The sequence below is a fragment of the Ranitomeya variabilis genome, chromosome 2, assembly GCF_051348905.1.
Source record: "Ranitomeya variabilis isolate aRanVar5 chromosome 2, aRanVar5.hap1, whole genome shotgun sequence".
Taxonomy (NCBI): domain Eukaryota; kingdom Metazoa; phylum Chordata; class Amphibia; order Anura; family Dendrobatidae; genus Ranitomeya; species Ranitomeya variabilis.
In genome coordinates this window covers 70945105-71089283 of record NC_135233.1, presented here as the reverse complement: position 1 = coordinate 71089283, position 144179 = coordinate 70945105, and the positions used below count along the sequence as shown (strand labels likewise).

Below are 144179 nucleotides of genomic sequence, written 5' to 3'. Positions count from 1 at the left end.
TGCACTGCTCCGGGATCCTAGTCATTCCTAGGACGATCCCATGCCAGCAGGTGCTTTCCAGGAAGCCTCCTCTCAGGCTTCCAACACAGGAACACACCGAGCCCTCAGGAACTCCCTCAGGGATTTTGCACTTGGACCCTTCAGGTCCAAACACTGGAACCACACAGGAACATGTGACCCACACTCTGGTCACGTTATGTACCTGTAACCACACCCACAGTAATGGATCACATGGGCTGGTCACGTGATCCTGACATCACTGCAGGTCAATTCTCACGGCCTCAATACAACTCCGTGCACATCCCGGGGAGACCATGCAGCGCCCCCTACCTGTTACAGGGGTTACTGCATCACATATATCACATATCCCCCCCCTCTGTTCACACCTGTAGGGTTGAACACCTGTCATACACGTGGGATCACGGGATATGTCATGCACGTTGCCTTGCCCTACCTGTCGAGAGAACCGTCTCAGTCGGTTTTGAGCATCAGACAGACCCATCCAGTTGTTGAGTTTACCCCGCCCCCAGCGGTCAACATGTAGGCCTTGAGCTTTGGCCCTTAAGTTACAGTCTGTCCGTGTCACCAAACCTTTAGTCAAGTTTGTCTCTTTACTCGACCTTTCTCTCCAGGGTCGCCACCCACGGTTGGCACGGACATTAGTCCCACTTACAGTCGAGACTAGCAACTGATCAGAGTCTGACCCTCCATCACTACGTCTACTACTGTACATGTCCTTTTTGTTTCCTTTTCGTTGGGAAGAAGGTGGCCGCCACCTTGTGTTCTGCAGCTGTTTATTGACCTGCCGTCTGTACAGTCTCAGCTGCTCTATTTCTCTCAGGTAGGCCACGCGATACCTCAGGAGCATCCGGATATTCGCTAGACTCTCCCTGGACCCGACAACCAGGAATGACACCATTCCATCTTCACCCACCTGGGCCTTGTCTTCAGCCGGAATCCTCAGTCTCTTCACACCGGACACATCCACCATCTCCTGCATCGCTTCTCCAAATCGGCCAGCGAGCCTCGCCACCAGAGCTCTGGGCACTTGGACTGTGTCCTCTACCAAGCCCAGACGACTTTGAGCTTTCCTGGCTTGCTCCAAACAACGAGTGGCCTCACCATTCTCCAACAGGACCCTCTGTTTCGTGCGGAGGCACCGAAGGTGCATGTCCCTCAGGACAGCCACCCTCTTCACTGTGACTTCCTTAGTAGACAGTACCACCAACTGTTTCGTCTCCAGTGCCCAGTGCACACTACACGCTTCCACTGCCTTTTTAAAGGCCTCATGCACACCCTCGCGGGTACATGCATCTTGCGCCTCTACGGGTACATCTATCACGCACTTGAAGAGCGGAGTCTCACTTCCTTCAAGAACAGATGGCTCCTGCCTTGCCATGGACCTTTCCATCAAGACACCTGTCACAACCGGGTGACCATCTTGTTCTGCTCTTAGCGCCAACTCCTCTTCAGCTTTACTCTCATTACCACTCTGGTACTGGCACGAGAAGTCTGCGACCACCACCTCTTTTCCTGGTAGAGGGCCTTTTAGTGCTTCTCTAAGCACTACAATGTCTTCTTTTAGGGTCTGATACACACTTTGCCATCTGAACAGGTGGCCTCTGAGTTCAGAGACTTCCTTCTCCAGCTCATCCACTCTGTGCTCAGCCGCTTGTCTCAGGACCCTTTCTCGTTCGACATGGTCGTTCACCGTCTCTATAACCAATTCCATCTCGCTTCTCCCATCCTCCGGACTGGTGAAACATCCATCACTTGAGGAGGTATTCACTTCCGGCACCATCTCCTTGGTGGCCTCCTCCACTTCCGCACCCTCCGACTCTGCACTGTCAGGGTCGGCCCTCTCTTGGGTCTCAGCGGTGACGTCATTAGGTTCGTCCCTTTTCCCTGGGACTTCAGAGTACTTCATACACCCCAGGTCCTCAGCATCTTCCGTCAATTCCTCACACGGAGCAACGGGTTCAGCCCCTTTGGCTCTTTTACGTCTCCGACGACGGGAGGAAGAATTGCCTGAGTCAACCTTGTTACACTCTTTTCCACTGGCGTCACCGTCTGAATGGGAGTCACCACCAATCGTCACCACAGGTCCTGGACCCCGTCCTCCACCCGTCAGCACAGGTCCTGGACCCCGTCCTCCACCTATCACCACAGGTCCTGGACCCCGTCCTCCACCCGTCAGCACAGGTCCTGGACCCCGTCCTCCACCTGTCACCACAGGTCCTGGACCCCGTCCTCCACCCGTCACCACAGGTCCTGGACCCCGTCCTCCACCCGTCACCATAGGTCCTGGACCCCGTCCTCCACCCGTTACCACAGGTCCTGGACCCCGTCCTCCACCCGTTACCACAGGTCCTGGACCCCGTCCTCCACCTGTCACCAGGGCATACGCGTTTGTTACTGGCCATGACTTGTCACAGTCACCCCCAGAATCTGTGTCACACCCCACAGTCTGATGACCCTGCAAGTCACTCTCTGTCTGGGTGTCAGCTCCACATGTTTTATCCAGCAGACCACTATCAGTCGTATTGTGGCACACTTCAGGTGACGTCAGATCAGTTAGTTGGACAGTCGCACCTTTCCCTCTGGTCAGGCCTGCCTTCTCCACATTACTAACTGACATCCACATGATATCCACAAACACTTCAGCCTTTTCCCACAGTGCTACCAAATCTTGTCCTATTACCATAGGATACGGCAAGATCGGGTCTACAACCACCTCATGGTATGTGGAAACCTCCGCTGCGACAATGTAGATAGTGGCTACCTGGAGATATTCAGTGTCGCCAGGTGACACAGAATCTCCTGGACGGGTTCTCAGCACAGACGCTTCTCTCCCCGGGTCTATCAACCCTTGCACACACTTTCCATCCAGCCAAAAAGGACACAGTCGTGACACCTCACTGATTGCCGCCCCTTTTTTGGCTCCGCCCCCTTTCTGGGCAAGTGCTCCGCTTTTTGATACCACCCCGGTTCGAGATTCAGCCCCCCTTCGGGATTCCACCCCTTTTTGGGCCATTACCCCTATTCGGGTTACCGCCCCTTTTTGGGTCTCCGCCCCCTTTTGGGCAACCATCCCCATTTGGGCCACCGCTCACTATTAGGGATACTCCCCTCCCTGGGATACACCCCGTGGACTCCCCCACGGTATTCAGACCCCAGATCACACAGTACACCCCAATGTCTCTGGGCTTGTACTGGCCCTTTAAGAGTCTGCACAAAAAAAGAAAAAATTTTTTTTTTTTTTTTTCCTCTATGTCACTTCACCAGCTCCTGCTGGTACCGCCACAGCTCCTGCTGCAGTCACACACAACCGGCACCTCCAGGTGCTGCCAACCACAAGCCACTACAGCTCCGCCTGCTGTGGAACCTCTCGCTGCAACCACGGCTACTCTCCACACGGCTCTGCACGGCTCCACCGCTGCCGCTTGTCACCTTCGTGACCCCGCCGAGTCACAGCAGACGCTTGTCACCTTCGTAACCCCGCCGAGTTACAGCTGGACGCTTGTCACCTTCGTGGCTCTGCCACAGCAATTAACTCCACGTGCTAGCGGGATTGTTGCCAAAATTCTCCACCAATTGTAAGATTTCTCTTACTGAGAGTGTTGGGGGACACTCACTTGGCCGCGATATTCAAGCACACGGGCACGGGTTTGTAAAACAAAGCAGTCCATGCGGTTTATTAAGCCTCATAAACCGGGTTACGCACAGTTCATAACATGAAACATAACAGGCACCAACCGGTGATATTTACTTGCAGCTTCAAACACTTCACCAATGTCCCAAGTCGCAAACAGCACATACGACTCTGGGTCCCAGTCTCTTAATCACGCTGGTCCTCCCTTAACCAGTTCCCAAGGGAGACCACACAGTTCATAGAACTTCACAAGCACTACCGGCCTGTACGATACCTGACGGGAGCTCCGGCTCCACCTGCTGACTCCTTGCCAGTCCACACCTCCGGGTAAGCTGCCTTACAGGGATCACCAACTTGCCTGGCCGGCACACACTAGTTAGTCCAGAGCCACTGAAGGATTGTAGCTTCCCCAGTTCCACTGTGCACTGCTCCGGGATCCTAGTCATTCCTAGGACGATCCCATGCCAGCAGGTGCTTTCCAGGAAGCCTCCTCTCAGGCTTCCAACACAGGAACACACCGAGCCCTCAGGAACTCCCTCAGGGATTTTGCACTTGGACCCTTCAGGTCCAAACACTGGAACCACACAGGAACATGTGACCCACACTCTGTTCACGTTATGTACCTGTAACCACACCCACAGTAATGGATCACATGGGCTGGTCACGTGATCCTGACATCACTGCAGGTCAATTCTCACGGCCTCAATACAACTCCGTGCACATCCCGGGGAGACCATGCAGCGCCCCCTACCTGTTACAGGGGTTACTGCATCACATATATCACAACTGCCGTAGGAGATTGCAAGATGACTCAGGCTAAATACAGCATATGTGCAATAAGAAATGCTTATGCTATGATATGGGAGTCCATGGATGAAAAGCTGCCTTAGTCACCAGGACCTAGCTAAATAATGAAGTATCCTAAATCAGACCCCTCAAAAATGCATGGCATATATTAAAGATAGTGGAAAAATTTACCTTGCTGTTAGCCTGCTGCAATGACCCCGGCGTCCCTCTGCCCCTTCAGGTTCAGGCCTCAATCTCTAGCTTTGCTCCACCACAGACTACCCATCTAGGTATACAGGCTGAGAGCATTGGTGAAACAGATTTGTGGGGCAGCAGCCTGGGCCAGAATGAATACTTTCTGTAAACATTACAAATTGGACGTGTTATCAGGTCAACAAACTGCTTTTGGAAGGAAAGTTCTCCAAGCAGTGGTCCCACCCTAAAGGTACTTTGTTATTCCCCATGGTGCTGTTAGGAGGGATGTCCTGGAAAATGGGGATTAGACCTACTGGTAATTATTTCCAAGAGTGCATCCTGAGAGCACCATTAGTTCCCTACCTTATGATTTCCTATTATAATTGCAATTTAACATTGTATGGGAATTTAATATGTTGCCTCAATCCTGGTGTGGTACTTGCAAAAACACTGGAAGTGGGTGGGAGGGGCCTTTTAACCTCGTGTGTTCCCTGTCCTTGAAAGGATGAGAAGGGTGACCACCATGGTGCTGTCAGGATGAACTCCTGGAAACATAATTTCCCACTTTTTCATAGTTCAGTGTGTTTAGATGTTTTGGTCAGATGATTTTGTTACCAAAATACAATTTTATAAAAAATTTCATAGCTTTTTTTTTTTTTTTTTAATTGACAAATACATCAAGTTTATACAAAGACTCAATATTTACAGCATTGATCCTCATTTTGCAAGACTTCTACACTTGGCTCTGGCAGATGGATATCTGTTTCTGAGACAAATCCTGACTGATGGCGACCCAAAATAACCTAATCCCCGCTTTTAAAGTTTATCACAATTTTTGTGTTTTTGACCACATGCTTTTAGCGGTCTGACCAGTTTCTCAATGGGATTGTTTTCTGGTAGTTTGCTTACCATGGGCCCAAAATTTCACCAGTCTTGTACACCAAGCCAATTGGTAATCACATTTGCTTTGTGAAGTGGTCTCAATTATGTTGGAAAAAAAAAACACGTTGTTTTTTCCAAATTGCTCCTGGATTATTGGGATGCAGGGAAAAGTTTGTTGGAGAATGTTTAGATCCCATTTATTCACGGCAGTAGTCTTAAAACAAAATTGTGAGTGAACCCACTACCTTGGATGAAAAGCAACCCCACACATGACACTGGATTCATGGTGTAGAGCTCACCGTTTTACTACTTCGGACAACCATTATCCCAGCTGTATAATCTGAAGTGGTGCTTCATCAGAGAAAATAACTTTACCCAAGGCCTCTGCAGTCAATCCCTATTCTTTAACCAGGCCACTATCCAAAAGTCTTTGCCTCCATGTGCATACAAATGCACAGACATCTGCCTGCTGGGTTCTGGCTTTTCCTAGAGCTTAGGCTACGTTCACATTAGCGTTAAGCTAATTTGCGTCGGGTTTGCGTCGGCGACGCAGCGGCGACGCATGCATCATGCGCCCCTATACTTAACATGGGGGACGCATGCGTTTTTTTGTGTTGCGTTGTGCGACACATGCGTCTTTTTTGCCGCAAGCGTCGGACCAAGAAAACGCAACAAGTTGCATTTTTCTTGCGTCCGATTTTCGGCAAAAACCGACGCATGCGTCGCAAAACGCAGCGTTTTTGCGTGCGTTTTGACGCGTTTTTTGCGTGCGTTGTGCGTTGCGTCGCCGACGCAGCGGCGCACAACGCTAGTGTGAACGTAGCCTTAGTGCTGCCCTGTTCTGACATCTAGTCAGGTCCTCAATGATGGCTCAACCAGGTCAATCTTCACTTCTGCGACTGGTATAATTGATCTAACACTTTGGGAGCATCGTGTATTTACAAGGCCGTCCGATGTCGTAACATTGCAGGTCCTAGTAAAAACAACTCACCTGGGATGCAAGACACAAGTGGAGACTCATCTGACTATTGCAGAGAACATGACTGGGTGCCATACCAGGACAGCAAGAATACTTTAATTCAACTCTACTACTTATAACAGTGATTGGCTGTTATTCTGTAGAATCTACAGGGTAACAACAGCCAATCACCATTATCAGTAGTAGAATTGAATTAAAGTATTCTTGCTGTCCTGGTATGGCACAGTGTAGATGGGGGGGGGGGGGGACATGATTGCTGCAGGACAGATGGGTGGAGAAGTGTAAGGGACTGCAATGGAATTGCAGCAGATTTATCTAGGAAAACATGGGGTTTTGAAATTTTGATTAAAACCTCCCTTTTTATCCATGTTTATTTTCGGGGGGAATAAATAGGTTTATTATAAAAATACTGAAGTCAAATCCAATAAAAACATGGATGCTACAACTTGATATAAATCAATTTTTATTCTGAAATACCCGACACTAACCAGCAACATGCTCCTTGGTCACCTGAGATTTAGGCGGAGCAGGCACAGGAGACAATGTTTGTTACACACATAATGGGTTCCAGTGGGGATAGAGGCCTGGAGTGCACATACATCACCCATAAGAACGCTCTGGTTCCTGCGGTTTGTTTACATAACAGAATTGCGATGTTGGTAACAGACGAATCTGCGATCCTCAGATTGTAAATGGGGAAACTTGGCATTAGCAGTAAAGGAGTAACTAACATGCACAGGTCGTAGAAATGAGTGTGACCATAGCAGTCAGTGTAGTAAACTTAAGAAAAGGCGAAGGATCTTTTTTTCCCTCCTGAGGACTTTGCAGCCCATGTTAGAAATTTCAGAATATGCCATGTACATAAAATTTAGAAATCATATAAGAAAAAATATTCACTTTTATGATAGAACAAGTCCAAGGCTGTTGAAAATGTTCATTATCTTCGCCTTGTAAATTTTTATAAACTTAAACAAAGCCAAATGAATCCTGGCAGATCATAATCACATATTTTGATATTTTTTCACAGTAAGACTAAACCTGCAGATGACACTAGTGCTATCAAAAAAAAGTAGCAGAACTAGAAGGGCAGGAAAAATGCATGTGTGAATAGAGCCTAAGAGTTTGTGGACACTAGTCTTTCAATCCAAAGTTTACATAGTATAGTAGTCATTTTATTTATGTTGATTTATTTTATCGAATGGATGGATGCCCCTCACACCTAATGGCCTCATACATTACTATCATGAAGGCATAATAATGGAGTGCAGTAGTTTTCCCTCTCCTAAAGTTTAGCCATTAATACAGTCTGTCGCCAGTGATTGAGTAAGCGCCGATATAGAATCTGTGTGGCAGGATCGATGAGGCGGAGTAATGCTACTTTTTAAAATGTAGAAGTCATTTTAGTGAAAAAAATAAAATATTCTGGAACCTACCCTTTATTCCCCTTCCTGCAGCCTGTTGTACATGTATGGCTGCGGTATAAAGTAGACATTAAAAAAAAAATCCCAATAATAAACCTCTAAATGAATACTTTGGTCTTGTGACGTTCATGAAATTTGGCAGTGTCAATTTGCATTGGATAAAGTTGCTCACTAGTGATGAGCGAATATACTCGTTACTCGAGATTTCTCGAGCATGCTCGGGAGTCCTCCGAGTATTTTTAGCGCTCGGAGATTTCGTTTTTCTTGCTGCAGCTGAATGATTTACATCTGTTAGTCAGCATAAGTACATGTGGGGGTTGCCTGGTTGCTAGGGAATCCCCACATGTACTTATGCAGGCTAACAGATGTAAATCATTCAGCTGCGGCAAGAAAAACGAAATCTCCGAGCGCTAAAAATACTCGGAGGACCCCCGAGCGTGCTCGAGAAATCTCGAGTAACGAGTATATTCGCTCATCACTATTGCTCATCTCTATTCAGTAATATATGGCACATAATGGGTAGTCTGTGTTACATATTATGCAGTGGCAGGACAGTCAGGCCTGGCATTTAAAAGGACATAAACCATGCTGTCCATGCCCCCCTCCTCAGATGAGGACTCTTAGGCTTTGCTTACACTTGGGTATAAATCGGAAGAGTGCAATCCGATAAAAAAAAATCAGATTGCGCTTCGACCAATATTATTCAGTGAGGCAGTACGCTACGATTTCACACCGAAATTGCAGCGCGAGAAAAACGATCATATCTAAATAATACCAGCATATACAGTACAAATACCATCATACTTATTAATCAAAACTACTGTACTAGGACTGATATTACCACCATAGTGACCATATAAGGCCGGGGTCACACTACCGTAGAATACGGACGAGAGCTATGCGAGAAAACATCGCATAGCACTCGGACCAGTGTTAATCTATGGGGCAGCTCACATCACCGTATTTTTTTTTTCTCACGCATATTCTATGTGCGTGTAAAATGGCAGCATGCATATGTGTGAGAAAATTGCATCATCTCATTGCAAATGCATTACACACGGATGACCATATGGAGAACTCTTGTGCGATTCTTGGCAGGGAGACCCGGACCGATTTTTTTTTTTCATACGTTAAGTGTGACCCTGGCCTAATGGTAATAACCATTCTACACCAGTGCTCTGCAGAACACGTGCATTCTGTACAGATACCACTGACTTTCTCGCTGACAGTGTCAGGCATCTCATGCCGAGGTTTGCTCTGCGGTTCCAAAGAACCTGCTTACCGTACCCCTGAGTGTGTATGCGATGCCGGAAGTTTGCTGACCACCCTTATACAGGCCACAAGTGGTTTGATGGTACAGGGACCCTGAAAATAAGCAAAAGATCAGTTAGACCATAATCTGCTGAAAAAAGATAAAGTCTTTACTGGAATTCCTTTAACCGAACAGTAACAATCAATAGCGGTACCCTTCTTCTGTGTCATACAGAGGCTCTTCCTAAGCAGAACACACACAGCATTTCAATATTGTTGTATCAGAGTGCAGCGCCCCAGAGTCCTGGTCGTTGCAGTAATGTCGCTCTGCCACTAAGGGGAGTGATGTTACGTCTGATTGCACTAAAGGAGTTTCTCTGACCACTCCTCACACTCTGGTAAAACTGGGGGTTGGACAGGAAGACAGGGAGAGAAGTAACTGGGAAGAGCTAGTGAGAGGACCTGTCAGGGATGGGATCCTGGCAGACTCCTAAGAGCAGAACTAACCAGTGAACTACGGGAATACAGTAAAGAGGAATTAGGACCAGAAGGAGTCGTGCTGTTAGACCGAGGCAACATCCTTCTGAGGCGCAAACAGTCGGTGGCCGGAACGCCGAGCAAGTAAGAGACTCTAAGTACTACTGCAAACCACGGCCGGACAGCCAATTCTAGGTTGGCTGTCCCACACAAATCACCTAAGCAGACACCGGAGGCAGCTGTGGGAGAGGGGCGACTCTAGGGTCCCGGAAGAACTCCAGGCCTACCCCGTCATACGGGTGCGTCCTACCATATCATCTGGGGGACGGAGAGAACGAACATTAGAGACAAACAGAATCAGTTGTGAGGACTATCCCGGGAGCTCAGCAGGGAAGGACTACAATACACAGCGCTAGAAGGTAGACACTGATTCCCACCTGTAAAGAGAACTCCTGATGTGCCTTTGGACCGGCCGGTCTCAGACAGCCCTGTTGACAGCGCTCTGGACTGAGGATTCTAAAACCTTCAGTAAAGAGGTAAAGAAACTGCAACCTGGTGTCCTTGTTATTACTACGACCTACGCGGCACCGCAACATTACCACCACCTTTCACTGGACGCCCCTCAGCAGGGTCACGGACCGGGTCTAGCCACCGTGACAACCCCAGAGCAGAAACTCAGAGGCCCGGTACCGGGTACCCCTCGGCCCTGCGGCAGTGGGGGCGCTACAACTTGGCGTCACGAACAGGATCTACTTAAGCCTGAAGAATCAGGTCATGTGTGCCTTGGAACTGTGATTTATTGTGTTTGGACTGTAACTTATTGCAAAGACTGTGCATTGACAATTGCCGCCAGGAGTTCCCGCCACGATTCGCCATCGCAGTGTGCGGAGGGAGGAGCCTCAGCTTCGTGGGCGGGACCGGCCAAAAAGAAGCGCGGAACGAGAAAGCGCGGTAACGTGCCGATCCCGGAAGAGGAACTCCGATCTCCAGCAGGTTAGTGGAGGAAGGGCCAGCCATGTCCGAGTCGGGAGGAGCGGAGGAAGAGGCCGCAGCCGGGGACGCAGGGGCACCTCCGGACCCCGCAGCGGGCGAAGCCGCGGCCCTAATACAACCACCGGTTGCCGCAGAACCCGCTGTTCCCCTCAGCCAGTCGGACGCTGCCGCTAACACAAAAGCCATAATGCCCTTCTCTATGCCGTACCTGCCCGGAGCGGCCTGGCTCCCACGATACTCTGGGGAGTCGCATACATTCACTGACTTTAAGGAAGGGCTCTGCAGCCTGCTCGAGTTCTATCCCCTGACAGAGCCTCAGAAGGTTCATATGATAACCGGCCAACTCTTTGGGGCGGCTCTGAGAGAATTAAAGTCCTGGCCCGCCGAGGATAAGGGAACTGCACAGCAGATTTTTGCAAAGCTTAAAGCCACCTTTGATACTCGCACTCCTACAGAAATTTAACTGACTTTCTATGGATGCAAACAGAGACCGCAGGATAGCTTAGGGGACTATGCCCTTAATCTCCAGGAGGCAATGCGGGCCATTAAGCAGAGTGACCCCGGCAGCATGCAGGATGAGGATAAACTCCTGAAGGAGCGGTTCATTGAGGGGCTCCTGTGCAGTCACCAGCGGGGCCAATTGCACTTCCTGGCCATGCAAAATCCAGACTTGACTTTTGCGCAATTCAAAGATAAAGCTATCCAGGCATTGCAGGAGCGACAGCCCAGCCGCGCAATACCACCCAGGCGCCCCGCTCTCACATACCACCAGGAGGTGGCATCGGATACCCCAGTTGCCGCGGAGGCCGACGCCCAGAGCTTCGAGGACGACTCCCCTGCAGGACTCCGTCTTCAGATGCAGGAGCTGACCAAGAGCGTTGCTGCCCTAGCCCGGACGGTGCAGTCCCTACAGGAGGCCCCCAAGGAAAAGATCCAGCTAGCCTCCAGACCAGAAGATGTCCCCTGGACGCGACAGAAGAGGACCCCACTGACCAGAGGCCGGGACAGCGATCGCTTCCATCAGGACGGACGACCCATCTGCCGCCGCTGTCACCAGGTGGGCCACCTTGCAAAGTACTGTCCTTTAAACGAGCAACCCCTGGGGCAAAGGGCCAACCCCCAGGAGTAGGACGGTCAAGCCTGCAGCATTGGAGAACCAAGTATATTGGAGGACGACCAGTTCTCCCTGTAGTGGTTGATGGAATCCCCTTGAACGCTTTGCTGGACACCGGTTCTCAGGTGACGACTATACCTTACGTGCTTTATAAACGGTATTGGGAGGACACCGATATTACTCGTGGCCCTGACGATGATTTCACCATAATAGCCAGTAATGGTCAGCCGTTGCCACAAGTGGGGTATAAGGAGGTCACCATCAAGGTGGGGCAGGTGGAATTGAAAGCCCAAGGGATTGTGATTGTTGATATTGATCGTCGAGAATGTAATCCCATGATGACTCTTGGTACTAATGTTATAGAAAATTGTCTTGCAGAAGTTATTGTTTTGTTGCAACAGGTGGCAGAAACCGCTGGCCACAGTGAGCAACGTGCCCTGCAGAAGGAAATCAGAGCTCTGATGCAGAGACAGCAGGTAGAGCTGACTGGTGGTGAGATTGGTCGTGTCACTGTGAGTGACTCAAACCCCATTGCGATACCCCCCAGGAGTGAAATGTTAATATGGTGTCGGGCAGCCATAGGCCTCAGGGGAAAGGACTACCAGGCCTTGGTAGAACCCGTATATTCAGACAATAGGCCTACTATTCTGACAGCCCGGGGGGTGGTCGACGTTCGCCAGGGGAGAGTGCCCGTACGTGTCCTCAATTGTGGGGAGGAAGAGGTTCACCTCACCAAGTATGCCACGCTCGCCAAATTGTTCACTGTTATTAATAGTGTGATACAGACACCTGAACCCTTGGTCCCATCAAACGTGGCGGAGGACAACGGTTCTGCAGAGCACTCGAAAGACTGGTGTCGGGAATTGCATGTGGGCACTGACTCTACCCCATCCCATCAAAAACAGGGGGCCTACAGGGTGGTACACGAGTACGAGCAGGTATTCAGCAAACACCCCTTAGATTTTGGGCAGGTGAAAGGGATCCAACATCATATCCCCACGGGAGATCACCGACCCATAAAAGAGAGATATCGCCCTGTACCCCCAGCTCATTACCAGTGTGCTAAAGACATGTTGCGGGAAATGAAGGAGGCTGGGGTGGTGAGAGACAGCTGTAGCCCGTGGGCAGCTCCGTTAGTCCTTGTTAAAAAGAAAGATGGTACAATGAGGATGTGTGTTGATTACAGGCAGTTGAATCGCATTACACATAAGGACACATACCCACTGCCCAGGATAGAGGAGTCTCTGGCTGCCTTAAAATCTGCTAACTACTTCTCTACCTTAGATCTCACCAGTGGGTACTGGCAGGTTCCTGTAGAGGAGGCGGACAAAGAGAAGACGGCCTTCACGACGCCAATGGGTCTCTGCGAATTCAATTACATGCCCTTCGGATTGTGCAATGCTCCCGGGACCTTCCAGAGGATGATGGAGTGCTGCCTGGGGCACTTGAACTTCGAAACCGTGCTGCTGTATTTGGATGATGTCATTGTCTTCTCTAAGACCTACGAAGACCATCTGAAGCACCTGGCCGAGGTGTTTGAAGCCCTGTCCAACTTTGGCTTAAAGGTGAAACCGTCCAAGTGTCATCTGCTGAAACCTAAAGTGCAGTACCTGGGCCATGTGGTGAGCGCTGAAGGAGTGGCCCCAGACCCCGACAAGGACACGGTGATCAAGGACTGGCCAAAGCCCAGTGACCTCCACGAAGTCCGGCAGTTCCTCGGGCTGGTAGGCTATTACCGGAGGTTCATTAAGGACTTCACCAAGAAGGCCGCACCCTTGCAAAACCTGTTGGTAGGCCAACCAAAGAAGACCAAGGGGAAGAACACCCCCTTTGATTGGAACGAGGAGCTGGAGGGATCCTTCACTTGTTTGAAGTCGACACTGACGGGAGAAGAGGTACTGGCTTACCCCGAATATGACCAACCGTTTGTGCTGTACACAGATGCCAGCAATGTGGGATTAGGAGCCGTGCTGTCCCAGGTCCAGAAAGGCAAAGAAAGGGTGATCGCTTACGCCAGCAGGAAAGTCCGTCCCACGGAAAGGAACCCTGACAACTACAGTTCCTTTAAGCTGGAATTCCTTGCCATCGTCTGGGCAGTGACAGAGAGGTTCAAACACTACCTGGCCTCCGCGAAATTCACCGTCTTCATGGATAACAATCCGCTAACGCATCTGGATACTGCCAAACTCGGGGCCTTGGAACATTGGTGGATGGCCCGGCTGTCCAACTACGATTTCACCATCAAGTACTGGGCAGGACACAAGAATGCCAATGCCGATGCCTTGTCCCGAATGCCCAATTTGCCAGAAACGGGAGAAGACCCGGAGGCACTTGAAGAGGTGGAGCTGCCTGCGTTCCATCGCCCCAAAGCCACTCAGAACTCTCATCATGTGAAGAACAGGCACAGGAACCAACCGGATGCCACGCTGAATCCCCTGCCCCATCACGGGTGGGCGGAGACCCAGGATGGTGACCCCGCGGTCCGTCGGGTGAAAGAGCTCTTGACGCAGGCAGGGTTGCATCCCGGCTCAGATGATCCACAGGAAACCCAACAGCTGTGGAAGGGGAGAAGCAAACTGTTTATCCATGATGGCAAGCTGTGCAGGAGGAGCATCGACCCACGTACTCATGAATTGGTGTGGCAGATAGTGGTGCCAAGGCGAGATGCGCCCATGGTTCTGGGAGCCTACCACGATGGAGCCGGACACTTCGGATGGAGGAAGCTAGAGAGGCTACTCCGAGGGAGGTTCTATTGGATTGGCATGAAGAGAGCCATTGAGAAGTGGTGTCGGGAGTGCGGTCCATGTAGCCTACGCAGGAAGGACCGTGGCAGCCAACGGGCTCCCCTGCAGCCTATCATCACCAAACGGCCGCTCGAACTGGATCATGTGAAGTTGACACCTAGCCGGTCAGGCTATATCTACGCTCTTACCATCGTAGATCACTACTCCAGATTTTTGGTGGTTGTACCTGTCAAGGATCTAACAGCCAGGACTGCCGCCAAGGCCTTCCAGCAGTACTTTTGTAGGCCCCATGGCTACCCGGAGAAGGTACTGACCGATCAGGGACCAGCATTCGAAGCAGAAGTGTTCCAAGAGTTCTGCCAACTGTACGGGTGTAAGAAGATCCGAACCACGCCGTACCATCCTCAAACCAATGGGATGTGCGAAAAGATGAACCAGGTGGTGATCGACTTATTGAAGACCTTGCCCGTAGAGGAACGGAACCTGTGGCCGACAAAGTTGCCTGACTTGGTGGATATCTACAATCACATCTGTCATGATTCTCAATGGCGAGAGAACATAGCCCAGCATATATAAGAACTAGCTCTTGGAAGATGGAAACTATACTGACCATGAACTAAACCTGCCGCACAACTAGAAGTGGCCGGGTAGCATGCCTACGTTTTTTATCCCTAGATGCCCAGCGCCAGCCGGAGAACTACCTAATCCTAGCAGAGGAAAAGACAGTCCTGGCTCACCTCTAGAGAAATTTTCCCAAAAAGGCAGACAGAGGCCCCCACATATATTGGCGGTGATTTTAGATGAAATGACAAACTAAGTATGAAAATAGGTTTAGCAAAATCGAGGTCCGCTTACTAGATAGCATGAAGACAGAAAGGGCACTTTCATGGTCAGCAGAAAACCCTATCAAAACACCATCCAGAAATTACTTTAAGACTCTAGCATTAACTCATAACACCAGAGTGGCAATTTCCGCTCACAAGAGCTTTCCAGACACAGTAACGAAACAGCAGCTGTGAACAGGAACAAAATGCAAAAACACACAAGGACAAAAGTCCAACTTAGCTAGGAGTTGTCTAGTAGCAGGAACATGCACAGAAGGCTTCTGATTACATTGTTGACCGGCATGAAACTGACAGAGGAGCAAGGTTATATAGCGACTCCCACATCCTGATAGGAGCAGGTGAACAGAGGGGATGATGCACACAAGTACAATTCCACAAGTGGCCACCGGGGGATCCCAGAATCCAATTTCACAACAGTACCCCCCCCTCAAGGAGGGGGCACCGAACCCTCACCAGAACCACCAGGGCGATCAGGATGAGCCCTATGAAAGGCACGGACAAGATCGGAGGCATGAACATCAGAGGCAGTGACCCAAGAATTATCCTCCTGACCGTATCCCTTCCATTTGACCAGATACTGGAGTTTCCGTCTGGAAACACGAGAGTCCAAGATCTTTTCCACAACGTACTCCAACTCACCCTCAACCAACACCGGAGCAGGAGGCTCAACGGAAGGCACAGCCGGTACCTCATACCTGCGCAACAATGACCGATGAAAAACATTATGAATCGAAAAGGATGCAGGGAGGTCCAAACGGAAGGACACAGGGTTAAGAATCTCCAATATCTTGTACGGGCCGATGAACCGAGGCTTAAACTTAGGAGAAGAAACCCTCATAGGGACAAAACGAGAAGACAACCACACCAAGTCCCCAACACAAAGCCGAGGACCAACACGACGACGGCGGTTGGCAAAAAGCTGAGTCTTCTCCTGGGACAACTTCAAATTGTCCACCACCTGCCCCCAAATCTGATGCAACCTCTCCACCACAGCATCCACTCCAGGACAATCCGAAGATTCCACTTGACCGGAGGAAAATCGAGGATGAAACCCCGAATTACAGAAAAACGGGGACACCAAGGTGGCAGAGCTGGCCCGATTATTGAGGGCGAACTCCGCCAAAGGCAAAAAAGCAACCCAATCATCCTGATCCGCAGACACAAAACACCTCAAATATGTCTCCAAGGTCTGATTAGTCCGCTCGGTCTGGCCATTAGTCTGAGGATGGAAAGCAGACGAAAAAGACAAATCTATGCCCATCCTAGCACAGAATGCCCGCCAAAATCTAGACACGAATTGGGTCCCTCTGTCAGAAACGATATTCTCCGGAATACCATGCAAACGAACAACATTTTGAAAAAACAGAGGAACCAACTCGGAAGAAGAAGGCAACTTAGGCAAGGGAACCAGATGGACCATCTTAGAGAAACGGTCACACACCACCCAGATGACAGACATCTTCTGAGAAACAGGCAGATCCGAAATAAAATCCATCGAGATGTGCGTCCAAGGCCTCTTCGGGATAGGCAAGGGTAACAACAATCCACTAGCCCGAGAACAACAAGGCTTGGCCCGAGCACAAACGTCACAAGACTGCACAAAGCCTCGCACATCTCGTGACAGGGAAGGCCACCAGAAGGACCTTGCCACCAAATCCCTGGTACCAAAGATTCCAGGATGACCTGCCAACGCAGAAGAATGAACCTCAGAGATGACTCTACTGGTCCAATCATCAGGAACAAACAGTCTACCAGGTGGGCAACGATCAGGTCTATCCGCCTGAAACTCCTGCAAGGCCCGCCGCAGGTCTGGAGAAACGGCAGACAATATCACTCCATCTTTAAGGATACCTGTGGGCTCAGAATTACCAGGGGAGTCAGGCTCAAAACTCCTAGAAAGGGCATCCGCCTTAACATTCTTAGAACCCGGTAGGTAAGACACCACAAAATTAAACCGAGAGAAAAACAACGACCAGCGCGCCTGTCTAGGATTCAGGCGCCTGGCAGACTCAAGGTAAATTACATTTTTGTGGTCAGTCAATACCACCACCTGATGTCTGGCCCCCTCAAGCCAGTGACGCCACTCCTCAAAAGCCCACTTCATGGCCAAAAGCTCCCGATTCCCAATATCATAATTCCGCTCGGCGGGCGAAAATTTACGGGAAAAAAAGGCACAAGGTCTCATCACGGAGCAGTCGGAACTTCTCTGCGACAACACCGCCCCAGCTCCGATTTCAGAAGCGTCGACCTCAACCTGAAAAGGAAGAGCAACATCAGGCTGACGCAACACTGGGGCGGAAGAAAAGCGGCGCTTGAGCTCCCGAAAGGCCTCCACAGCATCAGGGGACCAATCAGCAACATCAGCACCCTTCTTAGTCAAATCAGTCAATGGTTTTACAACATCAGAAAAACCAGCAATAAATCGACGATAAAAGTTAGCAAAGCCCAAAAATTTCTGAAGACTCTTAAGAGAAGAGGGTTGCGTCCAATCACCAATAGCCTGAACCTTGACAGGATCCATCTCGATGGAAGAGGGGGAAAAAATGTATCCCAAGAAGGAAATCTTTTGAACCCCAAAAACACACTTAGAACCCTTCACACACAAGGAATTAGACCGCAAAACCTGAAAAACCCTCCTGACCTGCTGGACATGAGAGTCCCAGTCATCCGAAAAAATCAGAATATCATCCAGATACACAATCATAAATTTATCCAAATAATCGCGGAAAATGTCATGCATAAAGGACTGGAAGACTGAAGGGGCATTTGAAAGACCAAAAGGCATCACCAAATACTCAAAATGGCCCTCGGGCGTATTAAATGCGGTTTTCCACTCATCCCCCTGCTTGATTCGCACCAAATTATACGCCCCACGGAGATCAATCTTAGAGAACCACTTGGCCCCCTTTATACGAGCAAACAAATCAGTAAGCAGTGGTAACGGATATTGATATTTAACCGTGATTTTATTCAAAAGTCGATAATCAATACACGGCCTCAAAGAGCCGTCTTTCTTAGACACAAAGAAAAAACCGGCTCCTAAGGGAGATGACGAAGGACGAATATGTCCCTTTTCCAAGGACTCCTTTATATATTCTCGCATAGCCGCGTGTTGAGGCACAGACAGATTAAATAAACGACCCTTAGGGTATTTACTACCCGGGATCAAGTCTATGGCACAATCGCACTCCCGGTGCGGAGGTAGTGAACCAACCTTGGGTTCTTCAAAAACGTCACGAAAGTCAGACAAGAATTCAGGAATCTCAGAGGGAATAGATGATGAAATGGAAACCAAAGGTACGTCCCCATGAGTTCCTTTACATCCCCAGCTTAACACAGACATAGCTCTCCAGTCGAGGACTGGGTTATGAGATTGCAGCCATGGCAATCCCAGCACCAAAACATCATGTAGATTATACAGCACCAGAAAGCGAATAACCTCCTGGTGATCCGGATTAACACGCATAGTCACTTGTGTCCAGTATTGTGGTTTATTACTAGCCAATGGGGTGGAGTCAATCCCTTTCAGAGGTATCGGAGCCTCCAATGGCTCCAAATCATACCCACAGCGTTTGGCAAAGGACCAATCCATAAGACTCAAAGCAGCGCCAGAGTCGACATAGGCGTCCGCGGTAATAGATGACAAAGAACAAATCAGGGTCACAGATAGAATAAACTTAGACTGTAAAGTGCTAATTGAAACAGACTTGTCAGGCTTCTTAGTACGCTTAAAGCATGCTGATATAACATGAGTTGAATCACCACAATAGAAGCACAACCCATTTTTTCGTCTAAAATTCTGCCGCTCGCTTCTGGACAGAATTCTATCACATTGCATATTTTCTGGCGTTTTCTCAGTAGACACCGCCAAATGGTGCACAGGTTTGCGCTCCCGCAGACGCCTATCGATCTGAATAGCCATCGTCATGGACTCATTCAGACTCGCAGGCACAGGGAACCCCACCATAACATCCTTAATGGCATCAGAGAGACCTTCTCTGAAAATCGCCGCCAGGGCGCACTCATTCCACTGAGTAAGCACAGACCATTTGCGGAATTTTTGGCAGTATATTTCAGCTTCATCTTGCCCCTGAGACAAGGACATCAAGGCCTTTTCCGCCTGAAGCTCTAAATGAGGTTCCTCATAAAGCAACCCCAAGGCCAGAAAAAACGCATCCACATTGAGCAACGCAGGATCCCCTGGTGCCAATGCAAAAGCCCAGTCCTGAGGGTCGCCCCGGAGCAAGGAAATTACAATCCTGACCTGCTGTGCAGGGTCTCCGGCAGAGCGAGACTTCAGGGACAAAAACAATTTGCAATTATTTTTAAAATTTTGAAAGTGAGATCTATTCCCCGAGAAGAATTCAGGCAAAGGAATTCTAGGCTCAGACATAGGTGCATGAACAACAAAATCTTGCAAATTTTGTACCTTTGTGGCGAGATTATTCAAACCTGTAGCTACACTCTGAAGATCCATTTGAAACAGGTGAACACAGAGCCATTCAAGGATTAGAAGGAGAGAAAGAGAGGAAGGCTGCAGTATAGGCAGACTAGCAAATGATTCAATTAAGAGCACACTCAGAACTAGAGGGAAAAAAAAAAAAAAAAAATTGTAGCAGACTTCTTTTTTCTCTCCTTTCTCAGCCAGTAATTTAACCCTTTTTTGGGCCGGTCAAACTGTCATGATTCTCAATGGCGAGAGAACATAGCCCAGCATATATGAGAACTAGCTCTTGGAAGATGGAAACTATACTGACCATGAACTAAACCTGCCGCACAACTAGAAGTGGCCGGGTAGCATGCCTACGTTTTTTATCCCTAGATGCCCAGCGCCAGCCGGAGAACTACCTAATCCTAGCAGAGGAAAAGACAGTCCTGGCTCACCTCTAGAGAAATTTTCCCAAAAAGGCAGACAGATGCCCCCACATATATTGGCGGTGATTTTAGATGAAATGACAAACGAAGTATGAAAATAGGTTTAGCAAAATCGAGGTCCGCTTACTAGATAGCATGAAGACAGAAAGGGCACTTTCATGGTCAGCAGAAAACCCTATCAAAACACCATCCAGAAATTACTTTAAGACTCTAGCATTAACTCATAACACCAGAGTGGCAATTTCCGCTCACAAGAGCTTTCCAGACACAGTAACGAAACAGCAGCTGTGAACAGGAACAAAATGCAAAAACACACAAGGACAAAAGTCCAACTTAGCTAGGAGTTGTCTAGTAGCAGGAACATGCACAGAAGGCTTCTGATTACATTGTTGACCGGCATGAAACTGACAGAGGAGCAAGGTTATATAGCGACTCCCACATCCTGATAGGAGCAGGTGAACAGAGGGGATGATGCACACAAGTACAATTCCACAAGTGGCCACCGGGGGAGCCCAGAATCCAATTTCACAACACACATCCCAGTAAATTCCACCAACTGTACTCCAGCGTACCTAATGAGGGGAAGGCCTAGCCATTTACCCGTTGATCTGGACATGGGGGTCCTAGTCCCCGAAGATACCTCGCCGGATGCAGATTGGGATACAGAAAGGCAGCGAAGGTACCGCAAAGTACAGGAGTGCGTGGAAAGAAGTCTCGCCCAGGCTAGGCAAAAACAAGAAAGGGACTACAACCAGCAAGCTCCTGCGATTCCCCTGTCACCTGGTGAGCAAGTACTTAAACGAAAGAGGAGACTACACAAGCTCAATGACCAATGGGAAGCGGAACCGTATACCATCCTGCCATCCGATTTCGACAACACGAAGGTCTGTCTCATCAGCAAGGACAGAGGGGAGACCTCGACAGCGGTATCCAGGGATCACCTTAAGGTCTGCCCCGATAAGTTGAGAGAGAGGGACACGGCCCCAGGAATCTCCCCACCGGTGGAAAAGGAGAAGATGATCCATACCGTCCTTGGTGACTTTCCCCAGTCCTGGACTCAGATAAATCAGGCCATCGTGGTACCTGTTCTAACGTTTCAACAGCCGGACCCACCAGAAGCAATGGTGGTACCAGATCATCCGGCCCCGCAACCTCAACAAGCCCTACCTGAAGATGCCATGCCAACCGTTGAACCGGCAATCCTCCCTCTGCTATCGGTGAATCTGCTGTACCCACTGTTGATAGCAGCAGCTCTGAGAGCCCCAATCTGCCAGTGCTACCCAGACTCACTAGAAGTGTAGCTAGAAGACAGTGCACTACACCAGCGGTAGCAAGCATAGCGGGCCCTGTTAGGCCAATAGCAACCCCTGTGCTGCGAAGGTCCACACGCAGCACTCAGAACCAAACTCCCCTCCGCTACAAAACTTGGAGGTATTAATAAGGGCTGCTATTTAATTAAAAATGTTTGTGTGCATATCTTTTGTTACAGGTTTTAAAATGGACAATAGAGTAATGGACGGTGAATTGCTCAAAAACTTTCAAAAGGGGGACCCCTTTGTTTACCCGGGGTCCCCGCCGTTTCAACCACTGAACTGAGAGTCATAAACTGTGCATGACCTAACTTTCGCAACGTTCAAGAGTCCTCACCTCCCATAAAGGGAAGCACTGTTATGTTTAATTGTTTATGCTATTTCAAAATTTTGTGTGTTTTCTGTTAACATGTATTGTTGTTCTTGTTTTCCCAGTCCGGGAGTACTGGATTTAACCGGGGGGGAGTGCAGTGCCCCAGAGTCCTGGTCGTTGCAGTAATGTCGCTCTGCCACTAAGGGGAGTGATGTTACGTCTGATTGCACTAAAGGAGTTTCTCTGACCAGGTAACACTCACACTACACTTCACACTCCGGCCACCAGGGGGGGTGGTTCTATCTAGTAGGCCACTCCTCACACTCTGGTAAAACTGGGGGTTGGACAGGAAGACAGGGAGAGAAGTAACTGGGAAGAGCTAGTGAGAGGACCTGTCAGGGATGGGATCCTGGCAGACTCCTAAGAGCAGAACTAACCAGTGAACTACGGGAATACAGTAAAGAGGAATTAGGACCAGAAGGAGTCGTGCTGTTAGACTGAGGCAACATCCTTCTGAGGCGCAAACAGTCGGTGGCCGGAACGCCGAGCAAGTAAGAGACTCTAAGTACTACTGCAAACCACGGCCGGACAGCCAATTCTAGGTTGGCTGTCCCACACAAATCACCTAAGCAGACACCGGAGGCAGCTGTGGGAGAGGGGCGACTCTAGGGTCCCGGAAGAACTCCAGGCCTACCCCGTCATACGGGTGCGTCCTACCATATCATCTGGGGGACGGAGAGAACGAACATTAGAGACAAACAGAATCAGTTGTGAGGACTATCCCGGGAGCTCAGCAGGGAAGGACTACAATACACAGCGCTAGAAGGTAGACACTGATTCCCACCTGTAAAGAGAACTCCTGATGTGCCTTTGGACCGGCCGGTCTCAGACAGCCCTGTTGACAGCGCTCTGGACTGAGGATTCTAAAACCTTCAGTAAAGAGGTAAAGAAACTGCAACCTGGTGTCCTTGTTATTACTACGACCTACGCGGCACCGCAACATTACCACCACCTTTCACTGGACGCCCCTCAGCAGGGTCACGGACCGGGTCTAGCCACCGTGACAACCCCAGAGCAGAGACTCAGAGGCCCGGTACCGGGTACCCCTCGGCCCTGCGGCAGTGGGGGCGCTACAAGAGTCCTCTCCAACCTATCCTACTATGGTATTTGCATCCACTATCCACCACTGTCTAGTCAATTCACTTGTTCTCAGGCCGTCCCTCTGGTAATTGTCACACAACAATCATGGCCGAAAGTGTTGGCACCCTTATTATTATTCCAGAAAATGAATTTTCTCCCAGAAAATAATCATAACTACATAAGTTATGCACATGTATATTTCATTTTGTATGTATTGGAACCACACAAAGAGGTAAAAAAAGAAAAAGTGGACATTTCACACAACCTCAGAATGGGCTGGTTAAAATTGTTGGCACCCTCAACTTTTATGTTTGGTTGCACGCCCTTTGGAATATATAACTGCAATCAATTGCTTTCTATAACAATCAACAAGCTTCTTACACCTCTCAACTGGAATTTTAACCACTCTTCTTTTGCAAACTGCTCCAGATCTCTCATATGTAATGGGTGTCTTCTCCCAAAGCAATTTTAAGATCTCTCCACAGGTATTCAGATCAAGACTCAATGCTGGCAACTCTCCAGCACTTTGTTTCCATCAATTTCTGGATGCTTCTTGATGTATGTTTGGGGGTCATTGTCCTCCTGGAAGACTGATGACCTAGAACGCAACCCAGCTTTCTGACACTGGGCACTACATTGAAGATTACCAACAGATCTTGAATCTCAGATTCCATGTCTTGCACACAGTCAAGGCACCCAGTGTCAGAGGCAGCAAAACAGCCCCAAAGCATCTTTGAACCTCCACCATATTGGACTGCAGGTACTGTGTTCTTTTCATTGTGCTTTACCAAATGATGTGCTTCACCAAAAAGCTCTTTTGGTCTCATCTGTCCACAAGACTCTCTTTACCAGAAAGATTTTGTCTGATTCATGCACTTTTTGGCAAACTGCAGTCTAGCTTTGCCGGTGTGTCAACAGTTGGGTCCTAGTGGGTGTGAGGATTCTGAATAGAACCCGAGAGTGGACCCTCTGGGTCGTGGCTCTAGAGCCTCCGAGGACGAGCGGACCAGATGGAGCCACCCCTATACAGGGAGCGTTAGCAGCAGGCCCAAGGGGGATGGAGACACAACTGCTAGAGCCAAATGGGCGACTAAGTCAGAGAAAAGGAGACTGAAGACAGAATGGAAAAGACTGGAACTGGGAAAGCTGGGTACATGATGGAACTTCAGGAACCGGACATGGACAAAAAGGATGCTGCAAAAAAGGAGACAAAAAGTAATAATGCCAGAAAGACCAGACTAAATGCAGGACAAGTATATGTTATGACATAGGGCAAGAATGACAGACTCAGGGACAAATATGACGGAGACACGAGGCAGGTATGATTGGGACACAGGGCAGGTACGGCGGAGACACGGGGTACTGGCACAGGACAGGTATGACGGAGATACGGAGCAGGTATGGCAGAGACACAGGACCGATACGGCGGAGACACGGGGCAAAGACACAGGGCCGATATGGCAGAGACACTGGGTACAGGCACAGGGAAGGTATGGCAGAGACACAGAGGAGCCTGAAAGGAAAAAGGAACGCTGATAACAAGGTACAGCGAAAACCTCAGAAGCTCAGGCATCTTACCTGGGAAGATGGCGGGAAGAAATACCCAATGGGCGCCGCCATGTTGGGGCGGAGCCATCAGGTCGCGACCTCCCAGGGAGCCCTGCGACGCAGGAGGCGCGACTGCGCATGCGCAAAGAAACGATGTGCCGGGAACCAGCAAAGACAGAGGAGGAGCGGCGAGGGACAGAGTTGGAGGCGCGCTGAGGGATGGGAGAAGCAGGTAAGAATGCGTGGTCGTGACACTGGGTCTCCTACCAAAACATTTCATTTAATTCAAATGTTGATGGATAGTTTGCGCTGACACTGATGCACCCTGAGCTTGCAGGACATCTTGAATTTCTTTGAAACTTGTTTGGGGTTAATTATCAACCATCCGCACTATCCTGCATTGCAACCTTTTCATCAATTTTTCTCTGCCGTCCACATCCAGGGAGATTAGCTACAGTGCATTGGATTGCAAGCTTATTTACTCTGCAGTGCACAGTGGACAAATTAACATAAAGATCTCTGAAGATGGACTTGTAACCTTGAGATTGTTGTTCAACAATTTTAGCTCTGGTTCCTGTGCCAACAATTGTTTAGCCCATTTTTGCAGTCTGTCTTGTGTGAAATTCTGTTCAATTTCCCTTTTTCGTGTTCCAATACACACACACATGTAATTGCAATAATTTTCTGGAAGAATATGTTTTTTTTTCTATAATACTTTCAAGGGTTTCAACACTTTCGGCCATGACTGTATTCTTTACTTAGGGTTGACCTGTACTTCCCCTCTGAGGTGGCTTTTTCTTCCTGGAGGTGCAACAGGAATCCTGCCAATATGAAAAATGTTGTCTCTCCTCCTTTTTCATCGGTCCCTTTCAGACCCAGCAGTCATAGGGAGAAACCTCTCCTCACTGCAGTCTGTCTTCCTCTACAGACTTTTCTCTGCTGTGACCCTTTTCATATGCAGCCATTGGCTGACTACCAGTGGAGTTTGTTCTTGCTCTTTACTGAAACTTCTGCATACCAAGCACCTGAGGGAAGATTAACCTTTGAGTGCTGCCTGCCAGCTAGTCTAACAATGTTACAACATACAGTTTACACAGAAATCACAGTATTTGCATGTGCCCTTTAATAGTCATCATCTTAGAACACCATACCTCCTTTATAACACCTCCTGTGCTTCCACTATTACAATGCTACCCCACTGTGCCGGCTCATAATGACCCCCTGCCTCTTTATTGTAATCGTTAATAAGTCTTGAAATGGTGTCCCATGATTTCTGTTATGGCATATAGGTGCAGTCACAGAAGGGCATACCTCACAAATTTTAATGACACTGAGAGGGATATTTTTTGTGGCACTTAGTTATTTTATACCTACTGAAGCCCCTTACTGTTCTCACCCACTATAATCCATTGCCCTCAGAGTATGATGCCTCCACAGAATGTCCCCAAATTTCTCCACCTACAGTGTGATAGTCACAATAGCCCCCACATTCAGTGTTGGTCACTATCCAACGCCTCCATCTTGTTTTTCAATGGACCAGCTGAGACAGCACAATGTAGTGAAGTCACAACATTCCCTGCAAGCTGCCAACCTCCCGCCAGCCACAAGTGGCCTGCATCCTGCTGGAGTGACTGAGCGGGCAGCTGGTAGCTTTATACTCTGGAATAGCTGTTAACAGTATCTCAATAAATGCGGCCCACCACCAAACTTATCTGGCATTTGCCCAATGGGGAGTCTGTCCGGTAATGTGCTGAGGAGCAAGTCACGAATTGCACTTTGTGTATCAATGGCAAATCTAAGGGGTGCTGCTGACTATACTTTCCTGCAACTTGACCAGATGATAAGGGCCATCTAGTGAAGTGATACACTACAGATGGCTTTTATGGTGCATTATTTGTAATAAAATAAACTGCAACTGTCGTACAAGCTGTGCTCTACTGAGAACCGCTGATCTGTGATGGCGCAGGTACTGACCACCACTGTACAAGGTATGATAATCCTCTAGATGTCACAGCACCAGGGCATTATGTGGAAGACCACATCGCTGGACAAAATTACATTAGTCTGCTTGAGCAACAGAGCAGAGCAGTGTGAGAAATGGTTTCAGGCAAGTTTTGTTTTGTTTTTTCTTGCAAACCACATCTGTTAAAAATTTGTATGAAAATCACAAATTTCAGGAAATTCAAGTTTATTTAATCCTCTGGATCGACCAGCTCATCTCTACTAGTAAGTGATCATTTCGCCAACATGGCCATATACTTTCATCCATACTTTCCTATAAACTGTTCAAAATGCCACCAAGCAAAAGATGAAAGACTTTCTTGTACAGTCCTGGAAACCTTTCTGAAAAGCTAACAAGTATTGTATAAAGTCTAGCGGCGGTTAACAGTCTCAAAAGCAACAAGCTTTAATTAAGTTTCTCAAGAACAGCCAAAATATTAATAAGCAGAAAATTGCAAAAGTGCTTGTAAATACAGCCAATATAGAAAAAACCCTACAAATGATGAATGGGACCTAAGTACTTTTATAGGCCGCTATATCCACAACACCCTGGCCCCGATTCATCAAAGTGATAATTACACATGAATTCTAGTGGAATTAACAATTTTTGCACATGGTGGAGTTTCGCCACAATTTTGCGACGTCTGGCGTAAGATTTATGGCTTAAGTGCATGCCACTTGTCAAACGCTCCTGATTTAGACATACGCCTCTTGTTGCCTGGGAATCAAACTTGTCCTTTGAAGACTGGTATGAACAAGGGTCTCTAGGAATCTCGGCCAATTAGTTCTACTGCTCTTGGACATGCTTTTCATAAATTATAAGTTTCTTTTCAGTAAGAAACAAAAATCCCTTTAGACACTGGTTGACGAGGAATACGGAGCTTAGTTGTGTTAACACCTTCAAACATAAAATATCCCAGGAAGCTGGACATCATCTATCACTTGACGTGCTGCCGCAAATGTGTCTTCTCTGGGCACAAAGCAGAGCAAATTGCTGGCCGGCTTGTTGGTAAGGTAAGACCTAATCTGGTAAATTGCCAGAGAAGTTTTGTGGGAAAATGCACTACGCTAGCAATGCGTCGACACCACATCTGATCTTTAATGAGTGTATATTTCATTGTAAACTTGTAAAGAGTCATCGCAGGTCCTGTAACTGAAGTAGCAATGTGTATATATTACATTAACCAGACCGACTGTTCACGCTGCTTAACTGTGCATCTGTCATCTCTGCTTTATCCAATAACTTGGGAAGGATTTTCAACATTTTATAGCTCATAAATTGCTGTGAGTAGCTGCCCATGACACACGCGCCAGTGAGGACTATGGGAAATTTCGAGCACGTGGAGGGAATGCTCCAGTTATCAGTAGACATGTACAGTTTACGCTCTTGGATTGCCTTTATTGCTGAGACCGTTTATGGTTAACTAGATGTCAGATCTCGTAATATTTGCTCTAATCTTGCTTGTCATTATCTGTTACAGGAAGAAGTGCTGGTATTTGGGTATTGTTTAAGACATGTGACGGAATAGTACGTCACATGTCGGGACCCCCGCTTTGATGTGCGCTCCGGCGGTGAGCGCACATCAAAGTCGCGACATGTCAGCTGTTTTTTACAGCTGACATGTGCGCGCAATAGCGGCGGGTGAAACCGCGATCACCCGCCGCTATTAACTAGTTAAATGCCGCTGTCAAACGCAGACAGCGGCATTTAACTACCGCATCCGGCCGTGCGGCCGGATATGAGCGCATCGCCGACCCCCGTCACATGATCGGGGGTCGGCGATGCTCCTCCATTGTAACCATAGAGGTCCTTGAGACCTTTATGGTTACTGATTGCCGGTGGCTGTGAGCGCCCCCCTGTGGTCGGCGCTCACAGCACACCTGCATTTTAGCTACATAACAGCGATCTGATGATCGCTGTTATGTAGCAGAGCCGATCGGGCTGTGCCTGCTTCTAGCTTCCCATGGAGGCTATAGAAGCATGGCAAAAGTAAAAAAAAAAAGTTTTTAAAAATGTGAAAAAAATAAAAAAAATATAAAAGTTTAAATCACCCCCCTTTCGCCCCAATCAAAATAAATCAATAAAAATACCCCCAACCTACACATATTTGGTATCGCCGCGTTCAGAATCGCCCGATCTATCAATAAAAAAAAGCATTAACCTGATCACTAAACGGCGTAATGAGAAAAAAAATCGGAACGCCAGATTTACGTTTTTTTGGTCGCCACGACATTGCATTAAAATGCAATAACGGGCGATCAAAAGAACGTATCTGCACCAAAATGCTATCATTAAAAATGCCAGCTCAGCTCGCAAAAAATAAGCCCTCACGTGACCCCAGATCACGAAAAATGGAGACGCTACGAGTATCGGAAAATGTCGCAATTTTGTTTTGTTTTGTTTTTTGCAAAGTTTGGAATTTTTTTTCACCACTTAGGTGAAAAATAACCTAGTCATGTTAGGTGTCTATGAACTCGTACTGACCTGGAGAATCATAATGGCAGGTCAGTTTTAGCATTTAGTGAACCTAGCAAAATAGGCAAGCAAAAAACAAGTGTGGGATTGCACTTTTTTTGCAATTTCACTGCACTTGGAATTTTTTTCCCGTTTTCTTGTACACGACATGGTAAAACCAATGATGTCGTTCAAAAGCACAACTCGTCCCGCAAAAAATAAGCCCTCACATGGCCAAATTGACGGAAAAATAAAAAAGTTATGGCTCTGGGAAGGAGGGGAGCGAAAAACGAAAACGGAAAAACGGAAAAAGCTCCGGGGGTGAAGGGGTTAATGTCCTTTTCTTTGACTTATAAATTTCTCATTTTTAAAAAAAATTTGAGATAAAATAAAAAGTATCCCAGGAATTCAACCATGTCTCCCTTCGTAAAGCAAGAAATAGAGACGGCAGCACATACAGGGGTGAGTGAAAACAATGTTCTTTACTGCAGATCCATTAAAAGACAAAAGATGTGGTAAAACCGATGCATTTCTGGCGAGTCATTCACCCTTAGTCATGGCATATAGACTGCATTTCAGTGCTCACATATCACATGGGATCAATTACTTCAAAGCATGACGTATATGCAAATTACACAAACTATCGAGGAGATGTCCAGTCTGGATAACTTCTGGAGGGAGGTAAGCTAAGCCTGGACCCCTGATGCCTCCCAACATAGGAAATATTATTTTCCCTCTGAAAACATGGAAAAATTCCTTAAGGCGGTAAGGAGAGCCATGGAGGTAGAAGAGAAGACTTTCCAGATGGTACAAGAAGAGATGTTCTGAGGTCTCCGTTCAAAAAAGAAACTAGTATTTCCCATACATAAGAATATTCGAGGCCTAGTATTGGAGGAGTGGAATTCCTCGGAAAAGAGGTTGAGCATTCCTGTCGAGCTGAGACAGGATCCCGATGGACGATAAGACTGCAGAATGCTGGTCAGAAGTACCAAAGAGAGATATCCAGATTGCACGGGTGACCAAGAAAATTAGCTTGCCATTTGAGGATGCTTCTCAGCTGAAGGACCCCTTAGAGTGCAAAATGTTTGACCTTTTAAAGAAATCCTGGGAAACTTCAGCAGCACCGCTAAACACCAATGCCATCTCCATTTGCGTAGTGCAGTCAGTGTACCGTTGGCTTTTTCAGCTGGAATATCATGTGTCTATGGGTACTCCCAGAGAAGATATTCTGGCATCCTTGGCTCTCCTCCAAAGAGCAACAGGATTTCTAGCAGACTCACCTGCAGAATTGGTAAGAGTAGCAGCAAGGTCATCTGGTTTATCACACTCTGTGAGTCCTGCACTCTGGTTAAGATCTTGAAATAGGGATGTCACTTAAAAATGAATATGTGCTCTATTCCCTTTAAAGGGAAATTCATGTTTGGACCATCCATTGACGACTTGCTAGAGAAGGCCTCAGGTGAAAAGAAAGCTCTAACTGAAGCTAGAAGTGCTAAGAAAAGACCATTTCATCCTTCTCAAGAGCAAACTCCTCAATACAGAGGGAAAGGAAAGCCGTACCAGTGGAGCTATCCAAAAAGGTAGGCGGGGCAGAAATATTCTTCTCTCCCAAGGCCAGTGTCAAGACAAACAATAATGCCAAGACAGTAGGGGGTCGCATCTCAGGATTCCTTCCCCCAATAGCGCAAGATGTGCACGGACACATGGACTCTAAAATCAGTCAGAGGCAATAAAAATTGTTTTCTTTCTGTCCGCCACAGTGGGTGAGGACAACTCGACTCTCATTTCAAGAGCTGCAATCCACCTTAATAGCCAGTCTAAAAAAGCATGCTATCCTTGGGGGTAATCTCCTTAGTAGAGATGAGCAAACTTGTTCGGAAAACGTTTGCCAATATCAAATTTGGCACGAACGTAGCACATTTGGATTCGTGTTTGGTGCTGTATGATGAGCTGGGGGGACTGGGAGACGTGTTTCATGAGGGGAGGGTCTGTGGAGAGGTTAGAGGAGCGGCGCTCTTTAGCTTTAGGTGTTGATTCTGGCAGCCAATCAGGGTGCAGAAACCATCCAACGCCATGACACAAGGTCTTCTGTGATTGGCCGCCAAAGTCACATGTCCCTGGCCATATAAAAAGTGGACATCTTGTTTTGCTGGCCCCATTGTCTCAGTGTCAGTGCAGAGAGGTCGCTCCTGCACTAGTGCTGCTGCTGGAAGTGAACTTGTCAGTTAGGATGGGGTCACACTCGCAAGTCTCTCGTATTAATACCTGGCACTGACTGATGCTGGCACTCGAGACTGGAGCATTCAGCTGCATAGAAATACATGCAGCCGCACACTCCGGTCCCGAGTGCCTGCGGAAGTGCCGGGTATTGATGCGCGAGTTTCTCTCATTGCAGTTGCAAGTGTGATCCCAGCCTTAAATAGATAGGATCATGTCCTGTGTGAAATCGATCTTCCAGCATCAAAGATTGTGCAAAAACTGTGTGGCAGTCTCTGGAGGCACAGTTTGCTACTACAAATCGTTTGTGAAAAAACTGTTTCAGTGGCAAATCAGAAGGTCAGATTTCCACGTAAAAATCATTGGGTTGTTCAGGCATACTATCTAAGAAAATAAATAGTAATTGTTCATTTAGTGACAGGTGACTGACAGCTGTGGGCCTAAGGTTGTGAAACAACAGGTTGCAAGAGGGGAAGGCTACTTACAACATGAGTGGGGAGAAAGCGAGGTTGTGATCTGATCCAGTATACCAATGTAAAAATCTACTCCGACAACATGACTACGGTAGCCCACCTGTGTCACAAAGAAAGCATGAGACACGAGAACCTAAAATCAATCTCTGCAAGAATATGCTCCTGGGCCAAGGAACACCTTCTCTCCTTATCAGCCCTAACCATAAAAGGTTTGGTTAGCGTACAGACCGATTTCCTCAGTAGGAGAGATTAACCCTGGAGAATGGATGCTAAATCCCGAAGTCTTCCAGATACTAACCAAGCTCGGTTATTTTCCCTAAATCCAGACAATGCCTGCATAGGTGTGGACGTGTTTGACCACCAATGAAAATTCAATCTGGCGTACACCTTTACTCCAGTTTCAATTTTACCAGAGGCGTAGCTAGGGTTTTGGTCCAGGGGGGGCGAAGCTTCTGAGTGGGCCCCTAACCAGGTAACCTTGATTACAACTCGGTGACGCCCCCTAATAGTGGAGGAGGACCTCAGCAGATGACCGCGCTGTTACTGAAGATAATCTCTATATAATGACCAACATGGATATTACCGCCATATGGTCAGTGGCAGATACCAGTCCCACAGAGCATATAAGAGATCACAGCACAGTTACAGATAATGACTTACCGCTGACGTTCTTTATGATGGAATCGTCACTTTTCCCATCTTTTCCATCTGGCCCAGACCAACATTACAACTTCTTCCAGCTACAACTGGTCTGCAGAGAAAAACAACAAAGACACGTTTCATTTCTCACATTCCAGCCATCACCATCTATTCCCAACCTGCACAAACCCCTCATCCTGCTGATACCCCAATACTGAGCCGCTGCTGCCCTATGTGTCCCTATTACTGCACCTGATATCCCAATGCTGAGCCGCTGCTGCCGTATGTGTCCCTTTTACTGCACCTGATATCCCAATACTGAGCTGCTGCTGCCGTATGTGTCCCTATTACTGCCCGATACCCCAATACTGAGCCGCTGCTGCTGTATGTGACCCCATTACTGCACCTGATACCCCGATACTGAGCCGCTGCTGCCGTATGTGACCCTATTACTGCACCTACTCTGTGGTTCTCTGTACCCTCTAAATTCTAAAGCACCCCTCTATAATATAGTAATGCCGGGTGCAAGTACCCTAGAAAACAGAGCCCACATTTTGCCCCCTAGAAAGTAATAATGCCCTCTGTGTGCCCCTTTGATAGTCACAGTAACCTGAGTTCCCCTATTACAATAAGTGCCCAGTTTACATTTATTAATGTTCTGAGTCTCCCCCCCCATACAGCTCCCCTATACACAGTATAATGCCCCCTAACTGTATAGTACCACCCACACAGTATACTGACCCCTTAGTAGCCTTCAAACTGTTTGATGGCTCCAACACTGTAATCCCCACACTGTATGATGGCTCCATAGGTAACCTCCATATACACTGTGTTCCAAATTGTTATGCAAATTGGATTTAAGTGTCATAAAGATTTAATTGTTTTGCTTTTCAAATAAACTCGTGGATGGTATTGTCTCAGGGCTCAATGGATCACTGAAATCAATCTTAAACACATGTGATAATTAGTTTTCCTGGTGATTCTAATTAAAGAAAAACTACTTAAAAGTGATGTTCCACATTATTAAGCAGGCCACAGGTTTCAAGCAATATTGGAAATAAAAGATCTCTCTGCTGGTGAAAAGTGTTAAATAGTGCAATGCCTTGGACAGGGTATGAAAACATTAGATATTTCATGAAAACTTAAGAGTGATCATCATACTGTGAAGAGATTTGTGACTGAAACAGAGCACAGACAGAGTCCATGCAGATAAAAGCATAATGAGGAAGGTTTCTGCCAAATTCATTGGATTAAGAGCAGCTGACAAAATACCATTACAAAGCAGCAAACGGTTATTTGAAGCTGCTGGTGCCTCTGGAGTCCCTCGAACCTCAAGGTGTAGGATCCTTCAAAGGCTTGCTGTGGTGCATAAACCTACTATTCGGCCACCCCTAAACAGTGTTCACAAGCAGAAACGGTTGCAGTGGGCCCAGACATACATGAAGACTAATTTTCAAACAGTCTTGTTTACTGATAAGTGTCGAGCAACCCTGGATGGTCCAGATGGATGGAGTAATGGATGGTTGGTGGATGGCCACCATGTCCCAACAAGGCTGCGACGTCAGCAAGGAGGTGGAGGAGTCATGTTTTGGGCCGGAATCATGGAGAAACAGCTGGTAGGGCCCTTCAAGGTTCCTGAAGGTGTGAAAATGACCTCTGCAAAGTATACTGTATAGAGTTTCTGACTGACAACTTTCCTCCATGGTATAAAAAGCAGAAATGTGCCTTCAGGAGCAAAATCATCTTCATGCATGACAATGCACTATCATACTGCAAAGAATACCTCATTGGCTGCTATGGGCATAAAAGGAGATAAACTCATGGTGTGGCCACCATCTTCCCCTGGCCTCAACCCTATAGAGAACCTTTGGAGTATCATCAAGCAAAAGATCTATGAGGGTGGGAGGCAGTTTGCATCAAAACAGCAGCTCTCGGAGGCTATTCTGACTTCATGCAAAGAAATACAAGCAGAAACTCTCCAAAAACTCACAAGTTCAATGGATGCAAGAATTGTGAAGGTGATATCAAAGAAGGGGTCCTATGTTAACATGTAACTTGGCCTGTTAGGATGTTTGGGTGTTAAATAGCTTTTTTTGGTTCAGTGAATGTGACCTCCTAATGCTGTAAATTCCACAAATGAGCATTTTCAGTTCTTTAAAACATATCAAATGTTTAGAAATTCTACTGTGCCTAATAATTTGGAACAGTGCATTTTGAGTTTTTATTCATTTTGGAGATTATACTGTTATCATTGGGAGGTTTCTTCAATAAAATTCGATGTATACTGTAAGGGGTGATGACTTTTATTAGACTGACTGTCATTTGCACCGACCATTTAGGAAAATCCGAGAAAAATGTCATTTGCATAATAATTTGTAACATAGTGTAGTATAATGTGCCAGATAGTCCTCAATATAGCACAAGGCAGCACCCCTATAGGCAGACCCTGTAGTTTAAAGCAGCACCCCCCATAGGCAGACCCTGTAGTATAAGGCAGCACCCCCCCATAGGCAGATCCTGTAGAATAAGGCAGCACCCCCCATAGGCAGATCCTGTATATAAGGCAGCACTCCCCCCCTCTATAGGCAGATCCTGTATATAGGGCAGCACTCCACCCCCCCCATAGGCAGATTCTGTATATAAGGCAGCACTCCCCCCCCCTACAAACAGATCCTGTATATAAGGCAGCACTCCCCCCCCTTATAGGCAGATCCTGTATATAAGGCAGCACTCCCCCCCCCCATAGGCATATCCTGTATATAAGGCAGCACTCCCTCCCCTATAGGCAGATCCTGTATATAAGGCAGCACTCCCTCCCCTATAGGCTGATCCTGTATATAAGGCAGCACTCCCCCCCCCATAAGCACATCCTGTATATAAGGCAGCCCCCATAAAAACACAGTAAATAAATACTCACCTCTCTAACTCCTTGTTCCAGCGGTGCTTCCTGCTCCTGCTCATCTGACAGCGGGCGCTGGGCGGTGACGTCATCGCGCCCGCTGTCTGACGGTGTGGGGGATGATTGTCATGTCGGACGCTGTTCAGACCAGGTCGTCCGACAGACAGCGGTAATTCCGCTTTTGTCCACTATGCGCTCATTGGCGTCGGCTAGATTTTATCTAGCTGGTCCGGGGTTAATTTACCTGGTGCTCGGATTGGAAGCTGGGCCATGCCCACTGCCTTTAAATAGTTCTCCTGAACATTGGGCGTTGCCGATTATAGCTTCTGTCTTGTGCATGGTTATCTCGGTCTGGAATGGTGAGCTAAGTAGTTGGAGTATCGTTGCTGGTGGTGTATTTCCCTTTGTCTTATTTTCTCCTTCCCATATTTGTATTTGTTTTGCCCTTTGCATTTATAGTGTATTCCTGAGTGACTGCGGCGTGGTGCTTATTTTTCCGTTATCCTTGTCTGTGCTAACTGTGGGTATTGTAGTGTGGTCTCTTCACTGGTGGGGGGGTGGTGGTTTCAGCCTAGGGTTGAAACAGGAGATAGGGCGAGGGTGGAGGCCCAGACATGCACACCATCAGTGTAAACTCTGGGAGAGGGTCAGTCAGGGTTTCCCTAGTCTGAGAGAAATCGCAGGGGCCCGGGTTATTAGCTCTTTCCTACCTAGGTCTCCCGTGACATTATAATCGGCCAACATTATTTCCATGGATCCCATGATTTCCATAACCCGCCAGTTGAAGGCGCTGTCCCTACAGGTCACTGAGTTGAGGGGGGCAGTGCAGCAACAGGGACTAGCAGTATCTAATGTGCAAGCCGGAGTTACAGGTAAAATTGCTGAGCCTAAGTTTCCTTTGCCTGAAAAGTTTGCTGGGGAGCGCAGTAAATTTGTTTCTTTTCGTGAAGCTTGCAAACTGTATTTCCGTATGCGCCCGATCTCCTCCGGTAATGAGGCTCAGCGTGTGGGCCTGGTGTTGTCATTATTAAGCGGGGATCCCCAAGCATGGGCGTTTTCTTTGCCATCTGATTCTGCTACATTTAACTCAGTGGAGAGTTTTTTTTCTGCTCTAGGACACATTTACGACGATCCAGACAGAATGGCTCTAGCAGAATCTAAGATACGCACTATTCGCCAGGGGGACCGTGTTGCAGAGGATTACTGTTCTGAATTTCGCCGCTGGGCGGTAGACACACAGTGGAATGATCCCGCGCTGCGGAGTCACTTTATTCATGGAGTTTCTGATAGGGTTAAAAAAGCCCTCCTGATGTACGAGACTCCTGCTTCACTAGATTCCGCTATGAGTCTTGTTGTCCGCATTGATCTCCGTTTGCGTCAGGGGGATCATGAGACGCCGCCTGTGGGAGAAGGTTTAGGTTCACGTGAGGTTGCTGCAGGTGAGCCCACGGAACCTATGCAAATCGCAGGGGTATCACATGTTAAGCATCGAGCCCCTGTACTCAGGAAGCAGGGAGCCTGTTTTTACTGCGGTAAAACTGGTCATTTTATTAATATCTGTCCTCTGCTGTCAAAGAAAAACGCAACGGCGGAAAACTTCTAAGCTCAGAGGGTGTGGAGGAGTCCAATCTGAGCTTATGTATATCCTCCATGATGGTTTCTCAGTGCATGCTCCCTGCCAAAGTTGTTGTCGCTGGCAGAGAGCTGCCAATCACTGTTTTTGTGGATAGTGGTTCTGCCACAAATCTCATTGATGAGGAGTTTGCGCGCACTGCTGGTTTTAGGATCGAAAAACTGCCTCATCCTATCCGCGTGGTCACCATCAATTCTGCTCCTCTCCCACAGGGGGAGATTACTGAGTTTGTGGCTGAGGTTAAACTCCACATTGGGGTTCTTCATTTCAAGCAGGTTACATAATAATAATAACAATCTTTATTTTTATATAGCGCTAACATATTCCGCAGCGCTTTACAGGTTGTACACATTATAATCACTGTCCCCGTTGGGGCTCACAATCTAGGTTCCCTATCAGTATGTCTTTGGAATGTGGGAGGAAACCGGAGTACCCGGAGGAAACCCACGCAAACACGGAGAGAACATACAAACTCTTTGCAGATGTTGTCCTTGGTGGGGTTATGAACCCAGGACTCCAGCGCTGCAAGGCTGCTGTGCTAACCACTGCACCACCGTGCTGCCCCGTTACATGTAAGGTGCTCAAGAGTCTTCCGGCACAATTGGTTCTGGGTTGTCCATGGTTGTCTACACACAACCCGGTTATTGATTGGAAAACTCAGGACATAATTCAGTGGAGTGATTCCTGTCAGGAGAATTGCTTGGCCACATGTGTTTCTGCTGTGACTTCAAGCGTTCCTGAGTCACTTCTGGATTTTGTGGATGTGTTCTCTGAGAAGGGTTGTTCAGAGTTGCCACCACATCGCTCCTATGACTGTACTATCAGGTTTAAACCAGGGGCCAAATTGCCTAAAGCAAGGATGTTTAACATCTCCGGTCCGGAGAGACAAGCACTAAAGGATTACATTGCTGAAAGTTTGAGCAAAGGGCACATCAGGCCGTCATCCTCACCAGTGGCAGCAGGGTTCTTCTTCGTTAAGAAGAAAGATGGTGGACTACGGCCGTGTCTGGATTTCAGGGAGTTAAACCAGATTACGGTTCGTGATCCATACCCTATGCCATTGATACCGGATTTGTTCAACCAGGTGGCAGGTGCTAAGTGGTTTACCAAGCTTGATCTCAGGGGGGCGTACAACCTCATAAGAGTCCGTCAAGGTGATGAGTGGAAGACGGCTTTTAATACCCCTGAGGGTCATTTTGAAAATTTGGTGATGCCATTTGGGTTGACAAACGCACCTGCAGTGTTTCAACATTTCATAAATGATGTGTTCTCGCATGTTTTGGGGAAATTCGTTATTGTGTACCTAGATGTCATCCTCATATATTCTTGCGACCGTGATACTCATTTATATCATGTCAGGCAGGTGTTACAGCTTCTCAGAGAGAATAAGCTATATGCAAAACTGGAGAAATGTGTATTTTCGGTACAGGAGTTGCCTTTCTTTGGCTATATTGTGTTTGCTTCTGGTTTTAATATGGACGCCGCTAAGGTGCAAGCGGTGTTGCATTGGGAACGGCCTGATAACCTAAAAGCACTTCAGCGGTTCCTTGGGTTTTCTAACTACTGTACTATAGGAAGTTTATCAAGGATTTTTCTATCATTGCTAAACCGCTAACTGACATGACTAAAAAGGGTACCAATTTCTCCGTTTGGCCTGAGGCTGCTGTGTGCGCATTTGAATCTCTTAAGAACAGGTTTGTTTCGGCTCCCATTCTTGTGCAGCCAGATGTATCGAAACCTTTTTGTTGTGGAAGTCGATGCGTCTGAGGTTGGTGTGGGGGCGGTGCTGTCACAAGGCTCATCCTTGAGCGGTTTGCGTCCATGCACCTATTTTTCCAAGAAACTGTCGCCCGCCGAATGTAACTACAATATCGGCAACAGAGAGTTGTTGGCAATCAAATTGGCCTTTGAGGAATGGCGACACTTCTTGGAGGGGTCGGTTCATCAGGTTACTGTTATTACCGACCATAAGAATTTGCTTTATTTGGAGTCTGCCAAGCGTCTGTCTCCCAGGCAGGCTCGCTGGGCATTGTTTTTCACGCGGTTCAACTTTGTTGTCACTTACAGACCTGGTTCTAAAAACACTAAGGCGGATGCTTTGTCCAGGTGTTTTCCGGGGGGAGAGCCTCGGGAAGATCCAGTACCCATCCTCCAAAAGGGTGTTTTGGTTTCGGCTCTCACTACCGAGGTTGAGGCTGAGATTGCCGAGGCCCAGGAGGAGGTACCATCTGAGCTTCCCATCAACAAAATGTTTGTACCACTTCATCTCCGCTTAAAGGTTTTGCGGAGCATCATGATGCTGTCCTGGCTGGCCATCCAGGGGTTAGGGGTACCTTGGAGTTGGTGTCACGTCGGTTTTGGTGGCCCAAGATCTGACTGGACGTGGTCTCATACGTGTCAGCTTGCACCACGTGCGCTAGGACTAAGACGCCCAGCTCCCGTCCTGTTGGCACTCTACTTCCTCTCGAGGTACCTAGTAAGCCATGGACGGAAATCTCCATGGATTTTATCACTGACTTGCCCTCCTCAGCTGGGAACACGGTCATCTTGGTGATTGTTGATCGGTTCTCAAAAATGTTGCACTTTGTGTCTTTGCCTTCGTTGCCTAACGCTAAGACTCTGGCTCAGGTATTTGTGCAGGAGGTGGTCAGACTTCATGGGGTTCCGTCTGACATCGTTTCTGATAGGGGGTCTCAGTTTGTGGCAAAATTTTGGAAAGCATTTTGTTCACGGCTGGGGATCAAGTTGTCTCATTCTTCGGCGTTTCATCCTCAGTCAAATGGTCAGACCGAGCGTATGAACCAAAATTTGGAACAGTACTTACACTGTTTTGTTTCGGATAACCAGGAGGAGTGGTCCAAGTTCCTTCCTTTGGCTGAGTTTGCCATCAATAATCACCGCCAGGAGTCGTCTGGGGAGTCTCCGTTTTTTTGTGTTTACGGGCTACATCCTCAATTTTGTACTTTGAGTCAGGGGGGCTCTTCCGGCGTCCTGGAGGAAGACCAGTTAGGAGCACAATTATCAGTCTGGAGGAGAGTTAAACAGCGCCTGTTGAGTGTTGGTGCTAGGTACAAACGTGTGGCTGACAGTAGGCGTGTGCCAGGTCCGGACCTGAGTGTGGATGACTGGGTGTGGTTATCCACAAAAAACATAAGACTCAAAATACCATCCCTTAAATTGGGTCCACGGTTTATTGGTCCATTTAGGGTCGCCGCTATCATTAACCCAGTAGCGTACCGGTTGGAGCTTCCTACGGTGTATAAAATACACAACGTGTTCCACAGATCGTTGTTAAAGAAGGTTGGGTCTTGTGGATGCGACACCAATGCCTTCTCCAGTCTTGGTGGATGGTAATTTGGAATTTGAAGTCTCCAAGGTGGTTGACTCTCATGTAGTGCACCGCACTTTACAGTACTTGGTACACTGGCGTGGTTATGGGCCTGAGGAGAGGTCCTGGGTACCAGCCTTGGACGTTCATGTGGATCGGCTGGTCAGGTTGTTTCACCGCCGCCATCCGGACAAGCCGGGTCCTATAAGCCGTGAGGGCCCTGGGGTCCCTCGTAGAAGACGGGGTACTGTCACGTCGGACGCTGTTCAGACCAGGTCATCCGACAGACAGCGGTAATTCCGCTTTTGTCCACTATGCGCTCATTGGCGTCGGCTAGATTTTATCTAGCTGGTCCGGGGTTAATTTACCTGGTGCTCGGATTGGAAGCTGGGCCATGCCCACTGCCTTTAAATAGTTCTCCTGAACATTGGGCGTCGCCGATTATAGCTTCTGTCTTGTGCATGGTTATCTCGGTCTGGAATGGTGAGCTAAGTAGATGGAGTATCGTTGCTGGTGGTGTATTTCCCTTTGTCTTATTTTCTCCTTCCCATATTTGTATTTGTTTTGCCCTTTGCATTTATAGTGTATTCCTGAGTGACTGCGGCGTGGTGCTTATTTTTCCGTTATCCTTGTCTGTGCTAACTGTGGGTATTGGAGTGTGGTCTCTTCACTGGTGGGGGGGTGGTGGTTTCAGCCTAGGGTTGAAACAGGAGATAGGGCAAGGGTGGAGGCCCAGACATGCACACCATCAGTGTAAACTCTGGGAGAGGGTCAGTCAGGGTTTCCCTAGTCTGAGGGAAATCGCAGGGGCCCGGGTTATTAGCTCTTTCCTACCTAGGTCTCCCATGACAATGATGGGGGAAGGAGCGCAGCGCAGCGCTCCTTTCCTCATCACTGTGGGGAGCTGTATCGGCCAGATGCCGATACAGCTCACCATGCGATGACTGGCTGGGGGCCCACTGCTGGCACCTGGCCCCCCCTGTTCAGGGGCCCCATAGCGGCAGAGCTGGGAGATCGATTCTCCCTGCTCTGCCACAGAATGTAACTGATGGAGTTACAGTAGCGTAGCTCCCGGTGGCCCCCCTCAGAGCACGGTGCCCAGGACCATGGCCCCCTCTGCCCCCCCCCGGTAGCTACGCTTCTTAATTTTACCAAGAATCCTGCAGAAAATAAGATCCGAAAGGTCCTTTGGTGATACTAGTAGCACCGTTGTGGCCAAAAAGGAGCTGGTTCAGCACTTTAATCAGCCTGAGTATAGAAGGCTCCCTGATACTTTCTCCAATCAGAGAACTCCTTCACCAAGGGCCAATTCATCATCTAGACCCCAAGAAGCTACACCTGGCTGGCTGGCTTCTGAATTCTTCATTTTCAAAACCAATTGTCTTTCAGTTAGTCATTAGAACTCTTCCAAAAAGTAGGAAACGGGTAATGAATGTCATACCATAAGACATGGAAGACTTTTAGATCATGGAGTGCGCCTGAACATCCAGACCCTCCTCAACCGAACATCGCCATGATCCTGGATCTTCTGCAGGAAGGCCTAGAAAAGGGTCTCAAACCCAGTACCCTCAAGGTCCAAGTGGAAGCACTGAGTTCCTATTTTGACCAGAGCCTGGCCGAGCATCGCTGGGTAGAGATTTATAACTGCAGTTTCTTGCCTTCGTCCTAGAATAGTGAACCTAGTCCCATCCTGGGACCTTATATTGTGCTTAAAAGGCTAGCACGTCCACCATTTGAGCATTATCATCTATTAAGCTGGACAGACTCTCTTGGAAGACAGCCTTCCTTGTAGCTATAACCACAACCAGAAAGGTGGGCGAACTACAGGCTCTCTGTTAACGAACCATACTTGAGAATCCTAGAGGATTCACTCATTCTTCATCTGGACCCATCGTCCCTATCCAAGGTGGTCTCTGAGTTCCATAGATCTCAAGAAATAATTATTCCCACCTGTCAGAATCTAACGAATCAGGAAGAATTCCACACTCTGGACGTACGGAGAGTGGTCCTTCATTATCTCCAAGAAACTCAGAAGTGTAGGAAAGACCAGAATCTTTGTCCAGCTTCAGGGCCAGAATAAATGGAAGGTTTCCAGAAACACGATTGCCAATTGGATCAAGAAGGCGACTACTAAAGCATACCAGATCCAGGGCCTTCCACCTCTGGAGAAGCTCACTACTCACTCAACTAGAGCGGTATCGGTCTCCTGGATTAAGAAAGCCAGCGCTTCCATCGAGCAGATTTGTAGAGCTGCTACCTGGTCCTCAGCCCATACGTTGTCCAGACATTACAGGCTAGATCTAATGTCTGTTAAAGATTTAGCCTTTTGGGAGGAAAGTTCTCCAGAATATTCCTTTGGTGTGCTGTAATTTGGTTTCTAATAACCCATCATGACCGCAAGGGTAATTCCCTCCCCTTGCTTATTATTTATTGCATTATTCAATCAGCGATAATAAAATATAATTTGAAGCATTCATACGCTTGTGGTCATTTTATAATAACATTGGAGGGAGGATGTGGGAGGGACTATTTAACCTGTTTGTGTTTCCTGTCCCTACTAGAGAGGGGAAACAAAATTACTGGTAAGTCTAATTCTATTTTTTTTCTATACATTAAAGAACAGCGGCAGAACGGGGGGACAATACCAGGATGGGGCCCAGGACAAGGGACATGTAGCAGAATGTGTGATATATATACCAGGATGAAGTTGCATATATACCAGGATGGTATTATATACCTGGGTGGGTACTTTATATCTTAGCAACAAGTGCGTTTTTGCTGTAGACCAGACAAAATGTTTTTCCTCACAACAGGGAGAAAATTATTATATTAATAAATTTATTAACTGTGACACCCATCATGTGGTGTATTGTAACGAATACAGCCTGTGCAAGCTCAAGTATATCGGTTGCACTACCAAGAAACTAATACAACATATATCTAAACATATTGCTAACATTTTACAAGAAAAATGGATCTTCAGGTGCAACTAAGCATTTTGTCCATGCACATAATGGAGATACTCAAAGATTTTAAGGAATAGAAAGTCTCTTATTCTATGAGGAGGTAGCTGTCAAGAGGGTCATGTTGCGGGAGGCATTATGGATTCTGAAATTGGACACTAAATACCAACTACTGAAATACTGATTTCAGAAATTATTTGATTAATATATTTAATTTTGATTAAATCTAATTTGCTCTCAGGTGGGCTGTGTAGGCATGCGATTTGTGTATACAGTACGGTCATGATTTGAAGTGATTGATGCCATGTGATATGTGAGCACTGAAACTCATACTATACATTCCATGACTAAACGCGCTGGTTTTAGTACATTATTTTTGCCTTTTAAGAACATTTACTTACCCCTTGATGTGCCACCTTCGCCGTTTCTTGTTTTAGAGATATATATATATATATATATATATATATATATATATATATATATATATATATATATATATATATAAGAGAGAGATGGCACCCACAGGTTGAGCATCCTGTGACTCTATGCTTCAGCATGGTAAACTTCTTCACTGTCCTTTTTCATGCCCCCTTCCTCCCCACTGCCCTGTGCGTAGCTTTGAGGCAACGGACTGCAGCAGGGGCCTCTTCCCCCAAGCACTTTCCCCTTGACTAAGGGGATGTGGCTCCAGTCAGGATAAAACTGATTTATAGGACGTTAACCACTGTGTTTCTACAAGATTGACAGTTTTGGGATCAATACAAAAATGTTGCAGATTAAATTAAACAAGAAATAAACTTGCCCTTACTATTTAAAATGCTGGTAAATCCAGATCTGAAGGTTTGAGTGGTCCCATAGAATACATAGATATACCATTACTGAATTATTGTAAAATAAATTCATTAAGAATCTATAACACCAGTCAAAACACCTGCACCTTAGTTGGCTAGCAAGTGGGGGTGAGCAAGCACTCAAGCACTTGCTATCCATCACCACAGAACTTGGTGAGAATAACAACTCGCCTAAATAAAAGCTGCAGTCATTGAGTTTTGTCATTGGTGGGGGAAAAAACGCCTCATCGGAGAATACAGTTAATTGATGTGGCATATTTTTATATTTTGCTCTTCAAAGGAGAGCATATATGGTTAATTCTGCATGTGATGACAGCATCTACTTGTGAGAGGTAAGGAATATTCACACTAGTCTGAAAGCTGATACCTGAGTGCCACTACAAAGATGAGTGTGTGAGTGTGATTATCGCGGCTATAAGGGGGTGGTGACAGTGATGGGGTGGGACTGAGTGCGGACAAGTAGAGAAGAAATTCATTCATATTGTCATTAGTTTTATCAAATTGTCACAAGTGTGTATCTATATGCAGCTTCAAAAAAAATTAAGATCATTACTGTGTATCTTAATGCAGACAACTGTGGTTAAAAAGCAGCAGAAAAAACTGTATTTTCTACATGTGAACAGTCTAAAAATCCTGTAATTTCTCAACTAAGGGACCTCCAATTTTTGTTTACAGGTGGTGGCAGGCTTAGGCTATGTGCACACGTTGCATATTAGTTGCGGTTTTTTAGCGTTTTTGCGCTATAAAAACGCTATAAAACCGCAAATAATCTGCATACATTAAGCATCCCATCATTTATAATGGAATCCGCAAGTTTTGTGCACATGATGTGCGTTTTTCCGCACTAAAAACGCATTGCGGAAAAATAATGAACATGTTTATTAATTTTGCGTTTTTTTCGCGGATTTCCCACTGTCTAATGCATTGGGAAATGTCTGGAAAAAAAGGCGCAAAAAACGCGCAAAAAACACATGCGGATTTCTTGCGGAAATCTGGCAGAAATGTCCGGATTTTCACAAGAATTTTCTGCATGAATTCCTGAACGTGTGCACATAGCCTTAATGTGTAAAAAAAAAACAAAAAAAAAAAAAAAACCCTCTATCTTAAAAGCACTTTGCTATATATTGCGGGATTCGGACCAGCCTCTGTGTCTCCTGCTTGCAGCATGGGGCAACACCATTTTAGTTGGTGACTCAGCCATGTTCTGAAGACAAAAGCTGTGCCAAAAAGTTTAATCTTCTATTATACTAGGGGTAACCCCATATCATCCTAACTTTAGAAGTTTGCTTGGGCCCTTTAACCAGAACTAACAAATAATCCTCATCCAAGCTCCATGTTAGGTTGACGCGTTACCTATAAGGGGTTACACCATGCCAAGGATCAGTAGTTGTGCTGTTTTCTTTCATTTAACATGTATCATGTTGGCAAATAAGATGCAGACTAGGCTGTAATTGGATACTACTGGTTTGGGGAATGTCTGCCTACTGTCCAACACCTGGCCACAGTGGCCAGTCATTACAGATGAGACAAATGTTATAATCTGGTAGTGAGATCCAGTTTTGTAGAAGCGTAGACCGTGTACCGGGGTGGTTTCACCCAGAATACAGCGGGCCGAGGTCAACGAACACGACCAGGCAATTTGTTTAGTAACTAGTTTTACTAACAAGGGAAAACTGTTACCCCTAAAACGCAAGAAAGAAACCCAGTTAACTATCACACACACACCTAGCCCAGATCAGCTAGAACCCCTGCGCTGCAAAACTGATAGGCCCAGAATGTTCTATAGGGTACACAACAATTTGCCTGACCCATGGTTCTGCCTAATGCGGTAACCAGGAGTTAGTCAGAGCAAGGGTGTAATTAGATGAGTGCAAGATGCGGCCCCTGCAGTGGTGCAGAGCAGAGATTCACAAACTTAACAATTCTTTAAAATTACAACTCTGTCATGCTATCTATACACACTCGCCCCACTGAGGGGAGTATCTAGCTAAGGTTCACACAGCCCTCTTAACAATGTCTCTACAAGGTTTGTGCGTGCACGCTCCCTCCAGGAACCCTGTGGTGGGGCCTGAGCTCAGGACTTACCGGCCATTAACTGAACACAGAAGTGGCTGACTAATCGTCCGAGCGACCATTTAGCTGGGAGACCGTGGAGTGGATCCCGGGCTTGTCACCTGGATGGCAGTTTTTGCCTGACAGGCTAGCAGAAGGTCATTCACGTCACAGCCGATGCTTTTGGGTTGAATCTAACTTTGTATCGAACCGTAGTCAGCTCCACAACGTGTTCTTCTTCTCTGACAGAAATCATTGGAACAGCTGCACCTTTAGTCAGTAATCTGACCAGCTCCTAGCATACTGCACACACCAGTTCATCCTAACTCTTCTGTGCTCCTGTCACATCTCTCTTACACAGTGCACTCCAAGATGGCCGCCTGCAACTCTGTCATCCTTCACTGTTCCAACTGACGCTGGGGGCGGCTCAAACTGGTTATTTACCTGGGTACGCACTGACATACAGGCTAAAACACCAATAACATCTTTTTATGTTTACACCAGTACACAACACCAATAATGTATCCTATCGTGGTTAGCCAAGCATAAATAAATACCTACAAAGAAAGGCACCACATACAAAATATCATTTAAAAAGTCCTTTATTAATAACAAAAAAAACACGAGGTGGTCATAAAATTGCCTAATCCGGCAAAGGTGAGACACAACAAACACAAAACAATGGTGGACACATAAACCTGGAGATAACAACAAAACATATATAAGCACTAAATGTGACAATATACTGAACAAATGGGAGCTAGGTATGTTAAATAAATAACGCGGCAAGGCACATAATTTGATGTACAGATGTAAGGAGACAAAGATAAATGGAATAACTTTAATATTGCACACAGGGCCGGTATATAAAAAGTGAAAGTCACAAGGTTTAAGTAAACCACATATACCGGTCCGTGAGCAGTATAGAAAACGCCATTGCCAAACAATTAACTGCCAAAACTGCCTAAAAAACAAGTGTTTACCCAAATGAAGGAAAGGAGCCAGGAGTCCACCACACCCGACGCACGTTTCGCACGGAAATGCTTCGTCCAGGGGACAAGCAGGCAGTGTCTGACTGGGGTGACAAGGGCCCACCAGTAATCAAATCCAGGGACCCACTTTCAAGTACAAGCAAATGTGACAATATCCTCAATAACAAATTTATGTAACCATGAAATAGATTGTTAAATGAATAAGATGAATCACTATGTACAGACAAAAGGCAGCAAGTACGTAGAGTCAAGTACTGCTCATATAAAAGGGTGGTGGCCCACTTTTGCACAGGGGCCTACAGGAGGATTCTCTTGTTCCCCTATGGGCGGCCAGTCCAAGCCTGCAAGCGGGTACAAAGATAAGCAGAGATCTGAGCTTCAGTAAAATTAATTTTTAGGGGTGGTTACATTTTAATAGCTGCAATTAAATGTGAAGTTTGGCTAGGAGCTAACCTGCAGATTGGTGGCTGTCTGACCGCTTGGATCTGCACTGATTGGCAGAGCAGTGAATTTTTATCTATTACAGACTAGGTCTGTAGGTCCCACGCCCCATTCATTCTCTATGGGGCTGTTGGAAAAAGATCAGTGAGGTTTGTAAAATCTGTAGGGAATGAACAGCACACAGATCGAGCATCCATGTTGCCAATCCATTTTAACTGGGATAATTGTTCCTCCATTCTGGTACTCTGGTACAGTCCCGTCAGTTAGATCCGCACAAATCAACAAGTTTCATCAATCTAATTGCTAATTGCGATTAGTCCAGTGAAAAACGAGTTATCACCTAGCAATTGGAGCGATGAAACTTGTTGTGAAAATTTGGTGGAACTGAAGGATGCTGCCAGGTTTTTTTTTTGACGCTACGAAAAACTGTCAAAAGCTAATTGTGGACACAAGCCATAGAAGGTATTTTCCATATGTAAATTGATGAACAGAATTTTTGCATGTTCCCTTGTATGTCCTATTAGAGGAATTCTCCCCTAGAAGCTTGTGACACACCACCCACCACCATACTGGCTCTACCGGTCTGTGTGAAACTGATTGTTATCTCTGGAAACTTGTTATCTAGGAAACATTGATATTTATATAGTAATATCACTCATAAACTTAAGCTCATGGGCAGCCGGCAAAAACTGAAAACAAAAAAGTGAAGACACAGGGAACCATTGTACTTGGGTGAAGGAGTCCAAGGTTGTGTGACTCTATGTAACATCATTTTTTTTTTTCTTAGTTGGACTTGTTTAACCCTTTATTTGCATTAAAGGTGTAATTAAGATCTAAAGATCAGTCCCTTTCACATCTATGAACAATTATTGTGCAGTAGTAGAGAAGGCAGAATGTTAGAACATACTGACCTATTATGGAGCGCTGTGTGGATTGTCACTAGTGTTAAGTTAATGTACTTGGATAAGGTGTTATCCAAGCATGCTCGGGTGCTAACCAAGTGACTTTGGCGGGCGTGACAAATATATGTTTGAGTCCCCGCGCCTTCATGCCGGCTGTATGAGAGTCTTAACACATATAGGTCTTGCCATATATACAACCCTTGCATGTGTTGTTGGTGTCGAACAGCCGCGAGACATGCAGCCACGGGGACTCTAATGTATTTTTCAAGCACACTGAAGTCACTCGGCTAGCACACGAGCATGCTCGGATAACACCTTATCCCAGCACGTTCGCTCATCCCTAATTGTCACCACTCAGTTGGTCTCCGCTGGGGCCACAGGCTACCACACACCTTAATCTATTACTGGCAGGACCTGCTGATATCAACAGGTTTGGCCAATGTGTAATTGGGCACTGGTCGACAGATTGACGAGAGATTTCGGTTGGACATGTTTGACTTTTGCACTGACAATCCTATTTTTCTGCAGATGAGCTACTGGCTGTGTATGGGTGAGCTGGCTGAGATTGGTGACCCATCATTCATCCAATGGCAATCGTTCAGCTGCCATCTTTACAAATTCACTATCTCACCCATACATGGAAGCCAATTAACTGCCAAGTATGGTTTTTGAAGTGTGGGAGGAAATGTAGAACCCTTAGCACAAGTTTCCATTAGTCATCCAAGGTGGATAGATGAGCAATCATACTGCCTGAAGTACCAAAATAAACACATGCAGTTAATACCATGGGGATTCTACAATATTACCACATGCTTTCATGTGAAATTGTAGAACTGCATGTTCTTGTGGATCCTCACAGCTGATGTATGCTGCCCATTCCACAGCCAGCATGTGTCAGGCACTGGCTGTATAATCTCAGCCAGGTTAGAGAGTAACTCTCTTAAAAAGACGCCAGGGACTAAGCCACACTGGAGCCGGCAGCATCTCCTTCACCCACTGCCCTGGATTGACAGGTCTCTGTCTATATGAGCACGGTGGACTTCATGCTTGACCTCATCCTCTTTATCCATAGTAGGGATTTTGCTCATCATACAGCTCGAATGGATAGTCTCACTTCAATCCTATGATGTCAATGTACTGTAATTTGTCTATCTGAAGGTATATTGTATCCGAAACATATCTATTCTATGTGGATTGCACAAATTAAATGGTGATTTACATCTACTTTACGTACTCTGTTCTTTGCTATTACTCAAGGACCATTGATGAGATGAATCTTTCTCTACATGCCTAGTTAATAAAAAGTAGTCTGAAGTTTTAACCTGTTAATCACCAGAGATATTTTTGTTTTTGCATTTTTGTTTTCTTGCTCCCCTTCTTCCCAAAGCCATAACATTTTTTTTTATTTCTAGTCAAACTGGACATGTGAGGGCTTGTTTTATGCAGGATGAGTTTTACTTTTGAACAACATTGGTTTTAGCATATCATGTACTGGAAACCAGGAAAAAATTTCCAAGTGCAGTGAAAATGCAAAAAAAAAAGTGCAATCGCACAGCTTTGTGGTTTCTTTTTTTTTGTTTTTGTTTTTTTACCATGTTCACTAAATGATAAAACTGACCTGCCATTATAATTCTCCGGGTCATTTTGAGTTCATAAACATCAAACATGTCTAGGTTCTTTTTTAAGTGGTGAAAAAAAATTCCAAAGTTTGTTTAAAAAAAAAAACAGTGCCATTTTCCAAAACCCATAGCGTCTCCATTTTTCGAGATCTGGGGTTGGATGAGGGCTAATTTTTTGCGCGTCGAGCTGACATTTTTAATTATATAATTTTGGTGCAGATACGATCTGTTGATCGCCCGTTATTGCATTTTAATGCAATGTTGTGGCAACCAAAAAAACCTAATTCTGGCATTTTGACTTTTTTTTTTCTCGTTATGCCATTTAACGATCGGGGTAATTCCTTTTTTTGGGGGGGGGGAAATTCTGAACGCGGCAATACCAAATGTGTATATTTGATTTTCTTTTTATTTTGAATGGGGCGAAAGGGGGGTGGTTTGAACTTTTATTTTATTTTTAAATTTTTTTTTTTTTTTTTTTACTTTTTGCATGCTTTGATAGTCTCTATGGGAGACCGGAAGCTGCACTCTTTTGATCAGCTCTTCTACATACAGGTGATGATTGCCTGTAGGTAGCAGAAATGCTCACTTGCTATGAGCGCTGCCCACTGGGCTGCGCTCATAGCAATCTGGCTATGACAACAATAAAGGTCTTCTGGATATCTCTGGTTGTCATGCCAACTCATTGGTGACCCATGATGACGTGACTGGGTCACCGATTGGCGGGTTTAGTGATGTGCCTCCAGTAAGCGCGAGTTAAATGCCGCTGTCAGAGATTGACAGCGGCATTTAACTGGTTAACAGCCACGGATAAATCGCGATCCCACCTGCGGCTGTTGTGGGCACATGTCAGCTGTATATATCAGCTGACATGTGCCAGGAAGGGTGCGGGCTCAGCGCCGGAGTCCGACATCAGCGGACTATTACTCCCGATGATAGAAAGGGGTTAAAGTGCAATGATTGATACTTTCAGAAACTATTTGTGAATAATTATATATCCAAAGTATTATCAGCTTGGCTAAGTGCTTCTCTGTTCTGATAACTGCTGATAGACCACCGATAGCGAAGTCTGTCTCCGAAGGAACAAAATAATTGGTTGTTAAAAATCGGTCATCCTCGATCCTTCTCATCAAAACAATCTGTCAGGAGCTCACCACATGATCCTGCTGACGTTGAAGGGTTTGGCTGCCTTTTTAGCCTTTGGATTTTTAGGCTTTATTGACATGTTGGTGGTTTTTGTTGAAGCCTCTACAGATTCTCCAATTTGTTTGAAAAATGTATTTTATGCAGCTTCGGATTTATTTATTTCAACTGGCTTTGTACCTCCAAGTTTTCCAAGGGCATTACACTAAAATGTGCAAATCTTATATTGCCTCAATTGGGAAACTGATCGAGCGCATGTGCAGTTTGTCCAGTCGACCCACTTGCCAGCTTGTAGACCATGTGCTGCAGTTAGTGGTTTCATCTTAGTAGCTGAGAACAGTAACCCAGCCCAATGTACGGCACATGATCAAGGACATATCGTACGCTGGTGTTAGTTTGGCCGACAACCTACATCTGATGCATGTACGGCACGTCATCGAACGGTTGACTGCAACTATTAAACTGCTTTGGAAGGCTTTTATCAAAGGATCATTTAAAAGTTGATTTTAAGAAAAAATGTTAAAGATGAGGAGTCGCCCACCCTCATTAATATAGTGGACTCATGGGGTTACAAGTCTAGATGTCAGTAAATAAAGTCTTTCTACATGTAAAACCATGCTGTTCACCAACGCAGGAAATGATGCAAATGATTGACAGCTAAAGATAGTGATCATCAGAATAAAATTGCCAGTTGCACAAAATCATGTTACGATCTACTTTACTGGACTAAAATTACCCCAAATCTACATTTATAGTATAAGCTCCCATTAAATTAGATTTATTCCTAACAATAGGCTTAAGGGTAGGACCCCAACAATATACCGTAATGCTATTAACATGTAGCCCGGCCGTACTAACCCCGCACTACAATCACAACCGTGGTGTCTCCTGGGTCAACACAGGAAACGGTGATTCTATTTTACAGCACTTGAGTCAAGTTTACAAGTTTACAAATAAAATATGTGCAGAGTGTAAGGGAGGAAGAAGTCACAAAGTTTTGTTCCAAAGTGCAAAAGGAGGAGGAGAGACATAAGGAAAGGTAGAGGGCTGGAAACACAAGGGTAACACAAGTTGTAGAGTGAGTCTTTCACAACAAACGGTGCAATCAAAGGAGAAATACTACAAACAAAACGCTGGAGTCGTAAGTAACTTTGGGGAACTTTTTTTTGTAAATGGTTTAATATGGTATTTTAGCAAGAAATTGATGAGAAGTGCTCTAGTCAAAACAGTAATGCCGTAAACTTAGTCAGGGGAATGTTATGATTGTGAAAAGTAAAGGAGAGTGTTAGGAGTACTAACGGGCAAATATATATAAGTGGCATCCATGAGATGTCAGTGTTGCTTACCTTCAGGTCAGAACAATCAACCCCAAATGTATAATAGACCCCGCACCATTTTGTGGCATTTAGATGCGTTTTGCTATTTTTCTGGGAGCCTAATGAGCTGAATGTTGGGCATGAAGCAATCTATCTAGAAGAATAGAATATGGGCACCACTGGCTCTTTTAAAAAGGCATATGTACAACAAATAAGGACCAAATGTAAAATCCGGTAGCATATTAAAGTATCAGATAAGATGAATATTGTTTCATATTCATATAATGTGTAAACCACACAGCATTATAACAATCTATGGATAGTGACTGCAACAGAGCCCCTATATAGAGCGAGCCACAAAGCCTTCATACATTGCCAATCTAAAGTGCTCCCTAGCACTGAAGAAACACCTATCCTCTGTAATCTGTTTTTTTTTTTGTGTGTGTGAATTTGTTAAAGATAAAAAAAGGAATTGCTCACATGTTGTTTTGTTTCAGATTAGTTACAACTGATAGATATGTATTAATTTCCTGTGTTACAAGCCCAGCTGTGCCCACCCCTCATCCTTTCGGTCCTATTTCTGGCTATAAGGAAAACTGTTGCAGCAGGAGCCTCCCCTCTTATTATTATTATTATTATTTATTGTTATAGCGCCATTTATTCCATGGCGCTTTACATGTGAGGAGGGGTATACATAATAAAACAAGTACAATAATCTTGAACAATACAAGTCACAACTGGTACAGGAGGAGAGAGGACCCTGCCCGCGAAGGCTCACAATCTACAAGGGATGGGTGAGGATACAGTAGGTGAGGATAGAGCTGGTCATGCAGCGGTTTGGTCGATCGGTGATTACTGCAGGTTGTAGGCTTGTCGGAAGAGGTGGGTCTTCAGGTTCTTTTTGAAGGTTTCGATGGTAGGCGAGAGTCTGTGTTGTAGTAGAGGGTTCCAGAGTAGGGGTGATGCGCGAGAGAAATCTTGTATACGATTGTGGGAAGAGGAGATAAGAGGGGAGTAGAGAAGGAGATCTTGTGAGGATCGGAGGTTGCGTGTAGGAAAGTCCCTCTTAGGCCGGCGTCACACTGGCGAGTTTTACGGATGTAAGAGCGCAGAAACTACGTCCGTAAAACTCGCATTACATACGGCACAATTATTCTCAATGGGGCTGCTCCTATTAGCCGTATATTACGGTTCAGTATTATACGGCTTTCTACGGCCGTACAAAATCGCAGCATGCTGCGTTTGTCACCGTATTGCGCAAAAAAATCACCAATGAAAGTCTATGGGGGCGAGAAAAATACGGATTCCACACTGACCAGCAGTGTGACTTGCGAGAAATACGCAGCGGTGTTAGTGAAAAGTTGGTAATTCAATTGCCGGCTTTTCATTTCTCCTGCACAAACCCGACAGGATATGAGACATGGTTTACATACAGTAAACCATCTCATATCCCCTTTTTTTTTGCATATTCCACACTACTAATGTTAGTAGTGTGTATATGCAAAATTTCAGCGCTGTAGCTGCTGAAATAAAGGGTTAAATGGCGGAAAAAATTGGCGTGGGCTCCCGCGCAATTTTCTCCGCCAGAATGGTAAAGCCAGTGACTGAGGGCAGATATTAATAGCCAGGAGAGGGTCCATGGTTATTGGCCCCCCCGTGGCTAAAAACATCTGCCCCCAGCCACCCCAGAAAAGGCACATCTGGAAGATGCGCCAATTCTGGCACTTGGCCACTCTCTTCCCACTCCCTGTAGCGGTGGGATATGGGGTAATGAAGGGTTAATGCCACCTTGCTATTGGAAGGTGACATTAAGCCAGATTAATAATGGAGAGGCGTCAATTATGACACCTATCCATTATTAATACATTAGTACGAAATGGTTAATAAAACACACACACATGATTACAAAGTATTTTAATGAAATAAACACAGCGGTTGTTGTAATAATTTATTGTTCTCACATTCCATTTCCAGGACCTCGCTTGGCAACATAATAAACACACAAGATACATACCTTCTGGTGTCAGATCAGGTCCAACGAGGTAATCCATCTGAAGGGGTTAACTAATATTACAGGCAGGCACCCTGCTAATGCAGCTGTGCTCCGTGCCTGTAATTCCCCGGAGAATGAATGAAATGTAGGTCATTGACCTACATTTCCTTCAGTCGCGGTGAAGCGCCCCCTGCTGGATGTCCTCATATGACCTGGAGCGTGGGAAAAAGTTCCCAGGCTGCAGTTCATGAGAACATCCACCAGAGGGCGCCTCACCGCGACTGAAGGAAATGTAGGTCAATGACCTACATTTCATTCATTCTCCGGGGAATTACAGGCACGGAGCACAGCTGCATTAGCAGGGCGCCTGCCTGTAATATTAGTTAACCCCTTCAGATGGATTACCTCGTTGGACCTGATCTGACACCAGAAGGTATGTATCTTGTGTGTTTATTATGTTGCCAAGCGAGGTCCTGGAAATGGAATGGGAGAACAATAAATTATTACAACAACCGCTGTGTTTATTTCATTAAAATACTTTGTAATCATGTGTGTGTGTGTTTTTTAACCCTTTCCTACAATTGGATTAATAATGGATAGGTGTCATAATTGACGCCTCTCCATTATTAATCTGGCTTAATGTCACCTTCCAATAGCAAGGTGGCATTAACCCTTCATTACCCCATATCCCACCGCTACAGGGAGTGGGAAGAGAGTGGCCAAGTGCCAGAATAGGCGCATCTTCCAGATGTGCCTTTTCTGGGGTGGCTGGGGGCAGATGTTTGTAGCCACGGGGGGGCCAATAACCATGGACCCTCTCCTGGCTATTAATATCTGCCCTCAGTCACTGGCTTTACCATTCTGGCGGAGAAAATTGCGCGGGAGCCCACGCCAATTTTTTCCGCCATTTAACCCTTTATTTTAGCAGCTACAGCGCTGAAATTTTGCATATACACACTACTAACATTAGTAGTGTGGAATATGCAAAAAAAAAGGGGATATGAGATGGTTTACTGTATGTAAACCATGTCTCATATCCTGTCGGGTTTGTGCAGGAGAAATGAAAAGCCGGCAATTGAATTACCGGCTGTTCACAGATATCGCGCTGAATGAAATCTAAATACAGAATATATATATATGTGTCTCAATGACATATATATATATATATATATATATATATATACACTGTATATATGTTTTCCCGAACATTTGAGCACATAAATCCATTAGATGTCGGTTTTGCAAGCCTGCGCGAAAATCTCGCAGTACGGATGCCATACGGATTACATACGGAGGATGCCATGCGCAAAATACGCTGAAACACCCTGACTACGGATCACTATTTTGGGAACATTTCTCTGTATTACGGCCGTAGTACGGACGTATAATACGTGGCGTATTGTCCTACGCTGAGTGTGACGCCGGCCTTAGCCATTACGTCTGCTGATGGAGCAAAGTCATGTTCTGAGGGGCTTCAGCCATCCACCGGCTGAAGATGTAACTGGTCAGCAGGAGGAGGCTTAATGGCTTCAAGTTCACTGGAGAACACCATTATTGAAATCATGCAGACTAAAGCGCCCCAGACCCTTTACATGGTGGCCGCTGCCAACCCATCCAGCTTCCAGTTATTGATAATGGGTTTTAGTCTGTGTATGGGGGCCTCAGCAAATTGCAAAGACAAATAGATTATGTTTGTCAAACATCAATTGCTATATTTAGTGTCCCTTTAATTAGTCCAATAAAGTTCACACTTTACTCCAGGATATAAAGCTTTATGATGGCATTGTAGCACAGTGGTTAATTAGTACTGCTGCTTTTTACCTCTTAGACCATGAACTTTATTTCAACCCAACACTTTACATATTGAGGATGCTTAGATGGACATTATGACCATTGTAAGGTGATGAACATGTGCATTATTGTAAAATTATTTTGACATGTGATGTGAACTGTGAAATATTATGGTGTTGGTAACGTATTCTGCCCAGCAACAGGTAGTTCACTGGAACAGTTAGTTAATGGTTGGGACTAGCCCAGAGTGGGATGGGCTACGCTAAAGGAACAAGAGACAGTTCCTCTCAGAAAGGGCCCAGAGTGAGCAGAGAAAAGACCTAAGGTATATTGTGAGCAGTGCCGCTTGATGTGTGTGTCACTAATGACAGAAAAGACAGAATCCTGAGCAGAGAAGTGGCTGAAGGAATAGTGATCAATCTGAGGCTAGGTTCACTGTGCGCAGCGTATCATCTGCATGCCAAAACGCATACAAACGCATGCTTACACCTCCGCATCATCTTGCGCATTTTGCAAAAAATGGATATGCATGTGTTTAAATGCGTTTTGGCATGCGTTAGCATTTTTTTATGCGCATGGTGGGGGCAGTGATATCATTTTCTGGACATGTGCAGTCTAAAGTACGCATGCATATCAAATGCATGTGTATGCATGTCCTTGCGTACCAATGCCTTCCTATAGACAGTAATGCGCTTTTTGACGCACTCATCCGCTTGCGCATGATTGTGCAATATCTGATGCCTCAAAAAATGCAACATGTTGCGTTCGCCGGTCACCGCCACACACCGCGAAACTACATATGCGTACGCATGTGAATGCATGCAAAACGCATGTCCCTGCGTACACCATGTTAAAGATATGTTAGCATGACTCATGCAGATCATACGCTGCGCACAGAAACGCTAATGTGAACCCAGCCTGAGACAGGTCCTGGGTCAGGACATCTAGCAGTACAGCCTAGAGTTTATAACGCGAGGTAACCGGCCTAAGTGGGACATAGTGCGTAAGATGAAAAGTGCCCCGGGTGGGAGCTCAAGTGTCAGACAGAAGAGATAAGTAACGGCCATACTGGCAAAGTAGCTCCCCAAAGGGAAAAAGGACGTGGAACAGCAGGTACAGCATAGGACTCTTACAAACTGCTGTGGTAGTGTAAAGAATCTCTCGAAATGCTGTAAATAGGCAAAATGGCTGCCTCCACTGTCATGAAAACAAATTAGAAAAAAGTTTTACTTGAAGGTTTAACCCCCTATGTTGAGGTGTGTGTATGTATGTTTGCAATAACATAAGGGATTAAACCCTCAAATTTTACAAAAATAATTTAAAATTAATCTCTAGAGGCAGATTCTCAAGTAGATTGGTGTCCTCCCAATAGCCTAGAACAGCTCATTTACATGGAAGAAAAACATGGATTTCTCTGGAATAAGAAATTGGATCGTAGATATCAAAGTATCAAATTATCTGTTTTGGGTTATAAAATGAGTATAAATCACACCCTGACACATTTGGCACACCCCGATTTAACGCTGCTGCCACCACTCATTAAACACATGGGGTGAGCAGTCCAGAAAACATATTGCTGTCTGACAATCAAAAGGTCACACATTCTCAAAAGCTATGGATTCTTTAGAGCATACAAGGATCAAACTTATTAAAGATTTTGAGATTTAATATAAAACTATACAGTGCTTACAATGAAAGATATAAAAAGATAAAAATTGGAATAAAATAAAAAGGGAGAATTAACAAATACCTAAATGTATCCATCTAGTGATCTTCTGTTTTCTTGAGAGATGGATAAATATGGATCACACCAGCATATGCAGCCCCCACAGGTGAGCAACTTATTTTTTCGCCCAGCTTTTTAAAGTCCTGACCATAGGCTTATATTTATGGGATCACCTTATTTGGACTATTTTGAAAAAATACTGTTTGGTGACTGGATGATTGGTTCATTTATGGTCTTGCATTTCAAATATCCTGTGTCTCCCCTATTCCTCTCTGATCAGTTAATAGGAAATATTCTGCCTAGTACAGACGATTTGTCAACCCCTTTGAAGATACCGTGTTTGACACCTCCGTATTCTCCCAGGAGACCCCCATGTGGTTCTTAGTTTCTGTAACAAGCATAGGCAGATGTGAGGTCCTTGTCTGTAGAGACAATCATTTGGATGCAGATGGATCGCCCCGTCTAGGGCAGCAGGATACTCGGTACCGGCCGGGTCCTTCGGTTCACAGGGGGATGTCACGGTGGCTGACCCGGTCTGTGGCCCTGGGACGTCTGTATTAAAGGGAAAGGTCTTTAAAGGGATATGTTCGTGACGCCACCTGTGGTATTCGGTCAGGGTGACCGACACTGCTTTAAGGGGTCCGCTGGGGTGATGTTATGGCAGCTAGATTGTATACCTTCCCACAGGTGAAGTGTATCCCCAGGGCTTCTGTTATGATTCCAATGGCAAAGAATCTCAGAGATTACAGCAAAGTCGGCAAACATAAATACCAGCTCATAGGGACGTGGTAACTAGGCTGACCATATACCTGATCCTAGCACAAAACACTAACAGTAGCCGGGGAACGTGCCTACGTTAATCCTAGACGTCTCGCGCCAGCCGGAGAACTAACTAACCCTATAAGGGAAAATAAGACCTCTCTTGCCTCCAGAGAAAAGACCCCAAAGTAATACAAGCCCCCAACAAATAATAACGGTGAGGTAAGAAGAAAAGACAAACGTAAGAATGAACTAGTTTTTAGCAAAGAGAGGCCCACTGACTAATAGCAGAATATAGTAAGATGACTTATATGGTCAGCAAAAACCCTGCAAAATATCCACGCTGAATATCCAAGAACCCCCAAACCGATTAACGGTGTGGGGGGAGAATATCAGCCCCCTAGAGCTTCCAGCGATATCAGGAATCACATTTAGTACAAGCTGGACAAAAATATAAACAATGCAAATGATCAAAAATAAGAAAGCAGGACTTAGCTTATCTTGCAAAGAACCAGGACCTGAAGACAGGAGCAAACAGAAATGAACTGATTACAACGATGCCAGGCACTGGACTGAGAATCCAGGAAGTTTAAATAGCAACACCCCAGGCCTAACGAAGCAGGTGAGTACCAACCTGGTAAAAGACAATCCAAGTGCCAAATCACTAGTGACCACAAGAGGGAGCCAAGAAGTATAGTTCACAACAGGCTTCCCAGTATGTAGATGGTGGATGGTGAGAGGCACAGTGAAGGAGGACACAAGGTTGCAGTCTCTTTACCTTTACTGAGGGCTTCAGCATCCACAGTCCAGAGCACCAGATCACAGGGCAGACAGAGTCCGGCCGGTTTGGAGGCAAATCCAGAGTCCCCTTGTCCAGGTAGAAATCAGTAGCCTTCCTCTAGCGCCGTGGTGTTGTAGTACCTTACTGCTAAGCTTCTCATAAGGTCCTCACAGATGTTGTAGATGATATGTCTCTCTCTCTGTCCCCCAGATGGATAGGACAAACCCGTATGACCGGTGGCTTGAGGCGTTTTACAGGGACTCTATCATGCCCCAGCCTCTACGGGGTGCCACCTTGTCTCCTGGGTGTAGGGGCGGACAGGTAACATGAAATTAGCTGTCCTGCCGGTCTCTGGAGCAAGGCCTCAGAAGGAGGCAGCCTGTGTAGGGCTGATCCTCTCTGATATCCTCTCCTTTGCTCTGACTTCTTTCACGCTTGCTGCAATATGTTCGGCTTTCTATCCGTCTGTTTCCTAGGAGCTGCAGCCTTTAGGCTACACGGCTCCTCTGCTTCCTTTCCCTCTGTCTTCCTGACAGGAACTGAACCCTTTCCCTCCAGATCAGGATGTTCTTATAGGGGAGTTCACCTAAAACAGGCTTAGCGCTCCCCCTTCTGGTCTGGAGTGTGAACATGTTGCATGCATTGTGTTACCTGACAAAGAGTTCTCCTTCATTGCCTCCAAACGTAGCATCACTCTACCCGAGAGGAAAGCAATACCACTGCGACGACCAGGACCCTGGGGCGCTGCACAGACTTAACTAGTTATTTTACTGATATTATAGTTTATCTTACAATTACAGTGGGGAAATAAGTATTTCATGCCTTGCTGATTTTGTAAGTTTGCCCACTGACAAAGACATGTACAGTCTATAATTTTAAGGGTAGAGTAATTTTAACATTAAGAGAATATCAAAAATAAAATCCAGAAGATCACATTGTATAAATTATATAAATTTATTGACATTTTTCAGTGAGGAATAAGTTTGATCCCTCTGGCAAACAAGACTTAATACTTGGTGGCAAAACCCTTGTTGGCAAGCACAGCAGTCAGACTTTTTTTTGTAGTTGATGAGAGGTTTGCACACATGACGGGGGGGGGGAATTTGGTCAACTCCTCTTTGCAGATCATTTCTAAATCATTAATATTTTGAGGCTGTCGCTTGGCAACTTGAGACTCACCACAGGAGCCCACATCAAAGCAGGGGACCCGACCTCCACAGTAATAGTACGGCGGAGGTCGGGAAGGGGTTAAACAACTTCCAAAATGGGAAGACCTGATGGTCTGTCCTACCTATACTACAAGACCATCCAGGGTGAACTTCTCCCTATATTAATTCCCCTTTACAATTCTTTTTTAAAGGAGCCCCGATCCCTGACTCCATGCTACACTCCTTTATAACATTGATTCCAAAAAAAAGGCGAGGATAGACTAGACTGTAAAAGCTATAGAACGATTGCCCTTCTCAATTCAGATATTAAGATATTCACAAAAATCTTAGCAATGGGTCTGAACCAGTGGTTGCCTTATATGATCCATAAAGATCAAGTGGGATTTGCCATTTGGGATTTAAACTAGGTGGTGACAACACCAGAAGTGCAGTTGATCTTATAGAAATGGTTAAAAAATCTGGGGAACCTACTCTACTGAGTTTGGACACTGAGAAGGCATTCGATCGCCTCAGATGGCCTTTTATGAATAAGGCCCTTAGGACATGTGACATAGAAGGCCCCTTTTTAAAAGCTGTAGGGGGATTATACTCTAGTCCCTCACCTACGATATATTCCTCATAGTTCCTCTAAACCAAGTAAGATAAATGGCATCAGACAGGGTTAACCGCTTTCTCCCCTACTTTTCGTCCTTTGCATTAAGCCTTTGGCTGCTGCCAGTAGAGCGTCACCAGACATTAAAGGAGTTCAGTTTAAAGGCAAAGAATTTAAATTATCCCTTTTTACTGCTGATATCCTCCTAACACTCTCAAAGACTCATACATCGCTCCCTAGCCTCCATTCATTGCTTTTAAAATTTGGCCAATTATCAGGGTATAAAACAAATACAAGTAAAACTAAAGCCCTTCCACTTAACCTAAATTATTCTCATTTAGATCATCTCCAGAGTGACTTTAAATACCTACCACTGGCGCACCACCTTTCTCAGATACCTAGAAATTAATCTCACAACTTCGTATTCCACTTTATACGAGAACAATTTCCCTCCATTATATACAGAAATGCAATCCTTATTGACAAAATGGAAATCGCTCCCCCTCTCGCTATTTGGATGCATTTCAGCAATAAAAATGACTATCTTTTTGAGACTTTACCCATATCGGTCCCACTCAGAGATTTACGTGCTTCTCAATCAGTCACTTTAAATTTCATATGGGCAGCAAGACGTCATAGAATTTCAAAGTCGGTAATGTTGGCTGATAAAAATATGGGAGGTCTAGCGGCTCCTAACTTTGTTCATTATTATCGGGCATCGCACCTCTACATGATCCCATTGTGGTCTTTTAAACCTGCCTTTACGAAATGGATGGAGATTGAAAAATTATGGTTAGCCCCAGCTCATCCCAACTCCCTGATCTGGATTGGGGCTTACAATCCCCTTCAATAGACCTGTTAGGTCCAATAATGCACATCAGAAATATTTTAAGGGTCTGCTCTAAAAAAATCAATCTGACATGAACGAATTCCGTCCTTACTTCCTTCCTTTTCCATCCAAATTTCCCAGAAAGTTTAATCCACTCATTTACAGGAGTATGGACTCAATCTGGCTTGTTTAACTTCACTGACATAATCAACTAAAAACCGCGAATTCTACATTCCTATGATGAGCTGAAAACAAAATTCTCCCTCCATTCTCTTACATTATTTCAATATATTAAAATTAGGCACTTGGACTCATCATTATTCCACGGTCTACAGACCTCCATTCCTACCTCCTCCGAGAGACTCTGCAAGAATAGTTCAACAACAAGAGGTTTAATATCTAGTATTTACAATATTCTACAGGCTCCAGACACAGATTACCTAACCAGACACTCTTATGTGCTCAAATGGGAGGAATGTCTGGTAGCATATGCATGAATTTTGACATAAAATGGACCCATCTATTCCTTCCCCTTGCTGGCGTTGCGTCCTGTCTAGAGGTTCTATATTTCAAATTTTTTGGGACTGTCCACTGATTAAACCGTTCTAGGTGATAGTCCAACTCCTCACTAAGCAAGTTTTTGAAGTGGATCTCCCATTAAGTCCTCAGATCTTTCTATTATTTTCCCTGAATCCATATCCAAGAGATCCATTAGATTGCTTTTACATTTGTTAACAGCAGCACGCTGTTTGATTGCCTACCACTGGAAGAAAACTTCTCCACCTTCCCAACTAGATCTATATTCTCGCATCAAAGATATCAGGAACTTTGAATACCGTGCAGCCCTTAATGATAATACCGTAGAGAGATTTAACCTTGTTTGGTCTCCTTGGGATTCCTTTTGGTCCATGTTTAAATATATGACCTCTATGAGATGGCTATATCTACAGTAGGTCATAACATTCCACATCATTTCCACCCCTTTCCTTTTGTCTGTCTGTGTTTTTGTGTCTGTAAAATCCTACTCTTTATCTACTTGAAAATGTTTAACTATTACTATAGTATAAGATTGTTTGTCAACCTATAAATGATAGTGAAAAATCTAAAATGCCTATATTTTCTTCCTGTAAAATTTGAAAAATGTTCAATAAAAATTGCAATTTAAAACAGATGAGACAATCCCTTTTAACATCTCCAATATATAACATGCATTAAAGGGACCCGGTCACCTGCTGAAAAATGCTAAATGGTGCTACAATGCTTAATCACTGCCTCACTGAAGGCACGGGAATCAGGAGAACTTAAACTTATCAGTTGCCGCCAGCATTTATTTAAAGGGGCAAGTTAGCTTTTTCCCAGTAGCGGCACTTTCAGTAAAGTGGCCTGAAAGCATTGGAACACTATTTACCTATAGGTTAACCCTAAGGGCCCAATTCATCAAAGCTCTCACCAGAATTCTGATGTAAAAGCTTTGAGAAGTCGCAGAATTTGAATGCAACTCTAGATTGTGCCAATATTTTGCAAATTTTGCAGTCTTCATGTCAGTTTCTCGCAGGTCTACCAAAATGGGTGGAACTGGGGGGGGACACTACGGCTAATCTAATTCATGATGAGCTGTGGTGCTATCTATGCCAGAAATGGCGCTACAGTTCTTGGCTGGTGTAAAACTTCAGGGATGGTGCACGGAGGCACACTCCATTTGTCCAATGCTCCTTTTCATGAATCGGTAGCATCTGACTCCAGCAAGCCTTTTCAACACCAACGTGAACAATGCTGGTCTTGCTGTATCGGGCCCTACATCTGCAAGTAAACTGGGTTGTCTAAGATGACAGGTTCCCTGTAAGACGCAATAGACCACATCCATGATTCATCGTGGCACCACCCATTAAAGCCTAGGCTGTAACCATTTGAGGATATAAAATTGTGACTTTATCACCATAAATACAGATCAGATGACAGGTTTGTGGCCCACTATACCTGTTTATCAGGCATGAGCTAAAATATGGTTGTGTGAAGTTTGCAGTGCCATTGGTAGATGTAGAATTGGATTTTTTTGTGTGCAATGCTGTCCAGTCTAATCTATTGTTTCTCCCACCAGATCGATGTTATGAAGTATTATAAGGTGGATTTATATTATATTATCTGAATCTGTATTTTACTCATTGTCAGTCTGTGAAATGGATCAACAGAAGAAAAAAAACAAGGTAGGTCACCCAAAAGTCTGAACTAACAGGCAAAGGTCATATCTATTAAATGTGTCAATTGTTTAAAGTGGTCCTGCATAGAATGGGTTATTTGAGACTAAAACCTCACTGTATTGTCATATCTGGCATCAATATGTGATCAATGGGGGGTCTAGATCTTTGTCCTTCTTGGGATGCATTCACAAAATGCAATATTGGCCTGACCGGGGGTTTCCTGACATAAAGTGTAACCGTCATTTTAATTTTTATTTAATAAATCACATGAAAATAAGAAAACGTTATCATACTCTATGTATTGGCTTCTTTCTTTCTCCTCCTGGACTGATCTTCCATTCTCAAATGTCTCAATTTAGGCTAAAATTTGTGAAGATTAATTTTTCCCCCTACTGAAATAACAGATGATGGTTGCAATTGATAAGATTCTATGTAGATGGAAAGGATGGAGAAGCTCTGCCTCTAGCTTCCCTGTCCTCCTCCTCCGCTCTACACTGAATCTGATCAGTAGCAGCTGCCATCTCCTATCTTAGTAATGTAAAAACGTCCTCACTAATTAGATATTATTATACATTTTTATAGTGCCATTTATTCCATGGTGCTTTACATGTGAACAGGGTAAGTACAGACGTACAATAAACATGGGTAAAACAAGGCACACACAAGTACAGGAGGAGAGAGGACCCTGCCCGCGAGGGCTCAGTCTACAGGGAGTTGAGAATTTTAAAAAATATTAGTCTAAAAAGAGAAAGATGAATCCATGTTACAGCTCCACGTCTTAACCCAACACCTGCTGTACATGTTCTTCCAGAAGTCAGGTGTGAGTGTAGGAGTAGAGCCTAATTCATAGACAGCAGGTGCTGTTTTATACCCACACTTATGCCAATGGGTTGTCGCATCAGCTCGACGTTCCCTTTGTATGGTCTGCTTACAGATCTTATGGATAATTCAGATGGTCATTGGCAAACTTCAAACAGGCCTGGACATGTGCTGATGTGAGCTGGTGACCTTGCGTGTCCTGCAGCATTTTATCCATGACGGCGTAGTGTGTTACTAACAGTACTATTTGAGAATGTGGTCCCAGCTCTCTTCAGGTCATTGATCCTGACAGTTCTCAGAATCATCCTTACCCCACGAGAAGAGATCTTGCATGGAGTCTCAGGCCAAGGAAGATTGACAGTCATCTTGTGTTTCTTCCATTTTGTAATAATTGTGCCAACAGTTGTCGCCTTCTCACCAAGCTGCTTGCCTCTTGTCCTGTAGCCTATCTCCGTCTTGTGCAGATCTACAATTTTTCCCCTGGTGTCCTTAGACAGCTCTTTGGTCTTGGCCATGGTGGAGATTGGAGTGTGATTGTGTGTCTCTTATACCGGTGTGCAAATTGCCTCTTCAGAGAAAAAGAGGACTTAACTCTATAGCGCCACCTGTTGGAAGTAGCGATCCTACAAGTCACAATCAACCCTTTAACGAGTCTTGCAATATGACTTAGGATAAAAGCCAAATCAATATCTCAATTCGCAGACAAGGTGTATCGGGCTGTTGGCCCTCGTCAGTGCGAAGCATGAGAACTAATTTGGCTAGGTGAGAGGATGTGGACTGAGGCCTAAGGGGCAACGTTTCTCCTTATGGAGAGTGACATACCAGCTCTGGCTTGTCAAGGTAAGGAGGCTTATTCACCGTGCAGTGCTTCTCTGGGAAATAGAATATGCAAATTGCCTCTTACGAGTTCAAACAGGTGCAATTAATGCAGGTAATGAGTGCAGAGTAGGAGGCGTTGTTAAAGATAAACTGACAGGTCTGTGAGAGCCAGAATTCTTGCTGGTTAGTAGGTGATCAAATACTTATTTTATGCAATAAAATGCAATTTAATTATTTAAAAATCCAATGTGATTTTCTGTTTTTTATTTTTAGATTCTGTCACTCAGTGTACCTGCGATAGAAATTACAGGCCTCTAGTAATGACGCTGCTTGGTGTCGTGGAGAGGCAGCCTAAGGGGGTGCTAGTGGGAGCGCAGGGAGAGGGAGGAATGAGGCACACAGTGCACAGAGGGACCTGAACTAGGCTGGTCGCGTGATCACTGCAGGGACGATGGGGAGGAGCTACTGCGCAAGAACGGAGGGTCTGAAAAAATGCAGGACACAGAGTACTAAGACAGGGACGTAGTCAAAGGACAAACCGAGGGTCGGGAGCTAGACAGGAGCAAGGCACCAAGGTGCAAAATAGCAGATTAGTCAGAGACAAGCCAAGGGGTCAGAAAGCCAGGACAGGCAGAAGTACCAAGCAGAAAACAGGGGCAGTAGTCGGGGAACAAACCGGGTCATACACAGCAAGGCACAGAGGCACAACGATCACAGATGAATAACCTGGGTCAGCTATCTCAAACTGAGTAGATGGAAGTCTAACCGACTCAGAACCCAGGACCCACCCGCATTAAATAGCCGCCCCAGAACCAAAGATAGGCGGACTAATTAACCCAGACCTGACCAGGACGGAGCCACAACCAGCCCATCTAGAGTCATGACACTTCTCCATTCTTTGTAGATGGGAAAACTTGCAAAATAGGCAGTGAATCAAACTATCATGAACCAGACCGGATTTGGGGTCTTGTCTCTCCTTTCCCAGTTTGGCCATGTCAGGGGTTAGCTTTCTCTGCCTCGTTCCGGTGTCGGGTCTGCTATTTAGCTGCGCTGCATCCTGCAGGCAGTGTCAGGTATGTTTCCTGCCTACGGCATGTGTAGCTGGCCCTGGTGAAACCCTGATTTGTCCTGCCGCGTTTAGCTAACTTTGCCTGTGTCTTTTCCCCTCTGTAGGTGTAACACATGATCTTATATGGCGAGACCAATCTCATCTTGATTTGCTATGCAGCTATACCTACTATCACGACTTACTACAGACTTGAAGGGAATCTGTTAGCACCATTTACCCTAGGCTAGCAGAGGTAGTGTAGGATAAAACAGTTTAAAACCCTTCCATGAATAATGAATAAACTCACCGCTATCTGCCTGGCAGTGGAGATGTGTTCTGCTGCAAAGTATAACCTGTCTTCACTTCTCCCTGCCCTCTGCTGCTTGACAGTGAACAAATGTCCACCAGTGCCTGCAAGCCTACATTACATATGAATAAACTATGAAATTCTGCACATCGGGGCACCAGATAGTGGTGAAATAGGTTTCCATGGAAATGTTTTACTATCTGTAATAGATTAACTTAATAAGTCTATGAAGACCTCTCCGGAGAGGGGACATAACACCCTCACATTGAACATATGGGATCAATTATAACTGGGGAAGTAAAAAAGAGTTGACACTTAAACATCCATTGAACTAGGACCTCCTGCTGTTAACAGGTAATTACAGTAGGGGATTTGCGGAGAGCTGGCCACCAAGTTTACAATTCATGTACTCTGATGTGGAGAAGTACACTTTTTCAGAGGCAGGAGATTCCCCTATTCAAAGGAATTCTCAAATATTCTGGAGCCAGTGTTCAGTTACAAATATTGGGTTTTGCATCAATTCAATATTTCTGTGAGATATAGTTTTTGGCATAGTGACTAATGTAGCGCATTCACTCGCATCACTGTAATGCCGGCCTAACACCTCCAACTTAATATCTATCAAATGGATGATGCTATCCATGCCGTGTTTCCTCTGTAGGAAGGTTAAAACATGATAAACATATTGCCCGCCTGGGACCTCCAAGGGCAAAGATATCCTGAAAATTGGGGATCTCCTAACCTTCTAAACATCTAGCACATCCCACAACCAGCCCCTCATATGAGCGCAGCAAAGGGAGGTATGTGGGCATAACCTAGATCTAATAAAAATCAGAGCTTGGGTTTGTCATTTGGCAGTCCTGGAAGATAGTGCTCTGTGCTTCTGTCTGATGCTATAAGGAGTTGTCCTAAGGCGTGCGTCCCTCTACCAAAACTCTGAGCCATTTCCATGACAGGTTTAGTACTTTTCTTTTTTTAACCCTTTTATTTTGTGATTGTCCATACGGTATTGGTGTGTTCCGATATTTTTTATAAACACTGCCTCCTTTGTGAATAAAATAAATAAAACTTAGCAGCTTTGTTCTACTTGCTTCATAAACCGCACCCCTGAAGCCATACGCCACTTGTCGGGTTTCCAATTGGCCTGTACAAATGATAAAGGCAGATAGTTTTTGGAGGGTTATTGGGTCGCTTGGTGGTAATCGTACCAGTGTGTGTATATTGCAATATATATTTGTTCACTGTGAGCTAGGCCTCATCAGTCGCTCGTCAGCCAATTGTGTAATAATGTGGCAACAGCGGGGGAATAAATGTGGGATCCCAACACTGCCCTGATGCTGCCCTATCCTGCATTAGCTCTGCTAGCCCAGGGCAAATGTTACTGACCCATTCTCTTTAAAGGGAACCTGTCATGTCCACAAACACTATTTCCTGCAGATATGGGGTTAATTTGCAGGTTCTAAAGGTGCCCGGCCACACTGAAGGCCAAGTTACCAGGAGGAAATTAACTTTTTTCCCCCCAGCTTTGTCATAGTCAGGGCTCTCTCCCACACTGGTCAAGTTCTGGGACTCTCTTCCACTCTCCCTCACTAACATAGTAACATAGTTATTAAGGTTGAAGGAAGACTTTAAGTCCATCTAGTTCAACCCATAGCCTAACCTAACATGCCCTAACATATTGATCCGGAGGAAGGCAAAAAACCATGTGGCAAAGAGTAAGCTCCACATTGGGGAAAAAATTCCTTCCTGACTCCACATACGGCAATCAGACTAGTTCCCTGGATCAACGCAATATCAAGGAATCTAATATGTATAACCTGTAACATTATATTTTTCAAGAAAGGTATCCAGTCCCTTCCTAAATTTTAGTAATGAATCACTCATTACAACATCATACGGCAGAGAGTTCCATAGTCTCACTGCTCTTACAGTAAAGAATCCGCGTCTGTTATTATGCTTAAGGGTATGTGCACACATTGCGGATTCTCTGCGGATCCACAGCGTTTTTTGAGGTGCAGAAACGCTGCAGATCCGCAATTGATTTACAGTACAATGTAAATCAATGAGAAAAAAAAATGCTGTGCACACTTTGCGGAAAATCCACTGCGGAAACGCTGCGGTTTAAAAGAAGTAGCATGTCACTACTTTTTTGTGAATCTGCAGCGTTTTTGTACCCACTCCATTATAGAAAACCGCAGGGATAAAAAACGCAGCAAATCTGCAAGAAAACCGCAGCAAAAAGGCACAAAAAACGCTGCGGAACCGCACAAAAACCGCGATAAATCCGCAGGTGCATTTTCTGCCAGGAGAGGCAGAATCCGCACCAGAATTCCTAAGCCTAATCCGCAACGTGTGCACATAGCCTTAACCTTCTTTCCTCCAGACGTAGAGGATACCCCCTTGTCCCTGTTCTCAGGTCTATGATTAAAAAGATCATCAGAAAGGTCTTTGTACTGTCCCTTCATATATTTATATATTGTAATAAGATCACCCCTAAGCCTTCGTTTTTCCAAACTAAATAACACCAAGTGTAATAACTCACTGGTCCCGTTCTGGAGCTCTCTCCCTCACTGGTCCCGTTGTGGGGCTCTCTCTCTCTCCCACTCTCCCTCACTGGTCCAGTTGTGGGGCTCTCTCCCTCACTGGTCCCTTTTGTGGGTCTCTCTCTCCCTCACTGGTCCCGTTGTGGGGCTCTCTCCCTCACTGGTCCCGTTGTGGGTCTCTCTCTCTCTCCCACTCTCCCTCACTGGTCCAGTTGTGGGGCTCTCTCCCTCACTGGTCCCGTTGTGGGTCTCTCTCTCCCTCACTGGTCCCGTTGTGGGGCTCTCTCTCACTCACTGGTCCCGTTGTGGGGCTCTCTCCCTCACTGGTCCCGTTGTGGGGCTCTCTCTCCCTCACTGGTCCCGTTGTGGGTCTCTCTCTCCCACTCTCCCTCACTGGTCCCGTTGTGGGGCTCTCTCTCCCACTCTCCCTCACTGGTCCCGTTGTGGGGCTCTCTCTCCCACTCTCCCTCACTGGTCCCGTTGTGGGGATCTCTCTCTGCCACTCTCCCTCACTGGTCCCGTTGTGGGGCTCTCTCCCTCACTGGTCCCGTTGTGGGGCTCTCTCCCTCACTGGTCCCGTTCTGGGGCTCTCTCTCCCTCACTGGTCCCGTTGTGGGGCTCTCTCCCTCACTGGTCCCGTTGTGGGGCTCTCTCCCTCACTGGTCCCGTTGTGGGGCTCTCTCCCTCACTGGTCCCGTTGTGGGGCTCTCTCTCCCTCACTGGTCCCGTTCTGGGGCTCTCTCCCTCATTGGTCCCGTTCTGGGGCTCTCTCTCTCCCACTCTTTCTCACTGGTCCCGTTCTGGGGCTCTCTCCCTCACTGGTCCCGTTCTGGGGCTCTCTCCCTCATTGGTCCCGTTGTGGGGCTCTCTCTCTCTCCCACTCTCCCTCACTGGTCCCGTTGTGGGGCTCTCTCCCTCACTGGTCCCGTTCTGGGGCTCTCTCTCCCTCACTGGTCCCGTTGTGGGGCTCTCTCCCTCACTGGTCCCGTTGTGGGGCTCTCTCCCTCACTGGTCCCGTTGTGGGGCTCTCTCTCCCTCACTGGTCCCGTTCTGGGGCTCTCTCCCTCATTGGTCCCGTTGTGGGGCTCTCTCTCTCTCCCACTCTCCCTCACTGGTCCCGTTGTGGGGCTCTCTCTCCCTCACTGGTCCCGTTCTGGGGCTCTCTCTCCCTCACTGGTCCCGTTCTGGGGCTTTCTCCCTCATTGGTCCCGTTCTGGGGCTCTCTCTGCCTCACTGGTCCCGTTGTGGGGCTCTCTCTGCCTCACTGGTCCCGTTGTGGGGCTCTCTCTCCCTCACTGGTCCCGTTGTGGGGCTCTCTCTGCCTCACTGGTCCCGTTGTGGGGCTCTCTCTCCCTCACTGGTCCCGTTGTGGGGCTCTCTCTGCCTCACTGGTCCCGTTGTGGGGCTCTCTCTGCCTCACTGGTCCCGTTGTGGGGCTCTCTCTGCCTCACTGGTCCCGTTGTGGGGCTCTCTCTCCCTCACTGGTCCCGTTGTGGGGCTCTCTCCCTCACTGGTCCCGTTGTGGGGCTCTCTCTCCCTCACTGGTCCCGTTGTGGGGCTCTCTCTCCCTCACTGGTCCCGTTGTGGGGCTCTCTCTCTCTCCCACTCTCCCTCACTGGTCCCGTTGTGGGGCTCTCTCTCCCTCACTGGTCCCGTTCTGGGGCTCTCTCCCTCATTGGTCCCGTTCTGGGGCTCTCTCTCTCCCACTCTTTCTCACTGGTCCCGTTCTGGGGCTCTCTCCCTCACTGGTCCCGTTCTGGGGCTCTCTCCCTCATTGGTCCCGTTGTGGGGCTCTCTCTCTCTCCCACTCTCCCTCACTGGTCCCGTTGTGGGGCTCTCTCCCTCACTGGTCCCGTTCTGGGGCTCTCTCTCCCTCACTGGTCCCGTTGTGGGGCTCTCTCCCTCACTGGTCCCGTTGTGGGGCTCTCTCCCTCACTGGTCCCGTTGTGGGGCTCTCTCTCCCTCATTGGTCCCGTTGTGGGGCTCTCTCTCTCTCCCACTCTCCCTCACTGGTCCCGTTGTGGGGCTCTCTCTCCCTCACTGGTCCCGTTCTGGGGCTCTCTCTCCCTCACTGGTCCCGTTCTGGGGCTTTCTCCCTCATTGGTCCCGTTCTGGGGCTCTCTCTCTCCCACTCTTTCTCACTGGTCCCGTTCTGGGGCTCTCTCCCTCACTGGTCCCGTTCTGGGGCTCTCTCCCTCACTGGTCCCGTTGTGGGGCTCTCTCTCTCTCCCACTCTCCCTCACTAGTCCCGTTGTGGGGCTCTCTCTCCCTCACTGGTCCTGTTCTGGGGCTCTCTCTGCCTCACTGGTCCCGTTGTGGGGCTCTCTCTGCCTCACTGGTCCCGTTGTGGGGCTCTCTCTCCCTCACTGGTCACGTTGTGGGGCTCTCTCTGCCTCACTGGTCCCGTTGTGGGGCTCTCTCTCCCTCACTGGTCCCGTTGTGGGGCTCTCTCTGCCTCACTGGTCCCGTTGTGGGGCTCTCTCTGCCTCACTGGTCCCGTTGTGGGGCTCTCTCTGCCTCACTGGTCCCGTTGTGGGTCTCTCTCTCCCTCACTGGTCCCGTTGTGGGGCTCTCTCTGCCTCACTGGTCCCGTTGTGGGGCTCTCTCTGCCTCACTGGTCCCGTTGTGGGGCTCTCTCTGCCTCACTGGTCCCGTTGTGGGGCTCTCTCTCCCTCACTGGTCCCGTTGTGGGGCTCTCTCTGCCTCACTGGTCCCGTTGTGGGGCTCTCTCTCCCTCACTGGTCCCGTTGTGGGGCTCTCTCTCCCTCACTGGTCCCGTTGTGGGGCTCTCTCTGCCTCACTGGTCCCGTTGTGGGGCTCTCTCTCCCTCACTGGTCCCGTTGTGGGGCTCTCTCTCCCTCACAGTGGTCCTGTTCTGGGGCTCTGTCCCACTCTCTCTCACTGGTCCAGTGCTAGCGAACATCTCCGTTTTGGCTAGAGGTGATAAGTGCTGGTAGCAGGAAGTCATAGCTGCAACTGAAACGCAGACTTGTAGGTAGCACTGGCCTGGGAGGACAGCACCCGCTGTGTCACTCCTATCTCAATTTGGAGACACCCTTTCTAATCTAAAGTAAAAAAAAAAAAAACCCTGTAATTTCCGCTTCAAGTATAATCTGGCCCTTATTTGCCCATTTGTGCCCTAAACCAACATGGCCGCACACAGGGCTCGCCACCCCACTGAGTCACGACTGCCGTGGTGACGTCATGACGCTCAGTGCTGGAGAGGCAACATTTCCGCCAGAAAGTACCCGGACGTAACGGCACGAAGCTCCGCCCACCTACGTGACGTCAAGGACACGCCTCCTGCTCCCTCACAGAGACAGCGCTGCCCGCTCTCCCCCTGGTAAGAGGCTGCGGCTCAGTGAAGTAGCGGCGTCCTCATTCTCCGTGCGGGGCCTCGCTCACAGCGGACAGCAACGCGGCGTCACCGACACAGCGGCCAGGGCAGGACCGAGCGGACAGCATGGTAAGGAGCCGCCGCCGCTGCGAGGAGGACGGGGGGCAGGGCCGCAATGCGGAGACGAGGGAGCGCTGGCTATGTGTGCTGCTGGGCCCCAGGCGAACCGCGGAAGCGCCTGCTGAGGACACCGCCATCACTGCGGCTCTGCTCATCATTGTGTGCGCGGAGGGTGCGGGTCGCTGCGGCTCTGGCTGCACTGTGTGTGCGGAGGGTGCGGGTCGCTGCGGCTGCACTGTGTGTACGGAGGGTGCGGGTCGCTGCGGCTGCACTGTGTGTACGGAGGGTGCGGGTCGCTGCGGCTGCACTGCGTGTACGGAGGGTGCGGGTCGCTGCGGCTGCACTGCGTGTACGGAGGGTGCGGGTCGCTGCGGCTGCACTGCGTGTACGGAGGGTGCGGGTCGCTGCGGCTGCACTGCGTGTACGGAGGGTGCGGGTCGCTGCGGCTGCACTGCGTGTACGGAGGGTGCGGGTCGCTGCGGCTGCACTGCGTGTACGGAGGGTGCGGGTCGCTGCGGCTGCACTGCGTGTACGGAGGGTGCGGGTCGCTGCGGCTGCACTGCGTGTGCGGAGGGTGCGGGTCGCTGCGGCTGCACTGCGTGTGCGGAGGGTGCGGGTCGCTGCGGCTGCACTGCGTGTGCGGAGGGTGCGGGTCGCTGCGGCTGCACTGCGTGTGCGGAGGGTGCGGGTCGCTGGGGCTGCACTGCGTGTGCGGAGGGTGCGGGTCGCTGCGGCTGCACTGCGTGTGCGGAGGGTGCGGGTCGCTGCGGCTGCACTGCGTGTGCGGAGGGTGCGGGTCGCTGCGGCTGCACTGCGTGTACGGAGGGTGCGGGTCGCTGCGGCTGCACTGCGTGTACGGAGGGTGCGGGTCGCTGCGGCTGCACTGCGTGTACGGAGGGTGCGGGTCGCTGCGGCTGCACTGCGTGTACGGAGGGTGCGGGTCGCTGCGGCTGCACTGCGTGTACGGAGGGTGCGGGTCGCTGCGGCTGCACTGCGTGTACGGAGGGTGCGGGTCGCTGCGGCTGCACTGCGTGTACGGAGGGTGCGGGTCGCTGCGGCTGCACTGCGTGTACGGAGGGTGCGGGTCGCTGCGGCTGCACTGCGTGTACGGAGGGTGCGGGTCGCTGCGGCTGCACTGCGTGTACGGAGGGTGCGGGTCGCTGCGGCTGCACTGCGTGTACGGAGGGTGCGGGTCGCTGCGGCTGCACTGCGTGTACGGAGGGTGCGGGTCGCTGCGGCTGCACTGCGTGTACGGAGGGTGCGGGTCGCTGCGGCTGCACTGCGTGTACGGAGGGTGCGGGTCGCTGCGGCTGCACTGCGTGTACGGAGGGTGCGGGTCGCTGCGGCTGCACTGCGTGTACGGAGGGTGCGGGTCGCTGCGGCTGCACTGCGTGTACGGAGGGTGCGGGTCGCTGCGGCTGCACTGCGTGTACGGAGGGTGCGGGTCGCTGCGGCTGCACTGCGTGTACGGAGGGTGCGGGTCGCTGCGGCTGCACTGCGTGTACGGAGGGTGCGGGTCGCTGCGGCTGCACTGCGTGTGCATGCATCATTATGTATACTAGTAGGTGTGTGTGTGTGCATGCATCATTATGTATACTAGTAGGTGTGTGTGTGTGTGTATAATATGTATACTAGTAGGTGTGTGTGTGTGTGTATAATATGTATACTAGTAGGTGTGTGTGTGTGTGTATAATATGTATACTAGTAGGTGTGTGTGTGTGTGTGTATAATATGTATACTAGTAGGTGTGTCTACAGTGTGATTATGCTAGTAGGTATGTGTGTGTGTGTGTATACTATGTATATTTATAGTGTCTGTATATATTCAGTGCTGTGCACCAGTGTCATGCCCCTATATACAGTCTGTATCAGCAGTACATAGAGGTGTTGTATGCGCTGCTGTCTGTAGAGACCCCTGTATTATGGTGCAGTGTGTATCCCCCCGCCCCATCTCCACTGTCAGGCGGGTGTGCTCTGGCTCGCTTGGATGATGCAGTAATCTACACCCTGTCCCTGTTACGTAGAGCCCTCACCCTTAGCTTGATTGACGCAGACCCCCAGTTGCACCCTCTCCTGACACAAGGCGGGAGGAGGGGTGGGCTGCTTTCCTGTCCGGTCCAATAGCTTTCATGTAGCTTTTCTTGCATCCCCTGTAATGGCAGGCCGCTGTTAGAATCGTCCCTGTCGGTGAATACGGTGCAGTGGGGAGTGGGGGGGGTCTCATCAATGGAAATGTATATTAAAGAAAAACTGCTCCCAGGGAATCAGTGTGCTGAGAAGGAAGGGGTTAAAGTGCAGGATTTGTGAAGAGAAGGAAGCTGTAATGAGGCTTATTTGCTGATTAGTACCGCTAGCCCCCCCTCCTTATTAACCCGGGGGCTTTCAATGATGGCCGCCCTAGATTGCAGCAGCCTGTCCCCCGCCTCTGCAGTGATCCTGCACACTGTGTCTGTGGATTTAACGCTCGCCCACTGCAGCCGTTTCCTCTGGGTGGGGAGGGTGAGCGGCTTCATGTATCTGGGCACGGCTGTCCCCGGTGAGGTCTTGACATGCTGCCACACCGTGCGGGGAAGCCGGGGAGATGCCACGCCGACTGATAATAGGATTAAAGGTGACGGCTGCTGTCAGGAATCGGAGCACGGCCGCTCTCATTACTGCTTTAAGCCACCGCACCAAGATTACTGCCTGCCGCTCTCTGGGACCATGAATACAGGCAAAGATGACTGCCAGCCCCCAGGAACAAGTGTCTGATGTAGTTACGCCTCCCTATACTGCCCCTCATAAGTGCACGAAGCCCCCCTCTCCCTCCTGAGCAGGGTCTGCCACAGAAGATACCCCGCACGCTGAGAGGTGTCTGTGGTTGTCGATCACCCCACCCCATGTTGTATCCTCTGTACTAAGCCTTCTCTGACCCTTTGGGGGGAGTTTTTCACAATCCTGCAGTGTTGGCAAGGAACCATATCCCATTAAAGGTGGGACGGCTGCAGCATTGTGAGGGAATGTTCACACTGAGGCCGCTCTGCTGAAAATAAATCTCTCCATGTGAATAACCTAAAGTACAGATAAAATGCTGTAGTGTAAGATCCTGCGCCGGATTGGGGCACCGCTCTGGTTATATAGGAAGTAAGAATGTGTGTATGGTGGCAAGGAAAGCATAAAAAAACAAAATTATATATGATCACCTTTTTTCGGCTTTTTTCCCCCTTTTATTCCTGATTTGAACTTGTCCTGGCCTCTTAACTCTGCGGCACACGCCGGCCTCTGCCGTCCGGTACTGAGCAGATACTTGCTGGAGGTGGTGTCCTCCCAGCAGGTGTTGTCGGCCTTTTTGGATGTGACTGTACTTTCTTTTCATATAATAATATTAAAATATCTAGAGCGATTAGAATTGCACAGCAGTGTTGTCTGCCAGGTACTTGACATTGCTGATCTTCCCTGGAACATAGAACTGGCCGGTAACTTGCCCACTCTTTTGTTTTCTAGGTAAAATACGTTGAATGATTATTTGATCCTTGTATCTAAAGGCTGAGTCACACATAACGATATCGTTAACGATATCGTTGCAACGTCACGCTTTTTGGTGACGTAGCAACGATCCCGCTAACGATCTCGTTATGTGTGACAGCGACCAACGATCAGGCCCCTGCTGGGAGGTCGTTGGGAAATGATCAGGACCATTTTTTGGTCGCTGATCACCCGCTGTCATCGCTGGATCTGCGTGTGTGACGCCGGTCCAGCGATGTGTTCACTTGTAACCAGGGTAAATATCGGGTTACTAAGCGCAGGGCCGCGCTTAGTAACCCGATATTTACCCTGGTTACCATTGTAAAAGTAAAAAAAAAAAACACTACATACTCACATTCTGATGGCGCGCTGCTGCCGAGAGCTTCCCTGCACTGACTGTGTCAGCGCCGGCCGTAAAGCAGAGCACAGCGGTGACGTCACCACTGTTAATGCCGGCGCTGACACATTCAGTGCAGGGAAGCTCTCGGCAGCAGCGCGCCATCAGAATGGGAGTATGTAGTGTTTTTTTTTTTAACTTTTACAATGGTAACCAGGGTAAATATCAGGTTACTAAGTGTGGCCCTGCACTTAGTAACCCGATGTTTACCCTGGTTACCCGGGTGCTGCAGGGGGACTTCGGCATCGTTGAAGACAGTTTCAACGATGCCGAAGTCTTTCCCCTGATCGTTGGTCGCTGGAGAGAGATGTCTGTGTGACAGCTCCCCAGCGACCACACAACGACTTACCAACGATCACAGCCAGGTCGTATCGCTAGTCGTGATCGTTGGGAAGTCATTTAGTGTAACGGTACCTTAAAGCGTGAGCGCAAGCTGACATGTACGGGATCCAAAACGTTTTGTTCCACTTTAGCTGGACAATGCTCTGTTGCCAGAAGTGTCAGGCAGCAGCTCCATTTCCACTCGCCGTTAAAATCAGCAGGTATGCTTAGTCAGGGGGAGGCGGCGCTGGAGTGACAGTCTTCAGATCTATAGTAGCTCTTCAGCCTCATTTGCATTTTATTTCAAACACTGATTTCTCTAACTGAGGAACAGAGTGGCCGTGTGACTATTACTGGACTTGTCTTTGATAGAGCCTCATGCACATATAAATAAGGACAGTGGAGTCGGTAAGCAAACCTCCGACTCCTCAATTTCCCTGATCCCCCGACTCCACAGCACTGGTCACAACTGAGCATGTGCATAAAGTGCAGCACAGATTAATCTCTGCTCCAACCCCACAGCACTGGTTGCTACTGAGCATGTGCATAAAGTGCAGCACAGATTAATCTTAGCTACAACCCCACAGCACTGGTTACTACTGAGCATGTACATAAAAGTGCAGCACAGATTCATCTCATCTATGACTCCACAGCACTGCCTCACTACTGAGCATGTACATAAAGTGCAGCACAGATTCATCTCCGCTAAATGCCAAGATCCTTAGATCAGGAACAGAAAAGACATTTATAGGACACTAGATGGTGGCCCGATTCTGACGCATCGGGTATTCTAGAATATGTAGGTAGTTTATTTATGAAGTTTTCAGAATAATACAATTTATACACAGGATTCGGCCGGCCGGGAGCAACCAATTGGCGAAGCGTGGTTCAAATTCCACACCAATTCGCGGCCCGACTGCGCCAGTTGCTGATTGGTCACACCCGGCCGCGAACAATCAGTGAAGCCAGGGTCGGCTCCAGGTTTTTGAGGGCCCCGGGCGAAAGAGTCTGTGGGCCCCCCTCTTTAACACATACCACGATTCATGATGCACAGATACAGCAGAGAAATACAACACAGCCAAGTAGAATACAGCCCACGTATTATATAGCACAGCCCCCGTGGTATATAGCAATGTGGGCACCATATCCCTGTTAAAAAAATAAAAAAATAAAATAAAAAATTGTTATATACTCGCCTTCCGTCTAACCCCGGATCCAGCCCAGGCGTTTACTGATGCTCCTCGCGACGCTCCAGTCCTAAGAATGCATTGCAGTCTCACGAGACCGCAATGCATGGACTGGAGCGTCGCGAGGAGCAGCGGGAAAGGCGACGGAAGGTGAGAATATAATGATTTTTTATTTTGTTTATTTTTAACATTAGATCTTTTTACTATTGATGCTGCATAGGCAGCATCAATGGTTAAAAGTTGGTCACACAGGGTTAATAGCAGCGTTAACGGAGTGCGTTACACCGCTGCATAATGCAGTATAACGCAGCCATTAACCCTGTGTGAGCGGTGACTGGAGGGGGCACTGACAGAGTAGGAAGGGGCGAATTCGTGGCCGGACCGTGCCCAACGCTTGTCGCGGCCGGTAGGCCACGACCAATCAATCAGCGACTCGGGATTTCTGTGACATACAGACAGAAGTGACCCTTAGATGAATATATATATAGAGAGAGAAAGGAAAACAGCACACAAAAAATAGAAAAAAGTGGGCTATTAGTGCCTGTACGGCATTAAAAAAAAGCCCACTTTTTTCTATTTTTTTGTGTGTGCGGTTTTCCTTTATTTCTCTTATGATTGAAGCCATTGGACCATTGGTTTGGAAAGCTTTGCACTACAATTTTTTATTTTTTATTTTTAATAAAGAAGTCTGTCCATTTTATACTGACACCGACTCTACATCCCTGATTTAAAAAGTATGAACGCCAAATCCTGCTGTGACACCCTTTTAAATGGCGCTGTCAATCTATGACTGCAATAGTAGGAGGTCTTGGGAGGATTGAAGATTGGGTGAGGGAAGATATTGGGAGATTAGTTCAGAGATATAGGGATCGCAGTGAGGAAGGTTAGATTAAATGCTCATGAGATTCATAGTCTGACATTTTATGGAAATATAAAGCTAAAGTTCCTCTTTGTTCATTGTGTGTATTGTAATATACTGGTGTACACTGGAATACTGATGTGATTATAAAGCAGATAAAGGTTCACCTAGGAGGCATGAGTGGGCCGTGGGTGCCCTTGGCAGGGGCAAGCGGGCCGTGGGCACCCTTCATGTTGGACATCTTTACCTCTATAGGAAGTTCTATCACAGCTGCGAAGGTAAATGCTGAGACCTGTAGTACCACTGATCAGCGCAGGTGGCGGAGTAAGGCTCCAGTCTAGATAGCGCAGCCAATGTGAAGTGAGCTCATGAGGAGCATTCCTGCTATTCCCAACAGGACCTAATCAGATGTGGTCTCTACAGCAGGGGTCCCCAACTCCAGTCCTCAAGGCCCACCAACAGGTCATGTTTTCAGGATTTCCTTAGTCTTGCCCAGGTGATAATTGCATCACCTGTGCAATACAAAGGAAATCCTGAAAACATGATCTGTTGGTGGGCCTTGAGGACTGGAGTTGGGGAACACTGCTCTACAGGTACCGTCACATTAAGCGACGCTGCAGCGATATCGACAACGATGCCGATCGCTGCAGCGTCGCTGTGTGGTCGCTGGAGAGCTGTCACACAGACAGCTCTCCAGCGACCAACGATGCCGAAGTCCTCGGGTAACCAGGGTAAACATCGGGTTACTAAGCGCAGGGCCGCGCTTAGTAACCCGATATTTACCCTGGTTACCATTGTAAATGTAAAAAAAACCCAGTACATACTCACCTTCTGATGTCCGTCAGGTCCCTGGCCGTCTGCTTCCCGCACTGACTGTGAGCTCCGGCCGGCCGTAAAGTAAAAGCAGAGCACAGCGGTGACGTCACCGCTGTGCTGTGCTTTTCTGCCGGCCGGAGCTCAGTCAGTGCGGGAAGCAGACGGCCTGGGACCTGACGGACATCAGAAGGTGAGTATGTACTGGTTTTTTTTTACATTTACAATGGTAACCAGGGTAAATATCGGGTTACTAAGCGTGGCCCTGCGCTTAGTAACCCGATATTTACCCTGGTTACCATTGTAAAACATTGCTGGCATCGTTGCTTTTGCTGTCAAACACGACGATACACGCCGATCTGACGACCAAATAGTTCTGGACTTTCAGCAACGACCAGCGATATCACAGCAGGATCCAGATCGCTGCTGCGTGTCAAACACAACGATATCGCTATCCAGGACGCTGCAACGTCACGGATCGTTATCGTTGCAAAGTCGTTTAGTGTGAAGGTACCTTAAGGGTTTGTGCACACGCTGCGGATTCCATTGCGGAATTTTCCACAGCGGAATTGATAAATCCGCAGTGCCAAACCGCTGCGGTTTTTACTGCAGATTTATCGCGGTTTCTAGTGCGGTTTCCGCTGCGGGTTTACACCTGCAGTTTTCTATTGGAGCAGATGTAAACCCGCAGCGGAATCCGCACAAAGAATTGACATGCTGCGGAATATAAACCGATGCGTTTCCGCGTGTTTTTTTCCGCAGCATGTGCACTGCGGATTTCGTTTCCCATAGGTTTACATTGTACTGTAATCTTATGGGAAACTGCTGCGGTTCCGCAGCGAAATCCGCAGCGTGTGCACATACCCTTAGTGTCTGGGATGGCAAATCTACCATGCACGTGACCGAGTCCTATGCTGATAATGAGGAAAGCCTTCCAGGTCCAGTGGCCGCTCTTGTCAGTTTAGGCTGCTTTCACACTAGCGTCGTACGACGCACATCGCAATGCGTCGTTTTGGAGAAAAAACACATCCTGGAAAATTGCCTGCAGGATGCGTTTTTTTCTCCATACACTTGCATTAGCGACGCATTGTGACACGTTGCATCTGTCGTGCGACGGATGCGTTGTGTTGTGGCGGACCGTCTGCACAAAAAACTTTACTCTAGTGTGAAAGTAGCCTTACCCTGCTGGTGTGTACTAAGATGTAACCCATCTAGCCAGTGAGTGCACCACATAGTTGGCCAGGTAAGCCTAGACTTGCAGAAGACCCCTTACCTGGAGATGCAGTCGGAGGATAATTTAGAATTTTTTAACTTGGAATCAAGTTTTGAATAGACACAAGTACAAATCTGAGTCGTAGATTCACGGCCTCCTGTCTAGCCTCAGGTTACCACTCACCTGAACGCTGGATCGGGGTCCTGCAAATTGATCCACTCATCTCAAACGTCAATTGGGGACACGTTAGGATTTTTTTTAATAAAAAGAAAGCATACATAATGCTGAATCAGATAAAGAAGTGAAGCATTGTGTGAACACTCCTAGGGGTGTTAAAATCTATGGAATGTTTAATCCATTTGTTTTGTCCATTGCAGCCTGATGAGCGGCTTCTGAACGTTCCAGAGATGGCAGCATACGACCCGCTCATCCGCTTGAGAGATTCCTCCTACTGCAGAGAGATTCCTGTCATGAGACTGAACTGGGAATATGCCGTTAAGCTATTTAAAGGGGTTGTCCACAACCTTTTGAAAAGCTTGGAGTAGTGCTAGTTATAAAAACCACATAGCTAGCACTTATGACTAGAACCCTGCACTGCGCCATCGGTCAGGATGGAATCACTGCTGCTCCCGCCAGGCACTGGTTTCTGTGACCTCAGCGGTCAGATGACTACTGGGATCGGATGACATCACATCCCGACCAGAGACATTTTTGGAGCAGTGGGATTTCTAGTGTTAAGAATTTTCGTGATTAATGAGCCATTACCCCGGCGGATAGTTTTCTAAAGTAGAGGACGCCCCTCCTGTAAGCTTGCGAGCACGGCCATCACTCCTCTTGGTATCTGAATTGTTTACTGTTCTCCTTGTCTGTACAAGTCACCTCTGAAATGTAATAGCTTGGTGCTATAGAAATAAAAATAAAGCTTTTAACTGCTTGAAGGCCCAATGCTCCTACTGTTATATACAGGCAGCTTAGTGTTGACGTGGGGACGGGAGTCCAGTGACTTTACATGGAATCCGTCATCAGGTTTTTTGCTATTTAATCGTGATGTAGGGTCAGAGATCCTGATTCCTGCTATGTATCTTAGTTTGCTGGGTGCAGCAGTTAGGATAAATTAACATTTTTTTTTTCTCTGCTGCAGATCTGTTAATTGCTAATTGGTGCTGGTGGAGCGTTTGGACTAGGAGGCACGAGGCCACTTGTCCTGTAGTGGTGATCTGCTAGTACACAGAGTTGAGAAAGGATCGTGCTTATATCATGGGAGAACCAAGAATGATTCACAACAGAGAATATAAATGGTTAAAGATTTATTTATTGAACGGTATACAATTTATAAAAATATTATTAAAACCATCATTTCATGAAATGATGGTTTTAATAATATTTTTATAAATTGTATACCATTCAATAAATCTTTAACCATTTATATTCTCTGTTGTGAATCATTCTTGGTTCTTCCATGATATAAGCACAATCCTTTCTCAACTTCTTTGTAGTGTTATACTACGATATTGACACATTTCTGTGACCCCGGGCATCTTGATTTTATGATTATATAATTTTATAGTATATTTATACCTTTTTATGATACCTGGGCACAACTAGTGTGTTTTAACTAACTAGTACACAGAGTGCAGTGATGTCACTTTCTGGGCAGTTATGTGGTTTCAGGCCCTTTTATGTTATGTCTTAGTGCTCTCAGATTGCAGAGCGAAAATCTGCTGAGAGATTCCCTCTAACATTTTGTATTTCTAATGGGACTTTGCTATATATGAGCTGCTAACAGTTGTCCATTTTTGTGTTTCTATTGCCGTGCCTTCACTTTTTAATAATCCTGGTATTTCCCACATCCCGAGCCCTTGACTGAGTGTAATATGGATGGTTGTGTTCTTGGGAAGGCTCTAGGGCATATCACCTCTTACCATAATAGGCGGTTCACCACTTTGCAGTATAATTGTACATTTTGCTGCCTTGTGTAAACTTGCAGATAAACATGTTTGTGCCCTGCAGTAACCCGCAGACCTCATTATGTAGGCTCTGCTATAGCTGGCTGCGTTTTCCTGGTTATTTAAGATGATAAAGATTAAATAGAATTTTTTTTTTTTAAATGTGAAAAAAAAACCAAAAAATTGCCACTTGGCCCATTAATAAGTTGTCAAGTAGTATACCTATATGGATACATAATTTAAAGGGCTTATCCAGGTATCGAACGCATGCTTTAAAATAGGCTGTGAACATTAACCCCTTTCTGATCTCAGACGGGATAGTACGTCCGAGGTCAGATCCCTTGATTTGATGCAGGCTCCGGCGGTGAGCCCGCATCAAAGCTGTGACATGTCAGCTGTTTTGTACAGCTGACATGTGCCCGCCATAGCGGCGGGTGGAATCGCGATTCACCTGCCGCTATTAACTATTATCAAATGCTGACAGCGGCATTTAACTACCGCTTCCGACCATTGGGCCGGAAATGAGTGCATCGCTGACCCCCGTCAAATGATCAAGGATCAGCGATGCGTCGGCATAAGAACCAGAGGTCTCCTTGAGACCTCTATGGTTGTTGATGCCGGATTGCTATGACCGCCACCCTTGCTCATAGCAATGCAGGAATTCTGCTACATAGGAGAAGCTCAGATCGCTCCTATGTAGCACAGCCGATCGAGTTGTGCCAGCTTCTAGCCTCCCATGGAGGCTATTGAAGCATGGCAAAAGTTAAAAAAAAAAAAAAAAAAAAAAAAAAGTTTAATAAAAAATATAAGTTTAAAAAAGTTTAAATCACCCACCTTTCGCCCCATTCAAAATAAAACAATAAAAAACCCAAACATACACGTTTGGTATCGCCTCTTCAAAATCGCCCGATCTTTTAATGAAAAAAAAGATTAACCTGATCGCTAAACGGCGTAGCGAGAAAAAAAAATTGAAACGTCAGAATTACGTTTTTTTTGGTCGCCATGACATTGCATTAAAATGCAATAACGGGTGATCAAAAGAACGTATCTGCACTAAAATGGTATCATTAAAAACGTCAGCTCGGCGCGCAAAAAATAAGCCCTCACCCGACCCAGATCATGAAAAATGGAGACGCTACGGATATCTTAAAATGGCGCAATTTATTTATTTTAATTTCTTTTTTTTTTTGGTTGGAATTTTTTTTTCACAACTTAGATAAAAAAGAACCTAGACATGTTAGGTGTCTATGAACTCGTAATGACCTGGAGAATCAGAATAGCAGGTCAGTTTTACCATTTAGTGAACCTAGGAAAAAAGCCATACAAAAAACAAGTGTGGGATTGCACTTTTTTTTTTTTGCATTTTCACCGCACTTGGAAATTTTTTCCCGTTTTCTAGTACATGACATCCTAAAACCAATGATGTCGTACAAAAGTACAACTTGTCCCGCAAAAAATAAGCCCTCACATGGCCATATTGACGGAACAATAAGTTATGGCTCTGGGAAGGAGGTGAGCAGGAAAATGAAAATGCCCAGGGTCATTAAGGGGTTAAACAGTGGTGGTCCCAGAGTTGAGTCCTCTTCCTTATGTACCAGGTCCGGTCCATATCTTGGTGGTGCCTATGACTGATACTGCACGGTATTCAATGGGCCTGAACAACCATACCAATCTGGGCACAATGAAGGACTCAGGACAGTCTGGTAAAGCATGGAGCGGATGTGGCACTCGTCCAATGAAACAGCTGATTGGTGGGGGTCAGACTCTTGGTACCCATGCTAATTTTAATATTGATCCTCTGTCTTTAGGATGCAGCAGGAATTAAGATTCCAGGTAGTCCCATCAGGCTTAAAACGTTAAGTCACAAAAAATCTATAAACTTACCATTTTAAATATCTCCTACAACTTGGTAAAACCCGTCGCATTTAACACCTTTTGTCAGTCTAAAATGACATGTGGCATTAGGCTGAGCGCTGCATCCACTTGCCTCATTTGACTTCAAGGGTATATTTCCATGGTCAGTAATCGGCAGCGCTTTGGACGCAGCACATGTCCGCTCCATCCAAAGCGCTGCCGGCTTTTGAATGCAGGTGATTGCACATGTGTTCACTGAACCATGCGGGATCACTGCGCCCAATACATTGGACGGGAAATTTATCTTGCGGAGAGGGAGCAAGATAAATTGACATGCTGCGGTCTGGAAAGATGCACTGCATGTCCATCTCTGCAGGGAAGCCGGAGGAGTCCGTGCAGGCATAGTGGAGATGGGAGTTCTTCAAGTCTCATCCATTATGCTGTAACATCTGGCCCCTGCGGGTTGGATGCTGCAGATGTACGCAGTGTCCTTCCCGCAGCATTTACTGATTGTGGAAACCTCACCCAAGGGTTTGTCCAGTCCCAAGATCTTGATCACCTGTCCTCTGGAGGGGTCGCCCCACTCTGCCCCATTGATCAGTCTGCTGCTGTGTCAGATTAAATGGAGAGCAACATTGCAGCTTCATTCATTGTAGGTGGGAACTACAGAACCATTCTCAGCAAATTCAGTGAGGGTCTCGGACATCCCCTGATTTATCGTTGGTTATGGCGCCATAGCACATGGGTGGAGATTTATGAAAGTGAAGCATTTACCCATAGTAATTAGGTCCGATTTTCTTTTTCAAAAGTACCAGTGCTGATACATCTCCCTCATTGCATTACAGACAAAAAGTGTGTTCCAATACCTGTTATCAGCCACCAAATGGGATGGCTCCATCTGGCTGTTAGGCCATGTGCACACGTTAAGTATTTTTCGCGTTTTTTTCGCTATAAAAACGTGATAAAAACGCGAAAAAAACGCTTACATATGCCTCCTATTATTTTAAGTGTATTCCGCATTTTTTGTGCAAATGTAGCCTTTTTTTCCGCGAAAAAATCGCATCGCGGAAAAAAAAGCAACATGTTCATTAAAATGCGGAATTGCAGGGGATTCCGCACACCTAGGAGTGCATTGATCTGCTTACTTCAAGCACGGAGCTGTGCCCACGATGCGGGAAGTAAGCAGATTATGTGCGGTTGGTACCCAGGGTGGAGGAGAGGAGACTCTACTCCACGCACTGGGCACCATATAAGTGGTCAAAAAATAAGAATTAAAATAAAAAACAGTCCTATACTCACCCTCGATGTCTTCCCGCCTCCACTGCACGCTGTCGCTTCGGTTCCTGTAGCTGGTGTGCGGTGAAAGACCTGCCGATGACGTCACTGTCCTGTGATTGGTCGTGAGCGGTCATGTGACCGCTCACGTGACCGTGACGTCACGGAAGGTCCTGTGTGCACACACTAGCTATAGGAAGAGGAACGGACGCCGCTGAGATGATGTCTGGGTGAGTATAAGCATTTTTTTATTTTTTTTATTATTTTTAAACATTCTATCTTTTACTATAGATGCTGCATAAGCTGCATCTATAGTAAAAAGTTAGTCACACTTGTCAAACGCTATGTTTGACAAGTGTGACCAACCTGACAGTCAGTTTTCCAAGCGATGCTACAGATCGCTTGGAAAACTTTAGCATTCTGCAAGCTAATTACGCTTGCAGAATGCTAAAAAAACCGCGGAAAAAAACGCAAAAAAAAAAAAAATGCGGATTTCTTGCAGAAAATTTCCTGTTTTCTTCAGGAAATTTCTGCAAGAAATCCGGACGTGTGCACATACCCTTACAAATCGCTTCCTCCTTCAGACCGAAAGTCACTCTCCGTGCAAGTCTGAGGCTCGAGACACTAATGGATTTTCATCGAGAAGTGACTTCCAGTCCACACAAGATTGGAGCCGGCTCGTGAGATCTGCGGTCCTATTCGGAGAGGCTCGGGACTGTGCAGGGAACAGAAGGCCGCAGTACATAGACATTTTAATACATGCACTGTACAGAAATAAACAAAATACCCAGGTGCAAATCTGACTTTGCCCGGACCAGTCAATTGTCCCACTAATGGCAGTTGTCAGAGGAAAGTATTGGAATGCTGAATTTTCTTGAAGCAATACACTGCCAATTTAGGGGTGTGTTAGTGTCTTCTTACAGAGCACAGATGCACGCTCACATGAGCTGCGCGTGCATAGTGGGGTTAAAATGGCTGACGGTAGTGACGGTTATTGGATGTGTTTTCTTAAGCCTTTGTTTCAGTAACTTGAAATCCCTGGTGCGAGGAGAGGATGACTGTACTATCGGCTGGGGAGCACCAGCGTAGAGGACGCCCCAGAGATGCACGGCTTCCAACCCACACTCCTGCTTGGTTATTCCCGGCGCTCGGATGTGATGGGTTTCCCACATTGCTCAGATTAGCACTAGAATGTCTAGAAACAGAATGGAAAAAGGCCTGTGGAGTGGGCCATGTTTGTCTGTGTGGCGGTGTGCCAGGAAATAATTAGCGGTGGCAATTGTTATCTTGCACACCTCTGTGTATGAATGGACGCCGGTAAACATCCCAAGGCCCCGGCTCTGCCGCTTCCTCCAGTGTTTACACTGCCAGGATAATACCAAGGTCAGCCGGCTCACATTACCCTGCACAAACAGGACTCCATGTGAGCAGCAGATGGACAAGCTTCAGGATCTCCATGTAGGACACGATCTGTCCCTCTCTATTGCCCCCTGCCCTCGTGTGTTGTAATATCTGGCAATCTTCAGGTCCCCTAGACAGATGAAAGGTGGCAGTACCAGCTGATCGTCAGATGTGAGGCTCCCTACCCTACTGCCATAGATGATCACTGGAAAGAAGGAAGATGGGGCAGGTGGGATCTCAATGTCTGATCTTTCTGTTTTCCGGTGAGATAAGCTATTGCCAGAAGTGTTGTCTCTCCCCATTGAAAACGCATGAATGCTCAACCTAGCAAAGCCTATGTGGGCTGGGATAGGGAACTGTCAATGTTTTCCCCCATTGCCTGTATGTCTGCAGTTCTGTCCGACGTGACAGTTGTCGTTATAATGTGTAGATAAAGCAAAGTTCAGGTTCTGAGATTCTCACCCTAAAATGTAGATAAGTGCTCCGCTGTCCATGGCTCTCCATATAATGCTTTGTGGCTTCACACTCTTCACTCCTTAGATTCTGCAGCGTTTCAGAGTAGAAGATCCATCTGCAATGGGCAACCAGGCTGTGATTCCTGCTGCCCGATCCGTGCCCACCAGGAATGATTGACAGATTACCTCTAAACACAGGGCATAGTGTCAGGCTAATGTTTGCTACATTGTTTCCTTGTATTTTCGGAACCTTTTATAATCCCTGCCATTGTGGGGAGGGACCGTTTCCCTAGTACACATCCTTACAGACTATTGTATGCGGTTAACCATTAATAGTAATGTACCTATTTCAGATGTTTGGATGAACGCCGCACAAGACAATTCTGGCTAGGAGAAGGTTTATTACACAGAACAGTCCTACAGCGCTGGGTCCAGTGATATCTGCTTCTGCAGTCTGATCGTGATTTATAAGGGTATGTGCTCACAGTCAGTAAACACTGCAGTTCGGACACTGCGTACTTGTACAGTGTCCTCCAACCCACAAAGTCCAGATGTTACAGCATAGTGGATGGGATTTTAAGGAAGCCCATGTCCACTATGCATCCACAGAAGCCCTCGGCGTGCCTCTCCAGACCGCAGCTTGTCAATTTCTCTTGCGGAGACGCTGCGTCCAAAGCGGTGCCATTTCCGGATCGTCTGCGCATACCCTAAGCCATGCACTTCGGGTTTTAACCCCTGAACTATCCCGCACTCTTGGGTCTCTTGCGGTCGTACATTGTATAAGTGACTGCTATATTCAAAGTTACATTATGTTATCTGGCTTAGTGGAGACTTTCCTATTGATTTACTATATGCTGCTCACAAAAAATTAAGGGCATGCTGAAAATCACACGTCTGATCACTATGAATAGATGATTGTCTGAAGTGCCATTATAAATTGTTGTTTGGGAACAAAATGGTGAATCAACGGGCAGTAGAACAAATACACGAACTAACTCCAAGCTAGTGTCTAAATAACTCTGAAAATTAACGTAAAACCACAGGCCAATGGAATTTCTCTGAACGTTGTCACGGCAGCTCATAATGTGACTGTACGGTCCCCATGTTTTTGTATGCTTTCCTGATTGTCTGGGCTTGTCCCAGATGAGCCTTTGGATGGTGTCCTGGGGGATCTCCTCTGACCTGGAAAAAAGTGTCATTGAGCCTCTGAACAGTCTGTAGCGCGGCGTCTGACGCACTGATAATATCCCAGAGGTTTTTCGTTGTAATTGTCTGGTCCTCATATTCACCAGATATGAATAAATCACTGCCTTCATAATTTAGGAACTGCCTGCAATCTTGGGCCATGTGATGGCAAGCAATGTCTTACATCAGGAGGATCCCAGAGCCCACTATTATATCTGATGTTGGCTCTGAGGATTTCATTTTGGGACCTAATCTGCAATTAGTACAGTTTAAAGGTTGATGCAACCCTCCATGGGGTATCCAGACCATCGCGAAACATCCTATGCTGGTTGATCACTCTGTCGTCTTAAGACCCATGTCTGTCCTGTCCTCAGTATGAGCCTACTCTCATCTCTAATGGTGCCGATACCAGATCTGCAAATTCTGCTGTTTTCTGGTGATTTGTCCTGTATTAGTCTGGTGAGTATTTCCTTTTGGAGGCCTCACAATACCTCACTTCTGCTCTTAAAGGGAACCTGTCACCTCGTTTTTTCGGTATGAGATAAAAATACTGTTAAATAGGGCCTGAGCTGTGCATTACAATAGTGTAGTTTGTGGACCCCGATTCCCCACCTATGCTGCCGAAATACGTTACCAAAGTAGTCGTTTTCGCCTGTCAATCAGGCTGGTCAGGTCGCATGGGCGTGGTGTCTTCCCCCAGATCTTGCGTAGTTTTCCGTTGGTGGCGTAGTGGTGTGCGCATGTCCAAGGTCCCGAATCCTGCACAGGGGTGTGAAAATAGCAGCGATGTCCGTTATTCCATTGGTGGTCGGTGGGCGCGGCCATCTTGCTTTGGCCGCGCGTGCGCAGAAGCGGCGCTCTGCTGGCTGCGGCTTCAGGAAAATGGCCGCGGGCGTGCGCAGATGGCTATCGCGGCGGCCATTTTCGTGAAGCCGAGATGCGAACTCTGCTTCTCGAAAATGGCCGCCACGATAGCCATCTGCGCACGCGCGGATGCCCGCGGCCATTTTCCTGAAGCCGCGGCCAGCAGAGCGCCGCTTCTGCGCACGCGCGGCCAAAGCAAGTTGGCCGCGCCCACCGACCACCAATGGAATAACGGACATCGCTGCTATTTTCACTCCCCTGTGCAGGATTCGGGACCTTGGACATGCGCACACCACTACGCCACCAACGGAAAACTACGCAAGATCTGGGGGAAGACACCACGCCCATGCGACCTGACCAGCCTGATTGACAGGCGAAAACGACTACTTTGGTAACGTATTTCGGCAGCATAGGTGGGGAATCGGGGTCCACAAACTACACTATTGTAATGCACAGCTCAGGCCCTATTTAACAGTATTTTTATCTCATACCGAAAAAACGAGGTGACAGGTTCCCTTTAAGGGACAGCTGTACAGAGTTGAACCTTGAGCTGTCACTCACAGAGGTGATTGCATACACTTTTAGCAGAAGACACTAAGAGGAATCTGTCAGCAGGACTTAATATTCCAAACTGTTTGGTGTTAAATTTATTTTGCAAATAAGGCTTTAGAATCTGCAGCCTGTGTCACTCCAGCTCTATTCCGTCTGCCCCGTTTTGCCGCCTCCTGCTTGACTCACTGCTGCTTTGTTTGAAGTCAAACAGCATAGAAGGCAGTCAGTCAAGCAGGAGGCGGCGGCGCTGGGTGGGGAATTGAGCTGAAGTGACAGAGGCTTCAGATCTACACCATTATTTGCATATACATTCAAACGGTGATTTTCTCAGTAATGGAGACCGGACTGGCCATGTAATGGTATGGCTGGACTGGTCTTTAAAAGAGTTACATGTGCATACAATTAGTTTGAGGGCTGATATCTTGCTGTCAGATTCCCTTTAAGTCTTAAAAAACCCCTCCGGAGCTCTTTCTAGATCAACACGCTCCAGAAACTAACGTCATTTTCCTATTAATACTGCTATCTGGTGCTGTCAGCAATTCTGCAGGGTCAAAGTGTCTGACACTCCTGAAGGCTGCAGCTAACCTTACACTTTCTGTAGAGCTCTTCATAGATTAACTGTGGAGCAGTTGAGTGCAATCGGACCTTTTTATTTTGTTAACCACTTAATGTCTGTTGTAGTCCAATCAGTAGCCCATGTGAAGGGTTTAGCCATAAGGAGCCTGTACTAGCTGTCAAGTGCCTCCCGATTTTTTTCATACACCTCAACAGTCAGATTGTCTGAGTATAAGGAGCTGATTTCCAGGGAGGCAAAAAAAAAATAGGACGGACGGGATCAGTACATGATCACCTGAAAGGGGGGCCAAGAGGCGTGTGTATGCGTTTCTACCCCCTACACCTTCCTAAAATTCTTGCAAAATAAAATTGCTTTAAATTTTCAATGAAAAGTTAATAAATGAGAAACAGAAATCCATTTTGTCCACTTGTACCTAAAATCGACAACGTTTTGCAGGCAAAGGGCTGCCGCACCAATTACTGATTTGATTTAGATGTTTGTTCACTTTATATTTGGTTCGATAAAAACAAACACTTCTATTGCTAAAAGCATTCTTACTCTGCTTTTTTTTTGTTTTTTTGTTTTCACACCTGCCTAAAACTTTTGCACAGTACTTTGTGTTGTAAAGTCGCACGCCTTCTCATGAATGGAGATGTGTTCTAGCTACAGGTAGACTTCTGTATGTAAACAGGTGTGTAAGGAGATTCTGCTCCTTATGTAACATGAAGACATTACAGCATGGCCCGAGAATCTCCCCTGACTGCAGAACGCGTTACTGAGACGCTGCTGTGAAAGGAATACGGGGAATTGCATGGGGAACCCTGAGCGCTCCACACGCCACCGCTCTACTACTCGCAGGATCCCTGTATCCACACATCTCACTTACAGCCATTCAGTGGCTAAAGGTCACAGCTTGATTTAGGAGAATTAAATCTTACAAATGGGGGGAAAAAGTAATAAGGTCACAATCTATTTGGCTGGGGACCAATAAAGCAGCCTGTAAAGGTATTTATTTCTTTATTTTCATCCCATCACATTAACCTCTTGGCCTATATAAGGGGTTCCTGTGTAGCTATAAACTCCCAAGTGTCTTCTTTCCTTGAGGCCGCAGCTTGTCTTCCTGGATTTTGCAGCATTTGTGGATATAAGCAGCTGTAGTATCATGTAAGGAGGACGTGCTGTGTACAAATTAGTTACATTACAAGAGAATGACGCCTAAGATAAAAGTATGGCCCTCTACTCCGGCAACCCACTACATACCAGGTAGTAATAGTGGATTAATGTTAGTTATTGGGTTCTTAAAGGGTCTGTACAGCAACACTCACTTCAAGATTCTTTTTTTCTCTGACGCCCATGATGGCACCACGGAGAGAGGGGATCCTCCCACCAAGGACAGGAAACCTGCAGATAAAAAGGCGGTACCTCTCTCCCGCATCAGTTGGTTTCCTGTCCTTGATGGGAGACCTACAGATTCACCTCCATGGTGCCGTTAAGAAGAAAGATTCGTCGTGGGATTCTGGGGCCAATCAGCTCAATTCAGGCAGCTGGGGCCCCCCTGCCTCGGTTGGTGTGGTGACCCGAAGCGCCACCGCTGGGGCTAGTGGGCCTCTAGGGTGTGCGGAGAGAGGTGGCTGGATCACGGCCACCTCTCTAGGTAAGACTCACCAGCAGCAGCAGTATCCAAGGGGGGTCCCTCTGTGGATAGGAGCCAACATCTTGCTCCTCTAGCGTAAGTCTGCGGGCTGTAGTTCCCGGGGGTTCCGGGAATCCAGCAAACATGCAGTGATGCGAGGGGCCATCTTGATCCCGTCTGTGCACGCGCGAGATCGATCGAGATTTAAAGCAGCGCAGGGTCTCTGCGCACACGCGGCTGGCTGCAGTACTGCACATGCGCACCGCGGTCCTCACTTCGGCGCAGGCTCTAGGCCAACTGCGCAGGTGCGGGATTTTGTGCGTGATGTTTCGGCGCACCTGCACATGCGCGGGCAGAAAAAATGGCGCCATCCACCGCTATTTAAACACAGGCACACCTGGGTGCAAACGCTTCCAATGGAGACCGGTCAGCGCTCACCATCCATGAGCCACGCACAGCAGGCATCTCCCCTGTCCAGGGCATCTCCACCGCCACAGCAGCAGAAGCGACGACCCCAGAAAGGACACCAGGACACTACCGGCAAATGGCGTTCTGGATCGCTGCACAGCAAGGAGTCCAGTATAATGTCCGGCTCAAGGGATAATCCGATAACAGACATGGATCGTCCCCAACCGGGGAAGAAAAGCACAGGAAAAGCACAGGCAAATCTAAGCATAAGATATGTGCCCTGTGTAGAGAGGATCTTCCATCTTCGTGGGAAAAGAGACTTTGCAGTGTTTGTGTTCAAAAGACAGTGTCAGAAGGCCTCCCCAGGTTCGCAGCGGACCTTAAAAACCTGATTAAGGTCCAGGTAGAAGAGACCTTTAGATCTCTTAAAGGGGGGAAAAAAAGCGAAGGAAGACCAAGCACAGATCTCCGTCCGGTGATTCAGAGGAAGATATGGATTCAGACGCCTCTAATTCTTCCTCCTCGTCTTCATCATCATCTTCATCTTCCTCGGGAGGTCGTAGTTGCTTTCCTTTAGAGGAAACGGACAGTCTAGTTAAGGCCGTTAGGAGCACTATGGGGCTGACAGACACTCACCCAAAAAGATCAGTTCAGGACATAATATTCGGGGGTCTCGACCAAAAAAAGAGAAGGGCTTTTCCCCTTAATGAAAAAATCCAGGCTTTAATTAAGAAAGAGTGGAAAAACCCTATAAGAAAGACACTACTTACGCCAAAAAGGAAATATCCATTCGATGACCAATCTTGCTCCTTCTGGGATAAGGCGCCTAAGCTAGATGTTGCCATCGCTAAGGCATCCAAAAAATATGCCCTTCCATTTGAGGACATGGGGGTCTTAAAAGACCCGATGGTCAAGAAGGCAGATGCCTTCCTCAAAGGTTCATGGGAGGCAGCTGGTGGAGGCCTTAAACCAGCAATCGCGGCCGCATATACATCCCGCTCCCTAATGATATGGTTAGACCAATTAGAAAGCCAGCTCAAAAATAGGTCATCTCGTGACTCAATCTTAAATACTTTACCAGTTATGCGTGGAGCTGCTGCCTTCTTAACAGATGCTTCGGCCGATTCAATCAAATTATCTGCTAGGTCAGTTGTTTTTTCTAATGCCGCAAGACGAGCCCTTTGGCTAAAATGTTGGCCGGGAGATCTCCAGACAAAGTCTAAATTGTGTACAATCTCCTGTGAAGGAGAATTCCTATTCGGGCCCACTCTAGATGATATCTTAGAGAAAGCTGGTGATAAAAAGAAATCATTTCCCTCCCTTGGTTTTCCTTCATACAGGAGGCCCTTTCGGAGCAAGAGGTTCTTTCGAAGGAAGCAGGGGAAAAACCAAGATAAGTGGGAAGACAAGCGAAACAAAAACAAGGGTTTCGTATTCAATAGGAACCCTAACGACAACAAAAAACCTGCCCAATGAATGCTTGCCCCAGGTGGGGGAAAGGTTGTCCTTCTTCCTCTCAGCCTGGGCGAAAATTACCAGCAGTCCTTGGGTTTTGAATATAAGATCAGGACTGAAGCTGAAATTTCAAAAAACCCTCGTCCCTCTTTTATGACGACATCGCTAAGGTCTTCGGAGGAAGAACAGCTAGCATTAGAAAAAGAAGTCATGGGACTAGTGAGCAAAGGGGTTCTCATGGAAGTTCCCCCTACAAGAAAAAGGGCAAGGATATTACACTCTTCTGTTCCTGAGGAAGAAACTGGACGGATCTTTCAGGACTATTATATATCTGAAGAGTCTAAACAAATTCCTGGAAGTCCAGTCATTCAAAATGGAAACAATAAAAACCTTGATAAAAATGTTGTTTCCACTGTGTTTCATGGCAGTCCTGGATCTGAAGGAAGGCATCACGTCCCTATCCACAAAGATCACCAAAAATTCCTCAGGATAGCAGTCTACATCAGGGGGGTGATATACCATTTTCAATTCTTAGCCCTCCCCTTCGGGCTGGCTATAGCCCCACGGGTCTTCACAAAATTAGTTGCAGAGGTAATGGCTCATCTGAGGGATACCCTGATAGTGCCATACTTCGACGACTTTTTGATCGGTTCCTCTCCACAACACTGCGAAAAACAGCTAAAGACGATCAGACATTCACTGGAAATACTGGGCTGGTTAGTGAACTTAAAAAAATCCAGGTTGTTACCGTGCCAAATCCAGGAGTACCTGGGGCTTACTCTGGACTCTATAAAACAAGAATGCCGTTTTCCAGGGGAAAAAAATCAAAACATAAGCCTAGTATCCAGAAGGCGAGACGCCCCCTCCATTACCCTCCGCCAAGCTATGTCCCTCTTGGGATCCATGACGGCCTGCATCCTGGCAGTCCAATGGGCTCAACTACATTCAAGGGAGCTTCAATGGCAAATCTTGTCAGAAGTCGTCTCTCTAAAAGGGAATTTAGAAAGTCTGCTCAATTTATCTCCAAACACGATTCAGTCACTAGGTTGGTGGACATCGCAAGACAATCTTTCTCAAGGAGTCCCGTGGGTAACTCCAGTCTCACAGATAGTAACAACAGATGCGAGTCCCAGTGGGTGGGGGGGCACACCTGAATGACCTGTTAGCTCAGGGGGCTTGGCCACCATATCTGAAAAAAGTGTCCTCCAATATGAAGGAACTACTGGCAGTCAAGTTTGCACTATTAGAGTTCCTGGATCCCCTTCGGTCCCACCACGTCAGAGTTATGTCAGACAACAAAGTGGTGATAGCGTATCTAAATCACCAGGGGGGGTACCCATTCTCGGAGTCTGATGGAAATAACCAAATCAATCTTCCACATAGCCGAGAGCAACCTTCAATCCCTATCGGGCCTTCATATAAAGGGGGTGGACAACTACAGAGCGGATTACCTGAGTCGTTCTCGCTTGAAACAGGGGGAATGGGAGCTAAATCAATCAGTGTTCACTCTGATCTCAGTAAAGTGGGGCATACCAAACATAGACCTTTTCGCAAACCATCTGAACAAAAAAGTGGACACCTTTTGCTCAATAACGCCATTGGGGAGCCCTGTTTCTCTAGATGTGTTCCTGATTCCCTGGGACCATCAACTAACATATGCCTTTCCCCCTATTGCTCTGATTCCGGCAGTGCTGAGGAAGATTTGGGAGGACTGGGCTCACATAATCTTAATAGCCCCGTTCTGGCCTAAGAGGCCTTGGTTTTCCTGGATGATGAGGATGTCCATCTCCGATCCATGGGTACTACCGGATCTCCCATGGAGACAACAAAAACTCTCAGTCGCCCTAATCCACTCCCGTCTGGACTACTGTAACTCTCTTTTAGTTGGCCTCCCCCTCACGCGACTTTCCCCTCTCCAGTCTATCCTTAATGCAGCAGCCAGGGTCGTCCATCTGGCTAATCGTTACTCGGACGTGTCCGCTCTTCGCCAGTCATTACACTGGCTGCCCATTCATTACAGGATACAATTCAAAGTACTTGTTCTCACCCACAAAGCTCTCCACAGTGCGGCACCCCCTTACATCTCCTCCCTCATTTCTGTCTATCGGCCTAACCGACCTCTGCGCTCTGCAAACGACTTTCGACTAACCTCTGCACTAATCCGTACCTCCCACTCCCGACTCCAAGACTTCTCCCGTGCTGCGCCAATCCTCTGGAATGCTCTACCCCAAGATATTAGGACCATCCGCAACTTGCATAGCTTTAGGCGCTCACTCAAAACTCATTTGTTCAGAGCGGCCTATCGCGTTCCCTAATCAGTCATTTTATGTTTGTGTGTGTGTGTAGCCCATTCACTATCTCACCTACCCCCCACCCCCTGAAGATGGCTGGACCATCATTGTAAATACACACCTGTACTTTGTATCTCCCCACCTCATTGTAGATTGTAAGCTCTCACGAGCAGGGTCGTCTTATTTTGCTTTATTGCTGTATTGTTAACATTGTTACCTATGACTGTTGTGTTTGAAACTGTTAAACTGTAAAGCGCTGCGGAATATGTTGGCGCTATATAAATAAAGATTATTATTATTATTATTATTATCTCCCAAACCTCACCTCCCAGGGCCCAGTTCATCATCCGCAGGTGGCAAGTTTACACTTGGCAGCCTGGCATTTGAAAGGAAGTTACTAGAAAACAGAGGGTTTTCTCCGGGGCTGGTATCTACACTGCTATAAAGTAGAAAACCTGTTACAACCAAACAATATGGGGAAGTATGGAAAAAATTCCTTTCAACTTCAGGTGCCAAAATAGAGGAGGGTGTCCCTCTTAAAGGTAAGGTACCGCGATTGTAGATTATTAATAAATCACTGTAATGTAGCATAACATGCTGCTATAACCAAGTTTTAAATGCATGTGAAACAGATTTCGTGTGTTATATGTGTTTAAAGAAGGAACTGGGGGCTGACATCTTGGTTTTGCAGCAGTAGCACGTCACTAGCAGTGTCATTTTACAGCACCCCATGGACATAGGAGACAATAGACAGGCGCTGACCCTATCTTTAACATTGGAGAGGTGTTAGCAGTGAGCTGGGCACGCCTCTGTGGGCTGCACAACTCACTGCTGTAGGTGTGACTAGCAGCCATTTTATTATAGCCCAGTGCTCTCCGCCCAGCTCCACTTACTCTCTATCTCTGCAGGACAGAAGTGATGACTGGAGCCGGAGAGTGCCGGTGATTTACCTCCGTGAACCTCTACTCCAGGCATCCTCTACTCCTGAGCAGACATGCTCTGCTCCTCACACGCTGCCCTGTGTCCTCCTGCTCGGTCTCCGCCTCCCCACTTGCACACAGTCCCAGACTAGTGATCTCCGGTAAGCTGCACTCTCCCCCTGTGTCGCTCTGCCTCCTCCCTGCGTTCTCTCCCCGTGTCCTTCTCCCCCCCCCTTTGTGCTGGCTCTCTGGCACCGAGGACCCTGCTGATCCCGACATGCGGGAGGCACAGACCTCAGTGCAGTGACATTATCTCCTGCTCTGATCTCTCTGCTTTCATTTGGCAGAGAAGGAGATACCGGGGGAGGTGCCAGAACAGAGCTGCTGTGAACAGGAGAACTGGAAGAGCTGCATATGGACATCAGCCTGCTCTGCAACACAGTGACAGAAGTGTGTGTGTGTAGTCTGTGAGTGTGTAAAACATGAGTGTATGGTATCTGTACTGTGTGTGTGCGGTATCTGTAGTGTGTGTAATTGTGCGGTATCTAGTGTGTGTGTGATGTGTGTGCGGTATCTGTAGTGTGCGTAATGTGTGCGGTATCTAGTGTGTGTGTGATGTGTGTGCGGTATCTGTAGTGTGTGTGTAATGTGTGTGCGGTATCTGTAGTGTGTGTGATGTGTGCGCGGTATCTGTAGTGTGTGTAATGTGTGTGCGGTATCTGTAGTGTGTGTGCGGTATCTGTAGTGTGTGTAATGTGTGTGCGGTATCTGTAGTGTGTGTAATGTGTGTGCGGTATCTGTAGTGTGTGTGCGGTATCTGTAGTGTGTGTAATGTGTGTGCGGTATCTGTAGTGTGTGTGTAATGTGTGTGCGGTATCTGTAGTGTGTGTGATGTGTGTGCGGTATCTGTAGTGTGTGTGATGTGTGTGCGGTATCTGTAGTGTGTGTGATGTGTGTGCGGTATCTGTAGTGTGTGTGATGTGTGTGCGGTATCTAGTGTGTGTGATGTGTGTGCGGTATCTAGTGTGTGTAATGTGTGTGCGGTATCTGTAGTGTGTGTGATGTGTGCGCGGTATCTGTAGTGTGTGTGATGTGTGTGCGGTATCTGTAGTGTGTGTGCGGTATCTGTAGTGTGTGTGATGTGTGTGCGGTATCTGTAGTGTGTGTGATGTGTGTGCGGTATCTGTAGTGTGTGTGATGTGTGTGCGGTATCTGTAGTGTGTGTGATGTGTGTGCGGTATCTGTAGTGTGTGTGATGTGTGTGCGGTATCTAGTGTGTGTGATGTGTGTGCGGTATCTGTAGTGTGTGTAATGTGTGTGCGGTATCTGTACTGTGTGTGCAGTATCTAGTGTGTGTGTGTAATGTGTGTGTGTGTGTGTGTGTGTGTGTGTGATGTGTGTGCGGTATCTGTAGTGTGTGTAATGTGTGTGCGGTATACTTCATCGCGGTAATGTGACCGCGACGTCATCGCAGGTCCTTCACACACACCACGGAAGCCGCTTAGGAGGTCGGGCCGCCAGAAGGTGAGTATATCGCTATTTTTTATTTTAATTCTTTTTTTTTTACCGTAATCTGATTACTTCCCGCATGGTGTGCACAGCCCCGTGCAGGAAGTAAGCAGATCAATGCACTCCTAGGTGTGCAGAATCGCCGCGATTCCGCAATTTTAATGAACATGCTGCGTTTTTTTCTGGATTGCGATTCCGCTCAGGAAAAAAATTCAGCATGTGCACAAAAAATGCGGATTGCATTCTGTTACATAGGATGCTTAATGTTAGGGTTTTTTTCGCGGTTTTATAGCATTTTTATAGCGGAAAAACCGCGAAAAAAAAGCAAAAAATCTGCTACGTGTGCACACAGCCACATACACGTGTGTGTGTGTAATAATGAGTAATGTGTACATAATGAGCCTGTGTTGTCCAGCATGTGTGCTGTGTACATGTATGTGTGTGTCTGTGTGACTATTTGAGGTGTATATAATGAGGTTGTGTTGTCCAGCATGTGTGCAGTGTACATCATATATGAAGTGTATGTAATCAGTCCAGCCCTGGACCTGATCCTGCAGTCCAGCGAGCCCCGGCCCGTCCACACGGAGAGCGTGGAGTCTGATGAGGAGAGCGAGACAATTATTGAAATTTCTTTTTTTTTTTTTTTTTTATAAATTTAACAGATATGCCACGCTGCATTGTTAACAATTGTGGTAGTCATACCAAGAAGAATTCGTCTGAAGAAATAATATTGCATGGGTTTCCATACTCCATGGAAAGAATAAAACTGTGGCTGCAGCAGACAGGACAATTTACTAACATTGACACAGTTGCCGAAAGAATCCGCATTGGGAAAACGCACAACAAATTCAGAATGTGTTCAAAACACTTTGAAGAAGATTGTTATATTTCTGTATCGGAAAAAAAGATTCGTTGCCTAATGGATTCTGCAGTGCCCACTATTTTTCAAAATAATTGCGCACTTCAACCGCCATGTAAAGTATGTAGAGTGTATGAAGAACACAACTACTTTTCTGTAAAAAAAAACATGGTAACTACTTCTATAACATCTACATCTGGTAATATGGACACATCTGGTGAACTAAAGAAAAAAACAACCTACATCTAGACATCTTTAAAATTGGGCATGCAGGACATGCGTATGCGTTGTTTTGACACTCCCGCCAACTGCATGGGAACGCAACAAGTTGCATTCCCGTGCTGTCGGCGTGAGCGTCAAAACGACGCATCCGCATGTCCTGCATGCCCAATGTTAATGATAGGTACGCAGGAAGCTTGTAGAAGTAGGCGGGGCTTAACGGAGGAAGTACGCAGCCCTCCACAGAGCCCCCGAACGCTAATGTGAACCCAGTCTATGTGCCTATAACACCCACATAGTAATCCAAACGTTTCAGATGAAATAAAATGACAGTATTTTTGTATTAAACACACTTTATTTGCCAAAAAACATTTGTTTGAAAGTTGGGTTGCACCTTATATTCGAGTTGTGCTGTACCTGGCTGTGCTTTCTGGGTGTGAAGGCAGTGTGCAATTCTCTAGAGGCAGCCATAGGCGATCGTGTGTGTATATTCACTGCATCCCTCGCATTGTCATTGGCGTGTGAAGCATTGAATATCACGGCAGTGGATCCGCATGCCTTTTTTGTGCGTTTTTCTCCCCTTTTTTTTTTTTTTTTTTTGTGGATCTTTCGCTTTTTTTTTCTTGAGGTTCCCAATGCAATAATATAGTTGGAAATCCGCAAAATTAACCCCTTCACTGCAGCCCTTTTTCGTTTTTGTTTTTCGCTCCCCTCCTTCCCAGAGCCATAACTTTTTTTTTTTTTAAATATTTTTTTTTACATTTGCCATGCTTCAATAGCCTCCATGGGAGGCTAGAAGCTGGCACAACTCGACCGGCTCAGCTACATAGCAGCGATCATCAGATCGCTGCTACGTAGCTGAAGTGCAGGCTTGCTATGAGCGCCGACCACAGGGTGTTGCTCACAGCAGGCATGCATCAGTAACTATAGAGGTCTCAAGGACCTCTATGGTTACTGTCCTGACGCATTGCCGACCTCCGATCATGTGACGGGGGTGGACGATGCGCTCATTTCTGGCCGGAAGTGGTAGTTAAATGCCGATGTCAAATGCCGCTGTCAAATGCTAACAGGTTAATAGTGGCGGGTGAATTGCGATTTCACCCGCCGCTATTGCGCGCACATGTCAGCTGTTCAAAACAGCCGACATGTTGTGACTTTGATGTGGGCTCACCGCCGGAGCCCACATCAAAGGTGGATACACGGCATGCGCAGAACATGTTGCGTTTTTTACTGCAATGCGTTTTTTTCCCAGAAATAACGCAACATATGCACAAAAATTGCGGAATGCATTATAAATGATGGGATGCATATGTATGCACTTTAAAATTGTTTTTATCACATTTTTATAGAGAACAAACGCTAAAAAAATGCGTAAAATCCTGAACGTGTGCACACAGCCTCAATGTGTATATCCCCATCACACTCCATATGTGTCTCACTCATCATACTTCATGCCTTTTTCTCTCCCATCAGTCACTCTTAGGGTATGTTTCCACATTCAGGAAACGCTGTGTTTTTGACGCAGCGTCCAGATGTTACAGCATAGTGGAGGGGATTTCATGAAATCCTGTCTCCACTGTGCAGGAAAAAAACCGTGCGTTTTTCAGCCTGAAGCAATCCTGAACGTGGACACATACCCTTAGCCATACAATGTATCTTTCCCCTCCCTCCATAATGCCTGGCTATTCACTGCAGACCTGGAGCTCCTTCTAATCTTCTTGAGGGATGAGTCAGACAGCTCCTAATGCTGCTCCATGCACACCAGATGTCTTCACTCTTCCTTGGGTCCAGATGCTGCTGAGTCCACTGTGTTCTGCTCCTCTGTAAGCAAGCTTTGCTTCTAATGCAGTAAGTGCTGGTGATAGCAGATCACAGAGCAGTCACACACAAAATGGCTCTGCCCTGTGATGCTGCTCTTCATTCTGTCCCAGGGATATTAGACCACCCAAAAGGGGAGGGAAATGGTGATGTCAGCAGTTACTGCCTAGATTTTCCAGCTAACAGTAAAGCTGGGGAGTCTTACTGTAGCTGCTTGAGGTCTAAAACGGAAAATGCTCCCCCTAGTGGTAAATATGTATATTTCTAAAAAAAATATAATATTTTTCATATAGAAATGTTTGCAAACAGTGCAAACATTGCATTAATACATTTTAATTACTATTATAAGCTTAATTTCACAAAAAAAAAAAATACAAGAAAACTGGTGGCACCTTCCCTTTAAAGCCATACTTGAGTTTCTGCAGAATGGATTAGAGATTGGTCTGGCCACAAGCACCCTAAAAGTCCATGTAGCAGCTTTAGGAGCTTTATTCAACTATGATTTGGCAGGGAATCAATGTATTTCTAGATTCATCAAAGCAGCCGGTAGATCAAGGCCTCTCCCTGTGAAGATTACCCCTCAGTGGGATTTAAATTTGGTCCTTAGAGCATTGTATAAACCTCCCTTTGAACCCTTAGCGGATGCTCCAATTAAAATCTTATCCCTTAAAACTTCCTTGCCTGTCGCTCTCACTTCTGCACGTAGGGTCAGTGACATCCAGGCCCTATCCGCTAACCCCCCTTTCACGCAATTCGTCGATGATGGGGTCGTCCTAAAAACTGACCCGGCATATCTCCCAAAAGTAGCATCCCGTTTCCATAGGACGCAAGAAATATCTCTTCCCTCCTTCTGTCCTAATCCTAAAAACAAAGAGGAAGAGTCATTGCATACATTGGATGTGAGGAGATGCCTGATGCATTACCTAGAAGCCACTAGGGAGAGTAGGGAGGATTCCTCTCTCTTTGTATGTTTTCAGGGTCCCCGGAAGGGGAAGAAAGCATCTAAGGGTACCCTGGCAAGATGGATCACAGAGGCCATCAGCCTGTCATACTCATCGAGTGGCGTACCCGTCCCGGGAAATATCAAGGCGCACTCAACGAGAGCAGTAGCAACCTCAATTGATCAGATATGTAGAGCTGCTACCTGGTCTTCACCGTCCACTTTCTATAGGCACTATAGATTGGACCTTATCTCCTCTTCGGACCTTACCTTTGGTAAAAGGGTTCTGGAAGTGGTGGTCCCTCCCTAATGTACAATCTCTGCAATTCTCTCCGTGGTGCTGTCATGGGCGTCAGAGAAAAATATAGTTCTTACCGATAACGGTATTTCTCTGAGCCCATGACGGCACCCGTACATTCCCTCCCTTCACTTTTTTGGTATGCACATTAATATAGTGCCTTATGCTAATAGTATAAATAGTCACGCGGTATCTCAGTTAAGTCTTTAAGTAATGTTAAAAGCAAGTCTCTGTTCATAGTCTCCCATCGTTCTCTAGTAAACAAATGATGTGGGAGAGTGGTACCGCCTTTTTATCTGTTGGTTTCCTGTCCTTGGTGGGCACATCTCCTCTCTCCGTGGTGCCGTCATGGGCTCAGAGAAATACCGTTATCGGTAAGAACTATATATATTTTTTTTTTTCCTGCTTCGGAGACGCAATCCCCAGGAAAGTCTATGCCAGGGTTACGTACTATGACCACTGATACACACAGGACTCCTTCTTTGGTGAATCAGTTGGTAGAGTACATCCCTGACCCAATGCGCCGCCACGGTTTATGGCAATCGCACATGCACACTGATGCTTTTATACTAATATATATGTGCATTGATCAGTGGTTACACATGTCTGCTATTGCTTGTCACCCAGGGAATATTGGAATACACCCATTCCTCCCCATCCTAGCGTGTGTGGGGGGGCGCCAGGGGTCGGACAGCGATCATACATGCGTGGATGGGTTATAAATGTTTGAGACAAGTTTTGTTAGTAAGATACATAAGTTATCTTCTGCTGAGCACATGTAGCCTTAACGAGGGTGTCTAGGCAATTTGAAAAGCTTACTGGTGGCTTGCAGCTGGGAAAAAAATAAACATACATGATATTCACCTGCCAACAACCACATGAATCCTCCGCAGGCCATTCTGTGGTCTGCGATTGCACAGAGAGCTGTCGCTCTTACACCAGCATTGGGACCACTGCAGCCTGTGATTGGAAGCGGCGGTCAGATGACTTGCGCAGCTCTCCATTGGTTGTCTTCTGATGACAGCCTGGTGAAGTAATCTAACCAATCGTAGGCCACAGCTGGTGGAACTGCCAAGTCTCCTTTAGGCTATGTGCACACATTCAGGATTTCTTGCAGAAACTTCCTGAGCAAAACAGGACATTTTCTGCAAGAAATCCACATGCGTGTTTTGTTTTTTTTTTTTTGCGTTTTTGATGCGTTTTTTTTCCAGAGCTTCCCAATGCATTAAATAGCAGGAAAAACGCAAAAAATCTGCAAAATTAATGAACATGCTGCGGTTTTTACTGCGATGCGTTTTTTTCACGGAAAAAAATGCATCATGTGCACAAGAATTGTAGAATGCATTCTAAATTATGGAATGCATGATGTATGCTTTTTTTTTTTTATAGCAAAAAACGTAAAAAATCCGCAATGTGTGCACACAGCCTTAGTATCAATGCAGATCACGATCCCCTGCGCGGGTTCTGTGTCACACTGGCAGACTTCTAATTTTATATGGTTTTATACCAATATGTGTATGTGTGTGTGTGTGTGTGTGTGTGTGTGTGTGTGTGTGTGTGTGTGTATATGTATGTATATCTATATCTGCAGTCTCCTCTGCTTTCCATACTGTGTGTGATATGCGATTGTCAGCAGCGCCCGCTGTAAATAGTATTGATTCACTCCTCAGTCCGTGGCCGCCGTGTTTATGACGCAATCCCATATAGGCGCGTGTTATGTGTCAGTCCCCGGAACTTGCTGCGTCTGTGCAATCGCTTGGCCTTCTGCATAGATTTGGAAAGTGATATGTGGAGGGGAATCCTTTCACATAAGAAGACTCTGGGGTGGGGGCCGTCTGCGCAGACATCTGTTCAGTCACTTACACCAAGCTGCAGAGCGCAGTATGGCTCCTCACGCTGAAGCACAAACTGGAATCCCTGCTCCCATATGTAAGCCGGGCCCTATACGTACACATTAGGCGAGCTGAGCAGCCATGGGGCTCGCTAATAATGCAAGACCTCTTTATCTTTCTAAATCTGTGCAGATATATGCCCACTTTACTATACAATGTATGATCATCACTGAACCAGACTTTGAAAATTAGTTTTAATCTGTCCAGTAATGGGCGACATACATGCACATAAATGTTTATTACACAGTACCTCCGATATGGGTTATATGGCTTTTGGCCAGGTACACATGGTTATTGCCACAGGTAGAAAGCAGCTTGCAAAAACCAGGTTCTGCTGATCCATGGAGCATGCTAAAATCCATGGCTGTAGAGTCGGTAAGCCAAACCTCCGACTCCTCAATTTCCATGACTCCGACTCTGACTCCACAGCCCTGATTTGGAGCATGTTAGGGTACTGTCACACAGTACCATTTTGATCGCTACGACGGTACGATTCGTGACGTTCTAGCGATATCGTTACGATATCGCAGTGTCTGACACGCAGCAGCGATCAGGGATCCTGCTGAGAATCGTACGTCGTAGCAGATCGTATGGAACTTTCTTTCGTCGCTTGATCACCCGCTGACATCGCTGGATCGTTGTGTGTGACAGCGATCCAGCGATGTGTTCGCTTGTAACCAGGGTAAACATCGGGTAACTAAGCGCAGGGCCGCGCTTAGTAACCCGATGTTTACCGTGGTTACCAGCGTAAACGTAAAAAAAACAAACAGTACATACTCACATTCCGGTGTCTGTCCTCCGGCGTCTCAACTTCTCTCCACTGTGTGAGCGTCTGCCGGAAAGCGAGCACAGCGGTGACGTCTGACGTCACCGCTCTGCTTTCCGGCTATGGTGCTTACACAGTGCAGAGAAGCAGAACGCCGGGGGACAGACACCGGAATGTAAGTATGCACTGTTTGTTTTTTTTACGTTTACGCTGGTAACCAGGGTAAACATCAGGTTACTAAGCGCGGCCCTGCGCTTAGTTACCCGATGTTTACCCTGGTTACCGGGGACTTCGGCATCGCTCCAGCGCCGTGATTGCAACGTGTGACCGCAGTCTACGACGCTGGAGCGATAATCATACGATCGCTGCGACGTCACGGATCGTGCCGTCGTAGCGATTAAAATGGTACTGTGTGACGGTACCCTTAAAATCTACCATGCCGGTTCTTTACTTCACCCGACAGCAGACCTTGAATGGTTGCCTTGCCCCCTCCTCTGTCTCCGATCAGCCGACCTTTAGGTGCCCACTCTGCCAAGTAATGGCAGCATTGCAATAAATGGGGCTGGCTTTACTTCAGTATGTGATTAGAAGCAAGAAAAATAACGTAGATGCTGCAGCATCAGGTCGTGACTTTCAGATAAAAATCCTTTTTAATAAGGTAATGTAAAATAAAATTTAAGTCCACAGTTAAAAAAATAAAAATAAAAATGATCTACTTCCAGTAAAAACAGCTTGCATCTCGGTGGGTGAGGTCCCCATTCTAATCATAAGGTCTGCCCCAGGTATGGGACCCTCATCTGTAAGACGTCTGTGGTGTGTCCAGAGGGGTGTTAGCCATTTATGAACTAGGGAGCAATTGTAGAGCTTTTTGATTGGCTTCTTTTTTTTATTTTTCCTCCCCCTTTTTAATCTTGACCATTTGTTTTGTTTGTTTTTGCAGGGAAATGAAGCAAGCTACCCGTTGGAGATGTGCTCACACTGTAAGTGCCATGTTTTTTCCAGGTGTTTCAGCGCAGTGGTCATTATAAGACGAGCAATTTAGGACAGAATTCGTCGATATCCGGGTCTCTGCAGATCTAACTCGTGTTGCACAAATCAGTTCTTGCTGCAAAAGTCATAAATGAGCCGGAGAACCAATAATGTCCCGAGCATACGAGGCCAAGAGCCAAATGTAAAGGGCTTTTCAGTTTTTATAAGCTTACTCACTCAGTAAATTAAAGGGAACCTATCACCCTGTTTTTTAAAGATTAGATAAAAATAGTGTGAAATAGGTGCAGAGCTGGGCTTTACATTACTGCCTTTTTGGTGCCTTTACACCCCCGTTAGGCTGCCGAAATACCTTTGTAAAGTGGCCGTTTTCTGCTGTCACTCAAGTGGGTCAGGTCGGATGGGCGTGGTCACAGCGCTGTTTCTCCCCCAGATCAGGCTCATCATTACGTTGGTGGCGTAGTGGTGTGCGCATGTCCAAAGAGAAGATCCACTGCCCAGGAGATTCAAAACAGCGCGGTCTTCGCTATTCGCCGTTTACCGGTGGGCGCGGCCATCTTTCCTGTGGCCGCGCGTGCGCAGATGGAGCGCTCTGCTGCCCGGGGCTTCAGGAAAATGGCCGCGGGATTCCGCGCGTGCGCAGATGGAGATCGCGTCGGCCATTTTCCTGAAGCCCCGGGCAGCAGAGCGCTCCATCTGCGCACGTGCGGCCACAGGAAAGATGGCCGCGCCCACCGGTAAACGGCGAATAGCGAAGACCGCGCTGTTTTGAATCTCCTGGGCAGTCGATCTTCTCTTTGGACATGCGCACACCACTACGCCACCAACGTAATGATGAGCCTGATCTGGGGGAGAAACAGCGCTGTGACCACGCCCATCCGACCTGACCAACTTGAGTGACAGCAGAAAACGGCCACTTTACAAAGGTATTTCGGCAGCCTAACGGCGGTGTAAAGGCACCAAAAAGGCAGTAATGTAAAGCCCAGCTCTGCCCCTATTTCACACTATTTTTATCTAATTTTTAAAAAACGGGGTGATAGGTTCCCTTTAAGTTTTTCTATTTTCACTGTCTGTACTGTTAAGATGTTTGCTGTTAGTGAATGATAAAACATATAGAAGGTCGAACGCTTCAACGGATCCCATTGATTCTGACATTCTTTTTTTCGTGACATATTGTACTTCATGTTAGTCGTACAACTTCTTCAATATAACTTGCGTTTATTTATGGAAAAGTTGAAATTTGGCAAAAATTTAAAATTTTTTGCAATTTTCATACTTAATTTTTGTACCCTTAAATCAGAGAGTGGGGTCACACAAAATGGTTAATAAATAACATTTCCCACATGTCTACTTTACATCGGCACAATTTTGGAAACATAGATTTTTCTTTGTTAGGACGTTATAAGGGTTAAAGTTGACCATTTCATTTTTTTTTCCAACCAAATTTACAGAACTATTTTTGTTAGGGACCACCTCACATTTGAAGTTAGTTTGAGGGGTTAATATAACAGAAAATACCCAGAAGTGACACCATTCTAAAAACTGCATTCCCCCCCCAAAAAAAAAAATCCCCCCCAAGGTGCGCGAAACCAGATTCAAGAAGTTTATTAACCCTTCAGGTGCTTAATGAGAACAAAAGCAATGTCGAAGGAAAAAATGAACATTTTACTTTTTCACAAAATTTTACTTCGGGACCATTTTTTTTTTTTTTTTTTACAAGGGTATCAGTAGAAATTGCACAACAAATTTTGTGGTCCATTTTCTCCTTAGTGTGCCGATACCCCGTATTTGGGGAAAAGCCACTGTTTGGGCACAAGGTGTTCAGAAGGGAGGGAGCACCATTTGACTTGTTAAATGCAAATGTGTCTGGAATCAATGGTGGTGCCATGCTGCATTTGGAGACACCCCCCCTCCCCCCCCCCCCCCTAATGTACTTAAACAGTGGAAACCCCCCAATTCTTTGGGGCATTTTCTGTTTTATTGACCCCCCTCTCCCAATGTTGCTTCCAGTGTGAGATGGTCCCTAAAATCAAAAAATGGTGTTGTAAATTTTGTTGGAAAAATGAGAAATTGCTGGTCAACTTTTAACCCTTATAACTTCCTTTTTTTTTTTTTTTTTTTTTGTCCCCCCAAAATGGTGCTGATGTAAAGTAGACATGCGGGAAATGTTATTTATTAACTATTTTGTGTCACATATCTCTCTGATTTAAGGGTACAAAAGTTTGAAAATTGGAAAATTGGCTAAAGTTTAGAAAATTTCGCATTTTTTTTCATAAATAAACACAAATTATATCGAAGAAATTTTACTACTAACATGAAGTACAATATGTCACGAAAAAAAGTCTCCGAATCAGCGGGATCCGTTGAAGCGTTCCAGAGCTAGAATATCATAAAGTGACGTGACCTTCCTGATGTCTGGGCAAATTTACCCTAGATATAATGTACACGTCTGCAGACATCTATTGGAGAACTTGTTTCATCAGTAGATGATGTGAAGAACTATTACACACTGAAACTGCTGCTGCAATGTTTCTCTTTCGCTCTGTAATTCTGTGGCACAGGGGTGACCCTCGTGTGGCGCAGGCCATGACAGGGAAAAGCTTTACAGTAAAGGTGGCTGGATATGGGATTTTCAGTCTAAAAGCTTTCTGATTCCTAGAATGTGGCTGGATAGAAGCTGAACTCGCGGAGTGTTCAGAAAGAATCGTCATTTGTTAGTTACTAGTGATGAGCGAACGTGCTCGGGTGTTATCAGAGTATCTTCAGCGTGCTCGGATGATATCTTCGAGTCCCTGCATGTGAGTGTCTAACATGCAGCCGCAGGGACTTGATCATATTATCTGAGCACGTTTGCTCATCACGATTAGTCACCATTTGCCGTATTTCGCTCACAGAGCATTGTGCAGTTGTGCCCTCTTCAGACAAGAGCCATACGAAGTCTGAGCCTGCTGCGTGTATCATGTTCTTGTTCACTGACAAACCAATGTTTTAACTGTGGAAAAATTAAGACATAATAAAATATGTATCAGATACACAGCTAGTGAGTGCTGTCAGCGGCCTCCCTTCATTCCAAAAAGTGTTCAGTTCCCCTGCAGCGCCACTAGTGGGGATCTAAGGCATTGCAGCTCTTCCTGAAATGGATGGCTTGTCGTAGAATACATGGAGGCTTCAGAGCGAAATGCTGCTTTTTGCAGCTGCTTTCTTTTGGCCGATTACAAACACTGATCTCTGATCCCTCTAACTTTACTTCCTCCAGTATCTAGAAAATCAGAAACTTAGACAGTGTGTTCAGATTTTCTTTGTTCCCAGTAACATTGCTCTTGTACTCAAGGATTTGTTTTTTTTGTGGAGAAATCTTCATGGCAGAATGTAACAGCGGCAGTATTTTTTTTTTTTTTTTCCTTCAGTATGCTGGATAACAAGGGCCTATGTATATCTTCAAGGACATGCCTGTGTAATGTGAGCCCGGAGATGGAAATAGATGCCTTTTAGTTTTCAATGCTGCAGTTATTAATCAAACACTTTTCCTTTTACTCTTCTTTTTCTGTTCACTCAGTTGTTCTCTCCTGATTTAACCCCTTCATGACCTTGGGATTTTTCGTTTTTCCGTGTTTGTTTTTCGCTCCCCTCCTTCCCAGAGCCATAACTATTTTATTTTTCCGTCAATTTGGCCATGTGAGGGCTTATTTTTTGCGGGACGAGTTGTACTTTTGAACGACATCATTGGTTTTAGCATGTCGTGTACTAGAAAAATAAAAAAAATTCCAAGTGCGGTGAAATTGCAAAAAAAGTGCAGTCCCACACTTATTTTTTGTTTGGCTTTTTTGCTAGGTTCACTAAATGCTAAAACTGACCTGCCATTATGATTCTCCAGGTCATTCCGAGTTCATAGACACCAAACATGTCTAGGTTCTCTTTTATCTAAGTGGTGAAATAAAATTCCAAACTTTGCTATTAAAAAAAAAAAAATTGCGCCATTTTTCGATACCCTTAGCATCACCATTTTTCATGATCTAGGTTCAGTTGAGGGCTCATTTTTTGCGTGCCGAGATGGCGTTTTTAATGATACAATTTTGGTGCAGGTACGTTCTTTTGATCGCCCGTTATTGCATTTTAATGCAATGTCGCGGCGACCAAAAACCGTAATTCTGGCGTTTCGATTTTTTTCTCGCTACACCGTTTAGCGATCAGGTTAATCCTTTTTTTTGATCGGGCGATTCTGAACGCTGCGATAACAAATGTGTAGGTTTGATTTTTTTTATTTTTTTTATTTTTTGAATGGGGCGGAAGGGGGGTGATTTAAACTTTTATTTATTTATTTTTTTTCTCATTTTTTTTTTACTTTTTTTTTTTTTTTTTTACTTTTGCTATGCTTCAATAGCCTCCATGGGAGGCTAGAAGCTGGCACAACTCGATCGGCTCAACTACATAGCAGCGATCATCAGATCGCTGCTATGTAGCTTAATAACAGGCTTGCTATGAGCGCCGTCCACAGGGTGGCGCTCACAGCTACCGTGGATCAGTAACCATAGAGGTCTCAAGGACCTCTATGGTTACTATACAGAAGCATCGCTGACCCCCGATCATGTGACGGGGGTCGGCGATGTGATCATTTCCGGCCGGATGGCCGGAAGCGCCTGTTAAATGCTGCTGTCAGTGTTTGACAGCGGCATTTAACTAGTTAATAGCGGCGGGTGAATCGCAATTTCACCCGCCGCTATTGCGGGCACATGTCAGCTGTTCAAAACAGCTGTCGTGTCCCGGCTTTGATGCGGGCTCACTGCCGGAGCCCTGCATCAAAGCAGGGGATCTGACCTCGGACGTACTATCCCGTCCGAGGTCAGAAAGGGGTTTTCCCCACGAAAAAGATAATTTTAAAGTTCATTTTAATCAATACATCTTGGAATAATAATAATATCTTCCACACTTGGATGTGTTTAGATAAAATGTTCCTGTGCTGAGATCTTATAAATGTGCCCCTGCTGTGTACTGTGTAATGGATGTGTCTGACCGTGCAGGGACATGGTCTGATCATACCACAGCTCCTGAGCAGGCAAGGAAGTGAAAAAGTATACAGACAGGACAGCACGGGATCACAAATGATTTTTGTGAGGTAAAACATTGTTTAAAAACAGGCAGGGAAATGTTTTACCTCACAAAAATCATTTGTGATCCCGTGCTGTCGTGTCTGTATACTTTTTTACTTCCTTGCCTGCTCAGGAGCTGTGGTATGATCAGACCATGTTCCTGTATGGTCAGACACAGCCATTACACAGTACACAGCAGGGGCACATTTATAAGATTATCTCAGCACAGGAACATTTTATTTAAACACAATCCAAGTGTGGAAGATATTATTATTATTATTAGGGTTGAGCGACTTTCACTTTTTTAGGATCGAGTCGGGTTTCGTGAAACCTGACTTTGTCAACAGTCGAGTGTAATCGTCCGATTATCGCCAAATGTCGGAGATCGACCGAAACGCAATGCAAATCAATGGGGAAGCATAGTCGGCAGTGAGTGGAGGCCAGGAAAACACCTACAGTGCCCATTTTAATGGCAAAAACATCCATTCTTGTTACTTAAGCTTGTCAATCTTAATTTACTTTATAATAATAGTTAAACATTGGAAATTGGGGGTCATTTGGCTAAAGTTGTGGGGGGTAGGGCTGGTTCAAGTTTTTAGTGGGCCCAGGAAACGTGGACTACGTCACGGCGGTGGAGCAGGGAGAGGTAAGTATTTCAACTTTGCAAGTGCTGTGATCCTGAGCAAGCAGGGGGGGCCCACTCGTTCGCACTGGCACAGGGCCCCTCAAAGTACGGCGGTGTGTTTGCACGGCGGGGGCGCCTCCCACTGGCAGCGACACTTTTGCGTACTATGAGGGGCCCTGTGCCAGTGATGTCGCCAACGAGTATGCCCCCCCACCTGATGAAGGAACCTGCACTTTCATCTGCACCTTCCTCTTTGTCCCTGTGTAAGGTGGTATAGTATGTGGGAAGGGGAACCTGACTTTCAGCAGGGTCAGATTCTGGATGTGTAGCATGCAAGGGGAATGTAGTGGTCTGGGTCAATGTACCAGCAGACTCATCTAGCACTGCCTGGGCAATGGGCAGGATGCAGAGGAAACAGATGTAGGCCCAAATAATAAAGTGGGCTAAATGCAGTTCAAAATTGGTAACAGGACTAACCAGGCGGCATTGCTTTGTTCAGTGGAGGACAACTGTAATGAGAGGCAGACACAGTTAGTAGGCCCAAATAGTAAAGTGGGCCAAATAAAGTTCAAAATTAGTAACAGGAGTAAACAGGCGGCACTGCTTTGTTCAGTGGAGGAGAACACCAAAGAGCGGCAGACACCGTTAGTAGGCCCCAACCAAACTAGTAGGCCTAATGCAGTGTTATATTAACAACAACTACTTAATGAGAGCCTGAAGATTGAAGCTCAGGAAAGTAAACCTGGAGAACACCTTGGAGCTTCAGACACCATTTGTAGAACCCAACCAAACTTGTAGCCCCAATGCAGTTTTCAAATTCCGATAGGCTGAAAACCTGACAATTTCAGCTCAGCTTTTTTAAGAGGAGGACAGCTGTATTGAGTGGCGCAGACAGACACTGGTAGTAGGCCTTACACCACAAAGTTGGCTCGATGCAGGTTTAAAGAAGGTTACATGGGTACACGGGCAGCATTGGTGTGGTCAGCGGAGGACAATTGGCAGGAGGGACCGCAGACAGACTTAGGCTAATTTCACACTAGCGTTAACTGCATTCCGTCACAATGCATCGTTTGGCCGAAAAAACGCATCCTGCAAAAGTGCTTGCAGGATGCGTTTTTTCCCCATAGACTAACATTAAGCGACGTATTGCGACTGATTGACACACGTCGCAACCGTCGTGCGACGGTTGCGCCGTGTTGTGGCGGACCGTTGGCACAAAAAAAATGCTACATGTAACGTTTTTTGCCGCCGAAGGTCCGCTTTTTCCAACCGCGCATACGCGGCCGGAACTCCGCCCCCACCTCCCCGCACTTCCCCGCACCTCACAATGGGGCAGCGGATGCGCTGGAAAAATGCATCCGCTGCCCCCGTTGTGCAGCGCAGAGAACGCTAGCGTCGGTAACCTCGGCCCGACGCACTGCGACGGGCCGAGCCCGACGCTAGTGTGAAAGTAGCCTTACTAGGCCTTAAATTAAAAAACTTGGCTCGATGCAGGTTTTATTAGGTTGCAGGGGTGCACAGGCAGCATTGGTGTGGTCAGCGGAGGACTATTGGAAGGAGGGACCGCAGACAGACTTAGTAGGCCTAAAATAACAAAAATTAGGCTCGATGCAGGTTTTATTAGGTTACAGGGGTACACAGGCAGCATTGGTGTGGTCAGCGGAGGACAATTGGAAGGAGTGTCTGACAGTTAGTACTCTAAAACAATAAATACATGTTAATGTCTCGCCAAAAAAAATAAAATAATCTGGTGGCATACCTAGGTACAGGGGTGGGCTCCTCTGCTGACTTGCAGGCATTGGTATTTGGCGCAAAGTATTAACTGGTGTAAATGTAGGACAGGGCCCCTGAATATTTTTACTAGCATCATACATGTCAACAAATTGTTATTGGAAGTGCCATTAAAGGATTTAACCACATAGACTAAACAGTGGTGGAGCAGTGAGAGATAATTTTGCGAGTGGTAGAGCACTGTTTGAGCTGGGGGGGGTAACACTCTCTCGTGGGTGGCGGTACAGGCCCAGGGCCCCTCATGTTACAACGGTGTGTCTGACGTTGGGTGCGCACCGCCAGAGACACTTCATTGTACTATGAGGGACCCTGTGCCAGTTCCGTCGCCCAAAAGTGGGCACACCCACCTCTTCAGACTAACGGCACTCGCACGGGTGCTTGCGCCAAGTTGTGACTGACCACGGCCCCGTGGGGGGAGTCGGCCCATTTATGGAGGTTTAAAAATGTGGTATGCTGGACATACAGCAGCTGCAAATTGAGAAATTGGAACAGTCAGTAAGACGAGTCCAAAAGCAAGACCTTTTTACAGGAAAGCAAGGTGTCAGCAGGGAAAGGTGGGGCAAAATAATTAGAAAACCATGATTGGTTCATTTTAATGAAGGTTAGATCATCAACATTTTGGGTAGCCAGACGAGTCCTTTTTTCGGTCAGTATTGAACCAGCAGCACTGAATACTCTTTCTGATAGCACACTAGCTGCTGGGCAAGCAAGCTCCTGCAATGCATATTCGGCCAATTCAGGCCAGGTGTCTATTTTGGATGCCCAGTATTCAAATGGGAATGACGTGTGAGGGAGAACATCGATTAAGGGAGGAAAAATAGTTAGTAACCATACTGTACAAATGTCTCCTGTCACTTTGAATCGATGCTGCAATACCTGTCGTGTCTGCGGTCATTGCGAAATCACTCCACAACTTGGTCATAAAACCCCTCTGTCCAACGCCACTTCTGATTTGTGCACCTCTAACACCTCTGCCTTGTTGCCCCCTGCAGCTCGTGTAAGAACCATCACCGCCGCTGTGTGCTGGCAATGCCTGAACCAAGCGGTCTACAAGAGTTGCTTGTTTGGTAGCCAATATTTGCTCAAGGTTCTCATGTGGCATGATATTTTGCAATTTCCCTTTATAGCGTGGATCCAGGAGGCAGGCCAACCAGTAATCGTCATCGGTCATCATTTTGATAATGCGGGGGTCCCTTTTAAGGATACGCAAGGCATAATCCGCCATGTGGGCCAATGTTCCAGGTGTCAATTCACTGCTTGTGCTGGGTTGAGGAGTACTTCCTGGCAAATCCACATCACTTGTCTCCCGCAAAAAACCTGTACCTGACCTTGCACCACCAACAGTTTCTATTGCCCCCTGAGAAGCTTCCTCCTCCCATAAATAATCATCCCCATCATCCTCCTCCTCCTCCTCTTCGTCCTCCACCTCGTCCAGGAGACTTCCCTGAGCAGACAATGGCTGACTGTCATCAAGGCTTCCCTCCTCCTCGGCTGCAGATGCCTGCTCCTTAATGTGCGTCAAACTTTGCATCAGCAGACGCATTAGTGGGATGCTCATGCTTATGATGGCGTCGTCTGCACTAGCCAGCCGTGTGCATTCCTCAAAACACTGAAGGACTTGACAGAGGTCTTGTAGCTTCGACCACTGCACACCTGTCAACTCCATGTCTGCCATCCAACTGCCTGCCCGTGTATGTGTATCCTCCCACAAATACATTACAGCACGCCTCTGTTCGCACAGCCTCTGAACCATGTGCAGTGTGGAGTTCCACCTTGTTGCAACGTCGATTATTAGGCGGTGCTGGGGAAGCTTCAACAATCGCTGATGGTTCTGCATACGGCTGGAGTGTACGGGTGAACGGCGGATGTGCGAGCAAAGTCTGCGCACCTTCAGGAGCAGGTCGGGTAACCCCGGATAACTTTTCAGGAAGCACTGCACCACCAGGTTCAAGGTGTGAGCCAGGCAAGGAATGTGTTTCAGTTGTGAAAGGGCTATGGCAGCCATAAAATTCCTTCCGTTATCACTGACTACCTTGCCTGCCTCAAGATGTACACTGCCCAGCCATGACTGAGTTTCTTGCTGCAAGAACTCGGACAGAACTTCCGCGGTGTGTCTGTCGCCCAAACACTTCATTTCCAACACAGCCTGCTGACGCTTGCCACTAGCTGTTCCATAATGGGACACCTCAGGTGAAACAGTGGCAGCTGTGGATGGAGTGGTCGTGCGAATGCGGTCTGTGGACGAGCTCTCGCTTCTGCTGGAGGACGAGGAGGAGGAAGAGGGGTGGCGAACACCTACAGCCAACTGTTTCCTACACCGTGGGCTAGGCAGAACTGTCCCATTCTGGCTGTCCCCTGTGGACCCTGCATCCACCACATTCACCCAGTGTGCCGTGATGGACACGTAACGTCCCTGGCCATGCCTACTGGTCCATGCATCTGTTGTGAGGTGCACCTTTCTACTGACAGATTGCCGGAGTGCATGGACAATGCGGTCTTTTACATGCTGGTGGAGGGCTGGGATGGCTTTTCTCGCAAAGAAGTGTCGACTGGGTAGGTCGTAGCGTGGTACAGCGTAGGCCATCAGGGCTTTGAAAGCTTCGCTTTCAACCAACCGGTAGGGCATCATCTCTAACGAGATTAGTTTAGCAATGTGGGCGTTCAAACCCTGTACGCGGATGCGAGGATGAGTACTTCCTTTTCCTAACGAGAGTCTCATGAAGGGTGAGCTGGACTGGAGAGCTGCATAGGGTGGAACTAGCGGGGGTGGTGGTGGACATGGCAGACTGAGAGGGTTGGTGATGGTATTCTTGCTGTTGGCCTACATACAGTGTTTCCTCCCAAGAACCTGGTGATTCCCTGACTGCTTTGGCCTTGCGACGATACCTCCACATTTGCTGCAGGTGGTGTCGTAAACGGTGGGCTTACAGTGAGGGAAGGAATGTAGCGTTGCTGACTAGCTTCATTGTGAGCGGGTGCAACAACGTTACGGGACGTTTGGTAGTTAGTCCTGGCTTGCAAGTGCATGGCGGTTAAATGTCTACGCATGCAAGTTGTATTTAAATTTTTGACATTCTGACCTCTGCTAAAGGTCCTTGAGCATTTCTTACAGATCACTTTGCGCTGATCATTCGGATCTTGGTTAAAAAATTGCCAGACTGCACTCTTCCTACTATCGGATACCTTTTCAGGCATTTCACACTGTGCTACTTTAACCGGATGGCCACGCTGTCCTACAACTGTTTTTGGTTTTGACACACGTTTTTGGCCAGATACGGGCCTGCCAGATGAAAGCTGTTGCGATGTTGATGCCTGCTGCGGCTCCTCCTCCGCTTCAGAGCTACTGCCAGCGGCACCCTGTTCCCCCAATGGCTGCCAATCGGGGTCAACAACTGGGTCATCTATCACCTCCTCTTCTATGTTCTGTGCACCTTCCTCTGTGTCACTGTGTAAGCCGGTGCTATAGCATTCGGGACGGGGCACCATAGTCTCATCAGGGTCAGATTCTGGCTCAGTACACTGCGAGGGCAATGTAGTGATCTGAGTCCATGGAACAGCATAATGATCTAGCTGTGGCTGTGCATCTGTGCACTCCATGTCCGATTCATCTTGTAATGGGCATGGCCTGTGAACAATTTCCCTTTCTAACCCAGGCAAGGTATGTGTAAAGAGCTCCATGGAGTAACCTGTTGTCACCTGATGCATCCTTCACTGTTGTTGTGGGTGAAGGACACAAGGAAGAGACTTGTTCCTGACCGGGAGCATCCACTGACGATGCGCTGCTTTTAAATTTTGCACTTTCCGAAGAGGAGGCGAAAGAGCTAGAGGCAGCAAGGAAAGCCAAAACGTTTTCCTGCTGCTCCGGCTTTAAAAGCGGTTTTCCTACTCCCAGAAAAGGGAGCGTTCGAGGCCTTGTGTAGCCAGACGATGACGCTGGCTCAACAACTCGAGACTTAGGGGCTATATTGCTTTTCCCACGACCACCTGATGCTCCACGACCACTACCATCATTACCAGCTGGCAATGACCACACACGGCCACGACCTCTTCCACCAGACTTCCTCATTCTTGGAAAAATGTAACCAAACTAACAACCGTTATATGGTCCTGTAAAACCAGGTAGAAGATGTACGTAAACTTGTTGTGAATTTAATTCTCCTTTTTTATGTGTGGGAGTATGCAGGACAAAATCAGGCCCACTGTATTACACTACACAGTTTGACTGGCAGAAAGAGGCTGGCAGATATGGCACTAACAGGAGTGACGCAGATGTACACACTGGCAATATAAATCTCCCTCTTTATGTGTGGGAGAAAGCAGAATAATCAGGCCCACTGTATTACAGTATAGTTTCTGTGGCAGAAAATGACTGACAGATACCACAGACAGGACTGGCGCAGATGCACAGATTAGGCAATATTAATCTCCCTTTTTAGGTGTGGGACAGTGCAGAAAAATACAGGCCCACTGTTTTACACTACACAGTTTCAGGGGCAGAAAGTGGCTTGAAGATATATATGTATGTATGTATGTATGTATGTATGTGTATGTATGTGTATATGTATGTATGTGTATATGTAATTGTAGTACAGTCCCCATCTCCAAACAATAATCTCTGAAAAGTATGGCAGGCAGCAATAAAAAGACTGTTGCACACAAAAGTGTGGACAAACAAACAAGATAGCTGTGCAGAAAGGAAGGAGCAGCAGGATTTGTGCTTTAAAAAAAGCAGTTGGTTTGCACAGCGGCGTACAAACAGCAATGCAGCTAACACGGAGCCTTCTAGGGCAGCCCAATAAGCTACAGAGCTGATGAAGAAAAATCTAGCCTCCACTGTCCCTGCAAAGAAAAGGTGGTGTTGGACAGTGGAAATCGCTACAGCACAAGCGGTTTGGGGGTTAATGTACCCTGCCTAATGCGATCCCTGCTTCTGATGAAGCGGCAGCAACCTCTCCCTATGCTCAGCTCGGCAGCAGTAAGATGGCGGTCGGCGGGAACGCCCCTCTATAGCCCCTGTGACGCCGCAGAAAGCAAGCCAATCACTGCCATGCCCTTCTCTAAGATGGTGGGGACCGAGACCTATGTCATCACGCTGCCCACACTCTGCGTCCACCTTCATTGGCTGAGAAATGGCGCTGAACGCGTCATATGAAACGCGACTTTGGCGCGAAGATCGCGTACCGCATGGCCGATCCCACACTGGGATCGGGTCGGGTTTCATGAAACCCGACTTTGCCAAAAGTCGGTGACTTATGAAAATGACCGATCCGTTTCGCTCAACCCTAATTATTATTCCAAGATGTATTGATTAAAATTAGCTTTGTTTATGAGAAAAACACTTGGCACAAACGAGAGTAAAATGAGTCTTGTAAGCTGCCAGGAACCGAGCCACTGATTAGCTCAGAATTGTACTGTTTTGTATCTTTGTGCTTCCTGCGCTCCGTGTATGAGATTATCGGCACATGCCGATCAGTGCGGGCAAACTCGCCCCCTGTAAAGAGGATGTGCTCCCAATACACTCAGCATAGACACACCCCCAAAACACTTTTTAGCTTATTTGCATGTGAGTTCATAGTTCGGTTTCTCAGTTGACACACTACAAAGATAAAAGCCTATACTGCTGTTTTAGGACTGCACAACCAGACCAAGTATGTTCAGCAGTAAAGTTCTCCTGGCTGGTTCCCGTTTAAGTAACCTGTACTCAAATTGTGTTACCACTTATTTGTAATAGACTCCAAGACCTAAATCGCCAATATATTGTTTAATAAAAAGGTGTGTTTCTCTGCCAACCATCTCACTTGAGCGCATATTATCCTCATTCAGAGATTCTTTGGGCTATGTGCGCACGTTGAGTGTTTGCTTGCAGAAATTTCTCGGGATTACGTGGACTATGGCAGAAAGGTGAGTATGTGGTGGTTTATTATTTTGATTCTTTCTAGGAGACTAGGGCATCGGGGATTTGGCGTTAGGTGAGTATAAAATGTTTTTATTTTGTGAATGTGTAATTATTTTACACTTCTTTTTTTTCCCTCCAAGACTAAGCACAGGTGCTGGCAATGAGACTAATCAGTGACAGCAGACGTAGCCCAATTGGAGCAGTAGTAAGCTTTTTACCGCAGGTCACAATCACAGGTGCATGGTCACGCTGACCTCTGACAGTCTTACCGGTGGTAGCGTTAACGCCGATAAGAACCACTGCATCGGTGTTTCCCACGCCATAGGTAGCTGGTGAAACACAAACCAAAAACTCGGAAAATCCACTAATTTTTTTATACCTACGTTTTTGCTGCTGATTTGACTGACTCAATTGAAGTCAATGGGTGAAAGACGCTGCAGAAACGCACAAAGAATTGACATGCTGCTGAAAAAAACGCACTGAAAATACACATGGAAATTTACTGATCATATCCACAACACTTCAAGATTGTCATTGAGTTAGCTTGCATAAGGATTCCATAGGGTTTTTGGCCCAATTCTGCATGGAAAAAACGAAGCGAAAAGGCAGCAAAAACGCACTGTGTGCACATGGCCTTAGAGCTGTCACATGGACCATAGGCAGCAAGTGTCTGGAGATGTTCATTGAGGGAGTTCTGTGCAGAGCTCCCTGTGCTGCGAGGGGGAGGCAGTGACTTAGACCTACTGTATGTATATGCCCCATGCATGAAAATGCTGTTCCCTTATATATTTTTATTCCTCATGTCGGCACCAAAATACACCACGGCAATCTGACCTCGTTAATGCAGACTTCAAAAACTGCAAAATACATTTATTTTTACAGACCTGCTGGGATTCTTCATTTTAAAAAATAATTTTTTTATATGGATATTTTTTTTCCCGGCTGCCAATATAAGCCCATAGAGAATACAAATGCACAGTGGGCATGAGGTCTCAAGAAAATTACATCCAACTGTTTGCTACTCTGCGGTAAAAGTACTTGGGCCGGGTGCCCACGATTCGGAGCTAGCAGCACTGTGGACACCGTGTATGTTCACTGTCTCCATAGCGCTGCCGTCTATTGATCACCGGTAGATCCACATATGCTCACTGAGCCATGCCGATATACCGCGTCCAATACACTTCTATCGATGCTAGTCTCCGCAAGAGAAATTGACATGCTGCTGTTTGGGCAGACGCACCACATGTCCGTCTCCACAGGTGATCCGCCGTCGTCTGGCCGCATAGTGGGCATGGAATTTCTAGAATTCCCATCCACTATGCTATAGGGGCTGGCCGCTGCTGGTTTGACGCTATATAAATACGCAGCATTCCACCTGCAGCAGTTCCTGGTCGTGGGCAAGTACCCTTAACGTTTATCTGCACACATTGTGTTTTGCAGCAGGAAAATGCAGTGGCAGGAAAAAAATGCTTTCTAATTTAAGTGCTTTTTTTTTGTAATTAAATTTCCCTATTTGAGTGAAAAAAAAGATAGCAGAATTGACATGCTACAGATGTAAGTACACATTTTGGAAATTTCCTTTACTTTGGTGTTGTAAAATACTGTGTTTTTGCCACAGCAGAAATGCGTGGGGAAGCCGCTAACACTGTGTAAACAAGTAGTTTAAGCATTAAAAGCAGCATTTCCACTACATGGGAGCATGGCCTCAGTTTTACAGTTATTCTGTCTCCGTGACTATTCTGTGAGTGTGAGGCACTCTTGAGGCCTCACAAACTGATTTCATCAGATGTCATGTCCCAGTTGAGTCAAGCTAAGTAATTGTTTTGACTTTTCCATTGTGGGAGGGGTCAGAGGGAGTTTCTCCCAGGGAAACAGTGACAACGTCTTTCGCTTGGCGTTAACATTCGGACTAACATGCTAGTGTGATAACATCTTGATACTGTGCATGGATGAAGACTTGCTACTCTGGATCCCGGAATCCATTTGAGTCATTCTTGGTTTCCAGACTCTTGCGCCGCTTCCTTAGGTGGCATCACTTCCATCATAAACTCTGCTGCCAGCTCTAGGGTGGAATGCATTGTCCTGTGAATAAGCCGGCCTGCAGCTACTGGGGATTATTATGCTTTGCTTACATAACGCCATCATATTCTGCAGCGCTTTGCTTAGATTATCATCGCTGTCCCCAATGGGGCTCACAATCTACATCCCTATCAGTAGGTCTGTGGAGGAGGTGAGGGAAACTGAGCGCTCAAAGGAATCCAGCACAAACTCCTTGCAGATGTTGTCCCTGGTGGGATTTGAACCCAGGACCTGCTAACCACTGAGCCACCATGCTGCCCTATGTGTTTTTTTACCATATGTTGCTGATCCTTCTCTCCCTTGTTTCAGGGAGACAAACTTATCTTGTCTGTGTTCTTCTGTGGTAGGAGAGGAGTTGCCTGCCCTTCTTTTGATATTGGCTCCTTAGACGGTTCCAAACTTCATTCTGCTTTATCAGTTTTCGCCCTTTCCTTGCCTAGTTCCTCGAGGATGCTGGCTAAGGTCACTATTGGTTTCTGATTCGATCAATGTTCCCTACGATGGTGAAGGGAAAAAGATTGAAGGTCCTTCTGATAATGATATGATTACGTTTTATTCAAACCCAATATTCAGGAATTGTAGTAACTCTTCACATGCCTGAACCCAAAAATGTAAAATCCTTCAGAATGTTAATGTTTGCGGTCTCTGTACACACTAACCTCCATAGAGCTGTGCAGTCTAAGGCCAGTCTCACACGTCCAGATAATTCCGGTACCGGAGAAATCGGTACCGGAGTTATCAGTGTCCGTGTGCTCACGTGGCACATCAGTGTGGCACACGTGCGGCAGCCGTGTGCCGACTGAGGACCACACGGACCGTGCAGGAGACAGCACTACAGTTATGCGCTGTCCCCTGCTTTTGGTGCTGAAGCCGGCATTCATTCCTTTTCCCCAGCAGCTTTCGCTGGAGAGAAGGAATGAAAAATCAAGGTGTTTTTTTTTAAATTTTGTTTAAAATAAAGTTTGGGGTCACCTTCCGCCTCCCACCCCCCGCGCACCCGCCCGCTTGCATTGAAATACTCACCCAGCTCCCGCAATGCTTCCTCTCAGCGCCGCAGCTTGTCCTGTGTGAGCGATCACGTGTTACCGCTCATTAGTGATGAATATGCGGCTCCACCCCTATGGGAGGTGGAGCCGCATATTCATCACTGTAATGAGCGGTAACACCTTGATCTTTCATCCCTTCTCTCCTGCAAGCGCTGCTTTCAGCCGAGCAGGACAGAAGGGATGAATGCCGGCTTCAGCACCACACGCAGGGGACAGCGCTTAACTGTAGCGCTGTTTCGACTGCGGCGGTATGTGCACACGGAGGAGAGTGCACACTGTTCTCCGTGCGCACGTGTGCGGGACGCTTTGCGGACCGTGCTGCCGGAGAAAAGCGGACATGTCTCTGTGTTCAATCTGCCCTTTTTGAGTTCGAGTTTTAATTACGGTAGTTTGGATGCCTTCTGTTCTGTACCAGTAGAGGAACAGGGAAAACAAATCTTTACTCAAAAACTCTTCTTGCTAAAGAAACCAAACGAGAAATTTCACATGATCATAAACCTAAATTAAACAGATTTGTAGTCTACCGGAAGTCCAAGGTTGGCAGTTACAATTATTTAATAAAAGACTTTGATGTCAACTATAAACTGGATTTTGAGGGTGAATAGGAAGATGGGCAATTTTCAACAGATTTTCCGGTTTGCTCTTTGGTTCAGTTAAACTCATTCTTACTAATTCAGAGGTCTACTGTACAGAATCTCCTCAACCTCCTGAATACTAACTAAGGTCCTGGCAGAAGTTGCATCCTATCTTTTGCAGAACTCATAACAATTACTCCTTACTCGGACGACCTTCTCATCGGCCATTCCAAAGAGCGGTTGTTGGAAGACATAAGTAACAATTATTATTCTTCAGATCCTGGGCTAGATAATCGGCTGGGGAAAAATCTGATCTTTCTCAGATTCCTGGAAGGTCGTCTTTGGAGCCCTTGAACACCCAAAAGCAGACTTATAAGGGAACATTTTGTGGTTCCAAGAAAAATAAGAGCAGATCAGAAATGGTCACATTAAGGTTGTCCTCAAATAGTAAACTCTCTGTCCTGGGCTGTCAGAATGTCATGCATATTTGCCTTAACCTAATCCCAATTTAATTCCGAATTGGCATTTGTTTCCTTTCCAAATGTAACAAGACAGTAATCTTAGGAAATGAAGGTTACTATACTATCCCAGGTCAAGTTCTATCTGAGATGGCTTTCAACCCAAAACCTGTCCAGAGTGATTCTTTGGCTCCTCAACAAAGTCTATCCCATCACTACTGATTGAAGCAGATGGGGCTGGGGAACATATTCTGGTTTAGTGCTGTAAAAGGGGTCCCATCATGTGAATTTTCAGTCCTTAAACCTCTGGGAGCTTCTAGCCATTGCTCATTCATCTGTTAAAATTAGTTTTGAACTTCAAAAAAAAAAAAAAATCATTCTCGGCACAACATATCCTGTTAACACAGGATCACATGCTGCTAAGAACAGTGACTGCTTATGCGCACTGAACAATTGTTTAGTGCACATGGAAGTTCTGTCAGTGTAAGCTATATTTTTACAGGGAACCTATCAATTAATGCTGCCAAAACGGAGGTGAGCATGAAACAGATCTTGGCTGTATGATTGCAGTCAGGTACATACATTTTTTTTATTATTCTACAGTGCTCTGGCATTTCATAAAAAATTTAAAGATTCATATGCATAGATGTGAGTAGTCTGGCTCCAACCCCAGCCTGCTTTTCCCAAAGCCGCTAGAGGTGATTGACGGGTCTCACACAGTACTCATGGGAGAGACCTGGAGCGGTGCGGGAAGAAGTCTGCCAAGGTCAGTACCAAACTAGTCTCGTCTCTGCCTCTGGTCAACAGCCTGGTCTTAAAGCGAACTTGTCACCAGGTTTGACTAATAATGGATAAGGGCATCACCTTTCAGGCCTGATATACAGTATTGTATAATGCTGTATAACTGTCCCCAACCCCACCTGCAAGACAGGGAAAAAGCGCTTTTATTATACTCTCCTCTGGGGCGGTCTGGTCCGAGGTGTCACTGGTCTTCGTCTGCCACCTCTCTTCTTGCAATGTTGTTTACCTTCTTGCTTTGTGTGGATGACTCATCTGTCATCCAGTGTCCTCTGCATCGCGCTCCTGCACAGGTGTACTTCTCTGTCCACTAAAGTACTGGAGAGCGCAGGCATCGGGAAAGGTCAGAGCGCTGGAGCATGTGCACTGAAGTACTTTGCTCGGCCCTCGTCAGGACAGAAGCAGGCGTGTGCAGGAACGTGATTCCAGGGGGACTGTGGATGATGTAGGGATGCTTTATCCACACTAAACAAGGAGGACTACATCACAAGAAGGGAGGCGCTGGACCAAGACCAGTGATGCCCCTCGGACCAGACCGCCCCACAGGTGAGAATAATAAAAGCTGTTTTTCTTGTCTTTCAGGTTGGGATGGGTGTAGATAAACAGGATTATAGATTGCTGTATATCAGGCCTGAACGGTGGTGACCGTATCTCATATGTCAAACGTGGGGACAGGGTAGCGTTAAAATTTCCAGTGTTTCAGAGAAAAATATACCTGACAGCAATTGCTCAGTCAGGTTCTGATTTGGGCAGCATGAACGGACAGGTTAACTTTACTTGACTGCCAATTGGTGTATGTAGCTGACTAGTGGTCATTTAAGGAAATTGTCCACTATGACATGGATGACCTATCCTTGGGGTAGGTAATCGATGTGATTGCTTGGTATCTGACACCCAGCACCACCACCAATCAGCTACTCATGGTTTCGGCAGCAGCCGCCGGCTGGAGGTGCTCAGACATCTGATAGCGGCCCAGCCGGGTAGTACACCTTCTATTCAAATCAATGTAAGGACGTGAATGTAAAACGCTGCCATGGCCACTATCAAACCACTGAGCAGCTCCATAGTTGAGCAGTGGCGGTTGTCGACAGCTCATAGGCAGAGGTATCATTAGTACAGTTGTACACGCTGATAAATGGGGAACTAGTATTCCTAGGAACACTAATCATTAGAAATGGGTGAACCACATTGCTCACATGCGCCCATCAACTCCTTAGGTAGTGAATGGAGCGGCACTGCACACTCAAACTGCTCATTAATGTGGTGAGGCGGCCCGAGGATCGGCTGGTTATCTTTATCTTGTGGGGAAAGAAACTTCTGACACTTGTGCTTTTGATGCTGCTTTGGTGTAAAAGTTGTCGGGACCCGATGAGGTTGCTCAGATGGGGTCATGTTGGACAGATGAAATGGACTCAAGATCAGGACAATAAATGCAGTACTAGTTGGCCAGTGCGAAATTTTCGCACATTGGTTGTCGGAGGCACAGGTGATTTCAGAAAAATCAAGCTGATCAAATGTTAATGTATTTAATGAGATGATGACCACAGAGGTGCTATATATATATATATATATATATATATATATATATATATATATATATATATATATATATATATATATATATATATATATATATATATATATATATATATATATAATATGTGTGTATATGTAATACAATAAATTGGTTTGATAAGTAGAGGCTAAAAAAAGTCTTGAAGTTGTGGTGCCACATGCAGGTTGTTTTTTTCCTGCAGGTTTCTGAAAATGAATGTTTAAACTGTATTTATTGATCAAATCGTGAATGTGTGGTTTGTCTCCTCTTGCTGGAGGGGGCAAGTTTACCTTTCAAATGGTGTAGTATTTGTGTGTGTGTGGCGCTATGTAATCACTGAAAAAGCAGTGCATGTTTACAAATGTGTTTGCATATGTGACTCACCTGCAGTGAAGTGTGCAATCCTCGAATTTGCCTGAAATAGGCTGGGCAAGAACTTCGGCAAGCTGGAAAAACCCCAAGGCAAATGCCACCTTCAGGTAATTTGACCTTTGAAATGGTTTCATTTGTGTGTGTCGGTGTATAAACGGAGCATGTGTGCAATTGAATAGGCAGTGCATGTTTACAAATGTGTTTGGAGGATTGCACACTTAACTGAAGGTGAGTCACATATGCAATGTGCCTGAAATAGGTTGGGCAAGGAGTTCCGCAAGCTGGAAAGCCCCCAAGGCAAATGTTCGGATTTGTTTGCGATGTCTGTAAGCAGTAGTGATGAGTGACTATACTCGTTGCTTGGGTGGTCTCCGAGTATTTGTCTCGGGTGGTCTCCAAGTATTTGTTCGTGTTCAGAGATTAAGTTTTCATCGCCGCAGCTGAATGATTTACAGCTACTAGCCCCACCCCCACATGTACTCAGCCTGGCTAGTAACTGTAAATCATTCAGCTGCGGCGATGAAAACTTAATCTCCGAACACTAAGAAATACTCGGAGATCACCCGAGCGTGTTCGGGAAAACCCAAGCAACGAGTATACTCGCTCATCACTAGTAAGCAGCTTTGTGGTAGTGTGCTTTGCGGTAGTGTGATGCCACCTGCATGTCATTTTTCCTTACTGCAGGTTTATGAAAATTAATGTTTAAACTGTATTTTGTGATCACATAGTGGATCTGTGGTTTGTTTGGCTATTTTCTTGCTGAAGGGGGCAAGTTTACCTTTCAATGGTGTATCATTTGTGTGTGTGTGGGTGCAGTATGAATGGAGATACAAAGTAATCACCGAAAGAGTGTTTAGAAATAATATAGAAGGATAATCACAAGTGAAGAGCTGGGATTTCATTACTCTGGCCAGATTTGGATTATCAAAGTTGATGGTAGGGAATGTTCTCTTATAAATAATGGTGGATACATCCTTCTGTCTGACGCTGGGATAGGCTGTGCCTGCGCAGTGTGGCGCCAAAGTCAGTGGTGGCGCATAGCATTGGAGACTGCGCGTGCATCGGCACCATTTTGTTGAAGACACTGTATATATGTTGCAATAAAAATTGCTTGCCACCCAGGTGTAGAATGGGTTCAATATCTAGAACAATATAAAACCAGTACTTTATGGCAACTAGAATGGCAGGGATTGGGCTAGTCATGTGGCTATTGGACGCGACCACTAACCCAGTAACTGTCCTCAATGGTGAGGAACGCATGTCCGGCACGTAACATCCAGGACCAGCAGAGTTCAAAGGTGTAAGTAATGGCTGCGTCTGTGTTGGGTTGTATTCACATGCTGCTTTTTATGTAAATTAAAGGTGCTTTTTACAGTACAAGCAAAAGCTGGGATTTCACAAGTCTCGTGTGCATTTTTTTCTGTCTAGATTGAATTGGAAAACTGCAGCGCTTTTGTAATCTGTAGAATGTCACATCTTCCTGCATTTTTGCAGCATTTTTTTTTCACCCATAGAAAGTAAAGACCCCGTCACACATAGCGAGATCGCTAGCGAGATCGCTGCTGAGTCACAAGTTTTGTGACGCAACAGCGACCTCAGTAGCGATCTCGCTATGTGTGACACGTACCAGCGATCAGGCCCCTGCTGCGAGATCGCTGGTCGTGTCGGAATGGCCTGGACCTTTTTTTGGTCGTTGAGGTCCCGCTGACATCGCTGAATCGGTGTGTGTGACACCGATCCAGCGATGTCTTCACTGGTAACCAGGGTAAACATCGGGTTACTAAGCGCAGGGCCGCGCTTAGTAACCCGATGTTTACCCTGGTTACCAGCGTAAATGTAAAAAAAAAAAAACAGTACATACTCACATTCCGGTGTCCGTCAGGTCCCTTGCCGTCTGCTTCCTGCTCTCACTGACTGCCGCCGTACAGTGAGAGCACAGCAGTGACGTCACCGCTGCGCTCTGCTCTCACTGTACGGCGGCTCAGTCAGAGCAGGAAGCAGACGGCAAGGGACCTGACGGACATCAGATGGTGAGTATGTACTGTTTGTTTTTTTTGGTAACCAGGGTAAACATCGGGTTACTAAGCGCGGCCCTGCGCTTAGTAACCCGATGTTTACCCTGGTTACCCGGGTGCTGCAGGGGGACTTCGGCATCGTTGAAGACAGTTTCAACGATGCCGAAGTCGTTCCCCTGATCGTTGGTCGCTGGAGAGAGCTGTCTGTGTGACAGCTCCTCAGCGACCACACAGCGACTTACCAACGATCACGGCCAGGTCGTATCGCTGGTCGTGATCATTGGTAAATCGCTATGTGTGACGGGGCCTTAATGTGTAGAAGGCTGGAAAACAGGTTTTGAATGCAATGTTTTTATTTACAATAGATTAGTTTTTTTTGTCCGCTGAAAAAAACAAAGCGTAAACACTGTGTGTGAACATAGCCTGAGTGTTCCTGACTCAGCACTAATCCCACAAATCCCCGTAAGCAGAGCCCGCCGTATCTCGATAGCGCTGCCATCATGGTGCATTGTAGGTCACAGATCTGCATCCTGCGGTTTAGTAGGGCTCTTATTTTGGGATGTGCGCTCGTCTAGGGTTGCATTTTCTCCTTTAGGCAGAGTAGCAGAGTTTCTCAGTCACAGCGCTGTGTGCATGAAATGACCGGTGATCTGCTTAGCGTGTCCACACTCATTGTGCCATGTGATCGGCTGGCATTATAGGGCATTAGCAGCTCCTCTCTGCTGAGGCTGGGACTCTGCACACATCTCTGGGAGCCTCGGATCTGCCTGTTATGGCGAGTGCAGGCAGAAAGCTCGGTAACTGCGATCATCTGTCTTCTGAGGACCCTGTATTCGCTCTGTTCTCTCCGGGCTTTTTCTACTTCGCCGCTCCTCCTAATAACAATGTTCTCTTCTCTTCCAGTTGATGCTGATGAGATCAAACGGCTGGGGAAAAGGTTTAAGAAACTCGATTTGGACAATTCTGGCTCTCTGAGCGTAGAGGAGTTCATGTCGTTACCCGAGCTGCAGCAGAACCCGCTCGTCCAGCGAGTAATAGACATATTTGATACTGACGGCAATGGAGAGGTCGACTTTAAAGGTAAGATGTAGCCATCCTCCTCACACTGAAGGTGCTGAACTTTGGGCTCATCCTTATTCTTCTCTCCATTTAAGAATGGTCTTTGCATTTTCACTGTTATATGGAGACAATCTTAGTTATAAATTCCTTACTTAATAAAACAAAACAAAAAAGCTACACGGCCGGTTAACCATTGTGAATAATCTCCCCCAGGCTGTGATGCTTACGTTGGAGGAAACGGCCAAGGTGACTTGCAGCATTAAGACTCTTTAGACGTAAGAGCTGCTTGGTGCTTTATATCTCTATAATGCCTGTATACTGCATATTATATTAGACTATTAATTAACCCCTTGTAATACAGGCAGCCGGACTTTCCAGAAACTTATATCCGTTACTAAAGTGGATCCATAGACTTCAAAACTGTTAGATGGCAACACAAGTCATAGAAAGTGTGGTCTCGTGGGTCACTCTTTTTTTTTTTTTTCATATGAAAACTGGTTTATGTCCATAGTGACAGTATTACACAGGGGTTGTCATTTAGGGGGCATGGAAGACTGGATTTATCCAATGTAATAAAAGCTTTTTTAGTTGCGGCATAGTAATGACCGCTGGGACTGTAGGGTCACGTCACTGTCTCATGGGCTTGACCCTTGTGATGGCACAGATGCCGAATCATTTTCTTTCCTAATATAGCTGCCCTCGGAAGCAAATTGGTCCACGTCCCCTCATGGGAGGGCATTGCAGAGCTATACACCCTCCATGTAGTAGTATATTCATCTGGTATATGGCGGAATAAACCACAGCGCTGTACAGATGGCATAAGTGGGCCTGTAATCCAACATCCAGTGGAACCCTCCAGGATGGTTTTTGTTTTGTTTTTCTCCCCTCCTCCCAAGTGTGAGAAACCTAAGAGCACAGCGCACATAATCTTTTAGAGCTGGCATACATGCTGAATATTTTGGGCATCACAGATGGTATTTTACCTGAAGCATTGTCCTTGGTGTCTTTTTGGTCCGTGTAGATGTATGTTAATTACTCTGGATCTAGGTGTACCTCTCCCGAGTGGCTCCCAAGCAGAAGCTGCCTGAATAATGGTCAGGCCCTCCCTTCTTTATCCACTTCATCCCATTCACAGCCTGACCGGTGCCGAGCGTTGTGACATTGCTGAGCTTCAGTTAAGGCATTGGTTTTTCTGTAAGCGATTTCACAGCTGGAATCGACCGGAGACTTATTCTGCGCATGCTCTTACCAAAACATGGGGTGGAGAGACGATGACTCTAATGGCGGCATATCGCCACGTGTCAGTAAGGAAAGTGCTGCCGGTTGTTTGAGGCTTCATGGGGACATAAGTCACATTAATGGTCGTTCTCTTACATCAGTTTGTGTAAATGAGCCCCTGTCTGCCATGATTGGCGCCTGTTAACGGGCCAAGATCTATTTGTTTAAATGCAATCCTATTAGAGAGCTTTCACGGTGTATTACCAGTCTGCATAGCAAGAAGGCATCATGTATACACTGGTCATACAGCGCTGGCCCCCCCATCCCCTGTACATATCAGCCCTCCCAAGGACACGGCACTGACGTCCTACAGTTCTCCCAAAAGGTCATAATGTATTGCTCTCCCCACCTTCCTTCAGTATACCCCACCAATAAGTATGAAGTCCAACTTCAGACCACTGTAGAATTATGCATCATCCCCGTCTCCTACTCTGGAAAACCAAGAATAGTCACCACCCGACCACCCCACTTTTAGTTCACTAGAAAACTTGGCTTTTAGTTTTTTGGGGGCTAAACCCAGGGTGCGTCCTATTGTCTCAAAGCTCTGTATAACTCTGCAACTAATACGAAGTCCCTGTCAAATTCTTTTCTGGTACGTTTTAGTAATTGTCTTTTCTTTTGTGCAGAGTTCATTGAAGGAGTGTCCCAGTTCAGTGTGAAGGGCGACAAGGAGCAGAAGCTGCGGTGTAAGTGCGTCTTACATGTGTATGCTATGCAGACTAGTAAGTGGTATATTGTGAGGATTAGTGATGGCTGAGGGCCTCCGGTCCTGGAGCTGATGGGGCTTTGTGGTCTGTGTTCCTTTGCTCCTGACCATTTTTGGACACCTGCTGCACCACGGCTCCTCCATGTAAGTGAATGGGGGTGCTGACGTTCCTGTAGTTACTACAGGAAGTCGGGGTATGCCATCGCCTAAAGATTGGCACCTTACAATATGCCATCCTTTAGGAGGACTCCTTTATGTTTAAGTACGTACTTGGCTTAGATGCTTCAATTGTCTCGTTTTGGTTCTTGTTTTGAGCAGCTGATGGTGGGGATACTGGGTGTTACACCAACAAGTATCAGATACTAATGGCCTCTACTGAGGCTAGCCCATCAATATAGTATAGTCAACCATTTTAATGTAGGGCTTGTAATATTTCATATTTTGACAATCTTTTTGTGTAACCTGTGATGGTACGCCAGTCATGTATTCTACTTGTTTCCCTACAGTCGCTTTCCGTATCTATGACATGGACAAGGACGGCTACATCTCCAACGGCGAGCTTTTCCAAGTATTGAAGATGATGGTGGGAAACAATCTGAAAGACACCCAGCTACAGCAGATCGTAGACAAAACGATTATCAATGCAGATAAAGATGGAGACGGGAGAATATCTTTCGAAGAGTTTTGTGCTGTAAGTGGAGCCGAGAGTCCGCTCGCTGCGGTAAACTAGATAGAAGCGTCATGTCCGCCTAGCTGATGATTGAGCGATCCGGGAGATGTTCTCTACTGGAATTTGCAGGGTCTCTGATTTCAAGCATCAGGCTTAAGTCATTTGGTTGCAAAATGTTGGGAGTAAAAATAAAGGTTCACTTTGCCTTAAACTGCTCCCATCATCCTCCCCACAAGTTGTGGCTGTAACATTCCCGAGCGAAGTCTTTCCTTGGGAAACCAGATCAGGCGAGGACATCTGTAAAGTTCTGAGCCCTGGGATTCACTTATTACTGTGAAACTTTTTTTAAATTCTTTTAATAATCCAGGTCAAAGCTCTGAACATTGTGCCCTTGTTATCTTTCATGAAGGAGTTTCACAGACCCGCACACTATACTGCACATTGTATAAGAACCATGATGCTTCTAAGTATTGGCCTTTTATAGGGTTTCATGTGACTACAATCATTAATGGGAAGCCATCATTGGGGAATTGCCTACTGTTTAAATTGGGGTTATGTTCCAAAACTTAAGGCCCCGTCTCACTAAGCGATTTACCAACGATCACGACCAGCGATATGACCTGGCCGTGATCGTTGGTAAGTCGCTGTGTGGTCGCTGGGGAGCTGTCACACAGACCGCTCTCCCCAGCGACCAACGATCAGGGGAACGACTTCGGCATCGTTGAAACTGTCTTCAACGATGCCGAAGTCCCCCTGCAGCACCCGGGTAACCAGGGTAAACATCGGGTTACTAAGCGCAGGGCCGCGCTTAGTAACCCGATGTTTACCCTGGTTACCAAAAAAAACAAACAGTACATACTCGCCTTTCGGTGTCCAGGTCCCTTGCCGTCTGCTTCCTGCTCTCACTGAGCCGCCGTACACTGAGAGCAGAGCGCAGCGGTGACGTCACTGCTGTGCTCTCACTTCTCACTGTACGGCGGCACTCAGTCAGTGAGAGCAGGAAGCAGACGGCAAGGGACCTGGACACCGAAAGGCGAGTATGTACTGTTTGTTTTTTTTTACATTTACGCTGGTAACCAGGGTAAACATCGGGTTACTAAGCGCGGCCCTGCGCTTAGTAACCCGATGTTTACCCTGGTTACCAGTGAAGACATCGCTGGATCGGTGTCACACACACCGATTCAGCAATGTCAGCGGGGCCTCAACGACCAAAAAAAGGTCCAGGCCATTCCGACACGACCAGCGATCTCGCAGCAGGGGCCTGATCGCTGGTACGTGTCACACATAGCGAGATCGCTATGGAGGTCGCTGTTGCGTCACAAAACTTGTGACTCAGCAGCGATCTCGCTAGCGATCTCGCTATGTGAGACGGGGGCTTAAGTCTGCTGCAAGATAAAGAATGCAAGATTTCTAATTTTTTTTTTTTTTAATCCTTGCGATATGTAATATCAATATAATGGTCATACTGGATCCTGGGGCTAGTCTATACTGATTATTTCAGAATATGCACATGTACATTAGCAGCAGTAGACCAGACTCCTATCGTCTGTAATGCAGCATCTGATGTGCGTGTGCAAAGCTCATGGTGAAGGCAGGGGAGAAGGGGCAGCTTGCTTGGTGACAACAGCTGTGTACAAAAGTCATTGTAATCCTGCTCGTTTATAGAACGCTTTTCAGCAGTCTCCTCATCACTGGCAGGAAGTATCCGCTTAAAATGGCCTCTGCTACATAGTGAGGTTGATGGGAAAAATTCTTACAAAATTAACGGCGTCCATGCCTCTCACTAGTGACTATCCACACGGTTATTAGATGGTTTGCCCAGCAGCAGTACTGAAGCGCTGCTTGTTTAGACTCACCATAGACATTATGCCATGTGTTGTGTCCTTTCATCTGATGACAGATGTTGGAGCAGAGGCCACGTTTTTGGATCCTTTGTTCTCAAGGGAGATGAGCTCTTGCCAGAGGCGCAAAGACTATGAGCAGAGTGTGCCTATATGATGGTGAGGTTGGGAGCAATAGCTGGCCACCATATGAGCGTGTATTTAGGAAGGATATATGCTAGAGATGAGCAAGTGTGCTCAGATAAGGTGTTATCCGAGCATGCTCGAGTGGTATCAAAGTATCTTGGGGTGCGCTTGAATAAAAAAGGAAGAAGCGCAAATGCCGTGCACACACAACCCGTAAGTAGTGAAAAAAGGCTTTATTGAAAAAACAAAGTGCTTGCAGTCATAAAAACATATAAAAAAATACCCAAATCAACACCCCTTATATATATAGGGATGTGTACAAGCAGGCTCAGAGGGGAATAAATAGTCCCAAACAATTTAGCTACCCCAACGAGTGAAGATCATTCAATGTATGTGCAAAGTACAACCAAGAGCTCAAAATGTAGGAAATCCTTTAACACATAATAGCCATATTACACATAATGAACACATATTTTAAGTGCACATAATAAGAGTACTTACAAAATAGAGAACTCTATGGGTCAACATAGATCAATGGTATAAAAAGGCATAGGTGTCCCACACTAAGCTCGTGGTCTGCACTATTAAAGGAAAAATGAATAGAATATGCTTGCCACTCACTGGAGTGAAAGGGCCTGCCTGGTCCCAACGCGTGTCGCTAATCCAAGTAGCTTCGTCCGGGGAAATGGATGGAAGTCAGTCACGTCAGGTATATATACTAAGTATATGCACTTACGGATGATCCCCTGATTGCTGACACGTGTGCAGCAATCATGGGACATCGGAGCAGCAGTAATTTGTCCAGGCCCTAGCGCAAAACAAGGTAACAGGCACCTATGCGATGTCAGCGTGTGTTCCAAGTAACCCGGAAGTGTGGGTACCACCCGCCAGAGGTAATAGCTGCGGGTGCGCAGGAACTCTGCCAGTGTTCCAGGGGGTGCATGCGCATAATGCAAAGCATTCCTTCCAACTACATCTGGAAGGTATGTGCCTCACCCCGGAAAATACTACTGCGTTTACGCAGCAACTTGGCGCACATTCAAAGAACTAAGCATAGGGCCAAAGCGCTCCAATTACCGGAGAGTGGATCAATATTGGCATAATGTTCCACAAATATTTATCACCACCCAGAAAAGAAGGGACACAAAGTTCCCTTCAAACTATTGCACAAAGTAGACAATTCAAAGCTATATCCAAGATCCCAAATAGACAGATGAAATGTGTATTTCCCAAAAATAAAAATGAAAAATGTATAGATGAAGAAACATGAAAAGGAAAAAATTAAATTAATAATAAAAGAACCAAAAAAATGAAGAAATTAAAAAGAGAATTGCAAGGAGGAAGGAATGAACAAGGGGGAAAGAAGGAGTAAAAAAAAAAAAAAGAGGGTGGGGAGGAGGGGGATGGGAAAAGGAAGGGAAGGGTGAAGGGAAAAATGTTAAAGCCCCTGCAGCTGCATGTTTCGTGGTTTATACACGCCCGGAGCTGCCCAATACAGACACTAGCGGCATGCCGGGGGGGCTGCTCCACACACACTCGCGACACGCGTGGGGGGGGGCTGCCCAACAAAGACACTCGTGACACGCCGGGGGGCTGCTCCACACACTTGCGACACGCGTGGGGGGGGGGGGGGGGGGCTGCCCTACAGAGACACTCGTGACACGCCGGGGGAGGGGGGGGGGGGCTGCCCAACACACACTCGCGATGCGCAGTTGTGGTGACTCAAATTATTCGAGCACGCCCAAGATCCTTGGATAACACCGTATCAGAGTACCCTCGCTCATCACTGATCACTGCTCTTAAGCTGACCTAGATGGTTGGCTGCAAAGTAGAGCTGTTCCCCATGGGAATGTTCGGCAATCTTTCCTTTGCTTCCTTTCTTTTTGTGCCAAAATTCCTCTCCTCCTGATCAGCTTTTGGCAGAACACTGCTATTGGTCAGATAGCTCTTTAGTGTCCTGACTTTTTCCTCTTCTTCTGCTTTTCTGCAATTACTGATTCAGCATTCCGGTGTGTTTGCTGAGACATTATAGAATAGTAGCATCAGTATTAAAATAAAACAAAAAACATTGCAACCCCAATGTGGATCACCAACAAAGCTGGTTGTTTAAAAAAAAATAATAAATAAAAAATGATTTTCAGTTTGGATCCATGTTACAGCTAGTAAATGGAGACTGATGGTGGAGGTATTCTGGTATGTTCTGCTCTTTTATTTGTAAGAATTTTTTATTAAGACCTAATTTATTTTTCACCAATGTCTTCTACAAGTGACGTCTTGCGGTTTTATTGTCTTCCCTCTTACAGGTGGTAGGAGGTTTAGATATCCACAAAAAGATGGTGGTCGATGTGTGACTCCTCCGAGCAGCACCCAACACTTCTGCTTTCTTCTCCATCTCTGAAGATCTGCTCAAGACGTCCAGCAACGCTCTCTGTGTATTTTAAATGGAAGTATTTTTCTCTGTGAAGCCACATTTTCCAACACGAGCCTCATGAAGCCAACTTAAGTGTTATTGAACTTTGTAACTCTCTCAATAACTCGGTGTAGCACTTTACGGTCTGAAGGACAGCGCAATGGGGAAGAGCGTATCGGTGTGATGGAGAAAAAGAAGGGAGTTGGCTTATTTTTTATTTATATTTTTTTATTTTTTTTGTCTTTTCTAAAGAGAATATAGATGGCTTTATATGTAGTCGTTAGGTGGGCTTTAAGTTACTTGAGTAAAGAAAACAAAGGAACCTAGAGTTTAAAAAAAAAAAAAAAAGTGCCAAGCAGAACATAAGTCGCTCAACACCTACATCTAAATTCTTTTATTTCACACCGTTTTATACATATATTGTAGGAGAATGTATACCTTCTGCTGGGTGATTGGTCAGTGTACTATTTTGGTTTTGTTTTTTTTTGTTTTTTTTCTTCCCTTTTTAGAAACTTTTGTACATTAACAGGAAGAAACAGTTTATCAACCAGTTAATCTACTTTACTTTTTTTTTTCCTTAAGACAGGAGATGTTAATTTATACATGTTAATATATTACCAGGGACTGTCTCTTGCTTCTTGACACATAGCTGAATGTTACTGCCAAGCGAAGAACGTTTTCTAACAACTCTAGAAATTGCAGAGAACCTGCTTTTACCTAGTTGCCGAAGCAAAGCCACTACCCCATGATCATCCGTAACAACTACTCCCTACAAGGGCCCTTTTTTTTTTTTCTGAATCTCTACCCCTTTCCCCACGAGAAGCAAATTAAATAAGTGGATTATTGGAAACAGAATCTGCTCATTGAATAGAACAAACTACTGCAGGCAGCATGACAGGTAATGATGAAATCGATATCTGTATATTGGCTGTAGGAGGAGATTTGCTTTTTTTTTTTTTTTTTTTGGTTCCTTGTAATCCTTCATGTGAATTGAAGCAATATAGTTTGGCTTTAGTTAGTACACCGTGTGATATAAAAGTAGATTTTAGGGGTGGGAAGTAACGCCTCTTCTGCTGTGGTACTATTGGCTGCATATATATGTACACACCCGCTTACACAGAATATTTTGAACATTATACAGGTCTGGCAAATTATTGAGAAAAAAAAAAAAAAAAAAAAACTGGGGGTGTCTGCCTGCCATAGCTGCTGTTCCTTCAACTGAGTGCTGCACATCATGGGCTCTGTCTGTGCGAGAGAAATCGAGGTGCTTGGTGTCCTTGCATGACATGGAGTTTTGCATGTAGATCGATTTTTTTGAAATGTTCCTCTTGTTTACATAATTTGCATTATATATAAATATATATAAATATAAAAAAAATGTTGCCAAACTTTGGTACATGTTGATGTTAACAATAAAAAATGTAAAAAAAAAAAATCTCCACTTCATGCAAGTTTTATTTTTTATTTTTGTTCCTCTGGATCAGTCTGTGGTTCATTATCCCAGCCAGTGGTCTTCTGTTCCAGTGTCAGCTGCCATGTGCTCTGCTTCAAGAGGGATAGTCTTTTTGTGAATTATTATTATTATTTTTTTTTGTGTATATACATTGTGTTATAAACATTTTAGCATATGCTTTCTATTGCTTGTGCATATCTTGGCTGACATTAAATAGGCAATCAATTCCCTTTATTGGAGATTTTTTTTTCTTTTGTTTTTTTACGTTTGCGTGGGGAAATGGTTAATGTTGAATGTTTCATTTTTTTCCCTCTGCATGCTATATAAATTGTAGGAAATTAAACTTCATACTGTATGAATAAAGGAACGGAACTTGTTACTCGCTGTCCGGATTCTTTCTTTATGTACATGTGCACTTTGGATATTGATAAGGCTACTTTTACACATACCGTTTTTTTTTTTGGCGGGCTGTATTGCTGCAATTTTCACGGTCTACCGCAATAACGGACCGCTAGAAACTTGCAGATCACTGTTTTTCGGGTTCATAATACTATAACATGCAAAATGAGTTTACAGGATACACATTGTGAGTAAAAAGACAATACAAACGAAGAAAAATATGAAAACAAATAGCGGTGCAAGCATAATGTATGGTAATTGCTTCATTATTAATTCTTAAGGTTTTTGGTTTTTTTTACTCAAATTTTTTACAATTTTACCCTTATACGTGCCCTCGATCCGGAATGGCCGCGTTGTGTGTGGTCTTGCCCATAGCCATTTATTAGATGCAGTAAATCGGCACGGTTCACTGAACACAAGTAGGTTTACCTGCGTGATTAGAACGTAGCATTTTGGATGCAGGGAAAATACACCAAAAAAAATGCTGCTATATCCTGATTGTGGGCACATGGCCCACCCAGTGTGGGTACTGAGGAACTTTAGGCTTAGATTGGTTTATTAACGCTTTAGTTTTACCAACTAAATGTTGTGACTTTCTGAACAGGTCACTTTCAGGATCCCACAATCATGATCTCAGAACACTGAGGTTAAAGAGAAAAGCGCCCTTCCCCGCACAATGTTAAAGGAATTAATGGGACTTTATTTTCCTGGCCAAATTTTGCTGGCCAAATAGTGGGCTTTTATATGTGGTGGGGGGGAAACGGTTTAACCACAATTAATTTCGGTAGTTTGATCTAGCGGACAATTGGCACATATTTATTTTTTAAATTTTGGCATACTTTTTTTTAAATTTATTTATTTTTTTATTATTATTATTATTTTGGTGCGACTGCAATTGGTTAGTCGCCATGCAGCAATTGGGGTATATGCAGAAAATGTGCTCCAAATACTTGTGTTGGCAAGAGAGAACCATTCATAAAGTACTGGTTGGTACATGTGGTTTTTTTTTTTTTCTTTTGTTTTGTTTTTATCCCCTTTTCATTTCAACGGATGTAAAACACTGACATTTTCAACAGGCCGCAAATTTAGAAAAAGGAAAAACTTTTTTTCAAATTCACAAGGGAAAAATAAACGGCACGGTATTTGATTTCAGGAATCTGTCACTTTGCTGGTACTGAATATATGCTTGTGGAGTTTTCCAGGACTTTGATATTAATAATCTGTACTCCGGCTAGGGCCATCACGTTCGGCTCTGTAGGGGGTCGGACACTTGGTACACCCATGAACAGCTGCCTGCACACACAGTACAGAGATCTGATCACCAATAACAAGTCCTGGAAAATCCTTTAAATGTATGCAAAAAAAAACTATAAAGTACATCTAATAATTAGGACAGGAAAATTTATTTTGGGGTCTAAAGTTTGTGCTGTATTAGGCTAAAATGTGAAAAAAGGGACTATTAACCTGCAGGTTACTGGCATTCTGAGCCTGCCCAGCACCCACAGTTAGAGCCCCGCTGCCAGGAAGAAATTAATTTTTATTCCTCCTGGTAGTGTTCTGGTCACGGGGCGGCGTCGGTTCAGTCACAGCTCTGTGTATTGAGAGCGGCAGCTGTAATCTCACCCCTGGTACTGACTGACAGCCGCGTCTAATGCCGAGCTACTGTCAGTCAGGGCCAGAGGCGCCGTTACAGCTGCCAGAGTGGTGACTGGACCTGCGGTGCTACTGGGAGGAATAAAGATCATCTCTCGGCAGTGGGGGTCTAAGTGCCGGGTGGGTTCAGAATGCTGTTAACCTGCAGATTAACCCCATAACTGCATGTTAATGTTTTTTTTTTCCTTTCATGTGACAAGTGAACCCAATGAAATAATGGCTACAGAGTGGAATATTTTTTTATTTTATTTGCCTTTCCGCTGGAGATATCAGCAAATTATTGCCATGTAATGATGTAACTTTAAGTGCAAGTGGGTGTTATTTCCCTTTCCCTGGGGTTGTATACATCTTCTGCCTGTATGAGCTGCCAAATATTAAGCGGGTACCCTGGCTTGGGTTTCTCCGTGAGTGAGATGTAAGAATACAGAGCTGGTCGCCTGGTCTCACCTCCTGCATGATTAGACTGCTGCTGGCTGTAGAGCACAGATGACTGCTAGCGGTCAGATGAGGTACATGTGTAAACAAACCCTTTTATCAACTCTCATAAGACTTGTCGGCTCTGATGCTCCAGCACACACGCCTTGTAAGCTGAGGATGAACAATCCCATAGATCCCCACCAGCTAAACAAATGATTCACATATTGAAATCCATAATTGTACCCATAGACCATGACTGGACTATTAATCTACTGATGCATAGCAATACCGGTGTTGGTCTATTTTATGTTTGGCATTCTGTACATGAGGGGGAGGAAGCTCGGGAGAAGAAACGGAAAGTTACTCTGATCAGCTATCAGTGGATGTAAATATCTATACTGTACGACTTGCGTAGCTGATGGGAGTAATTTATAAAATAACCTCCCGTTAGCCTACACTCACACATGCTTGTGAAATGTCCAAAGGCGGGCACAGTTTGTTTTTTTTTTCATCAGACTGCACGCAGACCCATAGCGTTTCATAGATCCATTTGCACATCCGTGGAAATCGCATCCAAGAGGGAGATCGGAGCGACTCCGACTGTCCTGAGGATCCAAATAGAACATACGGTAATTGTAATGAAAACTACGACTAAAAAACTGACCAGCACCTCCGAACAGGATAAAGCAGGTGTGAACAGGTGCAAGCTGCCATGACTGCATAATATACAAAGAATAGAATACAGCAGCCACTGTAAGCACTAAGATGTCTGCAAACATTGAATATATGGCATTTGCTTTGTTGGAGCTCTATACAGTCCAATAACAAAAAAATTCGGCAACACAATCACAGAGATGTGAATGTAGCCTTATGTATCCTACCTCCCCCGTTACCTGTTATTTATAGTGTTGTCCCTTATTGCAGTTTCCACTTGTGTGTAGCACTGTCCCTTATTACATAGTATCCTCTTATATACAGCGCCATCGCTTTTTACGTAGCACCCTCTATGTATGGCACTGTCTCTTATGTAGTGTCATCACTTGTGTATAGCATCGTCCCTTATAGTGTCTCTAGTAATCCCTTATTATATTGCATTAGCTCTTGTTATGTATACCACGTTTCCTTGCTATATAGTCATCTCTGTGTACGGCACTATCCCGCATTATATTGCGTCAGCTCTTATGTATAGCACCATCCCTTATATAGTGTTGTTTCTTGTTATGTACAGCACCGTCCCTTATTACATAGCGTATTCTCTTGTTTTCATAATATCCTCTTGCTAGATATAAAATGGTTGCTAATGGAGCAGTATGTGACCAAACCAGTCCATCAGCCTCCTCCATTAGTAAATAAGCTTTCCTATATAAAAATATACACACACACGGTATGGAAAGTATTCACACCCCTTTCAATTTTTCACTGAAGAATGGCAGAAGATCCCCAAATCCAGGTGTGAAAAACTTGCATCATTCCCAAGAAGACTCATGCCTGTACTAGCCCAAAAGGTGCTTCTACTCAATACTGAGCAAAGGGTCTGAATACTTATGACCATGTGATATTGCAGTTTTTCTTTTTTATTAAATTTGCAAAAATGTCTACATTTCTGTTTTTTTTTATCAGTCAAGATGGGGAACAGAGTGTATATTGATGTGAAAAAATGAACTTTTTTGAATTTACCAAATGGCTGCAATGAAACCGAGTGAAAAATGTAAAGGGGTCTGATTACTTCCCGTACCCTCTGTACACACACCATGTAATAAGCTGTAGTTTTGTCACCATAAAAGGAGAGTAGCCCACGTTGTCAGTGTCGGCCCCCAGAATGAGAATATTAAAGTGATATATTAACAATTTCTAACAGCCTTCCTCTCCTGCTATTTATGAAATTCTGCATGACATTTTACCTGCTGTCTTCCTACATGTATACACTGGCAGGGAGAATACAACCTGAATGGTGGACTCAAGATTTATGTGGAAAGCTCCTCACAAGACATCTTCACATCAGGAAGCTCTGTAATCCATGTATGGTATTGGGAACATTTACGACCAGATGATTTTTTTTTCTGCCTCATCTACACACGGCCTGTACTTCAGCACAATGGAATATGTTGTATTTGAGCCTTGACTGTTTCTTTGCCATTCTGGGAAGCTGTAGCACTGCATGGTACGGCAGTCTTCTTCACGTACATTTTTTTTTTTTTTTTTTTTTTTAATGATTCA

The 144179-nt window shown here is 46.2% G+C and overlaps 1 protein-coding gene across 2 annotated transcripts; it reads left to right on the top strand.

Moving 5' to 3' along the window:
• Positions 1 to 52176: 52176 nt before the first annotated feature.
• On the top strand, positions 52177 to 139872 carry PPP3R1 (protein phosphatase 3 regulatory subunit B, alpha). 2 transcript variants are annotated; one of them, XM_077282540.1, is made up of 7 exons: positions 52177 to 52271; positions 64185 to 64290; positions 107607 to 107646; positions 130854 to 131030; positions 132914 to 132973; positions 133500 to 133684; positions 137934 to 139872. In XM_077282540.1, the coding sequence occupies exons 2-7, from the start codon at positions 64264 to 64266 to the stop codon at positions 137979 to 137981; spliced, it is 537 nt and encodes a 178-aa protein (XP_077138655.1). In that variant the 5' UTR covers positions 52177 to 52271; positions 64185 to 64263; the 3' UTR covers positions 137982 to 139872. The 2 variants fall into 2 exon arrangements, with proteins under 2 accessions (XP_077138655.1, XP_077138656.1); XM_077282541.1 differs by lacking the exons at positions 52177 to 52271; positions 64185 to 64290 and adding an exon at positions 73035 to 73286.
• The last annotated feature ends 4307 nt before the right edge of the window (positions 139873 to 144179 follow it).

Excerpts from the sequence above, each read along its gene's own strand:
- PPP3R1 (XM_077282540.1), top strand. The coding sequence starts at position 64,264 with ATGGATCAACAGAAGAAAAAAAACAAG. Across the intron at positions 131,031-132,913 it reads TGGAGAGGTCGACTTTAAAG|AGTTCATTGAAGGAGTGTCC; the intron begins GTAAGATGTAGC and ends TCTTTTGTGCAG. Across the intron at positions 132,974-133,499 it reads CAAGGAGCAGAAGCTGCGGT|TCGCTTTCCGTATCTATGAC; the intron begins GTAAGTGCGTCT and ends GTTTCCCTACAG.